The sequence below is a fragment of the Megalobrama amblycephala genome, linkage group LG19 (assembly GCF_018812025.1).
Source record: "Megalobrama amblycephala isolate DHTTF-2021 linkage group LG19, ASM1881202v1, whole genome shotgun sequence".
NCBI classification, from domain to species: domain Eukaryota; kingdom Metazoa; phylum Chordata; class Actinopteri; order Cypriniformes; family Xenocyprididae; genus Megalobrama; species Megalobrama amblycephala.
The window spans coordinates 27,796,052-27,940,230 of record NC_063062.1 but is presented as its reverse complement, the minus strand read 5'-3'; the positions used below and the strand labels follow the sequence as shown (position 1 = coordinate 27,940,230).

General features: G+C 36.9%; 4 protein-coding genes and 1 pseudogene across 8 annotated transcripts; 1 reads left to right on the top strand and 4 right to left on the bottom strand.

The window, feature by feature from the left end:
• Positions 1–20,910, top strand: part of LOC125253927 — a 39,072-nt pseudogene extending 18,162 nt beyond the window's left edge.
• A 5,547-nt stretch (positions 20,911–26,457) lies between these two features.
• Positions 26,458–35,138, bottom strand: si:ch211-132b12.7 (uncharacterized protein LOC564531 homolog). Its single transcript, XM_048168317.1, is given in 6 exon segments — positions 26,458–28,538; positions 28,541–29,489; positions 30,235–30,416; positions 32,590–32,790; positions 33,914–33,955; positions 34,895–35,138. Coding segments are annotated over 5 exon segments (1,599 nt in total). The 5' UTR covers positions 33,948–33,955; positions 34,895–35,138; the 3' UTR covers positions 26,458–28,305.
• A 3,398-nt stretch (positions 35,139–38,536) lies between these two features.
• On the bottom strand, positions 38,537–45,767 carry LOC125254610 (cyclin P). Its single transcript, XM_048169295.1, has 9 exons — positions 45,622–45,767; positions 44,493–44,621; positions 44,085–44,160; positions 43,234–43,403; positions 43,061–43,159; positions 41,804–41,959; positions 41,573–41,731; positions 40,725–40,903; positions 38,537–39,146 (listed from the first exon to the last, which is right to left on the bottom strand). The coding sequence occupies exons 1-9, from the start codon at positions 45,670–45,672 to the stop codon at positions 38,969–38,971; spliced, it is 1,197 nt and encodes a 398-aa protein (XP_048025252.1). The 5' UTR covers positions 45,673–45,767; the 3' UTR covers positions 38,537–38,968.
• A 4,302-nt stretch (positions 45,768–50,069) lies between these two features.
• akt2 (v-akt murine thymoma viral oncogene homolog 2) lies at positions 50,070–78,989 on the bottom strand. The gene is made up of 14 exons (XM_048167831.1): positions 78,570–78,989; positions 65,778–65,933; positions 65,509–65,637; positions 64,428–64,539; positions 62,973–63,120; positions 60,986–61,117; positions 60,817–60,882; positions 60,653–60,721; positions 60,428–60,550; positions 60,120–60,248; positions 55,619–55,833; positions 55,450–55,537; positions 53,545–53,647; positions 50,070–51,640 (listed from the first exon to the last, which is right to left on the bottom strand). Exons 2-14 carry the CDS (start codon positions 65,821–65,823, stop codon positions 51,561–51,563), a joined length of 1,440 nt encoding a protein of 479 aa, XP_048023788.1. The 5' UTR covers positions 65,824–65,933; positions 78,570–78,989; the 3' UTR covers positions 50,070–51,560.
• A 2,965-nt stretch (positions 78,990–81,954) lies between these two features.
• Positions 81,955–141,835, bottom strand: vaspb (vasodilator stimulated phosphoprotein b). Of its 5 annotated transcripts, none has more exons than XM_048167797.1 (14): positions 141,312–141,835; positions 105,232–105,403; positions 101,396–101,576; positions 101,236–101,278; positions 96,431–96,555; positions 94,433–94,683; positions 93,359–93,516; positions 89,887–89,959; positions 89,273–89,300; positions 89,139–89,178; positions 88,881–88,937; positions 86,802–86,874; positions 83,222–83,279; positions 81,955–83,133 (listed from the first exon to the last, which is right to left on the bottom strand). In XM_048167797.1, the coding sequence occupies exons 1-14, from the start codon at positions 141,314–141,316 to the stop codon at positions 83,096–83,098; spliced, it is 1,302 nt and encodes a 433-aa protein (XP_048023754.1). In that variant the 5' UTR covers positions 141,317–141,835; the 3' UTR covers positions 81,955–83,095. The 5 variants fall into 5 exon arrangements, with proteins under 5 accessions (XP_048023754.1, XP_048023753.1, XP_048023755.1 ...); XM_048167796.1 differs by having other exon boundaries at positions 101,236–101,296; positions 141,312–141,834; XM_048167798.1 differs by lacking the exon at positions 141,312–141,835 and adding an exon at positions 117,515–117,612 and having other exon boundaries at positions 101,236–101,296.
• Positions 141,836–144,179: the final 2,344 nt, after the last annotated feature.

Below are 144,179 nucleotides of genomic sequence, written 5' to 3'. Positions count from 1 at the left end.
TTGAGGGAGCACTTGCCCTGCCAAAGAAGGATGAGACAAACGCCTGCTAGATCTATATTTTGCTCAGTCATTCAGCAGATAAGATGGCAGTCAGAGACATGGATCTAAATGCAAGGGTTATTTATTAAACACAAAAGTAAAACAAGAACCAGGACACAAGGATCGCAGGGAACAGGGACACAGGATCATTTACATAAATCCAGTGATTGAGTAAAGACCAAGAGAAACACAAGGGCTATATATACACAAGGGGTAACAAGCTAACAAGACACACCTGGGAACAATCAGGGGTAATCAACAGGAACTACAATGAACTAAAAAGATGACACAGGAAACCGTCCAGACATGACAAAGGGAACAAACCTTACCTGTATCCCACCTCAATAGCAGCAAAAGTGTTTTACAATACAACATCATCACAATAAGTACATTGTACCTAACCTAACAATTTTTTACTTAGTAGTTAAAGACACCTAATGTAACACTTTACCAAAAAAATCATATATCAAAATAAACATAAAAGTATCTAAAAAAAGGTTGTTTTTTTTTAAAGTATTATTATATTGAAATTGAGGTGCTCTTTGTGTGTAGGTTTGGTTGGAGGCTGGAGCTCAGATCTTATTTTCCTACAGTGTGTCTATTGGCATTCTCACTGTTTTTGCCAGCTACAATAAATACAACAACAACTGCTACAGGTTAGTATTGATGCTTTCAATAAAATGACAGTACCAAAGAATGAGCATATGTATGAGTCAACAATTGAAGAATTAACTATTTGTTATGTTGTACACTATGAGCGAGATGTTCTTGAAATGTATACTGCTTCTTGTAAAACTCAGCCAGCAAATGTTAGTTAGATGATATGTGTTTTTATATGTCTATCAGGGACTGTTTCTGGCTTTGCCTTCTGAACAGCGGCACCAGTTTTGTGGCTGGCTTTGCTGTATTCTCTGTTTTGGGCTTCATGGCCCAAGAGCAGGGCGTCCCCATTGAAGATGTGGCAGAATCAGGTAATACAATATTTCATAAAAACACAGGAAGTATTATAATACAATTGAAAGCATAATGAAATATTGCAAACCGAGACTGTACTAAAGTAATGACTATGAACACGGAAAGTAATAAAGTAGTGATAAAATAATATCTCTCTTTCTCTGTCAGGTCCAGGACTAGCATTCATAGCTTATCCACAGGCAGTAGCTATGATGCCTTTCCCTCAGTTGTGGGCTGTTTGTTTCTTCATCATGATTATTTTGCTGGGGCTAGATACACAGGTATCAGATACACATAAGTTATAATACCTTGAACTAAAAACTGCAACTGACTACAAATGTTTGTTTGAAGTATTGAAAGAATGACAATATAAATTAAATATAAAAGTCTTAAGCACTAATTTGCATATTCTCTGAATGTTAGTTTCATATTTAGATTTAGCATTTATATTTGTAATTAAGAATATAATTACATGTAATAATTATATTTATAGTTTTGTTATAAAAATATTTATTTTCACAATGTCAAGTTATAAAGTCCAGTTCTGAGGGAAAAAACGAGAGACAAGTCAAAATTATTGGCTGGGGTAATTGACAGCATGCATGATTTTTCTTGCAATTCTAAGAAATAAACTCGCAATTGTGAGGGAAAAAAGTCAGAATTTTGAGATAAAAAGTTTACAATTACCTTTTTTATTTTTTTATTTAGTGGCAGAAACAAGATTCCATACAAATATGTGCAGAGTAGCCCAAAAAATATTTACATGGAAAAACACAGGGTAAATATTGGAGTTCATGAACTGCAAACATTTTATTTAGAGTAATTTTCAGATTTTGTGGACTGTAAAGACAAATCTGCAAATCCTTTGGGATCTTTTGGTGTTAGTTGTAAAAACAGCTTCCAGTGTGTTAGAGGGACAGTGCACCTAACAATGAAAATACTGTCATCATTTACTCACCCTCATGTCATACCAAACCTATATGATTTTCCCTTTGAAGTTTGCTGCAATGGAAGCTGTCATAACTTCAGTGATGTACCTGTTCCCTGCGGTGCTGCGCAAAGCAGGACAACGAGAAATTTTACTCCTAGTCTTCTGTCTCACTTGCTTCTTTGGACAACTCTTTTCCCCATAGAAACAGTTAAACTCAACTGCAACTCAAAGACATCGTATTAGGATAGGTACCACATGACTGGTGAAGGAATCTTCCCAATTAGCTTAGGTCCTCCTCTGAGTGGGCTGTACACAGTCTGACATGTTTATCTCTGCACTAGCGCAGCTAGTGGTAACACAAGTATGTATAAGATAAATGTTCTGTTGTTGGCTGTATAAATATACAAAAAAGCTAATTTACTCCCAGCCTCTAAGCCACTGCAGACGGCATGGGTTACTTTTATTTTTGAATGGCATGTGGCTATCAGCTTGAATCAGTCGGCCCATTCTCCTCTGACCTCTAGCATCAACAAGGCATTTTCGCCCACAGGACTGCCGCATACTGGATGTTTTTCCCTTTTCACACCATTCTTTGTAAACCCTAGAAATGGTTGTGCGTGAAAATCCCAGTAACTGAGCAGATTGAGCGGCCCGTCTGGCACCAACAATCATGCCACGCTCAAAATTGCTTAAATCACTTTTCTTTCCCATTCTGACATTCAGTTTGGAGTTCATCTAAAATGCCTTGAATCATCATACTTCCAAAACTAAGGCTATACGGCTTTTAATTCGAGCAGTGCCGTTTTAAATGATGTTTGCCGCTCCAGCGTGTATCACTTCAGATGATGACAAGTTAACTGCAAAGCATGTCAAAATGACTAGCTATTCCCAAACCCATTTATCCAAATATTACAATTGGCCATATGTCATTTTCACTTCTTCTTTTTTTTTTTTTTTTTTTTAAATCTGTTCATAGGTTTGAAACAACATGAGGGTTAGTAGCCTACAAGAATACAGAATTTACATTTTTGGGTGAATTATACCTTATAAATACAGTAAGCTGAGTCTTGGATAAAACTGATATCTTGATTACACCCCTTGTAAATACTTGTGCTAACCTGTCTTGTAACATTTAATAAACTGCATTAGGCGAGTGTCTGTCAGGCGTGGGTGCTCTAATTGCACGGCTCAGAAAATAACTACAAGAAAAGTCTTTAATCTAATAATCCACACAATACACAAGAGAACAGTAACTGTACTTTTCAAGTAGCCTTTCTGTACTTTACTCGAGTATTTTAATTTTGAGAAACTTTTACTTTTACTTCACTACATTTCAAAGCATAAAAGTGTACTTTTTACTCCACTACATTTCATAAAACATATCGTTACTAATTATTTTAAAATGAAGAAAGCGTCACATGCTCAGAGATGCAAAAGTGGTGTCCGACTCTTGCACAAACTGATTCTTTTCAATCATCCTATTCGCAAATCACATCAAACGATTCATTGGCGAATTGGACTGATCGGATTGTAGCTGTTCTCGAGTCAACAACTCACTGATTCAATGATCCGTTTAGAGTGAAGAACTGGGGGATCCTCTGAGTGAGTGCGCGACTGACGGCGAAAACTAAGTTATGTTGAATTTTCAGGATTAATTATTTAGTATTTATTAATTAGTTATTATCCACAGAATGGATGACATTTGCTTGTAACTCTTCAAAATTAAACTTTATTTTATATTTTTTTCAACACTGGATCTAAAACTACACATATTTAACTATTCAAAATGTGTATTGGTCAATCTAAGGCAACTTTATTTAATTTTTTTTACAAGGTTTCAAAGCAGATGATGGATGCATGTTTTCTCAGTCCTTTTACAAAACTTCACGTGCCATTTAAAATGCATATATAAAAGCATGTCAATTAATTCCTTTGTATTCACCTGAAGAAGTTTATTTTAAAGAAATGGTTGATTACTTAATGGTTCAATTAATTGATATTTGTGACTAAAAAAATCACTTTATATTAAGGCAAGTTGTAATTTAATAAAAACGTAAAGCCAATTTTTCATTTAAAAGAAGACAGAAGCCTCAAGTTTATCATTTCTTTAAAAATTTAATTTATTTAACCATTGTATAAATGTTGGACAAAACAAAACTGATAAAAATGGTTAAACTTTAGTAACAGGAATGAGTGTCCGTGTGTGAGTGTGAGAGAGTGAGAGTGAGAGTGAGAGACTGTGTACATGGCCGTGTGTACATGAGATTTCTGTGTTGAAGGGATGTGCTAGTAGTACTTCACAGCATAGGAAGTAGAAAGAGAAAGGAGAGAGAGGGGAGGAGAGGGGAGAAAAGAGAGGGTTGTGGTGTGACTCACTCCTTCCCTTGCAGGTTGCCATGGGTGGGTGTTTCTGGCACCTGCACAGTATGGGTTCTCTCCATCTTCTACAAAAGATAAGAAAGACAAAGACAAAAAAGATTAAGTCACTTTGTGACTTCATGCTATTCACATTGTAAAACTAAATGTCTACAATTTAAGTAATTTCAACTGTAAAACTCATAAAACAGGTGAATAGTTTTATATCAACTAATATTACTAAATCATCAAAACAGAAGACTCTACTCCTGTTACTTTTACTCACTTCTGTAAAAAAAAATTTTGAGGGGGCAATGTGTGAGGGTAACAGGACTGCAGTGGTGTATAAAGTACTCGAAAACCATACTTGAGTAAAAGTATAGATATCTTTGAAAATGACTTTGGTAGAAGTTAAAGTTGCTGTTTAGAATGTTACTTGAGTAAAAGTTTTAAAGTATGCAATATTTTTTGTACTTAAGTACAAAATGTACAAGTAAATGTAAAATACAAAAGGAGCAAAAAAATATTAAAAATTGTTCTATACACAGTTTGAGCAGCAAGATTGTGTTCAGTTTTAACTTTCTTACATTTTGTTTCTTTAAATTAAAAAAAATGGCTAAATGTTCATTGTAATTTTTATACATAAAAAATACTAATATATGAATTATACATTGATCGTTCATGTTAATTCATAGTGCATTATATCTAATGTTAGAGACAACTTTAAAATGTTAAAATGTAAATGTTGAAATTAAAAATGAACAATACTTTTATTAACCTTATTTAATGTTACAAATGTACTCTTATTGTAAAATGTTACCATTTCATATAAATCCAAACAGTCATGCTTAAAAATTACCATCTTTACACACAAAGGCATAGCATGGGTCTATTATATGTATAATTTCACACATTATTTGGCTCGATTTTAGAAAAACTGATGATTATCTAATCAAAATATGTGTTACAGTGCCGATAAAAACTGAAATTGAATAGGCTACATTTCTGATTTATGCTTCTGTCGCTGTATGATGAGAATACAGTTTAAATATGCAACTTTGCCGGATAATGAATGCATAACAGCGAACAAATAGATATAAACTAATGCAAATGAATGGTAACAATCGTGGCATACAGTTGTTGTTTTTTTTTGTTGTCACATTGTTTTAACCGCTTGAGGTACTACTGTTAGCGTCCTCTCAGCCTCGACGGCAAACATACTGTTCTCCACTAATGCAGCATCTAGTCAATAAACTAATTACTTTAGTGATATGAAAACATGTACTGTAGTGTACACTGTATAACATACCGTTTTGTTGTCCTGTTTTTGAAATGACCCGCTCTGTGCAGCGTGCAGCCTCACATCACGTGTCAAAACAAACGATATCACATCAGTGATAGTTTTTATTTCACCTCTAGAGGCCGCTCTCGTAATGTCTCGTAATGACAGTGCACTCTTCTCAGCCACTCCAGCAACGGACGCAACCCAGAAAATGAAATCAACCGTGGTTGTGCGAGCACTTGTTTGCACATGCTTTCTTGCAGTCTGTGTTCTTCCGACTTTATTTTGTAGTAAGTAACGAAAATGCTTTGGGAAAAATGTATCGGAGTAAAAGTATAAAATTTAAGGAAATGTAGTGGAGTAAAAGTAAAAGTTGACAGAAATATAAAAACTCAAGTACAGATTCTCCCAAAAAATACTTAAGTACTGTAACGAAGTATTATTACTTTGTTACATTACACCACTGCAGGACTGAGTGAAAACCTGGGGACATGACTAAAATGTGTCTTTTATATAACATTATGGATTTCTAATGAAATTTCTTTTTGGTTTAGCATAGATGGTATATGGAGTCACAATGCAAAAAAAAAAAAAAAAAAAAAAAAAAAAAAAAATCTGAAAGATTAATGATTTTATTTCATGATAAAGTTAAGGTTTAGATAGCAGGGACATGTAACGTGCTATTTTTTAGTGTTCTAATTAGTTTTTAATAATGTTTTTGTAATGTAAGGAGCGGGACAGCAGAGTTGGAGATCCACGTGCAGGCTTTATTCATAAGAAGAGCGTAGTCAAACAGGTAGAATGTTGATCACCAGCAAACAGTAACAGGAAGGCAAGGCAAAAAGAGTAATCCAAAAACACAGGCAATGGTCAAGGCAGGCAGCAAACAATCAGAAACAAGTAAACAGTCCAGGGTCAAAACACAGGCTAGGCAAGACAAGACAGGACAAGAAACAGACAGAATGCAAACCAATGGCTAAACGATACTCAGCCATGTGCATGTCTGAGTGCAGCTTATAAAGTGTCACTGATTGGAAACAGGTGCGAGTGTGTTATTGGTTCCTAGATGGGGAATTGTGGGAAATGAAGTCCGTATGACGACAATAGAACACGGACCTCAAAGGAGTGGCTTCCAGACACTCCTAAACAGTCCAGGAGGGAGGTGGAGTGGAGGCCTGGAGACTGAGGCAGGGATGGCCAGGACAAAGAAGGCTGGACAGACGGCCAGGTAGACAGGCTTGAAGACCCCCACGGCGGAGCAGATGACCACCATGGCAGTGCAGACAGGCTTGAAGACACCCACGGTGGAGCAGACGACCACCAAAGCAGTTCAGATGGGCTTGAAGACCCCCACAGCGGTGCAGATTACCACCACTGCAGCCCAGACGGGCTTGAAGACCTCCACGGCGGAGCAGATGACCACCACTGCAGCTCAGATGGGCTTGAAGACCCCCACAGTGGAGCAGATGACCACAACAGCAGGTCAGGTAACACTGAGAACCAACATGGCTGAACAGGAGAAACTGAAACATGAAGCACAGAGAGGTTAGCATTGGCCACTAGGGCCATGACAGTACAGGCAGGGAGCTCAGAAAAGTCCTCCAGGGCTCTGACTGGAAGGTCCTCTCTGGTCAAGTAACGGTGAGCAGACAGTTCAGGAACAACCTCTGCGGTTGCGTCGGGACAAACGGACAGTTCTTGTACGACCTCTGTGGTCATGTCGAGGCAGACCGGAAACTCAGAGACCACCTCCATACTCGTCAAGGCAAACAGGGAACTCAGGGACGACCTCCGTGGTCATGTCAAGGCAGACAGGGAACTCAGGGACGACCTCCGTGGTTGTGTCAAGGCAGACAGGGAACTCAGGGATGACCTCCACGGTCATGTCAAGATGGACAGGAAACTCAGGGATGACCACAAGGCTGGATTCTAGGACTGGGACAGACACTGGACTGGACTCATGGATAGAGGTGGACTCAGGAATGGACTCCGATTGAAGCAAGCTCAGGAGCAGACTCATGGACTGGAGCGGGCTCTGGAACTGGAGCTGATGAGTTTGCAGCCCACTCTCACCATATGGCTGTGGCCATAATGGCCAACGCTGCAATCTCTGAGGGCTCAGGCCTGGAAGCCATTTCGGCTGAGGGCTCTGGAAGATCTGCTGAGACGTGACGAGGCTCTGGAAGATTTGCCGAGACGTGACGAGGCTCTGGAATGGCTGCAAATACAGGAACAGACTCAGATGCAGCCATCACGTGAACAGGCTCTGGTGAGGGAATTACTGGGTTTGGTAGTGCAGAGAGTACCAGGGTCGCGATAATCGGGGGGTGGCAGGCATAGAACCTTGTAACGGTACAAGCTCTGCTGCCACCAGAGCTTGTTGAAGTTGCCCCCCCCAAAAGAATTATTTGGACTCTTAAAGTTCTCTTCTTCCCTCACAGTAAACGATGAACCACACAAAATTAAGGCATAATCCATAAAGTCCCTTAGACTGCAACTGAACTTCCCTTCAGGAAACCAGGATTTTATGGGCTCATTTAGGCCAAAACGGAAAATGTCTTTCAAAGCCACACCGTCAAATAGAACATGAACCGATAACTCACAGACTTGGTGAACATATTCCTCAATGGATAAGTCTCTCTGCCGAAGGCATAGTAGCTGAGTGACTGGATCCATGGTTGGACTGGAAACGCTCATAAAAGCCGCTGGATCTTGGTATGGCTGAGTATTCTGTAATGTAAGGAGTGGGACAAAAGAGTTGGAGATCCACGTGCAGGCTTTATTCATAAGAAGAGCGTAGTCAAACAGGCAGAAGGTCGATCACCAGCAAACAGTAACAGGAAGGCAAGGCAAAAGAGTAATCCAAAAACACAAGCTAGGCAAGACAAGGCAGGACAAGAAACAAACGGAATACAAATCAATGGCTAAACAATACTCAGCCATGTGTGTGTCTGAGTGCAGCTCATAAAGTGTCACTTATGGGAAACAGGTGTGAGTGTGTGATTGGTTCCTAGATGGGGAATTGTGGGAAATGGAGTCCATATGATGACAATAGAACATGGACCCAGGGCACATGTAACAGTTTTAAATATTTTTTAAATTGATGTATTTTAGAGCTAATTTTCATGCATATTTATACATACAATGTACTGGAGACAGAAATGTCAACCATTCGGTGGAATGGCTCGCAACTGAAAATCATATTTAGGTCACAACTGTCAGCTGTTTGTGAACTAAATCTGCTGCAATCTGTTTAAGCCCACTGAAATGTTTTAATGTGGACACGTCCACATCAATGTGTCTGTAGGTTTTAGATTTTTAAAAAAATGAACACAAATTAGAGCTGCACTATTAATCGTAAAAAGATCTCGATTCAAACAGCCACGTGATCTTATTTCTAAATGACATCGATTTTCATGTGTTTGTGTCTAAGCCAGAGAAAGCACAGATGTATTATCACAGAAGTACTGAGCTAAAAGTTTATAATTTGGGTATAAATGGGGTTTAAATTGGGCCGGGGCCGTCCAGGGCTGAACCCCGGCACTTACCAGGGCTTGACATTAAAGGGTTAGTTCACACAAAAATGAAATTTCTGTTGTTAATTAATCACCCTCATGTCGTTCCACACCCATAAGACCTTCATTCATCTTCAGAACACAAATTAAGATATTTTTTGATAAAATCTGATGGCTCAGTGAGGCCTGCATTGACAGCAAAATAATTAACACATTCAAACCCCCAGAAAGTTACTAAAGACATATTTAAAATAGTTCATGTGACTACAGTGATTCAACCTTAATGTTATGAAACAACGAGAATACCGATCGGTCTGTGCAGCGCTGCGCGAAGTCGAACAAGCCTTTTGAAACGTTTATGGCATAACGTTTACTGAAATCACGTGACTTTGGCAGTCCGAACCATGATTCGAAACAAAAAATTCATAAAGCTTCGAAGCTTCATGAAGCAGTATTTTAAAGATTTAACGCTTGTCAGGACAAGTGAAGGAAAATTTTATTTTCTTGACCAGACAAATTGCCTGATTAAAAGGTCAGAAACAAAGAATAACTAGGCAACCAAAACGCGATAATGATTCTGATTTTATTACATTCAATGTAAGTGGCGAGCGACTGATACAAGGTAACAAGGCTGTGCTGTTGAGGCTTGCGCAGCCTCTGGAGGAGAAATTAAAATACTTTTGGAATTGAATTGGAATTGAAATACTGCGGTAAAACAAATGTTTCTATATTTCTAAAATATGATACAGTTAAGCAACATAACAGAAGAGTGCAGTTTAGAGTGCCGCGTTATTGAAATCACAATTGAAAATACGACACTGAATGATATCATACAACAGATCAATAAACAAGTTGTTGAAATTAAGTTACTTACGTTTTAGGAGTAATATTGACTGTTTTTCTTTTATATCAGCAGCAAAAATATAGTTCCAAACAAAGATCACATCAGAACCATATCGTCTCACAGTGTTGCATTACTGAATGATTCAGCATTTTGAAAGAATCGGTTGAGTCAAAGATCCAGTGGCCCATTCGTAAACAACTGCCTAATTCTTGAATAAATCAATTGTTTGAACGACTCGTTTTAGAGAATGAATCAATGACTCTAGATGATCATTTGCCGCCACCTACTGGTGGTTTAATTTCATCCATTAAAAAATGTAAAGAATAACATTATTTAATGAATTATTTGTAGTTTTTCAGTGTATGCTATTTCATTTTATTTGAATTTATTGATTCTAACTTATTGTAAAATATAGGAATTTGAAATAAAAGATGAAGCATTCATTTAAGAAGATTCAGGATGATGGGAAAAATGCCCTCGTGGTAAATATCATTATTAAAGGTGCCCTAGAATTAAAAATTAAATTTATCTTGGCATAGTTAAATAAGAGTTCAGTACATGGAAATAATATACAGTGAGTCTCAAACACCATTGTTTCCTCCTTCTTATATAAATCTCATTTGTTTAAAAGACCTCCGAAGAACAGGTGAATCTCAACATAACACCGACTGTTACGTAACAGTCGGGATCATTGATATGTACGCCCCCAATATTTGCATATGCCAGCCCATGTTCATGCATTAGACAAGGGTAGGACGTCTGGATCTGTGCACAGCTGAATCATCAGACTAGGTAAGCAAGCAAGGACAACAGCGAAAAATGGCAGATGGAGCAATAATAACTGACATGATCCATGATATCATAATATTTTTAGTGATATTTGTAAATTGTCTTTCTAAATGTTTCGTTAGCATGTTGCTAATGTACTGTTAAATGTGGTTAAAGTTACCATCGTTTCTTACTGTATTCACTGAGACAAGAGCCGTCGCTATTTTCATTTTTTAAACACTTGCAGTCTGTATAATTCATAAACACAACTTCATTCTTTATAAATCTCTCCAACAGTGTGTAATGTTAGCTTTAGCCACGGAGAATACTATCAAACTCATTCAGAATCAAATGTAAACATCCAAATAAATACTATACTTACGCGATTGGACATGCTGCATGACGAACACTTTGTAAAGATCCATTTTGAGGGTTATATTAAAGTTCTGTGTGAACTTTGTTTATAGCTGTTTAAGGCAAGCGCGAGCTCTGTGGGCGGAGAGCACGAGAATTTAAAGGGGCCGCAGCCTAAATCGGCTCATATTTAATGATGCCACAAAATAGGCAGTTAAAAAAATTAATTAAAAAGAATCTATGGGGTATTTTTTGCTGAAACTTCACAGACACATTCAGGGGACACCTTAGACTTATATTACATCTTTAAAAAAGACGTTCTTTGGCACCTTTAAAGGGTTAGTTCGCCCAAAAATGAAATTTATACACCCATAAATGAAAAGTACTCACCCTCATGTCGTTCCAAACTTGTAAGACCTTCATTTGTCTTCGGAACACAAGTTAAGATATTTTTGATGAAATCTGAGGGTATTTGATCCACACATAGGCAGCAACGACATTGCACCTTCTGAGGTCTAGAAAGGTACTATTATCGTTAAAACCGGTGACGTGACTACAGTGGTTCAACCTTAATATTATGAAGCGACAAGAATACTTTTTGTGCGCAAAAACAAAAAAAAGTAACAACTTTATTCAGCAAATTCATATGTCCCCTATCATACTGCTATGCTATTTTTGTTGCAGAGATTCAGGGTTTATGTCTGAACCACAGACTTGGCAACACTGCACCCTATCACAGTTCCCGATACTTTACTTGAAAACAGTCACCTCTGATAACAGATCACTCTAAATTGTAATGTAGACACATGCACTTTCTGTAAAGCTGCTTTGAAAGGATATGTATTGTGAAAAGCACTATAAAAATAAATGTAAATTGAATGAGCACCTGTACAATTAATAAACGAGTATGACGCAACATAACCCCCCCGCCCCAAAAAAATTGTATCCTACATGTATAATGTCCTTTCATAGCGCATAGCGAACGTCATTAAAGTATTTAATGTGTTGCACATCCATCATTGCAAAACAACTGAAAAAACAAAACAAAATAAAAAATTACAAATATTAAAAATTCACAGCTCTCTTCCACATGATGTTTTATTAACAAAGTTCAGGAGGAGCAACGTTCAAATGATCTACCCAATTAGCTTAAGAGGAAGCCTATAAATATGTAGCTGACTCACCTATGTTCCTCGACAGTTTTTTCTGCATCCTTCCACCACCCCGTCTCCTCAAACTCACCTGGTTACTATCCTAACCAAAGATATGGGGGGAGAACTCTGGGTTTGGGCCAAATACTGAGCTCGGAGCCCTCTCCTCGGACAGCACGCCAAATACACATTCTTTTACTCTTTCTGATTATTTGCAAGTGTGAACTTGTGAAAAAGGGTTCACACTTACAAACCCCCCAAAAAGGGTATTTAAGGTACAATAAATTATCTGTGTGGTATTTTGAGCTACAACTTCACAGACACATTCTGGGGACACCTGAGACCTATATTACATCTTGTAAAAAAGGGATGTGTCACCTTTAAGAATATAGTGTTTGGTCCTCGTCATTATATAAGAAAATCAAAAGAGAGCTAGTATTTTATTGTAAATGTTTTTCTGTTACTTGACAAATTTTTAGAGAAGTTCAAGTTTAAAAGAAACCTATTTAAACTTCTAAAAATTCCCAAAGCTTTAAGATTGAGGGCCTGTTTATCACCACAATACTTTAAACTGGCCCTGGCTGTAATGGTTTATTGTGATTTGCAAGGGGGGATGTACGTATTCCAGTTGTTTGATTACTATGCCTGTAATGGAGCCTGTGTTCTGTTCCTGTCTGTATTTGAGTCTCTGGCCATGGGTTGGATTTTTGGTGAGTCAAACACAGGCTACAGACCATAACATAATAAAGCCAACAGAATACGCCGGCAATCCTGGAAAGCCATTAAAGCTAAATCCTCTACACACCACAGGGGCTGAGAGAATGTTTGACATTATTGAAGACATGACAAAGTCACGCCCCAACTACATATTCATGCTGTGCTGGAAATACCTGACTCCTCTCGTGTCCCTGGTGAGTGTCTCTGCATTTCAAGCATCATTTGGGGTTTGTCTTGTCATAATGGATATTATTTGGTTGTGAATTCCTGAAGCATTCTTAACCATAACCACTTCAGTTGAACTTAGCTCTTACTATCCTTTTTCTTTCCCATCCTTTTTCACCATTTCTCTTTTTCCTCTGTCCATTCACAGTTGTCGTTCATCTGTTCTATGGTGAAGTACAAGCCTCTCACTTTTAACCGCTGGTATGTGTACCCGGACTGGGCGTACGCACTAGGCTGGTTACTGGCCCTGTCCTCCATTCTGCTGGTGCCTGGATGGGCACTGATTCGAATGTTTACTGAGAAAGGAAGCTTAAAACAGGTGAGATTAAACGTGATCAAGAGATGAACAAACTGCTGAGATATCATCAGGGCAGGGATATATGTTTAACTTTCAACCAAAGCTCATAACAAACCAAGAGTATATCAACTAACAGATTAATGTTGTTTCACTGTCTGTCTCGACAGCGTTGGCATCACCTGTGCAGTCCTGACATAAACCTCCCTTTTATCTGTAAGCAACAAGCTGAAATAGAGGAAAATACCTTCATCGCAGAGATGGAAGACTTAGTCAGGAGAAGCACAAACTAAAAGATGCTCAGCCTTGCTGTTTATTTCACTTTGTTTTTAGTAATCTTTGTATTTTAATCAGATATTCATGTCCTTAAAAAAAAGCACACAAGGGTGCCTGAACTGCAAAATGTATGCACCGTCATTGTGTTTTCACATGTCTGAATATATATCTTTTTTTTTTCAAAATAATATCAATCACTTCCAAGTTCTGCTTCTTTGATAGCTTAACGTTTTACAATAAAACGTGGAAAAATTAGAACTAAAATATTGTTGCGACCATGTATGAAAATGCATATTTTTTCATATTAAAAAGAACTTAAATTCTGTGAGCTCAAAACATTGTCATTATCTTTCAAGGTTTCTGGGGGAAAAAAATGACAATCATTTAATCTGAGATTAAGAACAGACTAAGAGTTAGTTAGCCCAGTAGTAGGCCTAGTCCCCATTTTCCTCATAGCTTATCCTCAGGCAGTAGCTATGATGCCTTTCCCTCAGTTGTGGGCTGTTTGTTTCTTTGTCATGATTATTTTGCTGGGACTAGATTCAAAGGTGAGCTAAAACTAACACATATACAAGGATTTATAAAACCTCTATATATTCATTTAGAGAGTTTGGATGTATATTACATGGTAAGTTTTGCTACTAAAACTTTATGTATATAAATGAGACTTTTGTGGATACATAAAGAATGTGTTTTTGTTTTTTGTATTTGCTCCAAGAATTACAATAACAGTCAAATAAAATTACTGTTTCATATACACTCATGTTCTATATGTAAACCAAAAATAGATCTTAATTATACATTATTAGCCACACTTAAATTGTAGATTGTCATCACATTACAGTACTACACCATAAACCTTAAAACAACTGTAAAATGATGATTTTACACTTTACGGCTCAAATAATACATTTTTACAGAATAATTTATTTGACCTTTTTTTTTTTTTTAAATTACAAGCTTCAAGTTTCAGTTTTTAAATCCTCCAAAAATTGTCCACTTTGTAAGTGCCACACCATAACCTTAAACCTTGAAAATGAGAGATTCTAAATGACTTTTTGTTGTTGTTGTTGTTGTTGCTCTTGCACAAATTACGTTGATTGAGTTTAACAAGTATTTTCCTTGAAATTAGATATCTGAAATTTGTAGGTATCTGAAATTTGTAGCAGCTTCTTAAATGCTTATTTAGGTAATTTTTTTTTTTTTTTTTTTTGCTAAATCTTTTAAAAAGGGCAGTTTACATTCAGTGCCCTACAGTGACTTATCTAGGATTGAATGGGCTCCACTTCAGAAACACTCAATGATTTTAGACTTCAACTGTGATATTAAAAACCTAAAAACATTTCTTGATGTAAAATAGTTAGTAAATATACTGTAGATATCCCCATCCCAAATTCCAGTTATAAAAAAAAAAGTGTTTGTCTTGCATCCAGATATTATCATGATCTTAACAGATTATAACACTTTTTTTGTCCAGTTAAAAAATTGTCCCCACTTTGGTCATGGGTCTTTATTTATTTATAGTTATAATGGCTTGGTGACTGTGCATTTATCCCTTGCATATTTCATTAACCGGAAAAAAAAATAATTAAGTAATGAGCTAGCACAGTCTGTGTTGTATATGTTGTGTTTCTTGCAGGCTTTTATTGTGAGTTATGAGCACAATGAATACTAATGATTTTCACTGATATTGGTGGATATATTCTAGAATATTAAAGGTGCTAAAGAGGATGTTTTGTTTTATACATTTTTGCAATATTACTTGAAACTGTCTTTACTAACTGATAAAAGACTATTTATTAGGTGCACTGAAAGGAATAATATTAATATACATCATCTGTGCACGAGGTAGGGCCTTAAAAAAATCAGCCAATCGTTTACGCGATCATCACGTAAACGATTGGCCCTCTGGCTTGTCAATCACTGCCATTACGTTCCTTGTGAAAGACGTGCACGGATTGGCTCTCTGGCTTGTCAATCACTGCCATGACGTTCCTTGTGAGAGACGTGCGCGGCTGCGCGCTCCAGTAACTTTCCACACTCTACAGGCGCCGCATGCAATGTTTTTGTCAGGAGACAGGAGTAACAACTGCAGATTATGAGTTACCTGCGGTGAGTCCGACATAATGAATCCACTAACACGACACAGCGAATGCCGGTGGTAAACACTCGTGTTCCAATACTCGTGCACGAGTTTTGGGAGGCGTTCCCTCGAAATGAGCTGTGAAGGAGGGGGATTGTTCTTACGCATGCACTCATTTAAAAAACTCACTAACAGTCTTTGGTTTCTCAATCGACGAAAAGATCCTCTTTAGCGCCTTTAAACTTATCAGAAGTGTTTCATAGTTCTAATGCATTTGTGCTGCATCCTTCTAAGTTCGTTGGAATTGAGTCTGTAATTACATCAGTGATGGACTTGTTCCCCATGGTGCTGCACAGAGCCGGTCGCCGAGAAATTTTCCTTCTGATCTTCTGTCTCACTTGCTTCTTCGGAGAACTCATCATAGTTACAGAGGTCAGAGAAGTGTGTGTGTGTGTGTGATTTGTCATTTTTAAAAAACCTTTATTATAATTTATTTCCATGAAAAAAAAATTAAAAACACACCCATTTTTTAAAAAAATTACATGCATTTAATAAAATAAATGGCCTATGCACATGGTCTAAAGTGCAAGGCGCATGGTCTAAATCGTATGGCGCAGGTGCACTTAGGGCATGTCCGAATCCACTTTAGCTACTTAAAGGTGCCCTAGAATTAAAAATTTAATTTATATTGGCATAGTTAAATAACAAGAGTTCAGTACATGGAAAAGACATACAGTGAGTTTCAAACTCCATTGTTTCCTCCTTATATAAATCTCATTTGTTTAAAAGACCTCCGGAAAACAGGCGAATCTCAACATAACACCGACTGTTATGTAACAGTCGGGGTGTACGCCCCAATATTTGCATATGCCAGCCCATGATTGAGGCATTACACAAGGGCAGTTAGTATTACACAAGGGCAGAACGTCTGGATGTGCACTGTTGAATAATCAGACTAGGTAAGCAAGCAAGGAAAACAGCGAAAAATGGCAGATGGAGCAATAATAACTGACATGATCCATGATAACATGATATTTTTAGTGATATTTGTGAATTGTCTTTCTAAATGTTTCGTTAGCATGTTGCTAATGTACTGTTAAATGTGGTTAAAGTTACCATTGTTTATTACTGTATTGACGGAGACAAGACTGTCGTTATTTTCATTTTTAAACACTTGCAGTCTGTATAATTCATAAACACAACTTCATTCTTTATAAATCTCTCCAACAGTGTAGTGTTAGCCGTTAGCCACAGAGCATAGCCTCAAACTCATTCAATATCAAATGTAAACACCCAAATAAATACAATACTCACATAATCCGACGCATGCATTCAGTATGCATGACGAACACTTTGTAAAGATCCATTTTGAGGTTTATATTAGCTGTGTAAACTTTGTTTATGCTGTGATAGAGTCAAGAGCTCGGGAGGGGGCGGAGAGCGCGCGATTTAAAGGGGCCGCAACCTGAAATCGGCTCGTTTCTAATTATGCCCCAAAATAGGCAGTTAAAAAAATGTATTTAAAAAAATCTATGGGGTATTTTGAGCTGAAACTTCACAGACACATTCAGGGGACACCTTAGACTTATATTACATCTTTTTTTAAAAAAGTTCTAGGGCACCTTTAACGACGGGAAAAATGGTCGGCGCACCCGGCGCATGGTCTAAAAGGGTTGTCCCTATTCTCTTAAAGTGTAATGGGTATGTTTTGGGCATAACTTGCAATAAACCAATCAGAGTCTCATCTCCCGTTCCCTTTAATAGCCAGTTGCGTTAGCTCCATGGCGGATTCGCTATTTACATGGCGTAATTTGCAAGCAGAAAAACTGAACGCTTCTCTAGCATGGAAATGGATCTGCTCGTGCGTGAAGTTAAATGCTTGTGCTTATTAATGTACTAACTATTAATAAGCAGTAAATTAGGAGTTTATTGAGGGTCGTAGTTAATACTTTATATGTGATCCCTATACTAAAGTGTTACCCATACTCTCAATGTTACTATACAATACTCTAATGCAACCTATAAAAACTGAACTTTTCTTGATCAGTGGTAATCAAGCCAAAATGTACACCTGTCCTGTATGTGTCTGTCCTGTAGTTCTGTTTGAATTGTCATTGGGTTCTCCCTGTTCTGGTTTGGTGAATTGGAACACAGCTTATATCTAGAGTTGTAATGTTGTATTGTGACCTGCAGGGGGGGGATGTACGTATTCCAGTTGTTTAACTACTATGCCTGTAATGGAGCCTGTGTTCTGTTCCTGTCTGTGTTTGAGTCTCTGGCCATGGGTTGGATATTTGGTGAGTTGCAAACTAGCTACAGAAACCAACTTTAACAAAGACTCTATCATAAAAAGTTAAATACGAAATGTCAAAGACTGCAATGACAGTATTTGCTCCATTCTCTCCTACATACCACAGGGGCTGAGAAAATGTTTGACATCGTTGAAGACATGACAGAGTCACGACCCAATTACATATTCATGCTTTGCTGGAAATACCTGTCTCATTTCCCCAGTAAGTATATTTGGGATTCACAGGTGCTTATAATTGGTCAAAAAAATTCAACAAACATCTTTTTCTTAACTGATTTTAACCATTCTCCAAGGTCTCAGTGCCATCAAAGCAGATCCTTAAGTTAGATAAAAGCTCAAACTCTTTAGTTTCGCTCATTAATGAAGTAATGAACTAATAAGAATAGTACCATATAACCTGTTTCACAAATAGGCCTACTGTAAATGCCCGTCAGTTGTGCCAATACAGCTTTGTTTCTATGACTCTGTTTCTGTTGCTTAAGGGAATTTTATAATAAGTTCACCTACTATTTAACATATTTGGCTATAATATTTTATTTCATTTTGGCTAGTAATTAATAGACTGTATTAGCAAGTATAATTATAAACATGTAATTAGCGTTTTTTTTTTCGTATAGGAATGAATGTGCGTTACGTTTCGATCAAATCCATTGTTTTATTTGTAAATGAAAACATATCATTTGCATATGTAACTGTCACAGTTTCACCCTGTTTTGGACTTTGTTTTCCTGCCTGCACCATTTCCCGCCACTAGGTCATTGTCATGGTTTTTGATTTAGTCATCACTGTCAGCTGTATGTCATCATTACCTCATTTGCACTTGTACTTAAGTCCCTTGATTCTGTTCACCCTTGTCGGGTATCGTCCGTGTATACATGTGTGTTAAGCTCTTGATTGGATTTACCTTTGGATTTATTAAAGATTACCTTCTCTCTTCATCTTCGTGTTCGTATTTGATCTTCAGCACAGCGTGAGTGACAGTAACCCTGGTTCCCTGAGAACGGAATGAGACGCTGCATCAGTAGCTCGTGTTATGTCATATAAATGTTGTTAGGTGTGACGATTGTCTGAAGCCTGGATAGAATAATACCAATTCTTCTGATGGCCCTTGCACTGCCCCTCAAGGCTTTCGTCACACCTCTCAGATTTCCAACAAAAGAAGCAAGACGAGGAGAATGGTAAGTTACACAGTGTTTCATTCCCTATGCTGTGTCAGTAGCTGAACAGATGATGATTTATTAACAAAATTCGGGAGGAGCAACGTTCAAATTATCTGACTAATCATCATGTCATTTCAGCCAGCCGTCAGCAATAAGTAATAAACATATCTACCCAATCGGCATGAGTCAGCCTATATATAAACACAGTGGACTCGCCCATATTCCCACGACTGAGGCGCCCCATTGATAGGCGACGTACTTTCTCTGGATTTAAACACAATTTTTGTTTGTAAAATGCAGCTGTTGGTTTTGCTTCTACTGATTTTTAAGTATAAAAAGGTATGGATTGGAGTTTACTTAAGATGATTATTTAATTAATTAATGAAAATTTTCAGTTATGGAGAAGTATTAATTGATTTGAAAACAATGATCTTAGTTTGGAAGAATGTGTAAATCAGTTGAGGAAAAACAGCTGATTATTGCTTTACCCAATAGGGCCACTGATGTACTTCAGCTGTTCTTACTCTCACAATATCTTTCTCTTCTGTCCATTCTCAGGTGTCTTTCATCTATTCTATAGTGGAGTACCAGCCCCTGACTTTTAACAGCTGGTATGTGTACCCGGACTGGGCGTATGCAGTGGGCTGGTTACTGGCCCTGTCTTCCATTCTGCTTGTGCCTGGATGGGCGCTGAGCCGAATGTTTGTTGGGAAAGGAAGTCTGAAACAGGTGAGGATGAAAATGTTCATCAATTTTCCAGACACTTTTATCCAAAGATATTTACATTGCTTTTGAGGTATACATCTAATCAGTTCACTCATTCCCATTGGATTTAAACAGGAAAGCTCTGCCAAAGATGGATGCAAACTAACGATTTAACAAAAGCAATCTTAAAATAAATAAATTAAGTAAATTTACCTAAAATGCTAATGTTGTTTTTCTTTGTCTCTGTTTCTTGACAGAGTTGGCACCACTTGTGTAGTCCTGACACAAACCTCCCTCTCACCTATAAGCAACAAGCTGAAATACAGGAAAACACTTTCACCGCAGAGATGGAAGACTTAGTCAGGAGCAACACAAACTAAAACTTTACATAATGAAAAGCAAATGCATGATTGGAATTTTTTTTTTTTTATGTATTTTTGGTTTTTAATTAGATAAAAGGCTTTTAATTAGATAAATAAAATGAGTTGCTTGCAAAACTAGCAAAATAAAATCAAATGTCAAGATCCAACACCAAAAAAAGCATCTCTCCTGCAGAATACAAACTAACGGACCTGATCCCCAACTAATGCAATGAAATATTATGTGTTTGAATGGGCTTCTGAAAGACATTGTTAAGCATCTCCATACAAAGAAAAACATACAGTAGATCAACCTCTCGGTTAAAATCTACCTTACTGTAAAACCTAACAGTTGTTCTAGCTAACACGTTTTAACTGACTTTATCTAATGTCCAACAATTTTTTTTTTTTAACTTCGTCGTAGAAATCTATTAATCTGTACTCTTTGCTTAATTAATCCTTTGTTACCTTAGAAAACCCAAGATAAATTGATTTGTATGAGTACCATTTTGTCTATCAAAAAATGATTTTTTGGGACTGATGATGTCAATAAAATTTTTGCTTGTTTCCCTCTCTTCTGCAGTTATCTTTCTCTATACTTGAATTCATTGTCCAAATTCATCTTGAATGTTGTTAACTTTTCAATACAACAGAACATTTTGAGAGAACATTTACATAAGTTGACTTCATAAATTGATGTTGATTTGATTTAAAGTCACCATTATGCTTTAAAGTCGCTATTATGGAGATCAGTATTCCCTTTGGTTGGGCTTGGAATTTGTTTACATCACTATGATTCTCTGCTTAGTGTAATGGTGCTGCAAGAAATCACAGTGAACTATGAAAGAAGTAATATTTGTTTTTTAATTGTTAGGTTCATTAGTTAACATTAGTTAATGAACTAACAAGAACTAACCATGAGCAATACATTTGTTACTGTATTTACTAATCTCCGTTAACGTTAGTGAATGAAAATACAGTTGTTCATTGTTTGTTCATGTTAGTTCACAGTGCATTAACTAATGTTAACAAGATTTTAAAAATGTATTAGTAAATGTTGAAATTAACAGTACAACAGATTAATAAATGCTGTATAAGTGCAGTTCATTATTAGTTCATATTAACTAATGAACCTTATTGTAAAGTGTTACTTTAAAAACTTATCTACATTTGATGTGACAATGTGGAGTTTTGAAACTGTATTCACCTACTTCAGACTATTGTGAAAGATAATAATTAATATAATCCCTTCTCTTTTGTGACAATATCTTGCACTTGACTTTGTTTGTCACACACAGAAATCAGCATTAAAAAAAACATTGGTATGAAATTAAATTAGTTTTGATAATTCTGAACATTATACAAAACAATTTTATTTGATATCTTTTTTTGTGCAGATACTGACAACAAAGACAGCAAATAAAGATAGAAAATACTAAAATAATGCAATTGCCTAAAGGCACACTATGTAACTTTTGGCCTTCTAGCAGTTAAAAAACAAATATGCATGCATTTTGTGAAAGAACATTGTTTTGGTTGTGCTTCGGTTCTGCATGACTGCGGATTAATTTGGTTACCCTACTGCTCATAAAGCATTCACTACCAGTTTTTTAAGAGGTAACCAGTTTAGATGGAAAGGATTTCAAGCTAACTAGAAGATGTTACTGTAGTTATACCCATTAATAGACACTGTACTTCCTTGAAAATAAATTCCAGCACAGCGCTACAACAACCATAATAAAATGACCCTTCACAATAGATAATGCTTTACAATTAACTCTGTTAGAGAGCCACATTTGGCAATTTATCAAACATTTCAAATCCCTCAGTTCTCACCATCTCTGAAAAGCCAAGCCAATGTTGATTCTCATTTAATTACAAGCTCTGTCGTGTTCTCTTTTCATCAAGTTTTTAAAAATGGGTGATTCCCCGGAGGTTTGAGATTTAGGGGCCTGTTTTCACGCGCACTTGTGTCACTTCATAAAATTGAGCTTAAACCACTGTAGTGACATGGATTAATTTGACAATGTCTTACCTCTCTGGGGCTCGAAAGAAGTAGTTGTGTAGACTGCCAATGGAGGGACAAAAAGTTCTTAGATTTCATTAAAAAGATCTTGATTTGTGTTCCGAATGTTTTACAGGTTTGGAACGACATGAATTCTCATTTTTGGGTGAACTAACCCGTTAATTACATTGAACATGATTCAGTGACTGGTTTCAAGTAGTTATTTCCTTTTACAGCCACCTGAGGGAGCCAGATTTCTTTTTTTTAACCTGATTACACACACAAAAAAAAAAATTCTGAGAATTGTAGTTCTGTACATGAACTTTACAGGACAAGACAGAACAAAAATCAGAAAGGTAAGTGAACTTTCTTTCAGAGTCCTGTAGGTTTACACAACTTTCTCCTGCAAGATTTATAATATTGGGGAGAACGTGGCAGTGTATGGTTGATGCTTGATTATTTTGTACATGTATTTATTTTGTTAAAAATTTATTTAAAATCTCTGTTAAAATTTGCTAAAATCTCTGTTAAAGGTGCCCTAGATTATGTTTTTAAAAGATGTAATATAAGTCTAAGGTGTCCCCTGAATGTGTCTGTGAAGTTTCAGATCAAAATACCCCATAGATTTTTTTTTTATTAATTTTTTTAACTGCCTATTTCGGGGCATCATTATAAACGCGCCGATTTTATGCTGCGGACCCTTTAAATCCCGTGGTCCACGCCCACAGAGCTCGCGCTTGCCTTGAACAGTGCCTTAACAACGTTTACACAGCTAATATAACCCTCAAAATGGATCTTTACAAAGTGTTCGTCATGCATGCGGCATGCGTGCGTCGGATTATGTGAGTATTGTATACTGTTATATTGTTTACTTCTGATTTTGAATGAGTTTGATAGTGCTCCGTGGCTAACGGCTAATGCTACTCTGTTGGAGAGATTTATAAATAATGAAGTTGTGTTTATGCATTATACAGACTGCAAGTGTTTAAAAATGAAAATAGCGACGGCTCTCTTGTCTCCGTGAATACAGTAATAACCGATGGTAACTTTAACCACATTTAACAGTACATTAGCAACATGCTAACGAAACATTTAGAAAGACAGTTTACAAATATCACTAAAAAATATCATGTTATCATGGATCATGTCAGTTATTATTGCTCCATCTGCCATTTTTCGCTATTGTTCTTGCTTGCTTACCTAGTCTGATGATTTGGTTGTGCAGATCCAGACGTTAATACTGGCTGCCCTTGTCTAATGCCTTTTATAATGTTGGAAACGTGGGCTGGCATATGCAAATATTGGGGGCGTACACCCCGACTGTTACGTAACAGTCGGTGTTATGTTGAGATTCGCCTGTTCTTCGAAGGTCTTTTAAACAAATGGGATTTATATAAAAAGGAGGAAACAATGGAGTTTGAGACTCACTGTATGTCATTTCCATGTACTGAACTCTTGTTATTTAACTATGCCAAGATAAATTCAATTTTTCATTCGAGGGCACCTTTAATAATTATTTGTATACCAATTCACATCAACTAGGCCTACTTTCCCTAACCTTTACACGAATCAGATTTGTTGATATTTCTACATTTATTTTTATTTTTATTTATTTTTTTAATTCCTTTTATTCACACACTTACAACTTCAACTTTAAACTCGGGAGCATGTTGGTCATATTTTCACTCCTGTAACTAAGTAGTTAAATTCACCCCATGTTACAACCATCCCAAACTAAAATTACACTACTATCATGTCTCATAACAACAAGTGCGACTGGTCTACATTCTAATTAAGTCTAATTAAGCTAAACAATAAAAGCTAGTAGATGGCAATATAAGAGTATGTACCGCATTCCCTTCTGGTAAAACTACTGTCTTCTAAGGGTACGATGTACTAAAAACAGCATTTTTCATGAACAGATGACAACGTTGTCAAAACGATCCTTGTTCACTTAAACGGATCTGCGAAAACAACTAAATAAGCTGCATTATGCATGCCAGGCCAGTAGTTGGCGATGTCGTTTTGTAAAGAAACACTTTGCGCCTTTAGACTGAACATGTAATACGCATGTGCATGACATCATTATTTTCACAAATTCACATTTTTGTAGTTTACATGGAGATGATAATGGTATAGTTCTCAAAAACTTGCAGTTTAAAACCTATTTTCAAAAGTTTGCATTTTCAGAGCCTAAAAACGTTGTTGTGTAAAAGAATGCATAAAAAAGTTGTGTAAATGGCCCCCGAAAATCCTTTTTTGTTTAGTTCAATTGCTCACTGACCTACAAATATATTGTCATCTTCTGTTTTCCATGCAAGAAAAGTGAGTTGATTTACTGTCAAGTTTCCAAAAGAACATTTGGAAACACCATAAATAATATATAGTCTATACCCTTAAAAGTATTTGGACACTTGTCATTGCTTTAGGACAAAATTTTCTCAAGTGGCATCTGATCTAAAATGCCACTAGAGCTTTTCTCTGAACTAACTTCATTTTTATATTTTTTAAAGACATAATCAGCTGGTATATGAGTGATTTGGATGTATAAAGTCAGTTCTCCTCAAGTTCACCCAGGTTTTCTGACAGATAGTACAGTTCATCACATTAACTATGAATATGATCCGGTAACTGCTGAAAACCACAGAGTACTTTACTCTGTCTATGGTAAACATATACTTTTATCATTTTAAACCTAACAAAGTGTTTCTTGCAAAGTGTGTTTGTGCTCTTTCTTTAAATAGACTAGTTGACATTTCGTTATCTAATATAGTGACATTCAGACATTTTTCATTTTTGAGTGTGCCTTCTTTTAGTGTCAAAATATTTTTGGTGCCACTGTATAGTAGGCTATATAATGAATACCTGAAAGTGCATGAGTTTAAGTATACAAATAAAGGAAAAAATAGAGCTTTGTAACTGAATCTGTCTGATGTTTTATTCTTTACTATGGTGATCCTTGACGGTTGCCTTGGAAACCGTTCACGAGATTGCCGTTCCAAACACTTCAAACTGTGTAGTGAAGAGAAGCTGCATAAGTCAAGCTGTTATTCTTTTTCCAGATAATAGATATAGAGTTCCAAAAGATTCATCAAAAGTAACTTACAATTTTGAGTAGCATTAAAGGATTAGTCCACTTTCAAATAAAAATTTCCTGATCATTTACTTACCCCCATGTCATCCAAGATGTCCACTTTCTTCAGTCAAAAAGAAATTAAGGTTTTTCATGAAAACATTCCAGGATTATTCTCCTTAAAGTTGACTTCAAACGGTTGAAGGTCAAAATTACAGTTTCAGTGCAGCTTCAAAGGGCTTTAAACGATACCAGTTGAGGAATAAGGGTCTTATCTAGCAAAACAATCTGTCATTTTCTAAAAATAAAAATTAAAATTATATGTTTTAACCATAGACGCTTGTCTTGAACTAGCTCTCTTCTTCTTCTTCTCTATTAGAATTCCGGCAGTGTAGACGCTGCTAAGTGTATTACTGCCCTCCACAGGTCAAAGTTTGAAATAAATTGTCATATACAATATGCTAGTGCAAGAATATAAAAATTAGCTGAAACTTTTATGAGTGTCTATGGTTAAAACGTATATAATTTTTTATTTTCTTTAGAAATAGACCGATTGTTTCATTAGATAAGACCCTTATTCCTCATCTGGTATCGTTTAAAGCTATTTGAAGATGCACTGAAACTGTAATTTTGACCTTCAACCATTTTGGACCAATTGAAGTCCACTATAAGGAGAATAATCCTGGAATGTTTTCATCAAAAACCTTAATTTCTTTTCGACTGAAGAAAGAAGGACATGGACATCTTGGATGACATGGGGGTTAGTAAATTATCAGAAAATTTGAAAGTGGACTAATCCTTTATTACAGCTTTTTATCAGTTCAAGCCCTTGCAGGGTTTTAGACAATTAATATAAGCTGCATACTAATGTCTCTTTCATCTAAGACCATAAAACAACTGTTGAGCTCTTCAGGCAGAATAAAAGTGATGTCTTGTGATCCAAAAACCTCAAGGCAACTCTATCACAAACTGCTCATAGAACCTGTTTGGGGAAAAAGGTAGGACCAAATATATTGCCAAGAGAAATAAAAGTGTCATTAAACAACAAACCAAAAGCATTTTAATGAAGCAATTTATTTCAATCTGCATGTAGTGTAATAGTGTATCTGTTGCAGTGATCCTGACTTCAGTAAACATACTGCATGGAAACAATGAAAGAATCATTCTTTAGATGCATTAGAATTGCATCACATACTGCTTGTGCTGCTACATGAGGAAGCACAAATATCGATCATGTCATAACACGCCATTCATTTCAAACACAAACTCATTATCTGCTTCACCTGGCCATCACAAACACACACACACACACACACACACAGCTCAGAACATCCCTACTGTACTGCCATTTATTTGGACTTAAGATCATTACTGTGTACAAACACACCATCAATATCTATAAAAAGAAAATTAAAAGCTATGGTAGAAGAAAAATATCTGTCATAAAGAAGGACTCTATGTGAAACTGCAGTTCTTTCATCATTTCCTTTACTGGTTTTAGGGGAAAAACTTCTGTGGCATTGAAGCATAAAATATGTTAAACTAAGCTGAAAGTACTAAACTCTGAAAGTATAATCAAATTAGACAAAATATTTCATAAATGAATATGATTATGTATACAATTTTGTGAATGACAGCAGAATTCTGCAAAATCTCTATGTGGGCCTGACGGCTTCCTTAGACACAAATCAGTAAGTAAATAAATGGAAATAATATACCAAAATAACAACAAATAATATATTAGTGTTATGTCAAGAATATCAAAATGTGTAAAAAAAAAAAGAAGCTTGGTGCAGTAGTAGACAATTGAGGAAGAAACATAAAGATGTTGCAGAACACATTAAGGCTGGCACAAAACACCATTAACACAAGCAAACTCACAAATACATAAACGTCAAGATCTGTGATCAAACAAATGGGAAATAAGCTCACATAAACACTCAAAATTGACCCTTCATCTCAGAGGGAAGCCAATCCAAAAGGCTTGAGCAGATCCTTCGTTCTTAAGGTGGTGTCAAGTAGCCCAGACTGGCTCAGAATCTCCACTGTGTCGAGGAAGAGACAATGCCATGCTGTCCCTTTGAGGGTGTTTGACCATTTGCCAATTGGTCCATGGTCAAAGATGAAGACGTAAAGCAAGCAGATTAATGAAGTGCGTACTGCATAGAAGAACACAAGCTTCATGGACCTTACCAAGATCATTGTGAGAATAGTTCTCACACAATTCTAAGTGTCTTTGCATGTGTGTACAGTTCTAAGCTTTGACTTTTGGAATCTTCATGCACCATCCTCATGCTCTTTTAAGTGATAAGGCCTCACAGAGGGGATCTCATCAATAATAATACCACAAAATACCATTCCCGGTCAAAAGTGAACATGTTCTTTAAAAACACTACTTGCTACAAACTGTGACAGCAATTGCTAATTCAACTTTCCTATGATATAAATCAAAAATAAATTAGGAAACTGACTGCAATGTGTGATTACTCTGTGATCGACTGCATGAAGTGTTGCAATCAAAAACACATTTGCAAGTGGCCTTTAAAAACCTGATTCAGTTATGGGGCAAAATAGCTGATGCAGAAATATGTGTCAGTGACAAAACTAACGAGTGGCAGTCTGTAGCATGCATGTTAAATTCTGCATATCTCTCATCAGACACTTTGGGTGATTGCCGATGCAAATGAGTAGAAACGTGACAGACAGGAAGATGGTTCACAGCACAGTTGAGCTGCTGTCCTTGAGCATAGCCCTGAGTTGCCATGGAGACTACTGAATCTTGGAGCAATGACATAACATCTCTGAAGTTTGAGATGTTGAGATGTTCAAGAAAGTATCCTCAAGTTTCCCTTGCTGTTTCTCTGCTGGGAAGACCCGGTGCTCAGCAGGTTTCTGGGTGCCGTCTAAAGCAGGTTTCCATGTGTAGAGCTGTCTGGAGGCATTATAGGATCATCCAGCGGACTGGCAGTTCCTCTGTGGGCTCTGATTTGCTCAAAAGTGATGGTGCTATCATTGCCAGAATCATATTGACCTGTTGACTGGCATTCTGCATCTGGCATGGGAGCTAGGAGAGGAGATGGGGGCGCCACCACTTCAGTCCCATTAACTCCATATCTGTATACCACATGAGTGTCAGTTTCGTGCTAGTGGCTGTCTCAACTTCCAACTTCGATTGAGACAGGTCCCCTCCATCATTGCTGTCTGTTGGTAGGCACTTGAGGCTGGGATAATGTCCAGACTCAGCCATGACCTGTTGGAGCTTCTCCCAGGCAGCCGGCGCATCAACACCTGCTTGAGCGGCCTGGAAAAGCAGATGGGCATGTTGGCGGAGCTGGGCTATGTCTCGTTCGGTGGCGGCATTTTGCCGCAGCAGATCCTGCGTTCGTAAGGTGATGTCAAGTAGCCCCGACTGGCTCAGAATCTCCACTGTGTTGAGGAAGCGACGATGCCGTGCTGGCCCTTTGAGGGTGTTTGACCCTTTGCCAGTGTCATTTTTCGGTCCTTGGCAATGCTTTTGGGGCTCTTTTCTGGACTGAATAAGGTCGTTGGAACAGGGTGGGGAAGGAGTCTGGGTGCTTGAGACTGACGGAGAGCTCACACTGAGGGAAGTGGAGGGACTAGATGGGCGGCATGGGCTCCGGTGCTTGTGAGAAGCAGAAAGTGTCTCATGGCTCACAGATAGCGACCGTGCGAGGGAATGAGAGTGCAACAGCAAGTTGTTCTCTGGCTGTTTTTGCAGATGCTGCTTAGTCGCTTGTGTGGTTGTGGACACCTCCTCTCTTTTCTCTTCCGTGCATACTCTCTTACTCAGGCTGTGCTCCTCTGTATTACTTCCCCTATTGGTTGCAGGTTTCTCTGGGGTTTTCTTACTAGGGTGAGGTGCGATTCGAGGGTAGGAGTTTAGAATAGGGAGGTAAGTGTTTTTACTTTTCTTTACACCCTGGGGTTTGAGGGTGTGCATCGGGGCGCTTTGATTGATGTCAGGCGGTTGTAGCAAGAGAACATGGGTGGCACCCTGATTGCTTGTAGCACTTCCACCCCATGACAGAGATGAAGGGAGGATGTGGTCCTGACCAGACTGCCCAGGCTTGGGAAAGAGAAAAAGAGGAGAGACAGAAATCCTTCTTGTACAGAGCAATTTCACAAAAGGAAATATCAAGTAAGCTGTTTCTTTTGTAGCATATCTTATTTTATAAGATTTGTTGTTTTCTATGACTCACTTCCACTGTTATGTTCACAAACACCTAGGACCTTCAGACTCTCTTACCATCAGTTTCAATTTCATGCATCACTCTGTTTTTGTACCTCTTTCTCATCTGTCTTTTCCAACCTTCCACCTAATTAATTTTTGTCTCTGGCTTTGGTTCAAAATATAGTGAGCTGCCCTGCCCTGTACTTTCTACAAACGAGGCTGCCTTAGAAGGTAGCTGCCTAAAGCTGTTTGTATCCGACTTTTGCGTCCGTCTGCAGCTCAATTTTTGTGTCTGTGCGTGTCATGTGCGAATGATTTGAACGTTTGAAAAGAAAGGTCCATAATATGTGTATGTACGTCAAACGCCCTTTCTAACTGAGCTCAATTGAGTATACTTTGAAAGGCTTCCATGCTCAACTGTGTGTGAGACAGAGCGGAAAACGGAAAATTAAGTATACCTGGGTTTTAACTGTCATTGTGAGAAACCTCATAAGTGACTGACCTGGAACGATTCGCATTGGCAGCAATTCCATGTGCCGCAGAAATAGTGCTCATATAAGGCATATGTTGGCTACATATGTAGGCAGCTCATTATGTTTTGGAACAGAGCCTCTTAATCTTTCCACTTGGATTGTCTCACCTGCTTCAACACCACATTCTTAATGATGAATATGGGGGTGAGTTCAGGGGTCCCGGACACCAGTATGTGGCTTCCCTGTAGGGGGCCTTGCTCCACCCCACCCAAACCTTTGCAGACCTGAGGCTCATTCACACTGCTCTGCTGGTCATCTGCATCGGTTTGCAAGGAATCTGAGCCAGTGTCTGAGAGAGAAACAGAGCAGTAGGAGGAGCAAGGGCATTGGGTGGAAAAGAAAAAAAGAGATAGAAGGAAAGGCAACAGGAAGGGTGGGAAACATGAGAAATAGAAAAACAAAAGCGAGAGAGGTGGCAGTCTCAGTCTACTAATGACAAGTGAAATGAAGGATCGCTGATATTACTTAAGCTTCATAAAGCTACACTACATGGTCAAAAGTACATCAACTTCGAATGAACAGGTTCGGCTCTTTCGGCTATCTAGTGTGCATAAATTCAAGCATACAACCAAGTTTAGTATGCAAAAGTCAAGTGTATAAATTAAAGCATACAGCCATTAAATCTCCTTATACAAACATTTTCAGTTGAATCGAGCATATCACATGACACTGTCATTAACTGCAACCAGTAAAAGTGGTTGACTTTGAGCCAGGTTCTTTCACACAGAGTCAGGGCTTGACCTTACTCATGCTTTTGTTTCTAACTGGGAGCTAATACCTGTACCCATGATCCTACATCTAGTGGCAAGCCTTTCCAGAATAGTAGAAGTTCCTCCATTTGCTCCTATAAGGGCAACTCCCTATTATTGTCCACATATTTTTTTGACGTGTATGTTCAAGAAAAAGTTCACACAAATAGAAAAGTTCAGTCATCATTTACTGACCCTCGTGTCATTCTAAACCCATATGAGTTTCTGTCGTCTACTGAAATTCAGGCAGAATGTCCAAACATACAAAGCTCAAGTCATATGAACTATTTTTATGTTGTTGTTTCATTTTTGGTGTTTAAAGTGTGCTTAATGTTGTGCAAAGTTGGTTCTGGTCGATCTGCTTGATCATCTGCATTTTCAGACTAGGGCTCAAACTGATATGGTAAAATCAATGACATTATTAACTGTTTGTGTTAACAATTGCTTTAGAAGCCTAGGAAGCTGAAACTCCTGATTATGGTAAGGGCCATATCAGGCCAATCAGAGCAGTCTGGGATTTTCGGAACGAGGGCCTTTGTATAAAGCGGACCTCAATCAGAGTGTTTTAGACAGACTGAGAATAGAGGTGCAGCAATAATATACAGCAGTATGTGAAAATGTGTTTTTTAAAAATTAAAACATGTTAACCTATTCTAGTACACCCAATAAACAAAACAATAAACTTTTAGAATAGCAGCATATGACCGCTTTAATAGCCTTTGAACACTTCATTGTATGAAAAATCTGATTTTGTGTTCTACAGAAAGTCATACAAGTTTGGAACAACATGCGGGCTGATGAAAAATGCAGATAAAACTTGCAGTGTGTGTGTGTGTGTGTGTGTGTGTGTGTGTGTGTAGTGTGACATGGCCACATATAGACAGAGGGATATAACATGGGGTGAGGCTATATTTTTCGTATGCGTACGTGTTCCTTGTTTTTCTGCATTAATGTTGTCAATGTGAGTGACCCCTTATTTGTATTTAAAATATTTAGTAGGACTGGTGATGCTGCAATGTTGTGCTGAAATATTCAAGGAAGTGCTTTTGAAACAGGTTGAACGGCGGGTTAGGGAGTGTATGAGTAAAAGAATTTACAATGATTATGGACTTCTACTCTTTTATTAGATTACTTTCAACATTAATTGTAAAATATGCTTGTTTCTTTTTGTATTTGTTTTCATTACAGTGATTTAATCACAGGAGTTCCAATCACTAGAACTTTCAGTCACCATTCGACTACCAGGTGAGATTGAATTATTGACAAATTACTGTAAATATGGTTACACTTTATTTTAAAGTGCCGCAATTACTTTGTAATTACTCAAATAATGACTGAGTACTATTACTTAACTACATGTACTTACTATAGAGTTACAGTTAGGTTTAGGGTTAGTAACTTGTAATTATGCATAATTTACTGTTATTACTATAGTAAGTAAATGTAGTAACGCGTAACTACGGCACTGTAAAATAAAGTGTTACCGTAAGTAGATATATATATGTAGAGAGAGAGAGAGAGAGAAAATTGAATGGGAATAAAACCCTGTGAGATTGCTTTGTGGTTTTGTATATATTGTATGTTGGGACAATTGCTGTTCTTAATACACATGGCGTTTTAAGTCAATTGTATTATTTGTCATAATAGTAGTAATTGTGTGACCGGAGGCTCTTCGGGGTGAATGTTACAGTAGGACTGTCAATCAATACTCACCTGAGTAACCAGAGTCTTTCTCAGAGCAGCGGGAGTCACGTCCATTTGTTTCCTGTTCAGTGTGTGCTCTTGCTCTAGATGCCAAAAGGGCGGCACTGTTGCTTTTGTCCTTAGCATTTTTACTGGCTGGACGAGAGGTGCGTTCCCTCTCCCCTACACACCCTTGGGCATCTCCTCTTGGTTCCTTGGGCATCCCGGGCCCTGAGAGCAGAGAGACACAGCTGGGCAGACAGTGGCCTCAAGCAGAATGTATTTACCATTTCTAACATGGAGTTTGTTCTTAAGGTTCTTACATACAAACATTTTTGATCAGGAGCACTAACAACATGAGATCCAAAATGCTACACTTATGCCCACAAAGGGTGAACCATGGAAATGATCTTTCAACAGTTGTCTAGGAAATTGTTTATTGTCAATTCAAAAAACAGGGTACATGGTAAATGGGCATTGTTTTTCTGAATGTCCAGTCTTTTCTCTAGTGACAATTACAGTGTATTCAATGCTACTGCACAAAATATAGCCTACTAAAGTGACTACTGCACACATACATTATGTATAGATTCACTGAACTCACTGCAAATACACAATTGGTTTATTAAAATTATTGGAATGTCTTCTCATTGACCATCATTTCAGACATCTACAATACTTAATGATAGTTACCAGCTATATTAATTTACAAGGGACTGCATGGGACCTGTGCTTAAATTTTTTTGGCATTTTATAGAAGGTCAAAGATACTTCAGCTATAGAAAAGATACTTCCAAATCTAGTTCTGATTGGATTCATTGTGTATGCCGCTGTAATGCTGCGCTCATGCCATGTCATAATTACCGTAATACTGTAATAATCATGCATTTCTATGGCAACAGTATCAATGCCTCAATTAATCTGCAGCGGTCATGTGTAATAAGTAGGAGCGCTTAGAAAATAACCAGTTTACAGGTTGTAATTACGAGTTCTACGAGGATGTGAACGCTTTTTGCAAGTTGTAATCTTGTAATTACTACATGGCGTGAAAGCACCTTAAAATGCTTCTAAATGCTGCCATCTTTGTTCATTAACACTCATGAGTTCCGGGATAATTTGTCATGTGACCGCTTGTCAAAAACAGAATGGAGAAATCCATTTCACACTCAAAAAAATAAAAAATAAAAAAATAAATTGTCAGTGACATCTAGGCTACATCTACAACATATGCATCACAAATATTTCATCATATTATTGTATATGTTGACCGGAGAAAATATATATTGTCAGAACATAGTTACGTTTGAATGGAGAAAAATGATTTTTGCCGTCATGGTGTAGTTCTGGCACCTACCAGCAGGGGCTAACCAGCCAGTTCCATAACGCATTTTGTATACTGTTGAAGAAGAACAGTGATAAACCTTGCCAGAAAAAAAAAAAACTACAGCATGTGAATGATCAAATATATAGATAACGGAAAAAAAAAAAATTAGACTAATTAATTTAATCATTTTGCATACGTGCTAAAATCTGTAAAATATACAAGAAGAATTTTGAAATATGGCCAACGATGTTATGGCTGATTTCATTATGACCAAAATAACATGAAAGCACCTCATGTCCTAATTACAATTTTCAAACTCATAAGTAGGAACTTCGCCCAGAGGACTTGAACGAGGCATATTATTGCGCCAAAAGTTGCGACGTTGCTTGGCAATCATTTACAGCCTACAGTTGCTGGAAAGTAGCCTATACTTGGCTGGAAAATTGGTTATTCTGGTTATAATTATTAGACTACTATTTTAATGAACAATAGTGCTTAGTCATAATGCTGTTCCTTCAGTTTTATAACAGCAATAAGCCACTAAATCCCACTTTAAGAGATTTTAACCATTTGTTTTGCTTTAGTGATTTTTTAGGAAAAGTTGCACTAAAACAGTCGATTAAGATGAGCACAACAAAATAGTTTCATAGTTCTTGCTTTGGTCTGTGGCATGAATTATCCTGCCAGGAGAAAGGTTATTTATTTAGACATAAGCTAACACACACACACACGGAGCTCAGAGCCCTCCCTTCCCTGACTGTTATGTAATACTACAACAACAGCCGAGCTCAGTCTCCACTTCCTCCTGTTGACACCACATACACCGTTAAAACAACGTGCCTAGACAACCTTTAGCTATGTGCAAATAAAGCTGGAGCTTAGGAAAACCTGTCAGTCAGATACATTATCAGTGCCAGTGGGTAAAAATAAATATTTAGCCTAAAGAGCAAAAGACAGCACTTGTTTGCTGAAAAAATAAACTATAAATAGTAACACACCAGCATTGCCTACCTTAGTAATGTACAATACTGGTCCCGAATATTCGTCTCTTCTCCGTCCAGGGGTGCACACACTCCTAACTACCTGTCCAGGGGCAATCTGTGCCTCCCGTCATCTCGCTGACAAGGATGATGACCACCCAGCGTGACCGAGCCTCATTACCTTTGACTGTACTTTTTCTGATGGTGTCCAGCTCGGGTGTGTTAAACCTCCTCCAGCCCGTACTTCAAAATTGCCGAATGACAACTCCACCTGCAGTAAGCCCCGCCCTGCCTAAACGGAGCCCGCCCACTCGGATGGTTGACATTTCACCAGGCCAATAGCGGCAAAGGGATTCAGCCTAATCCCGCCCCAAGCACGAGTGACGCAGGGGAATAAGTGGCATGGCCAATCCTGTGAGCAGGCACGTGGAGAGGAGGAACGAGACGGTATGACAGGACGCAACTGAACGGACACGAAACATAACCAGACGGAGGAGTGGCGAAGAAACGAAGCATTAGTGTAACTAGATTTGGCTGTCCATGTGTGCCATATTTTGTAATCCTGACCTATCTGTCGAGTCAAATAGTGAATGTTACAGCTTCATACTTTACTTCATTTTAACCTTTTCAGCCACATTTAGGCTACTTCACGTTTCTCTGGTGTTTATATTTTTGTCATTTGTTAGCAGTCAAATAAGCAATTGGCCGATTAGATGCTGCTAAGTCAATGACATATGACAAAAAGCAGATAATACTTTGCCCATTTTAGTGACAAATAAGACAACTCATAAAATATTGTAAAGAGAGGTAGGCCTACACATCTTACACGTGTTTCTTTTTTTCTTCTTCTACATTTTAATGGATATGTGGTCTCTATATAAGCAGAAGTGGTACAACTGCAAAAGAGGTGTCTTCTAGATAGTGACCACCAAAATACTGTAATTTTGAACCCTACTTTAAATAATTGAAAATGTTTTGCTTTGTTTTGATTTTGGTTTTATGATGGAAAGGTTCACTGGATGTTAAAAGATTAGTCCACTTTTAAATAAACTTTTCCTGATAATTTACTCACCCCCATGTCATCCAAGATGTTCATGTCTTTCTTTCTTCAGTCGAAAAGAAATGAAGGTTTTTGATGAAAACATTCCAGGATTATTCTCCTTATAGTGGACTTCAATGGCCTCCAAACGGATGAAGGTCAAAATTACAGTTTCAGTGCAGCTTCAAAGGGCTTTAAAAGATACCAGACGAGGAACAAGGGACTTATCTAGCGAAACGATCGGTCATTCTCGAAAAAAAAACAACAACTGTATATGCTTTATATAAACACAAAATATCGCCTTGAATGTACTTCCAGTTTCCACATTCTTCAAAACACTTATGCTGTATGTCCTACACTTTTCCTATTCTACTTACGGAAAAAAATGAAACTGCCCCCACGTTCGTTTCGTAAGTAGAATAGGAAAGGTGTAGGACATACAGCATAAGTGTTTTGAAGAATGTGGAAACTGGAAGTACGTTCAAGGCGATATTTTGTGTTTATAAAGCATATACAGTTGAATTTTTTTCGAAAATGACCGATCGTTTCGCTAGATAAGACCCTTATTCCTCGTCTGGTATCGTTTAAAGCCCTTTGAAGCTGCACTGAAACTGTAATTTTGACCTTCAACCTTCTGGAGGCCATTGAAGTCCACTATAAGGAGAATAATCCTGGAATGTTTTCATCAAAAACCTTCTTTTCGACTGAAGAAAGAAAGACATGGACATCTTGGATGACATGGGGGTGAGTAAATTATCAGGAAAATTTTATTTGAAAGTGGACTAATCATTTAATAATTAAAGGTCCTTTATGGAACCATAGATGCCAATAAAGAACCTTTATTTTTAAGAGTGTAAATGCAGGTTTATGTGCTTGGCCATATTAATTATATTTTGTTTTCACGTTGTTTTCTTTTTTGCCACGCAGTGTTTCCTTATCTATTTCATGTGTTTACATTTATAATATTTTAGCTTTATGATATCTGATAAGAACAATGCAATTAAAAACAAATAATCCCACATTAAAAATACTATAGTAGCCTAATTTATTGTAAATACTATAGTGTTTTGAACCATACTATAGTTAAGTACTTGAATTAATTTGTTGTGGTAATTCTATAGTTGATGTGGTAATATAAAAGCTATAGTGATATAAAACAAATTACCCAATACTGTACTAAGTTTTCTACAACTAGGCCGATAGGGTTTATTATCTACAATATACACTACAGTTTACTGTAGTAAAAACTAAAGTATACTATTTATTACAGTTTATCAGTTCACTATAGTTAATGCTACAGGATGCTGTAGCATATTCATTAACAATGTTGTAAATACTATAATATATACAGTATGCTACAATTTACTATAGTATTTTTGTGGGATGTGGGATTCAACAATCATTTTCAATTACTCACAATTATTGTAGAAATAACTAATACATATCTAAATGTTATAGTTATCTTGTTGGTTGTGTTAAGAACCAGTACATTATCATATTTTCCCCCTATGAATTATGGTTGCATTTAGAGCAATATTTCTGTTACAAGAACATAATTCGAGAGTGAAAGGGAACATTCTGGCCATAAAAATGTACAAGTGGGACCTGGAACTGATAGGTCCGAAATCGATGAGACTGCAACGTGTGAAACATATTGGCAGTCAATAAAATATGCGCGTCAGACTACACTATAGAGCAAAACTCCCGGGAAATGGGGGGAAATGTTTCGCTCCGTGAAATCTCCTTGTGCCTCACACGCGCCTCTCAAATGTGCCAGATCTCGAGCGCTCAGCTGTTCTACTACAGCGCCACGTGGTTTTTGCAGGGCGGAATGACGCAGCGCGCTCGGGTCAGCCAATCAGCTGCGCGGGTGTGCGCGGACATGTGAGGGCGAGAGTAGAGGAGCTGCGCGCACATGTTCGGTACTGTGCACAGGCGCCCGTTGAAAAATTTGCGCTCGGTTCAGGTGACGTCATAAAGAGACGGGGGGAAAAAAAGCATGTTGCCAAATCCTTGTGTTTTTTTTTCCGGCGTGATTAAGCTACTTTTAAAAAATTCCCGCAGTTTGAGGGTTTGACATTTCACTTACAAAGCAGATTAATTACGTATTTATTAAATATATGCTATTCTATAGAAACGATTTACGATCCGCATATAGAAGAGGTCAAGCACATAGCCTACTTACCACTGCACCCCTAATGATTTCATCATACTGTGAATTTACAGGCCTGTCAGCAAAAGTGTAGCCAACAAATGAAAATAGCACAAGACCATATCCATGCCTATTATTAATATGCATTTAATCCCTTTTAATGCAATCTGACAATAGTTATGTTGGCTTTGCAAGGTTATGTTTCTGAGCTTCATATTTAACAGCTGAACCAGCAACAATAGATGTCATTATATAATAAACCTTCAAGAATCTAAAAGTTGATTTTTTGCATTATCAAGCTAGTTTTGGCCAGTCTATAACGAACACATGCAAATCTGGCAACTCTGCACATGATGCCCCTGCTGAGAGTGTCATGTGAGAAGGAGTGCACTGAACCTCCTACACACTTTTTTTTTTTTTTTAAATCACATTTAATTTCATATAGTGATGTACTGACACACAAATCATGCATGGATTCCCAATTAAGTTTTCCGAAACAGACATGTCATTTTTATTTTTCACAATCTTAAAACAGACACATTTTTCAAAAACACTTAAAAACAGTAAATGTTTCAAAGTGCTTTAATTTCATTAGACACCATAACACCTATATAGAGAGTTTTCACCATTTCATTGATAAACACTTAAAAGCTACAGACATAAATACACATTTCTTCTTTATCCTTTTACATTGTGACATAAGATTACTATAAAAAGTTACAGAAAACAATTCAGTCCAAAAAGAGTAACCAGCTCTCCTACAGAGGTATTCTGATGTTCACTGATGTCCAGTGCAATAATGCTCGTGACTGGCCACATTCCGCATTTATTTCCCTTCCCAGAGTAGCAGTGCTATGCAGCTGTCCTGAACATTTCCGGCCCCATTTGGCCTCCTCACTGGTGTTGATAGAGCGTCATGTCTGAGGGCACGACAGGCCCAGTAAGCCAGGGGCAGCCTTCAGGGCAGGGTGCATGCTGACATGGAGGGTTTGTATAGCGGAGAACTTGATGAAAGTTGCACGGGTCTCACGAGCATGTGCTCTCGCTGCTGCCATGGCCATGATCTGCATTATACTGAGGAGAGCTGCTTCACTGCCTCAGAAATAGTGGAAGACAGAGAAAAAAAAAAAAAAAAAAAAAAAAAAAAAGATTATAAATATATTACATAAAAAAAAAAAAATTATATTATTTTATTTTATATTATATATACACATACATAAAAATAAATAAATAAATAAATAAATAAATAAAATGACTTAAAGAGTTAGTTCACCCAAAAAATGAAAATTCTGTCATTAATTACTCACCCTCATGTCATTCCACATCCGTAAGACCTTCATCTTCAGAACATAAAGATATTTGATTAAATCTGAGAGGTTTATGACTCGTCCATAGACAGCAATATAAAATCAACACTTTCAAGGTCCAGAAAGGTATTAAAAGACATGGTTAAAATGGTCAACGTGAAAAAAGTAATAATGACTTTATTCAACAATCTCTTCTCTTCCCTGTCATTATACTTGCGCAGTTGATGCAGTAAGCACAGTGAAGGCTTCCATGTTTACGTCTGAATACCAGCTCAGCATTGGCCAAAGCTGCACACGTGAGCAGCACAACGCATGCGTTTGATGCCGACACCGGAGCAGACCAATAACGGAGTCCGCATTCTGACGTAGAACCTGGAAGCCCATGATGTAAATGTATGAGAATGACAAAAGGGAGTTATTTTATATTTATATTTATTTATAACAGGTTGACTGTTTTAACGATGCCTTTAATACCCTTCTATACCTTGAATGTGGTGATTATATTGCAGTCTATGAGGGATCAGAAACGTCTCGGATTTCATGAAAATATCTTAATTTGTGTTCCGAAGATGAACGAAGATCTTACAGATGTGGAACGACATGAGGGTGAGTAATAAATGACAATTTTCATTTTTGGGTGAATTAACCCATTTAAAAATAATTGTAAATCAAATGTGAACATTTTTCTACTTTTAAAAATTTGGGAATTTAATTATATGAAAGCATCAAATAGCCAAGTACGAGAGAACTGGGGGGGGGGGGGGGGGGAAGCATTCTTACACATGCACTACCACTCAAAAGTTAGGAATAAATTGTTTTTTGAAAGTCTTATGCTTTCCAAGGCTACATTCATTTGATCAAAAAGTACAGTAAAACCATAATATGTATTGTGAACTTAATACATTTTTTTAGCCTCTCTACCATTTGAATATTTTATAATGTAATTTATTCCTCTGATAGCAAAGCTGAATTTTCAGCATCATTACTCCAGTCTTCAGTAATTATAATAATGATTTCTGAAGGATCATGTGACACTCAAGACTGGAGTAAAGAATGCAGAAAATTCAGCTTTGACAGGAATAAATGACATTTTAAAATAGAAAACCATTGTTTTAAAATGTAATTTCACAATATTACTTTTTAAAGCATTTTATAAATGCAGCCTGGGTGGCCATAAAAGACAAACAGTAATAAAAGTTGTTTAACAATAATAATTCATTTTTTTTATCTTTTGATTGGTAGTATACATCATTGGACTCTCCTAAGGTCCTTTTCAAAACAATGTGTTTAAAGTTAAAGCTCAAACTCCCAGAAATCAATCCATAAAAACTGTGAGCAGTACTAAAGAGCTACTTCTCCTGACCTTCCTATATGGATACTAGAGGCAATGCACCAGGCCGTCTCTCCATCTGGAGTGGGAGCTTCCTGGAGGATACTTCGGGCCAGACGGAGGGCAGCACCTGCCAGCTGGACGGGCAGATACACCACGCACTGCCCCTCCAGGAGCGACAGCTCCAACAGGTACCGTGCCATCCAGACCACCTGAACAGAAGTGATTCAGGAACATTTTATTGCAAGACCACATTGAAAATTTAAACAACTGACCATATGACAGCAGTTACTTAACCACACCTACTGCTTTTCAAGAAAGGGTATTCCATGTTAGTCAAACAAAATGACAGGTTGGCTCGCTTATGATTTTAACATGATGAAACTCTTAAAGCAGTTTATCAGAGGAAAAATGAGAAGGCACAAGCTCTTATATCAGGTTATGTTGAAACACTAAACGGAACATGAGAAAACAAGGGGAAAATCTAACAAGTCAAAAGTCAAACACTGACACTGGAAAAATGTGAAATGGACAAGGTAAGATGTTTTTGCACATTTTCTTAAAGTTAACTTTGGCTGCATGTCACATTATTACTTGGAGCACAGAGATGTTGAATGATGCACAAGTATCTTGGAATTTAGTATTCAGATGTTTTCTCAGAGTGTAGATAGAGAAATACAGAGGTAAACCTAATATCAAAGATATACAAGATAAAGTAATCTTGTAAATTAGATCTGGTATTAATGAAAAATGTGCCATAAAAACACCTTTCCCCCTTGAGATGTTGATGTTCAAGAAAGAACTTTTGCTATTGTGTTTGGTCCTACTTCACCTTTAATATTAAAAAGGCAGTATTAGCTCCAGTTTAAAAGTTCACTGACCTTGTCGCTGCAGCGCGCAATGGAAGCAGAGATGAGAAGAAAGTGAAGAGGGGGACAGTAGTAAAGATCAAACTTGAGCCCGGTTAAAACTCTCCTCTCCATCCGTAGCAGTTGTTTCTTACTGTAGGCATTCTCCATCAGATAGCAGAGCTCTGAAACCTGACAAACATTGACACCTTATTAGCGCAGAGTTCACGTTTCCATTAAACTTATTTATTAACACTGAAGTACCTCTGGTAAAAGACATTCCTCTTTTTTGGCAGCCAGAAAGAGGCAAACCACACCAAGCAACTGCAGGCCAGTGATGGACACTTTGATGAGCCTTAGCGCTCGATTCAACAGGTGTACCGCAAGATACAATGTTTCCTCTGAGAACTGAAACACTTCCTGAGGTGAAAACAAGCATCCATCATGTATAATACATTTTGACCTATATAAAAAAGGTGCAAATAGCCACTGCCTTTTTTTTTTTTTTTTTTTTTTTTTTTAGTAGTGATAGTTGCTATAAGTGCCCACTAAGTGAAAATAGCATATTTTCTTAGCGATAGCTGCTAGTGTAAATAGCATCTATCACTAAGAAAATGCTGCTATTATCAGTGTAAATGGAATATATTGCTTTTTTTTCCACTTTTTCCTCACAATAGATGCTAGTTACACTAAATGAAAATAGCAATATATTCCATTTACACTGAAAATAGCAGCATTTTCTTAGCAATATGCTAATTACACTAGATAAATAGTGATAGATTCTATTTACACTATGTAAAAGTATCAGTTCTTTGCAATAAGAGTAAATAGTATAGATACCATCTATACTTTATATTGGCAGATACTATTTGCACCTCAGTATTTTTGTACATTAACAGGATGCAATAATATAGTGTGAGTGATTATATTTATTAAAATTATTAAATGGATGCTGCCTTATTGGGAGAATAAAAACCCTCCCTACACCTTCCCCTAACCCTACCTAATAAACACTACACTCGTTCAGTTTATTTCCACTTTTAGAACATTATTTTCATTTACAATAGAAAACAGTACTTTGTAATTGAATATTATTGTTTTTATTGTATTTGATTAAAATGCAGCCTTGGTGAGCATTAGAGACTACAAAAAAAAAAAAAAAAAAAATATATATATATATATATATATATATATATATATATATATATATATATATATATATATATATATATATATATATATATATATATATATATATATATATATATATATATATATATATATATATATATATATATATATATATATATATATATATATATATATATATATATATATATATATATATATATATATATATATATATATATAAAAAACTTTTGACCAGTAGTGTATATTATAACACACACCTAACTCATAATACACACTGTTAGGATAACACAGATAATTTTTCCTCTGTCACTCATAAACAGAAATGGAACAAACAGGTCATACTTACAAATTTGCATCTGTTGCACTTACATGGACTTGAGTTAGCCAGTCAACCAAAATGGCTCTGGTTGTGTCAGTGAAAGGCTTGGGCAGGTCAGCATTTGGAAGAGTGCATAGTAGCTGACTTCTCTGTAAACCAAGAGAAACAAAAATGCATGACCACAGTGAGGGGAAATCAACAGTACTTTGTGTCGCATCCTCACCATCATGTCTGAAAAGATGTCCCATGCATAGGTCTGGTCATAAAGGAGCCCCAGCTTGCTGATGGCTACTTCCACCTCTCTGCGCAGAAGCCCGGGCATCAGTTCCCGCAGACTAGGTGGACCTGGCAACCTGTTCAGATACTTCAGCAAAGCCTCCTCTTCATAGACATCTAGCATTGTTGCACATGATTGATAAATTGTGCACTTAGTGTAAATTTTACATATTGATTTTTCACAGGTATTTTACCTTACCAACATTTTGAATTATGTGGTGCATTGTGTTGTTTTATGGTTAAAGAAAACATCTGTGAACTTAATGGATAATGTCCTGGCAGGCACTTTCCAATACCTTTTTCCACAGATAGAATTAAACTTTAGGACAACCTCACACCATTTGTGAATCGAGTGGCTTTGCAGACAATAAAATGGAGGAAAAACATCTCAGAACTAAAGTGGATGTCATATTTAGGGTCAGAATATTATAGCAACCACCCAGAACCTAGCAACGGCATAGCAACAGCCTCGCAATGTAGTAGCAAGTTTTACACAGGCAAAAAACAATTTTAGTAGGAAACGCAAAAATCTAGTTGGTATTTTGAACGCACATTGAGTCAATGTATTTACAGGAATAGCTACATTTAAATCAGGTCTTTGGCCTGATGACCTGAGGGGTCAAAACATTGTAGTTTTTGGATAAAATTAAGCATTAACATCAGTGCATGGACATTATATTTTTGCTGCATTATGTCCTGCAGCTGTAACTTGGCCTCAAATATACTAAATTGAGAAAAATGTACCAAATCACGGTCTTCAGCTATTAAAGCAGCATCAAACAAGCTATTTAATATCACCTGAAGTTATTGATTCGTCTTGCGGAGCATAGTCCATTATGATCCCATCCTCTGCGGATATGGGAAGCCTTTGAACCTTGAGAGAAAAAGAAAAGAAATACTGTGACAGCAGAATGGTGATGAGAACACATCATTTGAAGAACCACCAGGGTGATTTTCTATCCATTACATTCAGAGAAGGTTATAAATTGCATTAAACTGGCACATAATGATATAAGGCAGAGGTCTTCAACTATGCTCCTGGGGACCCACGGTTCTGCAGAGTTTTTCCAACCTGCCTGTGTATTTTCAAGCAATCCTGAAGAGCTTGATTGGCTACTTCAGGTGTGTTTGATTAGGGATGGACCTAACTCTGCAGCACAGTGGGTCTCCAGGGCTGAAGACCTCTGACATAAAAGGTGCAGTTACCCATCGACTCTCCTGTGAAGGTTTGTAGTGCTGCCCTGACCCAACCTCCTCTCTTTCAGCAAACACCCTGCGCCCCCTCAGAACACAGGAGTTTGCCCACGTCCGCAGAGGCGCTTGTCTGTCCTCAGTCTTTTAAAGTACAAAATGATTTCATTTATTCACAATAGGTTAGTAAAGTATTAACACCTTACAGAGTGGTAGTCTTTCAATCCAAATGTACAAGGTCTGTAGAAATCCAAAAGACATTTAGTTTTTAGTCCTAAACCCTGGAAGAGATTTAGCATGGACTCCATCTTGAAGTTGTCAATTATGAGCAAAGTAATATCTGTGGATAAAATTATCCCACACAATTACTTTTTTATTCTACATTTTATTCTACAACAAATGGCTATACACACTCAAATGTGAATTTCGAAACTATTGAAACCCTTGGTCAACTGAACTACTTTTTCAAAGGACACAAGAGTTTTAATATTCACATTTGAGGTATATGGTTTCTTTAAGAAATGTTAAAGGGATAGTTCACCCAAAAATAAATTCTATCATAATTTACTCCCCTTCAAGTTGTTCCAGACCTGTATAAATTTAATGTTCTTCTGTATACAAAAGGAAGATATTTGGAAGAATGTTTGTAACCAAGCAGATCTCGTCCCCCATTGACTACCATAGATGGAAAAAAAAAAAAAAAATACTATGCAAGTCAATGGGGGGAAAGATCTGCTTGGTTACAATTTACAAATATTCTTCTAAATATCTTTGTTTGTCTACAGCAGAACAAAAATGTATACAGCTTGAGGGGGAATAAATGATGACAGAACTTTCAATTTTGGGTGAACAATCCCTTTAACCATACACACATTAAAAACTGCTGTTCTAAAACACAGAACTTCTAGAAGGAAACCATGGGAATTTGTCTTTGAGGTTGGCCTTCAAATAGATGTCATGACTAAGTCCACATGGAGTCTGATTTTTTTTGTTAACTTTAGGATGCCTTCATAGATCAGTAAGAATGAAGATAATGGTGAACTTATACAAAGTTTCCTGCCGATAGGTTAAAATGCTTTTACTGGACATATTTTGGCCATTATTCAATTTACACTGGAGTTCTAGGAATTATATGCATTCTCACCATATGGAGGTCCAACAGTTGCCTGGAATCACAAAACCCAGTTCGAGCCATGATTCACCTGGACACTGCAGCTACCTTCACGCACTGAATCTGCAGCTGTACACTGACACGCATCAGCTAATTAACACCAGTGGCACTAATAAAGCTTACTAATTGACCCTTCACTAAACCCCGCCCTGTGCCACTAGCTTGCTCTAGTCATGCAAGTCTATGGATGTCCTGTGTGTTTGGGTAGTTTTGGACAGATTTGGAGAGAAATTGTCCAAATATATTTAAATAAATATAAATATCAAACATTTTATTTTAATATTGTATTAATAAATGTTGAAATTAATATTAACCAAGATTAATAAATGCTGAAGAAGTATTGCTAATTCTTAGTTCATGTTAACTACAGTAGTTAACTAATGTTAACTAAACATATTCACAGAATGTGCCTGGTACATTTAGATGCAAACTCCTCACCATTCAGTGACAACTCACATTTTTAGAGATCAAAATAAGTCACTTATGGAATTTTCATAGATCGAATGAGAAAGTGTTTTTATGGGGGCGGGGGGGTCTTACAAGGGTACTTGGTTGTTTCAATAAATACTGTGCATTGTTTCATTGAGGGCATAGATAACGTCAAAACAATCCCCGTTCACACATATCCACGAAAACGACTAAAACACTGTATTATGCTGCCAGGCCAGTAGTTGGCAATGTCACTTTGTAAAGAAAAACTACAAGCCTATAGACTGAACATGTAATACGGATGTGCTTTACGTCACCGTTTTCACAGATTTGCTTTTTTGTAGTTTACATGGAGACAATAACGGTATCATTTTCAAAAACGTGCACTTTGAAATCCGTTTTCAAAAGTTTGTGTTTTAAGACACAAAAAGTTTTCAGTTTTTAGTAGATAATGGTGTCGTGTAAACAGCCCCTGAGTAATCGTTCCGAGCAAGCAAACTCTTGAATTTAGTAACCTGGAGATCCTCCTTTAGGAGCACAACCTCCACCAAATGTTTCGTCACAGACTTTTGACCAATTTTGAATCCCACCCCACAAATCTGTTTCAGTTTACCAGTATTTCTAGGTTGTCTTGATAGCACAGTCCTCTTTAGACTATGCCACAGCATCTCAACTTGTGCAAACAGGAGACATGCCTTATATTATTTGGCAGCAGCGGCTTCTTTAATGTTGTCCTTTCATGAACACCATTCTTGTTCTGATATGGACACATGAACAAAGACTTCAGAAGTTTGTAGTTTTCTGGAGGTCTTTGGGTTGTTTCTCATTTCCATCAGGATTGCCTGTTGTGTTCGGTGAGTGATCTTTGCAGGATGTCCTCTCATAGGGAGACATCCTAATTTTCCACATTTTAAGACAGGGTATCGTACCATGCATGGATTCTTAAAAACGCTTTGGAAAGGATTGGGACTTTCTCTTGAGAAGAACAGATTTGTCAGTAACCAGTCTTTCTTTCAAGTCACACATGAAAGCACTTTTGTTGGTTCAGTTATATGTTTTGGATGTAGCCTTTTATTACAAGGACTACTGGAAGCATTGTTGATGACTGCATATAATTACACCATTTAAATACCCAGTTTTAGATGTTATTTAATAACTCATGAAGTAATTCACATATTTTGATTCTCGCTCCATGTTTTCTAGTGACATAACATACGCAAGTACAAAATCTGATTTAATGGACCCCTTTGTGAAGATCAGTGAAATCAGATCATGGCAAATAGTAGGTAATGCCATTAAGATGTGCTCGTCTTCATCCCAAACCTGTATGATATACAGAACTTAAAAGATTTTTTGAGGAATGTTGGTGGCGACACGGTTTTGGCGACTATTGACAATATTGGGGGAAAATCCCTGAGAGATCACTGAAACATAGTTTATGTTCCACTAAAGAAAGAAAGTCATATCGGTTTGGAACGACATGACTAAGTAAATGATGAGAGAATATTCATTTTTGAGTGAAGTGTTAATTTAAGGTTAGAGTTTGGGTAGGGTTAGAGGTTAGTATTTGTTGTGTGGGCATTCATCAGCACCGTGATGGACATGACCAAAGAAATCATTAAAATTGACTGATTCCAAGGCTCTTTATTGTCCAGCACATTATTCAAAGACCCATGTAGGTTACTTAAGATGTACTAACAGTGAATAGATTAAAATAAACAATTGAAATTGTGATTCCAGAAGTTTCAAGAACTAAATGTTCTTCAGGGTTCCTATGACCAATTAAAGGGTTAGTTCACCCAAAAATTCAAATTCTGTCATTAATTACTCACCCTCATGTCGTTCCACACCCATAAGACCTTTGTTCATCTTCGAATTAAGCTATTTTTGATAAAATCTGATGGCTCAGTGAGGCCTGCATTGCCAGCAAGACAATTAACACTTTCAATGCCCAGAAAGCGACTAAAAACATTTAAAATAGTTCATGTGACTACATTTAACATGCCCCCCAGTGGTGAACTTGAAATTTCAAGACATTTATGATGTAACGAAGCCTCGTTTACTGAAATCACGTGACATTGGCAGTTGGATACACGCTCTGAACCACTGATTCGAAACAAAAGATTTGTAAAGCTTTGAAGTTTCATGAAGCAGTGTTTTGAAATCACTGATAACTAGATGTTGAATAAAGTCATTATTTTGTTTTTTTGGCAGTGGTTAAGGTTGAACCACTGTAGTCACATGAACTGTTTTCAATATGTCTTTAGTAGCTTTTTGGGCATTAAAAGTGTTAATTGTCTTGCTGGCAATGCAGGCCACACTGAGCCATCGGATTTTATCAAAAATATCTTAATTTGTGTTCAAAAGATGAACAAAGGTTTTACAGGTGTAGAACAACATAAGGGTGAGTAATTAATGACAGAATTCTCATTTTTGGGTGAAATTGTGTTCTTCACGATTAAAAAATAACTTTAGACTAATTATTTAGGTATTTATTATAATAGGTCTAGAAACCATACATTTAAACTTACAGGTTTGCAATGAGCATTGAAATCCTACTTTTTAAATAAAAGTGACAGTTGTTGATGGCAGTTTACATTTTGATATTTTTGCTTTATTTAGCTCATCTTATTTTAAATACCCTTTAAGCCATCTTACAGCCCCCTAGTTTGCGCCTGTTCCCTGGTTGTGGTCCACTGCACTACAGGAACACCCAGCAAAATATCACTGGTTTATAAAGGGATAGTTCCGGCCCTGGATGCTGATTGGTCAAAAGCAAAAACTGTGTGTCCCTGCATTTAATTTTTGTCCAAGAAAGCTTTTTGCAGTGTCATTGGGTGTAAATTAACATCCGGACCACTGCTGAAGTAGATTAAATTATCATGCGGCATTTGTTACTTATGTCCGTTTTGGAACTAATCACCGGCATTCGTGATCTCTCGGTCATCATAAAATAATTTTGTACATATTAAAGGCATATTTCATCTCCATGTACAAATGATTCAAATTAAATCTTGTGAAAAAAAAAGTTTTAGAGTATTCAATAAGATGTGTCCTCCATTGAGCTCTCCTTGTACACCCCTGGCAGAAGAACATGGTCTTAAAAACCCTTACTGTCCACTGGGTTAATTTCACACACTGTTGAGTTAGTAAAAAAGGCAGACATACAGTTTTTGGTAAAAGAATTTACTTGCATGAATGTCCTAATAGCAAAGCATAACCCAGAGCACTCTGTAGCAAAAAAAAAAAAAAAAAAAAAAAAAAGAAAAAAAGGGAAAAAATTAAAAAAAGTTTGCTGAAATATTTCAAGTTTCCCCAACGTTTGCATCCCCAGCACTAAAAAAAAAAGCAAACTGAGCATCAATGATGACATTCGTGATTGTTCATCAACATTCAGAAAAGAACAGTCGATGGTTAAAGTTGCAAAATAATTCACTTCAAAGCTGATTTGTCCTACAAGTAGGTATATACACACAAGAAAGATGGGTGAAACAACTACAGCAGACCATTTCAGATCTTTGCCCCTCATGTCTCCACCCAAAAGTTTCTTTTAAAAACTATATTTGAGCATCATTAATGGTGTGAACGAGAGTGCACAAATGTTATTCATGTCCGGAGCAATGTATTATTTAATGACACAGGCAAATGGCACCATCTAGCGGTCGCTCTCAGTCAAGGCAACAAGGGCTGTTTCAAAACCTAGACGGCACGTTTTGGGCATGACGCGTTTAAGACCCATAGAAGCACTTCAGTTTGAAACCAGTGAGGACCTTCCTGTCTGAGTAAGTCTATGTAGGAGGGATGATAATATATATCTTGTTTAAACGAGAAGGTTTGAGAAGTTTTTCATTTCCTGTTGCAAATATATACTGTGACTACCTTATTACACACCCACACATGTAGAAATGAAGCACACACACTCACACAAATGGCAAAATGAAACAAACAAACAAACAAACAAAACAAAACAAAAAACCTTTACTATTGTAATATATATTTTATATATATTTTATCAAGACAATTTCATTTCAGGGAGTGGGTGAATGGAACAAAATGACGAAAAAATGATCCAAATAAAATAATGAATAAAACAAAAACAAAAATAGTTTGATGTTCCTAACATGAAGAATATTTAAAAAGGCAAAAGAAGAAAATAACACCTCACACATCTAAGCGGTGTGTTCTGACAGTTTCTGTCTGGAGAAGCACACCTACGTTACACATCTGGAGATGAAGTTGAACATTTCCTCTCAGACATCCTAACCATTTGTTTCTTACTACACTAATAATAAAAAAAGGAGAAATGAAAAAAAGTGTCAAGGCTGCGACAACAATGGCGCTGTTTGCTGTTTGCTACTTTAAGCAGTCAGTCACGCTGACGCAGTAGCTATTAAAGTTAAATAACAGGACATTTAAATCCTCATTTTTTTTGGTTGTTGTTGCCAGTATGTTTGTCTCTAAACTTCAACATCAATGCCTGCAAAACTTTTGAGAGAATGAAAACAACATGATGGAGAGTTTCTATGATACACTGACCTTGGAACATCAAGCCTCTGGGGGCAGCAGATGAAAACTGGAGAAAAAAAAAAAAAAAAAAAAAAAAAAAATGGCCTCACCAGAAAGCTGGTTTCAAGGTTCCCGGTTGGGGAGGAAACCACAACCTCCCTGTTAACACGCTAGAGATGTCTTCCTCTCTCTTCCCTTTAAAGCACAAACATTTTCACATCTATAGTGTGTGAACCTCCCAAACCCCTAACAATCCCACCCCGGTCCTACTACTCAACGTTATGCCCATGTACAAAAATCGAAACAAAAAGACACACAGTTTAAGAAGTAGATTTGAGAACACGCATCCGTCCGTCCGCACACGCACGCACAGCATTCGGTACGCTACCCAGGCAGAGAAACAGCACTATTCCTTTCGGTGTTACCCCATCATCGGTCCTCCCGCTGTAAAAACACTATTGGTAACAGCTAGTTCCAGAAAGAGCACTTGAACAATTGCAGAAATATGGCTTTAAAACTGTAACAATCAGTGGGGAAAAAAGTCCAAGTGGTTTGACTTCTTTTGTCCCCACAAGATGATTTAGAGCGTGTTCGATATTTGTGTTTGCCTAGAGGCTTTAGTCCTGTAGTCCAGTGTTTTGAGTGTGAGCATGTGTCCTGAAACCTGCTGGTGCTGAGCTGTGTTTCTCCATGGTACCTGATTGGTTGAGATATATTCAGTGATTGGTGGATTGTGTTGCAGTGTGTAGTGTCAGGCAACGACTGGCTGGATGGAAAGCCAATTGTAAACCAGGACTGACCAGAGGGTACCACCTGTTAGGGATCATTCACAGATGCCGTAGTCCCGCCTAGAACCCGCTTCCTCGGAAGGCTTGGGTTGCTGGTGCACGTGTCCTTGTACGAGTTTGCGTTTGTGTATGTGAGGGGCGTCCGGTTTGCTGGTAAGGGTGAGCGAGTGGGGGGAGGGGGGGATGTGGTCACTCCCGCACACTGGCTGAGTAGGAGAACTGCGAGAAGTGTGTGCGTGTGTCTGGATCCTCAGCATCAAGACTGTCATCTGCAAACAACGAAGACAGAGACCAAACGGAAAACCGAATCAGTTTATTTTATTCATTGTTATCTATCACTACTATCATCTCTGTCAAAATACATGTTATAGATCTTATTGTGAACAATTCATCCGTGAATGTTTCATTTTTTACAAATGTTTTGACCTTGTGATGTTTAACCCAATAAAGCCTAAATGTATAAGGTCTCTATCAACAAGATTGAAACTTGCTGAAAAACTTGCTGTACATAATCTACTAAATGCTTAGTTTTGTCTGATTAAGTTTATACTTTTTTAGCAAGTAAAAGGCCTTTTAGGCCTCTTTCACTTCTTTTAGTGCTTGAATGGACAAATACAGACAAAATGATGTCAAAATGCCCTCCTTGGCAAATATCCTAGTAAACACAGTTATGTAAACAGTTGAGAAAGAAAACACTTGTGTAACAGTATATTGGATTGTGCATTCGGTCTTAAAGTGACAGCAGCCTAATGATCTTGCTGATTATTAAAGTTAATCCAACAACAAAAGACAAAGAAAAAAAATCTCTCGCTGCTCTTGACTGAATAACTTTTTTTTTAAACTTCAATAAGGATTCATCAAGATTTCATTTATACAGTGAAAACTATGCAGTGTTATTTTACATTTGATTACTTTCTTCAATTGCTGTACCTGAAAACTTCTGTTAGACCTACCTGAAAAAACCTGAAAAGCATTTATTCGATTTGTGTCAATACACTAAATACAAGCATAGATAAATACAATTTAACAAAGTTACAAATATAGTATTCAGGTACAGACATGTAATAATTAGGCCTAAATGTAAAAACACTATAGTCCTCACTGTATAAAATAAATATATATATTAATCTTTGTTTTGTTGTTTAATCTTTGTTTGATTAACATTAATGACAGACAGCAGCAGATATTTATAGGTTGCTGTCACTTTAAGACCTAATGCACTGATCTCTTTCTCAACTGTTTACGTTCACTTAAGACATAAGTGACTGCGTTTATGAGAATACTTGCTGAAACGTGTGAGTACAGAATTAAGTTCTCTTTCACCTCTTCTTGCCCTGGAATGGATTAAAATCGTTTGAATGTGTAAATTGGCAAGGCAAAATGTGCAAATGATAAACTTTCACTCTATGATGGTTAAGCATTGCAATTAATCCGCTAATCACATGCTGTACCATGGGGCCTGGTCCGTATGGATCACGGGTCAACTACAAACCGTTACAGCCCTAGAGATAATATTGCTATAAGGAGTATTATAATGAGTAACAACTGATATTTATATGCATTTTAGGCAAGTAGTCTGCTATACTGTTATAAAGATCTGAATGATTTACATTACAAGCTATCAAAATTTAATCTTAATTTTGACCATATAAATAACAACCGCAGCAAATTGCGTATTCCTGCTCAGTTTGGGTCTCTGAATAAAAATTCTGATTCAACAAAAAACTTTTTTTTTTTGATTTTTAAAAGTTTAAGAACAAGAAGATTTTTTTTTTTTTACTTATTTCATGTCAGGGTTAATCAAAATGTCATAACTGGAGATCTTCCGGCGAAAATGACAGACCCTCTGGTGATGTATGCAGGACTTCCAATTAAATATACCAAGCACCTTCAACCCTCCACTTTTGGGTGCAATGCCCATGTCTCAAAATCTCAAAAAATCTCTCAAAAAATAACCACCCTACATTTTTTTCTTTTTTGATAATCCATTACACATATAATATATGAAAAAAAAAAATATATATATATATATATTTCCCACCACTATTATGGAGTTATTTTCCAAAGATAGACTCTTCAGATGTTATTCGTTTTCTCAGACACACAAAGAGTCGTGACTCCTCGGGCAATGAGGAAGGACTTGCAGGCAATGAGGAAGGACTGAGGTACTCACATTGGTCAGGTGGCGTGACAGTAATGGTCTGTGCAGTGAACTCGTCGTCAAAGTAGCGTGTGTCTGTCTCTGAGGTCACTTGGGGCTTGAAGGGTGGGATGAGCTGCAGTAAACATGAGGGTGAGAGGTGAGTCTGAGAAAAAAAAACTCTAGAGAACATTCTGTTTTTCATACGTTTCTCATTATTCACATGCAAATATCAGCATAAATGACTGTTCAATGTTAAATGTCTAATGAACTACAAATAAACTCATTTGGCTTGACGGTACAATTCTTCTGAACACACTGCAATCAGTCACTCTGATTTGAACATGAACGCAAATGAGATTTGAGAGCATTTGTCCAAAACATTAAAGGCCCCAATATACTTCAAACAAAAGTTTTTTTTTTTTTTCAGACCTCCAAATAACAACAAAACGAACTTCATTTTGGCCTGATTTTGTTCGAAATTATGTCACATTAGCTCGTTCTTCGATTACGTTGGGGGCAGTCGTGGCCTAATGGATAGAGAATTCGAGTCTCTGGTCCGGCAGGGATTGTCGGTGAGGGGAGTGAATATCCAGCGCTCTCTCCATCCTCAATACCATGACTGAGGTGTGACCCTTGAGCAAGGCACCATACCCCCAACTGCTCCCCGGGTGCCGCAGCAATGACTGCCCACTACTCCGGGTGTGTGTTCACGGTGTGTGCGTGCACTTGGATGGGTTAAATGCAGAGCACAAATTCCGAGTATGGGTCACCATACTTGGCCACATGTCACTTCACTTCACGTTTGAAGTATATCAGGGCCTTAAGGGGCCATTATAACATGCTATTTTTCCATTGTTTATTTATGTAAACGTGCTAGACAAACGTGAATGACCTTTACGGCGGTTTCACACTGCAAGTGTGAGCGGCGTGTGAACGCAACTACAGCGTGAACTGCAGCTGCAGAGACGCGCGAGTATTCACACTGGAAGCGTTTGTACGTCACAACAGCGGCTCCAAGCTACATAAGAGAGCATTTCCTTACAAAGACAGCTATGAATTTGTTTTTATAAGTTGGTCATTTATAAACTTGATAGTCTTGTAAGTTTGTTAACATGGGAAAGTGTACAACATTCTCATGTAAACGTAAATAAACAAACGAACAATCAATGAATGAATGAATGAGGTAAGCGTTGTTTACATCATCTGCCACGTGTACATGTTTACAAGACAGCAAACTCGGCGAAAATAGACCACAAACTCATGTTTGATTTGGGTACTGCTGCCTGTATAGCCTACCTGTCTCTGTAAAAAATAAAAAAAATGTTTATATATCATATTTTCTGGCTAGTTTACTTTAGTTTTTTATAATACAACATACTTTCACCCAAACTGAATAATTAAAAACCAGTTAAATAGGTAAATCTTCTATAAATATTTTTGATCCTTAATTTTCTTACTCAAATTCTTGTTAAAACACACTAGACTTGTACTGTACTTTCACTTTAATTGAGCGTTAGCAGCGCAGCACAAATAGACCCAGCGCCGAAACGATCACGGCACTGCTGCTTCTGCTCCTGCAACATGCTGCCATGCAGCCCGTGCGTGCGGTGTGAATGGTCTAATCTGTTAACATGGTCGGCGAAAAAAAAAAACCCCGCTTACGCTCTGCTGACGTGTGCGGTGTGAAACCTGCCTTATGCTCGTATCTTGCATCTTTTGCAGCGTCTTGCGCATGACACAGCGTTCTAAAAATGAGGCGCTCAAGTTAAAATCAGTTCAACTTTTAAAAAAAATGTCTCGAGACCTTGCGTTTTCCCCCATTCCATTGCCTACATCTCACGTTTTGTGTTCTGTATTATGCGTGAAGGAGCCCTAATGGTGTATTCTGATTTAATCTGATGAATTGGTTCTCTCACTGTCTTAAAACTCTTTTACCTTCTTTTGAAGGACATCTTGCCAATTCATGTTACTGAAGAACTTGTGTGTCATCACTTCTTTGGCATCATCAGGACCTCCTCCAAGTCTTCAAAACACCAAATTCACATTATTAAAACATACGCAAGACTCTCTTCACAACAAAAGTAGAAACAGATGCTCCTCTTACCTCTGTTTGGGGTCTTTCTTGAGCAGGCCGGCCAGCAGGGCCTTGGCCTCCGGCGAGAGGTTTCTGGGAAAACGAATCTCCTCCATTAAAATGAGCTCAAATAGACGCTCGTGGTCCTGGTTATAGAATGGCAGCCGACCACACATCATTTCATACATGACCACTCCCAGACCCCACCAGTCCACTGCACGACCATAATCGTTGTCTTCTAATACCTACAGCAAAGAATATGAAGAAGAATAAAAAGGAAGCACACATGTTATATATATATATATATGTGTGTGTGAAGCTAAGTCAAAAAATTCTTTAACATTAGAATAGTATATTAAGGCAGCTAGTGCTTTAATACAGCATGAAATGGCTTTCACAAACCAATTTACCCTCATAATGAGGCGTATTTCTGAGTGACAAGAACACTAAATGTGTGTGTGGGGGGGTGGGAATACACGGAGAATAACAAACTGATACTTTGTTTACAAAGCATCTTTCTCTGTTATCCAAAAGAGCAACTGAAATATTTCAAATCAACATCAAGCTTTTTTTTTATAACAACTATATTAATACAGAGCAATAGCTTCACCTTTTGTTTTTTAGTTTCTCGTTACATTGCTTCAAATGAATAATGTTTAATGATTCCTTTCCATCTCTTAATATTTAAAAAGATTAAATGTATAACATGCTAAATTTTACATGAAATGATACTTGCATAACTGAGCCTCAACACATTTTGAGTTTAACCATTTAACTAGTTACTAGAAGAAATGACTCAGAGCAAAATATTTTCTTAAAACTTGATCTAGTACTTCTTGACATGTATTGTGTAATATTGTGAAATATTGTGAAGATGCCTTTTAGCTTCTGCTCTCCTTTCAATGTGGTGAAGTTCAAAACATCCACACAACAAAATAATTTCCTACTTTAAAGGCACAGTATGTAAGTTTTACAGCTAGTGGTCGCTAATTCAAACAATAACAAAAGGCGTAGCTTGATGATGCCTTGAATGAGCGTGGAATCATGGAAGTTGTTGTCTTCACCTCCACAGGTGATGGAAAGCAAGCCGGCAGGACTCAAGCAGAAATCATGTTTATGGATGAGCTAATGTATTAGAGTTTCATAAACAGTACTGTGGTATGAAGCCGGGCGGAGCTGAAAGCCAGAGACATTTTACGTTGCTGAGTTTATTATGCTTATATGATGCAGTCGGCCGCTGCCGCTCCTTTCATTTTGTTTTTTATGTTTATTATGATTAAAGTTACGTTTAACATCCGCCTCCCTTCAATGCTATGTTTTATCACTTAAATTCACATTATTTTATTTCATTCTAAAGAAATAGCCACAAGTGCTTAATTACTACTCACACAGGTCTCTTTATTTGACAAATTAAAATTGTAATGCAACACTGTTTTACTTGGTCAAAACAATCATACTAAAAATACATTTGAATGTGTTGAAAGTTATGTTATAACACTGTGTTATAACATAACGTTACATTAACTTGCGCTAGCTTAGCTGAGACACTTGTTGCACACTGCAGTAAACTAGACTGATATTAGTATATCATGACTTGTGTTGCTAAATAGCATGCAATCCATTTTAAAATATATTGTATGACGGAGAGAATGCTGTATTACTGTTACTACAAATACAGCTCTTTCTGATTATGCCGTGTTAGCCACTTGACAAAAAAAATGTGGTCTCTGGGGCATGGTACAAACATGTTATTCACGGTAAATCAAGAAATCAAAAGATTCAAACAATAAGACTAACCATGTTAACAATGATTAGTTTTCTGTCGATAAAGATATCCAAACAGATTCTCACCGGTCTAATAAAACACATAATATATTAAAGCATCTTTGGTGTTTCCATGGTTTCTACGGAAGTAAAGGAAAGTACGGAAATCAAGGGTAACGTGGATATGACGTCACTGAAAGGTGATGTAATGACACGGGCTGTTACACGGGTTAAAATAGCTGATTTCTCTGGATTTAAACATTGTTGTAAACATTTGGGATAATGTAAATACACAAGTCAACAAAATATATAACATTGTTCTAGTGGGTTTTGAATATTTTAATTATATTTAAGTTTTACATATTGTGCCTTTAAAACACAAAGATTTTATTATCATGGGTCAAAAATAAGCAATTGGCCATATGCACAGTTACGTAAGCCAGCTTGGGCATTTCCGGTGAACTGTTAGTTGTTCATTCTGTACTCGCTGTACAGCGACATAAAACCATCAATGGTTGATTTTTTTTAATGTTGTAATTATATTTTAATGCAGTTATCACACTTACCTAATTTGCCAATAAAAAAACGTTTTATTGATTGAAACAAAGACGGAGGTATTGGGAACGTTTGAATAAGAAATGCTGTGTCTGTAATTAGACACGCAGCATTTTTCCAGCACTTCAAATGTTATTTTTAATGTGATGACTACAAACATTATTTGTTCATTCTTCTGAGATTGTCTCCATATGTAAAATCCGAACGTTTAAAGATGTAGGAAATCCAACATTTGATAGAAAACAATTATTTAAAAATAAAAGACTAATGGACTAGGTGCACAAGATGGTGCCGGTGAGCTGCGGCGATGCGACTGTGCCCATGGTAACTTCTGCTCATGCCCTTCTGGTCTTAGTGACGCTTGCATTTGGTGCAAGAAGAAACTTTAATATGAAACTTGGCTAGATATAATAGATTTTTTTTTTTTTTTTTTTATTAAAGAGAAGATGGCGGTCTAGATGAAGAGATGAAAGAAAGCATACTTGTATTATTGTATTATATTATAGTGTAACGTTACCTCAACGAGATACACAGAGATACGCGATTGTTGACTTTCAATCTTTCTCCTGATGATTATGCGGTTCAGGCTCAGCGGTGATCCACATTGATCTCTTTATCCATTCAAAACACTCAAGTATGTAATATATCTCCTGATTTTTTTCTGACAGCTGGGGGACTAAATGGCTCAAAAACTGCCTTCTCTTTCTGCGTGGAACAACACTCGACCTTCATGAAGATCTAATGTTTGCTATTTTAGCATCAATCCTCATCAGAGATATAAATAAACATGGGAATATGATATGTACTCAGTGTATGCTTTATTTGGTAACATTATTATCGCTAACTGTATTATTTAGTAGCCAATGTAATTTAAATGCATAATTTTCCATGTTTGTATTTCCCCTGTGCGTTTCTATTAATTACTGCATTTATTTATTTCGAGACGAGTTAAGACCATCTGTTACATAAATCATTATCTGTCTCGACTAAGCAGCAAAAAACATTTTACGAGTAAAAAAAAAAAAAAGTACCTATATTAAACTGTTTGTGCTACAGCTAAAAATGTAAATTAATCTCAATCTTTTCACAGCCCTTGTTTTTATAAAATATGTAATGATTGATAGAGCAATTGATGTAGGTAAGCGAAAATATATGCGCAAAATTGAGAAAATTGAATTTATGGAAATAAATTTATCACAGGGCAAACGTGTGAATGTTCACAAAGCATTTTATGCAGACAACTCTAATCGCAGTTGTATATTTACAGGCATTATTGTCATTGTATATGCGTATGCACCATGAGTTCGTTAATCTAACATGCATGCATTTAAATGCCATTGGCTCATGTGATTGTACTGTATATCTTAGTTGTATTTTAAGTGATACAACAGATTCTATAAACAACTATAAGAGACAATTTTCGGCTTTCTCCGACACTCTGCACCAGCATAAAGTGAAATCGGAAGTGTATATGCTTACACTCACCGATCGAAAATCCAACATGGCAGCCACATGCAACTAGTCCATTACCACTATAACCAGCAGGTGGCAGCAGAGGAGCATTTATTTGCACATACATAGCCATTTCCTGTAATAGTTTTTCACTCAAGTTTCGCTTTTGAATAATTGCAACATTATAAATCACTAGGTTTAAAAGTGCATTTTGTCCAGGTGAAGTATGAAGTACTCACAAAATCTCATGAAAAACCACAACTTGTGAATGAATTACACAGAAAGTGAGCACTGTGCCTTCCCTTTGTAAGAAGCTGTCAGTCAGTGCAGCGCAAGCTCAATGATTTCAGCACACTTGTGAAAACTTCAATGAATCTAACTAAAGTCCACAATAAATCTTTAATTGTTGACACTTTTTTTTTTTCACACAAAAGTGTAAAAAATGGTCTAATTGAGTTAAGCTGAAGAGGAACACTGAGTTACGTCTTTATTTATAAGTCGTCTTACATTTGAATAACTAAATTAATGCTAGGTCTGACTATTATATATTACACTATTGATGCTCAACACACCAGCAAGTGACATTTCACCGGAATTTTTCCAGCTGGCTTATATTATTGCAGAAGTTCTAAAGAACGCTCCATGCATATAGTCAATTCTGAGATGAGCCTGATTTAGAGTTTTTCCACTTTAATCTGGTACTAAACTATGATCTATAAATCAGTCGAGTAAACATGTTAATGGAGTGAGTTGGCAGTACCTCAGGAGCAAGGTACTCTGGGGTCCCACAGAATGTCTTCATGGTGGCCTCATTAGTAATGCCCTCTTTACACAGGCCAAAGTCTGTGATTTTAATGTGACCATCTTTATCCAGCATTAGATTCTCCAGCTGTAGAGAGAAAGGCAATTCAAACAGAATTAGGAAATCTGTCATTTGTGGTAAAAAAAAAAAAAGGAACACGGACTTCATGTCTTTGTGGTCTATGACACAATTACATGACATACTTTTCAAACACAATTCATTAACTATTTTCACAATAATTACACAGCACATTAAAAGGAGAAAACCTTTAGGTCCCTGTAGACGACATCTTTAGAGTGCAGATACTCCAATGCTGAAACAATTTCAGCCCCATAGAAACGAGCTCTATCCTCCGTAAACACACGCTCTCGAGACAAGTGGAAGAACAGCTGGAAACACGTAAAAAGGAGACAAAACAGAATTTTAAAAGAGACAGAACAGTGAAGGCTTTTCTAGTTTGTTTTTGTAAGGAGCGAGAGGATGTGACAAACCTCGCCTCCATTTGCGTACTCCATGACGAAACACAGACGATCTCGTGTCTGGAAGGCGTATTTTAGTGTCTGTACTCAGAAAGATTGAAAAATGTGAATTAACAAATCTAAAACCAAGATAATGGTGCAATAAACCAAAACAACACCAACAGAGATGGACATACTGTAAGGAAGGGGTGCCGTGTGTTCTGCAACACTCTGCTTTCTGTGATTGTGTGTGCGACCTCGTCCTGAAAAAGACAAAAATAAATAAAACAAAAAGATATGCCACCATGTAATGATTATGAAACAAACCATACAGGAGCATTTGAAACTGATTTGTGTGGTGCCCACCTTAGCAATGATGACCTCTTTGCGTAGGATCTTCATGGCATAGTACATCCCAGTAGCCTTTTCCCTTACTAGAATCACCTTTCCAAAAGTGCCTTTACCCAGCAGCTTTAAGTAGTCAAAGTCACTCATTGTCTGAGGAAGAAAAAAATCCAGTTGAAAAGTTTGTATATGAATCAATTCTACTCAGTCATAAAACCTCAATAGAACAATTACGGTGACGCAGATCTGAATGATGTCATACAAAAACAGTGCAATTAAATGAAAAACAAACTGAAAAAGTGCCCCATTATGCTTTTTCGGATATCACCTTTAACGCAATGTGTAATATAGCTGTTTATGAAAATAAAAAGTTAAGCAAAATTTCAAGGATTAAAGTGCATGATTTATTTGGTAAAAAGTATTTCCATCGTAGTTTATGTGCATGTTTTCGTGTTGCATAAAAAAAAAGTATCCTACTCATTCGAGCACATAAGTTTATGCGTATTTTTAGAATTTATGCTCATCTTGCCGTTTCCATTCAACTTTTTTTTTTTAATGCAACATCCCAAAATGCGCATAAAAATGGATGGAAGGTGGATGGAAACATAGCTACTGGCTGTGAACAGCATCTACTTTGACCCGCCCTCAAACACTGTAGTTGTAGCTGAGGCATGGAGGAGTTTGGTTTGTTTTGTCGACATGTCGAGACGACGCTGTTTTCTGCACTGCAAATCCACTTTGCACGCACTTCCAAAGGATGACGAGTCACACTCGAATTGATACGGGGTAAAAACCAACACCATCGTTACGGTTCGCATCACTGTGTATGCAATTGCGAAGGAAGCCTCTGGAGCTGAAATTCAGATATGGTAATGGGTGTTTCATTTCCGACAAGCGCTGTATCCTATAGACCAATCACAACAGACTGGTCCATCTGACAATCAGAGAAGTATAGGCTGCCGGAAAGCATATGGATCCTAGATTGAATCATTTTATACACTGTGAGAAAAGAGGTGATCCTGCAATGTATATTATGATATACATTATGGTATATTGGATGCATGTAAACATTGCAGGAGACCTCCAAAACAAAAATAGGAACCTTTAAAATAGCATAAAAGAGGCACTTTAAATAAAACTTTTTTCTTTTAATTTACAATAAAAAAAACTATTATTATTATTATTAATATAAAGTTACAAAATAAATACATTTAAATAGCAAACTTGCAATCACACAATTGAAATGTTTTGTATAATATCACTTACAATTATGACAGAATTCACCCAGTCATCACCACAAAATAAACCATTACAGCGTGACTGGGAACCAACACAGAAGTCTCATAATACTGGAGGTTTGTTTTTTTTATGTTGTATATTACATGGCTACTACATGATGATAACTGGATATGAAATATTAATACAAGATGAAATTCTATTATTTGAGAAGAGAGAGTGCAAGGTGACACAAGAGACATGAAATTAGCACAGCTATGCAAGAAACTGGTTTCTTGGGACAAATGAGGCGGTTTCTAAAAGTGAATCATGTTACCCAAACAACCAGAATGTGGCTACACATTAGCCGCTTTTCCACTGTCGGGCCAGTGCGAGCCAGGGCTAACAGCGTGCTGGGCAGGGCCTATGGCCACAGACCTTAGGCACCGAGGTCAAAATCAAATTGCGTTTCCACTGTCGGTCCGCTAGCTCCGCAGCGCTGATCTAAAAACCGCCCTTAAACAAACCTCCCTTGATAAAACGTCACACAACCCAACCCATTTCAGCGTGTAGACCATCACCTGACTACGATTAGCTCCGCCTTTCACCTCGACCGCGCCTCAAGCCCCAGCTGGCCCTCTTTGGACCAAGGTTTTTGGCGGGCCGAAAAGCACCGAAGAGGCACGATCAAGCCCCGGAAGTGACAGTGGAAACGCGACCGGCCCTGGCACGCACTAGCATGCCCGCCTTTGGCCCGGCAGTGGAAACGCGGCTATTGAGGCAAGGCACTCACCACTTTGGTGCGGGATTTTGCGATCGCAGCCTCCATTCCCTCCAGACTGTTGTCTCCAGGGGAGCCAAAGTTGATGTCCATTGGCTCCTCCTCTTCCCGGGACTTGAGCCCATTGGCCACAGCCTGGATGGCACGTATCCACTCCTCTCTGCAAAGACATCAAGATGAAATCATATAAGTCATTAGTCATTTATTTAATCTAAGTAGCAAAGGAGGTTAGGGTTCCTCTTGTTATTTTGTGTGATCCTACGCTGATCTCATGTATGTGATTACCATCCCTTGGAAGAATTTTGAGTCACAAAAATGACCTAAACACAATTCCTGTTTCCACTGAAATGTTTTTCACCCATTTTACGGCTCATTATAAGCAACAGACAGTGAGTAATAACCCGTCTTGATTGGCAAAAATGTGGTTAATACAACTAAATCTCCTTTCCCAGTAAATGCCAATTAGTAGGGCTGCCCACGACTAAAGATTTTTCTGGTAGCCTAGCAGTCGTTCATTTTAAGAAATTAGTCAACTAATCACACGTTTATTAATAAACCATATAAATCATAATAATGAGCCTTTAATGCCTACATAGCCTAATCAGCGTTCAAGCGCACACAGCTTGCCACAGCGCACCGGCAGAAGTAATGATTATGAATGCATCTGGAAAAAGAGCAAGGAGACTGTTTTAACATTTTAATAATTGATAAACGATGTATTTTCGGCTGCAGTGATGATGTTGAAGTTGATGATGATGACTCCACAGTAGTTGACGCGCCTATATGTGTGTTTTATATGGATTACATAACCTGAGAATATTTGTTTTCCATTTGAATTGGTTAATTTAAAAGTAGACATTTTGCTTTCTATAGATATATTTTTCATGTCTGTGTGGCAAGCTTACATGGAGTTTCGGCTCTTTTTTATTTGCCGCTCAAGTTCACAGAGAGAGAAAGCGCACCCTGTTTGCTTTCGTTGTTTTACAAAAGCACAATGTTTTGTTGTTATTGTGAATGCACAAATAAAAGTAGACTCTTTACAGATTCAAATGATGTATTACTCTTATCTGTTTGACCAAAAATGACAGTATTTTAAGAGCAAGTGATTGCACCGGTGCCTCCATGTTAGTCGTCATGCAGTAAGCGCGCTACTATTCAGCTTGCACACTCCACACAAACACTTGAATAGCCCACATTTTTCTAGGTTAACGTTAAAGTAAGCGGCCATGTAAAGTTGCTACTACTTACATGTTTCATATGATAAGCCATATTTGAGGTCGATGAATGATAGGTGAGCGTTTGGATGTCCCACTTCCAGTGGATTTTGGTCGACTAAGCCTCTTCTCGTCGACTATTAGGGGGCAGCCCTACCATTTAGCATCTCAATCTTAAGCTTTCTCTCTCTTCCACTCATTCATTCATCCACAACAAAGACAGATTCCAGCAGGACTCTCCATCTCATCTCACCTTTCAGCATTGCTATCCACGTGGAAGGTGCGCTCAATAACAGTGGTCCACTGCAAGCAGCGGATGACAAACGTGTTTGGCCGAGGTCGTTCAGTCTTCATCAGCTGACACTCTGCAAAGGATATCACTTTTAAAAAGTTTGATTTTGGATTTAAATGTCTTGAATGGGTCAAAGTTGAACATATATTAATTTTATATTAAAGGTGAACTGTGATTTGATCTGTGCCCCTTGTTGTCTTGATTGGGTGGTTCTTTTTGACTGAATACTCTGATTTCCAGGTTTAAACACATCAGACCATTGATTGAAAATAATAATAATAACAACAATTATAAAGTCATTTTTTTCATGAATTCTTTCATTATTGGTCAAATTGTAGTTAACAGTTTCAGTGTTTCAGTTTTCATACTTTCTAAGTCTATTTTCAAAAAGGTATTATTGAACGCTGACTCCATTTGCTATTGGTCAGACAAACGAATAAAGTTTTTGCCATAATTTACCACTATACTTTGAAGTCACCATGAAATCAAAATTGACCATTTTTATTTTTTTTAATGTAATACTTCAGTATTTATTAAATAATTTATTTGTGCACATAATTTTTTTTTTTTTTTTTTTTTTTTTTAAATTTACATGCCCTCATATTCTTTAATCAAAATAACTCCCCCCCTCTCTTCTTTGATGATGTGTACTGGCGTGAGAACGGGACAACCTGCCACTCACACGAGATCACAGCAATAGCAAAAAACAACGAGCCAATCAATTCCTGATGAACAAAATCAAGTCCCAACTATGGTTTCAAGCCAACTTTCAGTGTTAGAAGTGATACAAAACTTAAAATAAGCAGAAACAAATGCATGCAATATTGGCAGATATAAATCAATTTATGAAACAAAACAAATAAAAAAAACTGCTGATATCATCAAATTATCTATATTGGTGCATATATATGCATACATCCCTTGCCTTAGCAACAGTTTCTGTAAACGATAATCCTTAAGTGATAAACAAACTGAGGGAGACATATTTTAGAGTACTACACGATCTGGTGTGCATGGAGAGAGACAGCAGACTGTGGCAGACCTGCGACTGAAAAGTTGTTAAGAGGCGGTTGATTGTGGTCTGACGTCTCAGGCTTCTCCTTATAGCCGATGAAAGAGCCATCACTCTTTAGGATGAAATACCGGGGCCTCCAAGTCTTAATATATTCACCTGCAAACAGGAGGAAGAAGAGATACAAGGAAGTAGATGGCAGGAGGATAAAAGCGAAAATACAGAGACAAACAAAGTGTTTACCGTCTAAAAATATGATATGGACTGCTCTAATGAATGAGTGAGTATGCAGTGCTCACCTCTCTTGTGGAGCCAGCCCTCTCTGACGATGCTGACCTCGTTCATGCTGGGTTAGGGGTACGTGGGGCGTAGGGCAGGGTGGCAGGGAGGTTGGGGGAGGGGGAGCGTTGAGTCTCGGGTCAGGCAGACGTTCAGTACCACAGAGCCAGACTCACCTGGAAACAAGACAAATAAACTAATGTCAACCACAAAGTACAACATAGGAAGCACCACAGACTAAGAAGTTCTGCATTTCTATTGCTTATAACCAACCCTCTATAACGCGAGTAAATCACTCGCATTTGCGACTAAAACCCATTTTTTTTAATTAGCCAATGGCTAGTAAATTTCGTAGTCTGTGATTGAGTTAGAGGCAAAAAAAAAAAAAAGTTTAGCACAGATATAATTTCATTGCCTGCTGAGCTTTACGCATCATCGCTTGGCTAAGAGCGCCCTCTGTCGCTTTCTCTCACACACACACACACGCTCAACGTGAGAGAAAGACCGAAGTTTACACATGCCACGTAAAGAGAATTGACTAGATCTAAATGCAGGGCTCGACAGGACTGCCCGATGGACAAGAGATGACAGATCTGTCATTTTCCCAATCAGGCCAGTGCTGCACCATCATTAAAGTTTATCATTTGCTAGTGTTTTTTAGCAAGACGACACAAAATATAAATCACGCTCGTCTGACAGAAAGCCCAGGATGCGAATACTGAATTGAGCTCTTTCACGTCTTGCACTTAAACGGACAATTTCATACAAAATTATGTCAAGATGTCCATCTTGGCTTGTATCTTAGTAAACATAGTCGGTTATCTTAAGTGAACAGCAACCTAATATTCCTGGTGCTGTGTTTTTACTCACTGATCTTGACTGAACTTTTGTAACTTTAATATGGATTAATCTATATTTAAAGGGGTGCTTAAATGCGATTTCGCAGCGCGGCGCGTCAAAAGATAATAGAACCCATTATAATCTGTGATATTTTCTACACTGGATGCCGCGCTGAAGACAGATTCCAGAATCTACACGAGTTCAATGCTGGATGGCTATTACCGAATGAACAAATGCTATTACTGAAAGATGAAGCAGTCCCCACTTTAAAAGCAGAAGCTGCTGTTTATTGGCTTCAAACTTTAAGAACTTTATTGTTTGTACATGTCTTTTAAATGTATAGTCCTGTTGCTATTTTTGTTGCATCAAGGACATATACAAAGATCAACTCGTTTTTGCTACACTAGCCAGTTAGCTAAATTCTACAAACACCAACAAACTTATGTGTTCATAGACAAACAGTTGTTTATTCTATAAATTAAAAGCTACCTTTACAAAAATGCGACTACTCAGTCATGTATTCGGCTACAGTAAAGCTTTAATCAGGACAAAACTGTATAATGAAAGCTAACAAACAGCAGTGACAGCATATCTAAACACTTTGACACAAATACTAAATGAAATACCATTCATAAACGTCCTTTAAATGCAACGATTGCAGCTTGACCTCTTCATCTCGGTCTAATTCGGGCTCAATTTGATACAGCAATATAGACGCTATTATTTACATTTTCACTGAAGCAACGAATGGTAAGGGGCGTGTCGTTTCCGGACGCTTCAGCGAATCACGATACACTGGGCCAGCTCACCAATCTGAGCACACTGCGTATTTCGGAGGGAGTGGCTTCATAGAAGCAGGAAGTCAAACGAGCCGTTCATATGACAGTGGAAACAGAGGTGTAGAATAAAGATAAAATATATGAAAAATACAGCGTTTTCAAAAAAACAAAGCATTAAGACATGTTAAACTGTGCCCCAAAAACACAATCAAGCCTAGAAAAAAAAAAACACTTAACCACCCCTTTAAATTTATACAGTGAAGACTATGCAGTGTTATTTTACATTTACACATTACACATTTTACACATTATTCAATTTCTGTACATAATCTACCTAATCTGTATCCAACTACTATAGTTCTACCTTTAAAAAAAACTGAAAAGCAGTTTATTTAAATTGCATCTATTGTGTTTATTTGTGTCATTTCTTATAGTTTGATTATTTGTTCTTGTATTATTACAGACTGTTTACTTGTCTTTAATAATTTTTGAAAATTATAATTTTATATTTATGTAGAATTTTTCATTTGCATTGTTCTTGCATTCCATGTAAAAACTAAAGTCTGGCGAGTAAAATAAATCATTTATTAGCCAATTTCAAATCTAGCTTCAGTGTGTCTGTAGAGGGTTGCTAATAGCAAATATTATTTGCTACAATATAGCAAGTATTTATGAAAAAAAACAGAGAATAATAACGGTAACAACATTAGACCCCATTGCATTTCATTGTATGGGTGTAGGGCTGGGCGATATATCGCATGCGATTGTCACGCGCATTTCGTCAGTAAAGCCGGTTCCCTGATTACCACTAAATCGCCATCACCTGCTTTCCAATGGAGAGGCATTTAATAGACAGAGCCGTAGTTCACTGACAAGCTACGCAATATCGCGTTCATTATCGAAGGCAATTCATCTGCGATAGTGAACGCGATATTGCGTAGCTTGTCAGTGATATACGGTTCTGTCTATTAAATGGCGCTCCAATTGAAAGCAGGTGATGGCGATTTAGCGGTAATCAGGGAACCGGCTTTACTGACAAAATGCGCGTGACAATCGCATGCGACATATCGCCCAGCCCTATATGGGTGTAATTGCACAGAATTAAGAAAATTATACTGGTTTGCAACAGGTTTCATTTTTGGGTGAACGATACCTTTAATAAGAGCATTGTCTAATTGACAACATAACAGCGACGTTGCATGCTTGTAATTTCATTTGCTCTTTTCATTCACTCAGATATGTCTGACAGGACAGTAAATTTTGTTTTTCTAAAGGTGAGACTTTTGGTTTTGCAGCAAGTTACAAAGTACATTCTCACACATCTTTCAAAATAATAGTTTCGCATCAGAAAAACGTATAGAATTAAGTTTTATTTGTTGTTTCTTTGACTACAAACTTCGCAACCCACCAGTTGAGAAACACTGCTCTAGCACAAAACTGAAAGATTTTACACAAATTGTCACCTGACTAAAGCTACAGGGAATGCCACCTGTTCAGAAATGTTTGTAATGTAAACTTGATAAATGCAGCATTCAGCACTCTAACAGATAAGCCTCAATCTCTAAGGATTTCAACATTTAACAGAAGAGGAACAGCTGAATTGCATTTGTTATCATCTTACTGAATAAAACAGAGCATCCTGTACAGCAATATTGAACTCTAGGGGGCTGGGGGCAGAAGAGCAATGATCATGACAGAGAGGCGAGTGCAAGACTTTCTATGGAAAATTTCAGTGGTATTATACACTGCATGAATGAATCTAAAGTGCTGAGTCATTATTCACATAAAAGTGTCTTTACATGCGGGATAAACTGCTGATCGAGGATCCGGGTCTGATCCTGGTGGATGCTGATGGATAATCAGTTTTTTGACTTTAAGAAGATGATTATATGAAGGTTAGGAGTTGAACACTGTTCACCTTTTATTCTAAAGGTGCTAATGTGAATAATGCAATCTGTCACATCTGTCCTGAGCTCTGTTACTAAAAAGAAGAGCAATCTAGTTTGAATGAAAAGATAAGATAGATACTTTAAAGGTCCCGTTCTTCGTGATCCCATGTTTCAAACTTTAGTTAGTGTGTAATGTTGTTGTTAGAGTATAAATAAAATCTGTAAAATTTTAAAGCTCAAAGTTCAATGCCAAGCGAGATATTTTATTTAACAGAAGTCGCCTACATCGAACGGCCAGTTTGGACTACATCCCTCTACTTCCTTCTTTAATGACGTCACTAAAACAGTTTTTTGACTAACCTCCGCCCACAGGAATACACAAGAGTTGCGTTTGTAGAGTGTGTTTGTCGCCATGTCGTCGAAACGCTGTTATTTTCATCCCGCAGTTCAATCACTGGGTCTGATTCCGGCTCAAATTGATAGGGTAAAATTAAAGACATGTTTACGATAACACTGAGCGCGTGCATCTCCACGTTATGGTAAGAGGCGTGACTTTTCCGGACACGGTGCGCTCAGAGCTGTCGAATCACAACACAGGAACCGCTGGCACAATCAGAACTCGTTACGTATTTCTGAAGGAGGGACTTCATAGAACGAGTCATCAGCCCATGACAGTGGAAACAGGATACAGATAAGTAAATTATGTGAAAAATACTGTGTTTTTTTACACGCGAAACATGAACACGTTATATTGCACACTATAAACACAATCAAAGCTTCAAAAAACCACGAAAAACGGGACCTTTAAATGTCCATTTTTTTGGATGGATAATTCATTGTAGCTATAATGAAAGCAAAATATAGGCTAAGAATTTATGATTATATAAAATTACGTTTAATATAAATAAATGTATTACGCTTATGCTGGTGATAGTGTTTCAGAACAAGTGCAATATACATTTAATCACTATCTAATTTCACTCATGTGTGATAAATTTGACATCAGTTACAAAACAAAAAGGGAAAAAACTAATGGAACTTCCTGTGGAACAACTTAATTTGAATTTAATTTACAAATGTTTTTAATTGATGCTTTGAATGAGTGTGCAAAATAACCATGAAACCTGCATTCCCTATTCTTATTTGCAAGGCTTTTACTATGTGTACTATGTGCTTTTATTATGTGTAATGCAAATGCTGTGGTTTTTAAAATCACAATACCGGTGAAGAGAATAACAAAGACTTAATGAACATGGGACAAGGATGAGCCTCATTTACCACAAAGTGTTTTTAAACCATTTCTGACGGGAAATGCAACAGCTCTATTCTATCACCATGGAGATGCCAAATAGACTGCAGTGAAGCCAGCCTGATCCACAGGTGAACACGCCACTCTGTACACTGAACAAGACAAGACACCGGCTGTTTTCAGAATCAACATTAAAAAGCACACAGTTTTTGATGCATAAAGCAATGCTTAAATGACAATTTGGGAGCAGAATTGTTCATCCGCATGAAGAAAATGAAATTGCCGCTTGTATATGCGAAAGTTGACAGTATTGTGGGTGGTTGCCAAGGCATTGCTGGTAATTCTTTTTAAGCTGATTAGTTTAAACACTGATTTGGCAATGATTAAAAACTACTGATAAGATCTTTAGTGTGTTTAATGTATTCATTATTAATATAATAGTAATATAGTTAGAATTTTGCATACATTTAATTTTAGTTTTAAAGAATCATTCACCAGAAAAATTCTGTCATCATTTCTGTCATTACTCCATGCTGTGTTGGAGCGCTGCCCACCAGGGTTTTATTTTGTTTTGGTTTTTTTGTCAATATAATTGAAGTCAAGTCGCTCTTGGCGAAGCTCATTTCATTCTTCGGCTTAATTTTGTTCAAAATGGCGTCACCACAGTTCATTCCCCAATTTAGCTTGAAGTGTATCAGTGCCTTCAGTGGGATCCAGTGTTGTTTTGGACCATTGTATGGCCCAAAAAAAGTTGAAACATTTTAAACCACAGCCTATCTGTTTTGTTTTCTGCAGAAGAAAGAAATTATTAGTCGGTTAGTCGCAGAAAAAACAAAAACAAACCTGTGGCGAAGTCACGTGAGGGACAGATCATTAACGGCGGGTCCTTGTAATTACAGTATGTCGGGCAAGAAATCCAAACGTTCAACTATCATCCATCGACCTCAAATATGACTTACAATTTGAAACATGCAAGTAGCAATTTTACATGACTGCCCGCTCTAACATTAACCTAGATAAATGAGCGCTATTATTAGGGGCATATCCAAGTGTGCTTGCGGAGTGTGGAAGCTGAAGTATTCGCACGTTTACTGCAAGACATGGAGGCGTCGGCGCGTTCACTTGCAATTTTTCCTGACAACAGCGAAAACATTTTGGTCATACAGATAAGTTATACATCAGTTATACATCATTCGATTTTTATTTGTGTACACTCTCAATAAACAAGAAAAGGTTGTGACTTTGTAAAATAAAGAAAACAAACAGGATGCGATTTCTGCCGTCTCGGTCTCCGTCAGTGTTAATTTCGTTGAGGAATAATTTGTCATAATTTTCGTCAACAACATTTTTTCACGGGCGAAAACGAGATGATGACTAAATAAAAATGCATTTTGAATGACTAAAACTATGACTAAAATCTAATTTTCGTCAATGAATAAAAACAAGACAAAAATGAAAGAGAGGGACGATTTGGGAAGATATCCAGTCAGGACTGCTGTCCTGTGTGGAAGATGCGCACATTTGTAACAAGTGTAACGTGCTGATCTAACTGCGGGAAAGGCGGTGCTGTTGTGCGCTCTAAGGCTAATGAGCTAATGTTGATGAATTATGACAATGTTTACTACATGATGTTTATATGGCAGTATGTTTTAGACGGTTGTAAGAATGCATATTTTATCTCTCTCATGAGTAGCCTGCTACAGTGCATACTGTAGACTAGGGCTGCACGATTAATCGCATGCTATTCTCACGCGCATTTCGTCAGTAAAGCCGGTTCCCTGATTACCGCTAAATCGCCATCACCTGTTTTTAAACGGAGCGCCTTTTAATAGACGGAGCCGTAGTTCACGGACAAGCCACGCAATATCGCGTTCATTATCGCAGGCGATTCATCTGCGATATGAACGCAATATTGCGTGGCTTTTCAGTGACCTACGGCTCCGTCTATTAAATGCCGCTTCATTTGAAAGCAGGTGATGGCGATTTAGCGGTAATCAGGGAACCGGCTTTACTGACGAAATGCGCGTGAGAATAGCATGCGATTAATCGTGCAGCCCTACTGTAGACATTTCAGAATAAGAGTGACAGTGTATTTCGGGATGGTTTATAATTATTATTTTTTCCTGGTCATTATTGTTATTTTGTTTACACAAACTGTATTTAATTTAATTTCTATTTAATTCATAGTAAATTACTATCTTCTGTCACAGGAAGGAAAGACTGAACATTTTTTGACACATTATTCAATATATTTTACAAGTATAAGGGTTATTATAGTTAACTAAACCTAAAACCAAAGAAATCTTCATTACTTGAAATAAACATTAACTGAAATAAAAAAATATATATATATATATATATATATATATATATATATATATATATATATATATATATATATATATATATATATATAAAATGTAAACTTATTTTATTTCATCTAGTTTCTAAGCTTTAGCTTAACCTGAGGTATTAAAATAAACAGAAATAAAAACTTGCAGACATTTAAAAGCAAAAACTAAAAGACAAACAAAAAATACTAAAACTTAATTAAAATTACAATGAAAGCAGAAAAACTAAAAAACAAATCTAATAAAAATTAAACGAAAACTATAATAGTACCTCTCAATGATAAATGTGTCAATCCCTCAAAAGTACTGAATTTTGCTCTTTCCTGTCTTTTTGCACTTGAACGGTCAAAAACCGTCCGCTTTGGCAAGCAAAGTACAGTTGGGTGAACAAACAGTTTGGGGAATATCAGATGTACCTATATCAGTGTACAGGATCTGTGTATTGTTAGAGAAATGCTTAATGCATTTCAATTTAACTGTATTAGATTTTACTGTAGATTTAGTCGACTTAAATCTTATGATATTTAGTCGACTAAAACTAGACTAAAACAAAAACAATTTCCGATGACTAAAATATGACTAAAACTAAATGACATTAGTCAAAAGACTATGACTAAAACTAAATCAAAATTTGCTGTCAAAATAAACACTGGTCTCCGTGAACTGGAGCGTTTCACAAAAATGAACCGAAACGATATAGCATATAGGCTACTTGCCTCACAGATATGAGAAATATATCTATAGAAATCGTGAAATATCTACTTTTAAACTAACTAAATCAAAAAGAAAAGAAAAGCTCCCTGCTAGGGCTGGACGATTATGGCCTAAAATCAAAACCTCGATTATGATTAATGAACGATTATTTTGTTTCTTTCTTTTTTTTTTTTTTTTTGCCCTCATAGTTCACTAACAAGGTTTATACTGTAAATATGATTGACTATTAAAAGGTAGGATATTTTTTCCTATTAAAAGAGTGATCTGACATAGCTCACTATCAGCAGTTATTTTATCTATGGTTCGTAACGTTTCTTACAGATTTCTGCTTGTTGTAAATCATATAAAGATAAATTAGTACAGTACCAGTATGAGTGATTGTGTGTGTGAATTAGTCATACTGTCTCTTTATTAATTGTGAAGCTGTGGGTTGTAAATAGTTCCTTCAAAAGTAGAAAAATATTTGCTATAAGTTGTTGAGTTTCTAAGCTACTTACAGGACAGCGCTGACAACTAGTTTCTGCGCTCCTCTCTGTGCGCGCGATCTTCACGCGTTGCGCAGCTACTGTTTGTATGAATGTTTGTGCCACATTGCAGCTGCGCAAGCACAGTAGCTCGAAATAATATAAATTCAATCGTCTAAAATCGCTTGAATGCCCAAACTGGCAAACCTTAAAACAAATACAACTGACAAAGTTTAGTGAAGACGCAAGGCTCATCACTATGTGTTGAACCGGCGTTCACCTCCGTGTTGTTTTTATGCCACTGACGGGGCGGAGTTACGTGGCTACACACGCGGTAGTGTGTTTTTAAGGGGGAAGTATTAACAGGATTAAAAAACTGAAATAACCGTTATGGGAAAATTACGTCGGTTGGAGGTTCTGAATTTTGGTTTCGATTACTTTTCGATTAATCGTCCAGCCCTACTCTATGCTTATGTAATCCATATGACAGTTTCTCTCTATAGGCACGTTCACTATACTGCAGAGATGGCAAGGCAGCATCGTCAACTTCATCTTTGCAGCCGACATGGACTCAGAAAACACTAGTTTATTAATAAACAAGGTAACACTTTACAATAAGGTTCATTAGTTAAACATCAGTTAATGTATTAACTAACATGAACTAACCATGAGCAATACATTTGTTACTGTATTTACTAATCTTCGTTAATGTTAGTTAATGAAAATACAGTTGTTCATTGTCTGTTCATATTAGTTCACAATGCATTAACGTTAACAAGATTAATTAATGTAGTTCAAGTCCCCCGTAGTCAATTTTATCCCCTAAAACTCATCTTTGATCACCAAAATTACATATTTAATATTTTTTTTCCTGTGAAAAAAAATTAATGCCTTAAAATAGCTTGAATGTAACTCTACACCCTTGCCTCATTTGATATACACGGATCTATGAATATGATAATTAGCCTTGCCTCCACTCTCTTACATGAGCTCAGACGAGATCCACTCCGTCAACTTACTGAGGTAAACGCTGCACAATGGTATCGCTTTTTACAAGTTTGGACACATAACATTAATCAATATGATTAGCGATTTGCTTCTCTACGTTATCAAACAGCTAATAATGTGTTGATAATATTACACAAACCATGTTCACATTCACAAGTCAGTCAGCTGTCTTCTAACAATCAGTATCCTTAGAAACGCTTTGAACATCTCAGAACATCAGTGGAGAAAGATATATAGTTCATAGCATCGTAACATACATCATGCACCCACCATATTACTAAATATACCCGATTTTACATAACAATAAAAAAAATATACCGGGATAATCTTCTTTTGAGACTCCCTTGCGCGGTCAGTTAATGATATGCTAAAGCCCGCCGGCATGTTGACATGATTGGTTACAAGGTAGTTTGTGACATCAGAAACATTAGCGATTTCAAACCACGGGTTTAAGACCATCTTTGGTTAAATGCACATGGTTTGTCTTAAAGCATGTTAAAAACACCAAACAGACATATGAACAACATATGATTTTCACCACAGGGGGACTTTAAGTAATGTTAACTAATGAACCTTATTGTAAAGTGTTACCATAAACAATTAAAATGTCTCCATGCAATTTTTTATTATTTGTAGCGCCTCCTATCCAATAACTGCAAATAGCTCTGTGCTTTGTTATTTCTGATAAGAAATAAAGTCTCAATTTTCAAATTCTGTCTATTTTATAATGAAATTCAAACAATAAATGCCGTTTTGATGCTCTTAAATGTGACGTGACAGATCGTGCCTCAGTCTTTTCTCGAAAAAACATGCATTAACATCAAAGGGTATGTTGAAAGACACAGTACAACTTACCAGAATGTATCATATCTCATGTAATCACTTAATCTGTGTTTCAACCACGGAAAGACGTCAATAAAGTAGCTTTTAAACAATATGTCACATAACGTCACATTTACCTAAGGAATGTTTTCCAATGTTCACAGTTACTTAGTCAGCTATAATAATAATAATAATAAATAGGCTAATAAAAACAAAAGAGAGGAGCTTATTTATTCTTAATTATATGTTTGAATAAATTTGCCATGAAGACAAGTGCTTATGAAAACTACCTTATGTGATACTTTTTTTTTTTTTTTTTTAAGTTTTATACAAACATTTAAGTTTTTATTTGAGTGTATATTATATCTGAAAATAAACAGCAGCTGAATATAATACCTCTGTTGTTAATTGTAACCTATAATATTATAGTGTACCAAATGAGACGGTTCCCTGTATAGTTTGCAACATTATTTGGGAGAGATTTTTTTTCCGTAAGAAAAATCAAACTATCGGTATCGGCATCGGTCGATATTCTGAATAATCGGCCATCGGTCTCAGCAGAGAAATTTAGTATCGGTGCATCATAATCATTACTTTTGCCAGTGCTTTGCGTACGCTTGAACGCAGAATAGATATTACGCTATATTAAAGGCTCATTATGTTTTAGTATTCTCAGTATATATTTAATTAATTTAACAATTAAATAAAATAATTAAGTAATTTAATTAATATAAACATGCGATTAGTTAACTAATGGCTTAAATGAAGGACTACTAGTCGACTAGAAAAATCTTCAGTCAGGGTTAGCCCTAGTTCCATGGAAGAAGCAAGTTTCATTATAGGGTGAACCATAATATTATTTTTTAATATTGTCCTTTAATCTGTTTTTTGTTTGTGGCTTATTTTATCTGTCAGAATGTTAATATTGGTGCATCCCCTGTAAAAAATAAAATAAATCTAAACATGCACCAAGGTATTAGATCAATCAACTTGAAGCAAAATTGCATGAAATATTAATCTAAGAAGCAAAACCGTGTAACATAAGAGTTATTGTCAGGGAATAAATCTCAAAAGATCTGCCAGCTGGGTAAAACAAATAAACTAACTCCAAATATATTATCTGGAAAAAAAAAAAAAAACAAGAACATTATTAGTCAAATATTTTAATTAAATTTGATAAGCAAAATTCTTTTTGCTTTAAAATGTTTACCAGTTTTAACCAGAAAATCCTTTTCTTTTTTGTGGTCCAAAGTCCAAAAAGACCATCTCTGAGTCTCTTTAACTTGTGGTGTCTTGATATAATGCAAGTCTGTGGAACGTTCTGCTAATTTTATCTATAGCTGATCACTTAGAAAACACACCTCTCCTCAGCTCATAAAGACATATTTTGAAGTATCATTATTGTCTGTAGCACACAATGGTGCATGGCAAAATGTATGCCACAGTTTATTTGGTGTTTGTTCAAACCACTAACACTATATAAACAATAACAGAGATTACTGCCTTAGCAAACAGCAGTAAAATGAAAAAAAGCTGTTTTTCTTCTTTTTTTTTTATTATTATTGTTGAGATGTGAGTGTAAGATCAGCCTGTGCCAGAGGAGTTTCCTGGCATAGCAGTGCCTCTGGCACAGATCTGGCATGCTGTCCTATCACCATGGGCACAACACTGGATTATCCCTGCAAAATAAAATCCCCACCTTGTGACGCCCCTGCTAGTCCATTACACAACTGCTTAACACATGCACTGGCATTAAAAACAGACGGACTGTCTCTATCGCTGGTACATACGTGCCGTGTATTTAGCGTGTGTATCAGTTGATCAGTTGGTCAGTGGTCTGTCTGTTCCTCTTTTTCAACAACAACTCTCTCGCGTGCACATACGCACTTTGAAGTCCACAAGAGAAAGACAAACAAGAGCTGTGTCCATTTCAACAAACTAATGATTACACATTTTCTGTGCTGAGTGGAATAATTCCATACTGAGAAGTCCTAAACCTGACCCCTCTCAAACTCAATAACCTTCAGGCCTCGTTTACACTCACGCGCTAACCGGATGGATGCATTATTTCATATGTGTCAAACATCTGACCACTTTAACCTTAAATAAAGTTTAAATATTTTAAACACGCAAACAGAATTAAACTGAACTCCACGTGGAACAGCATGGCAGCTCTATTAATAAAACCAAAGGCAAAGTGGCATCAGTTTGATCGATCATACAGCATGTACAGTGAATTCGTCCTATAGATTCACATCCATCATGCAATTCTGTACAACGTGTAAAGGGCCTGATCGATAATATGCTCTCATTACCACCAATTCAGCTTCTTTTTTTCTTTTTTTTTTCTTAATAGACCAAGATTTCCGTTAAGACACAATGATGCACTTACAACAATCAAAGATCCCGCGGGAGAGACAAGCATACGCGCCAAATGGGTATACATTAATATACGTTCTTTTATTTATTAAAAATGATTTATAAAGGGAAACGAGAAACAAACGTGTGTTGTGACGGGAGATGCTGTTTATCTATCCAGTAAGCCTAAGAAACATATTCGTAAAGAGATTCTGTCTGGTAATGTATCACAGTGGGCAACAACACATAACATTTAAGTGCAATTTAAATATAGAGACTCGGGCTAGGCTAAACATCACGCTAGCCATCAATCATCGATGCACGTTTTAGTCCCTTACCTCCACTTTTATTCTCCTGCGTTGTGTTGGTCAACTGAAATGTAAAAATCCTCAAAAGCCCATGTAAGTGGGGTGAAACGAGGGTTTTTAGAGACGTGAAGTGTGTATTTATTCCTCTCGCGAGCTGCTGTGTATTGAGCTCTGCCAATGACCACTCAGCTGCCCCAAAAATAACAACACCCAACCGTCCGATTATCCTCACAAACCGCCCCTCAGTGGCCCAAAACACGAGCCCGGTCACTCAAACTCATCCCACAACGTCTATCTGACGCGTTTAAGGCTTTTAAAACCTCGTCGTGCCCGTCCTGTAGGTCTGTGAGCGATGTTGCGGCGGTGGTAGTGGTGGTGGTGTCGGGAATAGGCCTCCGTCTAGCAACTCAACGGGAGCACAAACAGGAAATGACCTCAACGCACGCTCGGTGCGACGTCACAGGCAACGTCCGAAATTTGAAAAGGTTCGTTTTTTGTGTTGCCGTCTTGTCAGTAATGTAGTGATAGCGAGGTTGTGATTTTAGAGTGAAATTATAAATGTCCGGATTGTTTTATCGATCCCTATTTCAATATTGTAACACATATTTACTTGGCATGCGCCCTCTGCTGGTTATGTGTGTCACAGTTCCTCTGCAATATTAATTTTTCAAAGTTAAAGCCTTGAGGTTAAGAGAGAATAATATTGTACTCCAATATAAGCATGGTAGCACATTGCCTAAATATATGGATCTGTAGGTAATTTTATAAAGAGTCATAAAAAATATCAAAAAGTACAATGGTACTACCATATTTTGTGCTATTTTTGAAGTGCATTGGAGGTCCAAATAATTACCATGGTATATGAATATGGTAATAATTCGGTAATTATCAGATACCATTATTGCTTCATGGTACCACCACAGTATTTTTGGGGTACGTAGCCTAAATAAATTCTGATGAAATCTGTGGGGAAAAAAATAGTCACTAGTATTTGCTACATCACAGAATAGAATAGAATAGAATAGAATAGAATAGAATAGAATCATTCCAGTCCTCATTTTTTTTCCTGCAAGTTACAGGTGGCAACAATGAGGCCCTAACTGTGAGTCATTTCATTCACTCAACCGTTTGTTCGTTCAGTGACTGCATTCAAATCCTACTTCACTATACTATATAGTAGCCAAAAGTAGCTACATGAATATATAGTATGTACGAATTCATAGTATTCATAAATTAGTAGGTGAAAAGTACCAAATTACTTCTTCCGCCAATATTCTTAAGTATGCATCTGATGGACAAAATTACTATCCCATGAGGCAAAGGAGAGGATTTGTGAATGGCAGTGAAGTAACACACCTGACGCTGGTAGGTCACATGATAATGACAACATGAAGAATGTGGTCTGGATTTCATTCATACTACAGACATACATTCTTTTAAGTCACCATGAAATCAAAATGGACAATTCTTATATTTTATGGAATATTACATTATTTATTATAAATGATTTATGTGCACATCATTATTGTTTTATATAATTCACGTGTCCTTAATTTTTCTTGTTCGAGAAGCTGTTTCATACAGTGCCTCGCACATGACATGCAACAAAAAAATAAATAAATCATGTGCACAACTTACTATTTAATTCCCTCAGTTTGCTAAATCATGCATGATTTCTAATTCATCCCCGTGCACACAATTTAACAAATTCATGGGAATTAATTAGTAAATCGCGCGCGTGATTTAGCCTACCATTTTTTGCTGCATGTCGAGTGCGGTGCTCCATAGTTTCACACAGATATGCGGCACAATAGGGAAGAAACAACGATTGCAACTTCCGTTTCATACTGACTTTATGTAGCCTACTCTATGCGATTTCGGACACAGCCTTGAGTGATTCATTGAATCGTTCAACCTACCCTGCTGAAAAATCCAGCTAAAACCAGCCTAAGCTGGTTGGCTGGTTTAAGCTGGAAGTAGCTGGTTTTAGCTGGTCTCCCAGCCTGGGTTAGCTGGTGTTCAGCTGGTCTCCGAGTCTCCTAGCTAACCAAAACCCCTCCAAAACCAGCTAGGACCAGGCTAGGAGACCAGCTAAAACCAGCCTGACCACCTTAGGCTGGTTTTAGCTGGATTTTTCAGCAGGGTATTCATTCAAAAAAAAACATGATTCTTCCAGGAACAAAACACCACTACTGTGTGTTGTTATAACTATAATGAGATAGATAACTATATTAGCTCTTCTAGGGCGGGACTTGATTTCATCCTCGGGAATTGATTGGATCATAGGAAGTTGGGCTTTGCTAACTAAACTGAGGCAGATCTGAATGCCAGTTTGCAGTCAGTTGCGGAGGATATTTAGTCACACACTCTGCCGAGAGATACATCATGAAGAGAACAGATACTGAAGTGAAGGGGAGGGTAACATTTTTGATTACAGATTATAAGAGCATATGAATTAAATGATGATGTGCAGGAATAAATCATTTATAATAAACACTGCAAATTTTGATTTCATGGTGACTTTAATTCGATCTGCTGTGGCTTTGTTTGGAACTACTTTCGTCGGCAGAGCAATAATAGACCAAGTAGGCTAACTCGTAAAATTGTGTTTAAATCTTGCTGCATAAAAGCAACATCACACTCACAAATAAGTATGTATGTTTGTACTGAATGATAATATTCACGTAACACAATAGGCTATGCTCATTGTTCTTTTAATGACCTCCTTTATTTCCATATGACGGGGCCAGTGGAAATTGGAAAACATGCGTGACAAAGAAAACAGAAAAATATTTCTAAAAAAACAGATATTATCTACAGAATTGTAACATTTGTGTATTGTTATTGCACTCGGTTTGGCCTGTTGTTGAGGTTATTCTAATCCTCTATTCTAAAATCAAATGTGTTTATCAGGGCTGGCTTCTAAAAGCAGAGTGAGATAGCAGTTGTTGACAACTCTGCTTGGGTCCATTCATAACAGGAAACAACAGCTCATTATCCTTCTGCTGTTGCTCTCTCAGCCACGGCTAAATAAACATTTATATAGTCAAAGAAATTGTTTCCTGGATTTCATAACAAGATTGTTTTTATTATGTCCAGTAAGTGTGATGACAATACATGTGCTGCAAATATGGTTCCTTAAAGCAAGTTTTACTTGTGTCATATGTAGGCTACAATATATTATTGCATTGAAACCTATTGAAGTGAAACCTGAAATCAGCTCTTAAATGTTGTATTATATCCATTTTAGTATCTGAAACACAACAAACAATTTAAAATCAACAGGAGAAAAACAATAGAGAAACCAGAAAATCTCCTAATGAATAAGCCAAATGTGTTTTTTGGCAAGGCTAAATTAATATTTTTCTTGTGATATGTGGGCATATGGTGGTAATAAAAACGAGGCAGACACAAGTGCAGTAGAAGAAGCATCTGTATTTGACTATAAAGGCATCTAATCCAGTGTCTCTACGCAATTTTCTTTATATATTTCAGTGTAAAAAGCCTATATTCTATAGAAAAAGAAACAAAAAAGATAACAGAAAATCGAAAATAACAATCTCTGAAAAGAAAACATTATAAATCACAATAAGTCCCCATTCACCAATTATTTCAATTAAAATAGAAACATTATCTCAAGTTTTCTATCATTTTCCCTCAAAACAAATATATATACCTCATATATATTTATATTTATATGTATTTTCCAAGGCAGTTTGGCATGGCCAACAGACAAAAATGATCATGGCCATAGTATTTCATATCTCAACACAAAACTTTAAAAAACATTTCAGATGAGGAACATTTCAAATGAGGGCTGAAGCTATGAGAACAGTTGTTTCGCACCAACGGATAGTGGCGGTCAGGTGACCGCATTCAAGATGGCACCCATAAACAGAGGCAAGTGCAGCCATACATCCATACACGCAAACATGCAACCACACACACAAATCATGAAGCTCGGAGCCTCAAATTAATGTGTTAAATATGTTCTTGTTTTCCCTATACCAAAAAAGAGGCTAAATCAGGTCTGACATGAAAATCTCCCAGCTGAAAGTGGAACCTGACATGGTGGTCCGGCCACGTGTGGTGTATAGTGTGAGTACTGCAGGTCTTTTTCTCCAAGATCTGTCTTGATTTTGCCTCCTTAGTGCTGCATCATAACTTGCGGGCTCTGCGGGTCTGCATATGGCCATTACAGTCACTGGGATAAGTGATATGCTATATTCCCTGAATACAATAACTTTAGGCAAGTTTTGCGGTGAGCATTTATGCACTGTGTATTACAGGAATCAAGTGCGAGGGTGACGATGTGTATGTAAAACATTAAGTGGAAAACTAAATACGTAAAACTAAATGTGGAGAGAAAAGAAATGGATGAATGTGAAAGAAAACGATGGCAGGTAAAGGTACAACAAAGCTCATCTTGGGTTGAATGGTAATGATTTAGGGTTAAGTCCCTGTGTGATGTGTGTGTGTGTGTGTGTGTGTGTGTGTGTGTGTGTATCCCTGGGTTCTCAGGACAGAGCAATCCCTTCCCATCCTTTTATGTGGGACTATGTAGATCCTCGTTTCTGTAACTCCTGAATAAAGGCTGTGAAAGAACACATGGGAATAAATGAAAACAAAAAATAATCTTCATTTTAAACACAGCAGGGACCGGAAGGGAAAGATGTACTCACCTCCGATGATTTCATTCTTAACCTTCTGAAGCTCTTTTCTCACCTCCTCTAGGAGTTCCTAACGAATCAGATGGACACATATAAACAAATTCATGTTCACATGATAATATCTTTAATGTTGATTAAAATCATGGTAATATCAAGGTTATAGCGTTGTCGCAATACAAAACTTTCAGTTGTCAAAACAAATTTCAATAACACAGCAAAAACTGAGATGCTGAAGAACAAACTCCTTTATTTAAACTCGGCATGAAATAACATATCAGAGTGAAACAGCTTCTCGAACAAGAAAAATTGTAGAGCGGGACTTGATTTTGCCTATCAGGAATTAACTGAAACGTTGAATCACTGTGGTTTCCTATTGCTGTGATCTCATGTGAGTGACAGGTTGCCCACCCTCAAAGTAAACATGTCATCTGAGGCACTGTTTACACCTGGCATTAAAATGCGTTTTGGTCAATTGGATCACAAATGGACGACGCTAAAAAGATTGTCCACTTTTAACCACTTTGAGAGGTAGTCGAAAATACATTTGACCAGATTGCTTTCGTAGTGGAAACGCTCATATCGTTGAATGCATTCAAACTGCCTACTGACCCAACGCGTAAACATTATGGAAAGTGTGCTAGCCAGACGGGATTTAAACTTTGTCTTCTGAAGAGCCAAGTTTGGTTTGAGGATGAAAAATGTACCAAGCACAATGTTCTCTCACCATTCCTGATAACACGCACTCACTGCATTCGGCCAAACTTGTGGCTATCAGAGCAGAAATTAAAGCTGCTGCTCTCCGTATGTTTTTCCGTTGTCATGGGTGCGTACATATGTAAATTGCATGAGCTTATTTTGTCCATTAGATCGAAAGATCTAAAAAAAACAAAAAAAAAAAAAAAACTTACATTTACCCGCCCATAGACTCTCCCCTCGAAGAAAGTGGTTAAAAGTGGACAAAAGAGACAAATTGAAACACCAGGTGTAAACGGGTATGTGTCTCCCTCGTCCACTTGTGATCCGAATGAGCAAAACACATCTTAATACCAGGTGGAAACAGGGCCTAAGATGCATTTTGGTCGATCGGATCACAAGCCCTCGAAGAAATCAGGACAGAAGTGGTTGAAATCGGACAAAAGAGATGGATTAAGACACCAGGTGTAAACGGGAATGCGTCTCCCTTGTCCACTTGTGATCCTATCAACCAAAACGTATCTTAATACCTACTGTAAACGGTGAACATGAATTTTACACATGAAGTTAGAAAAAAATTATGACGAGCAAAGATAAATCATTTATAAAAATGCTGCAGTACTGCTTAAAAAAATAGTCAATTTTGATTCCAGTTGATTAACAGTAATACCAGCCAGTATTAAATAAATTATTGTTTTTGTTTTATACAATTAAAATGTATAAAAAAGTATTTCAAGTATTTCTCAATTAAATAAAAAGTTAACTGATAAAGTTTTCCAGTTATGTAATCAAGTAAAGAGCCAGAGAGCATTTGGCTACCAAATGAAGTTTAAAAAAAGCATTCTGACTCCTTTTTTACCCTGCATTGTTACCCAGCACAATCAGTGGAAGAAGTCACCGCCACCGGACTGCTCCCTCAACCACATGGAACATAAGTATCACTTAACCAAACCTCTTTCCGGGGACCCTGGCATTGGTGCATTTTGTCAGTATAGGATTTTCTAAGCATTAGATGTTGTATAGCTAATGTCAGTTAATAACAAATAATCTTTCATTTGTCTGATGCGTAATAAGGTTCTTCACCTTATTAGTTTAAAGTCACCATGAAATCAAATTGACAAATCTTTTTTTATGGAATGTTGCAGTATATATTATAAATGATTTATCTGTGCACATCATTATTATTATTTTTTTAAATTAATATGCCCTCATAATTTTTAATCAAAATAACTTCCCCTCTACAAAACTAACATTTATGGTTGTATTAATTTCTTTGTTTTCAAAAGTTAAACCATTGAGCTTTTATTTTGGTGGAAAAACGCAGGGAGACCTTAACGCTTCTCTTTGTTGACAACAACAGATTTATAAATATTTCTCATGACGCATGTTGCGTTCCCAAATGCAAATTATGGACTCAAACACACAGCACTTGCAGAGTAGCATTTACTGTGAATCGAAACTGAAACAGTGCTGTTACAGTACTCAAACATGCAGCGCTTCAGACTATATATTTATATAATTACATAAAAACCTTTGCTATTTGATGATTGTCAAAATTCATTTATAAGTCACCAGGCAACTGGCAAGAAACACTGTTTCAACTCGATTTTAACTCTCATTTGGCGCTTTTAACCCTTGTTAACATGCCATTAGTCCCGCAGATACCGCCGCGAGCTCGTGCAGCGCTGTTAGAAGCAATCTGTGCATGAGATAAATCTATTAGAAAACTTAAAAAATTGCAGTTTATTTAGGAATTGTTTAAGGCCATGATTACATTTGATTAAATTGATTTCATTTGGACATTCTCATGCAGAGAAACTGCTGATAACACACACACACACACACACACACACACACACACACATATGTATATATATATATATATATATATATATATATATATATATATATATATATATATATATATATATATATATATATATATATATATATATATATATATATATATATATATATATATATATATATATATATATATATATAAAGAAAGATATGCAAAATCTTTCTATATCTTTCTTTTCATTCAGAAGTCAACAAAGCATATCTTTCTTATTTGACATGTAATAACTCTGTAGGAAATAAGGTAGGAGGACAATAGGAGAAAAATTTAACCAATTTTTTGGTTAAATTCTCCTACATGTGAGCTGCATCTGGTGATAGAATAAGGTAATCAAAAGTTTCAGCATTTGGAACCAAGGAAGCCTTTTTGTTTAGCCCTTGACGCCCCCTAATGGGCATTTTTTTAATTTTCATTTTCTACAATCTATGCATGTTTCATTAAGTTATAAGGGAGAATGCTATGTGAAAGCTACATCTGATTTTAGTTATAGCATCTGTGTGCCTGTGGGGTTTTATTGCTCACTCCATGATCAATATCTCGTGATCTACGCATTGGATTATGTTGATTTTGGACTCATTTTAATCGTGAGAATCTGCTGTAAATGTTGTGTGATTTTTCACAATTTGAGCATGTTTCATGAAGTTATGAGCGAAAACATGACATAAATGTATCATCCATATATTATTTACATATGGGTCTTGCGGGCCTCAAAACATTTATACTCGTTGTATTCAACTATGCGAGACCTTTCAAATGACATATGACACATGACTATCTGAGCTGTATGATGTTTTTGACACACTGCAGTACATAGAAATTTTTTTTTTAATAAATTATGAAAACTTTTTTTTTCCTATTCAGCAGCGAATAACTCAGCACTACCTAGGAGTTAATTAAATTGGTACATTACATTGTAAAGTTCAGACTGACTCGCTAAGAGCTGCTAAAAATGGTTCGATAAAACAAGTTTCCATAAAACACTGGTATTTTTGACATTCCTGTATGGTTATCTATTCGTTTATTGACTTTGATTCTGACCTGTTTAATTCGTTCCATCTCTGACTCTCCTTCTCCACTCTCAGGCTCTGCTGATTGGTTAACAGGTTTCATCCTGAAAAGACAGGAAGAGTCAAGTAATTAATAAATTGAAATAGGTAAAAAGAGGAGGGAAAAGGAAAAAAAGGAAAGGAGAAAGCAACGGACTGTATACCGCCCCAAATGGCAATAGACCAGCTTAAAACAAGTCCAAAATGACTTTTAGAAGTCAGAGGAAAAACCCAACATCAAAGTCTCATTCTCTTCCATGGCTTCAATTGGAACAACGTCACTGCCAAAAAGCTGCTGTTCACAAAAAAGAATGCAGTATTTACTTTGGAAAAAGTCAAAGTGAATAATCAACTTCTCTTCCAGTGTTGGTTTTGGGCAGTATTAGCTGGAAATAAAGCAAGGACACACAAAAGTGATAGTCTGTGCACATTTGACTTGATATTTTAAACATACAATTTCGGGGTGTTAATTCTAATCCTACATACTATTTAAGAAGGTTAACATCTGAATTTGAACGCAGCAAAAGTAATGTCGTGGTTTTAGAATTTAAGTCATGGATGTGGAGAGAGCTTTAATATGGGCTCTTACACAGATCTGCTGGAAACAGAAGTAATAAAGTCAGTAACACGGAGCCCCCTATGGACAATAAGAGAATAGCAGCAGAGCCAAAGCAATAAACCCAAGCCTGAAAACAAATGTAAGTCCCCTAAATAAACCATGTAATGCTGTTGGGGGGAAAAAAAAACATGTAATACTGTGTGACAGTGTTTCACAGATCTACAGACGCTACAGAAAGCCAAAGAGTTTTCCAAAGCAGACAGGTTTAAATATGGCAAAAACAGCAAAGATGATCAGAAGATCAGAAACGCAGATCCATTCCAGTCTTACGATGGGTCAAGTCCAGTCTCCCTGAACCAACACTGTGTCTGTCTGTGTGTGTGTGTGTGTGTGTGTGTGTGTGTGTGTGTGTGTGTGTGTGTGTGTGTGTGTGTGTGTGTGTGTGGGTAGAATCTATCCATACTCTGGAGACAAAATTTCTGACAATCTGCTTAGAAATTACAAGTTAGCAAAATCTGGACATTATGATAACTAATTTTGGGCATGTAGAAAGCTTCAGATTAAGCTTCAGAAAGCTTCAGAAAGTAAATGTTCCCTTTCACAGGTGAACTTGTATCTGAGACACACGTAACACTCTCCATGTGTGACAATTTTCTGAAGCTCATACAGAATCACTCAGGGAACCATTTTTATTTAAAAATGTTTTTTTAGGGGTGTGTTTGTAGAAATAACTAGTTGTAAAATGAATAGAGGTCTGCAATATTTGTATATTCCCATACAACAGATATATAGAGTACCACTTAAAGGTGCTAAAGAGGATGTTTTGTTTTATACATTTTTGCAATATTACTTGAAACTGTCTTTACTAACTGATAAAAGACTATTTATTAGGTGCACTGAAAGGAATAATATTAATATACATCATCTGTGCACGAGGTAGGGCCTTAAAAACATCAGCCAATCGTTTACGTGATCATCGCGTAAACGATTGGCCCTCTGGTTTGTCAATCACTGCCGTGACGTTCCTTGTGAGAGACGCTCCAGTAACTTTCCACACTCTTCAGGCGCCGCATGCAATGTTTTTGTCAGGAGACAGGAATAACTGCAGATTATGAGTTACCTGCGGTGAGTCCGACATAATGAATCCACTAACACGACACAGCGAATACCGGTGGTAAACACTCGTGTTACAATGCTCGTGCACGAGTTTTGGGAGGCGTTCCCTCGAATTGAGCTGTGAAGGAGGGGGGTTGTTCTTACGCATGCGCTCATTTCAAAAACTCACTAACAGTCTTTGGTTTCTCAGTCGACGAAAAGATCCTCTGTAGCACCTTTAATGAGAAGTTCATACTTTTATCAAGCAAGGATGCATTAAAATGATTAAAAGACTTGCGTGGCTTACTACTTTATTGCATTGCATGTTTAGGTAAATGTGTGTGTGAAAGCAGGGGAACCAGAGGCGCTGACAGTGTTAAACCATAACCACATGAGAGCATACTGTATTAAAAATACCTGGTAAGTGGGCTAGAGGAAGAGGGTGATTCCAGACTTCTGGGTGCCGAGTTAGTCCTGTTTGAGACATGTACTGTATATATACTTCATTTTAAACTACAGGGCCCTATGGACAGTCACACTGTCCATACTCACTCAACAGCTGGAGTTCTTCAAACACCAGACTAAAGGAGATTCAGTGCTGTTACATAATTTAGACAAAAGTTCTCAATTCAATATTTAATACAGTTCAATATGTGTCTGTAAATGAGTGTTTACCTGGGCATGGTGGCTGATTTTTCCCATGGTCTTCTAAAGTCTGTTAATGAAAAAAAAAAAAATCACAGATTAGAAAAGACTAAATGAGTATCTAAATGTCACAAATATCAATCACAAATGCATTGTATTCTTACCGCCTGGGCCTTGAGTGTCAGAATCATCCTGAAGATCAACAGGTAAAGGAATAGAAACAGACAGAGTGGAATGAATCGTGCTTCTTCGGGATTCAGTAATAATGCTGGTGTTTCAAGTCTAACTCAATTTTACTACTTACATTTACAGTAATAGCAGCTATATTCCATCTCTATATTCAGTCCATTCCAAGTCTATGGACAAGCTCTATAAATCTTTTAAGACTTTTGCATGCACTTTAAAAATGTTGATTTACAGGAAATGATTTGCAGGATTTCAATCCCAAAACCAGTTAAGCACGAACCCCACATCACAATCTCATTGGTCAACTCAACACACAATCTCCTGTTACAAACATGTCAGACTTTCAGAAAAACTTAAATGGATCTGATCATGACAAACAGTAATGCTGTCTATCAGGATATGCTACCAGTGCTATACTAAGGTCATGGTTATGGTTTAGGATAGCTTTGTGTAGGCAATCAGGACTGTGACTGACATAAATAATGAAATCTTTAGAATCGGTGTGTTTGTGCTTAACTGGGGGAAAATCAAGCTTATGCTTTGTGAACTGAGACATTTACCCAAAATGAGCCTTAAAAGATAGTGTTCTTACATTACTGGGCTCTTCTGCTTTGGGAAGTTCTGCTTTGGGAAGTGGCTTCTCCCCTTTATCGGTTGCTTTTCTCCTGTGTCAGCAACCAGTTAAAAACAAAGAATATATATATATTTAAATCATTCATTTACAATACAGTTCAAGAGTTCAATGGGTTATTTACAACTTAATATCTGACAGCATCAGTAGCAATTTGTAAAATAAAATGAAAGACGCATTAACAGTAATAAATTTGGCGCAAGGATGAATTACTTGAATGGATAGTTGACCCAAAAATGAAAATTCATTTAATTACTCACACTCGTGTCATTCCAAACCAAGGATTCATTCATTATTGAAAATTAAAGATTTTTTTTAATGAAACCTGAGAGATTTCTGTGGATCAATGTACAAAAGCTTAAATTAAATCTGTCACAAAAAGCGATCAAGTCTCTTCAAAAGATTTAGATTAAACCACCGGATTCATATGGATTATATTTAGGAACATTTGTAACAGTGAGTAAATGATGACACAGTTTTCATTTTTGGGTGAACTAACCCTTCAAGGGGGCATTTGTCAATTTACCCTAATAAAAAAAAAATATTGCTCTGAAAATATTTGTATAAAAATGATTATGTTGCAAGAAACTTATAGTTTCAATAGATATAATAAACAACTTTAAATTAATAGTTTTATATTTCTCCATTGTTTTTTGTCACCATAAATTATCATTCGTAATGCCTCATGGGATTGTAGATCTTTCCCTCACTACAGCCATTATATACACACTATTGTACCTTTTTTTTTTTAAATCTGATTTTCAAATACTTTTTTTTTCTTCAAATCAAAGTTTGTAAAGTTATGATTCACCTCGTAGCTGGTTGGCTTGGTTCATTGCTTATAATGCTTTAACATAGACTTTTTTTTTTTTTTAAATCCCTATGGGAAAAATAAATGGAAAAAAACACTTCTGGAACGAGCACCCATGTCTTTCTTTCTTCAGTCAAAAAGAAATTAAGGTTTTTGATGAAAACATTCCAGGATTATTCTCCTTATAGTGGACTTCAATGGACTCCAAATGGTTGAAGGTCAAAATGACAGTTTCAGTGCAGCTTCAAAGGGCTCTAAACAATACCAGACGAGGAATAAGGGTCTTATCTAGTGAAACGATCGGTCATTTTCTAAAAAAATTAAAAAGGTATATGCTTTATAAACACAACTGATGGCCTTTCAAGTGCTTCCACTTTCCGTATTCTTCAAAAATTTTACGCTGTATGTCCTACGTCTTCCCTATTCAAATTACGGAACGAACACGGCACCAGTTCTGTTTTTTCCGTAAGTAGAATAGGGAAGGCATAGGACATACAGCGCAAGCTTTTTGAAGAATACGGAAAGCGGAATGGTGGAAGCACTTGCAAGACGATCATTTGTTTATATAAAGCATATACATTTGTATTTTTTTTTTTTAAGAAAATGACAGATCATTTCGCTAGATAAGACCCTTATTCCTCGTCTGGTATCGTTTAAAGCCCTTTGAAGCTGCACTGAAACTAATTTTGACCTTCAACCGTTTGGAGTCCATTGAAGTCCACTATAAGGAGAATAATCCTGGAATGTTTTCATCAAAAACCTTAATATCTTTTTGACTAAAGAAAGAAAGACATGAACATCTTGGATGACATGGGGGTGAATAAATTATCAGGAAATTTTCATTCAGAAGTGAACAAATCCTTAAAAACTGGTTCCACCTTTAAATAAATAAAAAAATACCAGAACAAAATGACTTTTGGTTTTTAAACATGCATTCTGCCACCAATGCAGAACTACTACACAGCGGTGCCGCAATACCTCTACTGATTCTATGGTGTGAAATCAGTGCAGCCCAATTCAAAAGACTCTTATGAGCTGGTGGAATGAAAGAAATACTGTGTTCTGTGTTCAATATTTTTATTATGTATTTATTGTATTTGAGTATCCATATGTAGTTAGAACAAATTACTGAATTGGATTTATGACACCTCTAAAAGGTCTGTTAAAAGTGACTCACTATCAGTATAGTTTCATTTAATGCCATGTCAGCATCTGTGGCTATCTTCATGGCAAAAACTGAATTACAAAAATACAAGACTTACATATATAAATAAAAATAAAAAACAGTAGAGGTTGGTACGGAAGAGGATTAGGGCCAAACAATAATAAAAAAATAAAAGATTAAAGATTAAAAAATAAAAAAATAAAAGATTAAAATAAAAAAATTAATCTCGAGATTAAAGTTGTTAAATTTCGAGAAAAAAGTCGTTGAATTTCGAGAAAAAAGTCGAAATAAAATGTTAAGAATAAACTCATTAAATTACGAGAAAAAACTCGTTAAATTTCGAGAAAACAGTCGAGATAAAATGTTGAGAATAAAGTCATTAAATTATGAGAATAAAGTCATTAAATTACGAGAAAAAGGTTGTTAAATTATGAGAACAAATTCGTAATTTAAAAAATTTGTTCTCGTAATTTAACAACTTTTTTCTCATAATTTAATGACTTTATTCTCAACATTTTATCTCGACTTTTTCCTCGAAATGTAACAAAATTTTTCTCATAATTTAACAAATTTGTTCTTGTAATTTAACGACTTTTTTCTCGTAATTTAATGACTTTATTCTCAACATTTTATCTCAACTTTTTTCTAGAAATTTAACGACTTTTTTCTCGTAATTTAACAAGTTTATTCTCAACATTTTATCTAGACTTTTTTCTCGAAATTTAACAAGTTTTTTCTTGTAATTTAGCAAGTTTATTCTCAAAATTTTATCTCAACTTTTTTCTTGAAATTTAACAACTTTAATCTCGAGATGGTTTTATTTTTTTTATTATTGCTTGGCCCTAATCCTCTTCCGTAGGTTGGTATATTTCAATTTGAAAGAATGTTTTAGTGTGACAGCTCCATTCCTACCCTTTTTTACAATCTGAGATAGGGCTGCTTGATTATAGCGAAAATCATAATCAAGATTATTTTGGCCAATTTTGTAATCACGATTATTTAATATGATTAGAAGTGGGCGATATGACCAAAGTCTTATATGAGCTTGCATATCCTATATAATTTTTTCATGATATCAATATGCATCAAGTATATTTTGTTGGAAATAAGGTTCACGACAGTCACATTGCATGATTTTAATGATTTGGATGTTAAGGAGGGATAAAAGTGCACTGCCTTAAAGGAAATGAACAGAATGTGGCACAATAATTGTTATAATCGTTGGAAGCCCAAATTAAAATCGAAACTTAAATTCGATTAATCACACAACCCTAATCTGAGGGACAAACTTAAATTGTTGTGGTAACTGACATTATCATTAGGCTCTAAATAATTTAAAAATCTTTTTCAAACTCCTTCAAACTAAAACACATTCTAATGTTAATGGGGGATGCGTTTGTGATCTACACATTTGTCGTATGGTTTTGAATTTTTTTTCTAATAATTTTTCTACTGACCGTCGTGCCAGAATTGCACTCATCTCTCCCATAAGGCCTCCTCCTCCGCTGGGCATAGACACACTACTGCGGCTGCTGTCTGCTTTAGGAGGTGCCGCCACACTGACCGCAGCACTGCTGCCACCTCCTACACCACCAGCACCACTACCAGAATCATCCTGCAAGGGGGAGGCACTGAGTCAATAACCGCAGTCAGGCATGAACGTGTGCACAAAATGTTATGGGACATCAGTCTTGACATTTAAACTACTGAACAAACTGAATAACATGTACATTTATTTGTAATTTCATCTTTGTGAATGGATGTTTTGTATTCTTTTGCTTTACATACAAGTTTATTCTTTTTTCTTTCTAAACTGGATACTTTTAAGAAGTTCCACATGGAAACTTATTTCATTGTCTTTTTAAATTTCCAGCAGGAGGAACATTAAGGCCCGTTCACACAAGAACGATAACTATAACGATAATTATATTAGTGTCCACACCGACACACCCATACATTTCTACTTATTATAAAAGTGCCCTGCAGTTATGTCTTTTGCTTCTTTAAATACTCCAGCTCCAGTGGATTCTGATTGGCTGACAATGTATTTATCATTCATCAGCTGAAAAAAAAAAAAAAACATTCTGAAAGTGAATCCAACAATATTGTTCCTCTTTGTCGTTATCGTTATACTTGTGGTGGATTGCCTATTCTTATAAAATTACAACAATTATTAAAACTTTATAATTATCACAATAGTCATCATGCTTGGTTATTATGAACAGGCTTTTACGTGCTTATTTTACATATGGCTTTGTATGCGATTGTCACCTTCTACCCCCTTTAAACTTTTAGTATACAAGTTTTAGATTTGCCAGTTTCTCCAACACAATATTGATTTTACGATATTTTCTTCTACTTAATACACACTCCTGGTCTTTCAACTGTGCATGATTCACAAGGGTACGTTATTATAACTTGCTCGGCCTCTGAAAAGAATTTAATTTTCGGGTGATGTCACCATAACGTAAATAACGTCACATTATTTTAAAATTCTCTTTTTGTGATTCTCCTGTCACTCAGTGTCTCACCTTAGGCACTTTACGGAGTTTGGCAGCTGCCAGAGCGGCAGCAAGACCACCGCCACCTGGTCCTCCTTCCCCACCGCCACCTCCTCCAGAAGAGGGCAGAGGAGGAGCAGGTGGAGGTGGAGCTCCTCCTCCTCCCAAGGGGGGAGGCCCAGGTGGTGGGGGAGGTCCAGACGGAGGGGGCCCAGGGGGAGGTGGAGGTCCAGGGGGAGCTGGAGGGCCTCCAGGGGCCAAAGGTGGTGGTGGAGGAATGACTACAGTAGAACAACAGCACATGATTCACACACACGCATGCATACACACAAAAAACATTTTAAATAATTAAATATTAGCTCAGAAATAGGGGTAGACAAATAATCGGTTTGACAAATATTTTTTGTATTATTGGTTCTTTAATATAAGTTCTGAAGAATGCAATACTTTTTCAAAAATTATATATATTTTTATTTTAATAATTAAAATAAATAATTTGTAATAATAATTAATATTTATATTTTACTAATCAAAAAATATAATTGTAATAGTTAATATTTAATGATATATATATATATATATATATATATATATATATATATATATATATATATATATATATATATATATATATATATATATATATATATATATATATATATATATATATATATATATAGTACAGTCCAAAAGTTTGGAACCACTAAGATTTTTAATGTTTTTAAAAGAAGTTTCGTCTGCTCACCAAGGCTACATTTATTTAATTAAAAATACAGTAAAAAACAGTAATATTGTGAAATATTATTACAATTTAAAATAACTGTTTTCTATTTGAATATATTTCACAAAGTAATTTATTCCTGTGATGCAAAGCTGAATTTTCAGCATCATTACTCCAGTCTTCAGTGTCACATGATCCTTCAGAAATCATTCTAATATGCTGATCTGCTGCTCAAGAAACATTTAATGTGTACAATTGTACAAAATATTTGTGTACAATTTTTTTTTTCAGGATTATTTGATGAATAGAAAGTTCAAAAGAACAGTGTTTATCTGAAATCTAATCTTTTGTAACATTATAAATGTCTTTACTGCCACTTTTGATTGATTTAATGCATCCTTGCTGAATAAAAGTATTCATTTCTTTAATTTCTTTTCAAAAAAATAAAAATAAAAATTCTTACTGACCCCAAATTTTTGAACGGTAGTGTATAATGCTACAGAAGCTTTGTATTTCAGATAAATGCTGTTCTTTTGAACTTTCTATTCATCAAGGAATCCTGAAAAAAAAAGTACACAACTGTTTTCAACATTGAAAATAATCATAAATGTTTATTGAGCAGCAAATCAGCATATTAGAATGATTTCTGAAGGATCATGTGACACTGAAGACTGGAGTAACGATGCTGAAAATTCAGCTTTGCATCACAGGAATAAATTACTTTGTCAAATATATTTAAATAGTACACAGTTATTTTAAATTGTAATAATATTTCACAATATTACTGTTTTTTTACTGTATTTTTAATTAAATAAATGTAGCCTTGGTGAGCAGACGAAACTTCTTTTAAAAACATTAAAAATCTTAGTGGTTCCAAACTTTTGGACTGGACTGTACTATATATATATATATATATATATATATATATATATATATATATATATATATATATATATATATATATATATATATATAAAAATTTTAACATTATAAATTTATATTTTTAATAAAAAAATTCTACTGTTTTTACTGTTACTGATTTCTACGGTTTTCTACTCTAACCTGATTGTTATAGTAATGACAACAATGACACCACTGTGCATTCAACAGGATACAACAGTATTCTCACAGATAAATAATAATTGTTAATTATATTAATAATAATTAAAAACCTGTTCTGTGTATTGTTTATCAGATGATTAAACATTTTTTATTCAGTCATAAATGATACAGTTTAACTAGAGAAGACAGCAGTGATCTAGCAAATACAGAGTCTCATCCGTTGAGGTGAAACACTTTCCACTGACCTGGTGCTGCTTGCCGTTCTCTTTCTTGTCTTTCTCTCTCTAGTCTTTCTCTTTCAAGTCGTTCTCTTTCAAGTCGTTCTCTTTCAAGTCGTTCTCTTTCCTGGTCCAACCTCTGCTGTTCCAATCTGCAGGGGGAAAACATGAAGAAGGCTCTGCAATTATTTTGACAAATACTGCAACTTTAAATTATATCTATGAGTTAAAAAGTGAATAATTAAATAAAAAAAAAATGTAAAATTAAAATAAATTCAGAAGAAAATAAATAAAACATTACAAAATATTAAATATTTAGTTCACCTGCATGTCATGTGAACATTAACTGACATAGAACCGTAAACATGCAGATTGCGTGTTGTTACATTATTGAAACATGAACTTAAAATTTCAGGTGGTACTTCAAGTAAATATTTGGGGTTAAGCTGAAAAAAAATAATAACTTTGGTGCTGTTTAGGTATTCATATCCCATATTCAGTAGAATGTACAAAAATTGGCAAAATGCCTTTTGATTCCAAATGAAAGTCGCATTGATATGGAAATAGTGATAAATCGTCTATATTACGTACATCTAAGTGTAACGGATTATCGAAAAAGAAAAAATATAGGGCCAGGACTTGGTTCTATGCATCGGTTATTGATCACACTGAAAAGCGGAGGCAGATGAACAAGAGCTTGCAGGGCCGGTTTAAGTGGACTTAATGATTGGCGAAATCCTAAAAACGTCTCCTGAGAGAATTCTGTCATTTTTCACTGGAAGATCCAGTTATGACATTTTGATTTAAATGTACCATTTAAAAAAAAAGGAAAAAAAAACTAAACATGTACATTAAAGGGTTAGTTCACCCAAAAATGAAAATAATGTCATTAATTACTCACCCTCATATTGTTTTACACCCATAAGACCTTCATTCATCTTCGGAACACAGATATTTTTGATTAAATCCGATGAGGCCTAATGCCATTGTAAATCTCAAGATCCATAAAGGTACTAAAAAGATATTTCAAACAGTTCATGTGAGTTCGGTGGTTCTACCTAATATTATAAAGCAACGAGAATACTTTTTGTACGCCAAAAAAAACTAAATAACGACTTTTCTACAATATCTCGTGATGGCCGATTTCAAAACATGAGCATGAGTAAAGCACTTCGGAGCTTTACGAATCGAATCAACGGTTCGGAGCACCAAAGTCACGTGATTTCAGCAGTTTAGGAGATCCGAATCACTGATTCGATTCATAAAGCTCCGAAGCAGTGTTCTGAAATCGCCCATCACTGTATTGTTGAAAAGTCGTTATTTAGTTTTTTTTGGCGCACAAAAAGTATTCTCGTCGCTTTATAATATTAAGGTAGAACTACTGAACTCACATTAACTGATTTAAATATGTTTTTAGAGGGAGAGTAATTAATGACAGAAATTTCATTTTTGGGTGAACTAACCCTTTAATAACCCATAACCTGCATTTAGTGAATTCACAAACAGGACAAGCTCTTGACTGAAGTCACTGGGGTGAGTCGGTGAGCAATTATTTGGTGGGTTTACATATTTTGAATCTTTCTGAGACCTCTTAAATGAGCCAGTATACATAAAACACCATTTTAAACATGCAAAATGCATCCAAACATACACACATAAACAATGTACATACTCTTTGTGGCACTTACAAGACTGCAATGTCAAGTTTCGTGTTAAGTCAAGCCTCTCTGAGAGCCATTCAAAACATTTCAGTCAAGTCAAGACATGAGTCAACAGGCTTCATGTAAAGTCTTTATCAAGGTAACCATAACAACAGACAGACAAAGAAAGAGAGAGAGAGATGAGTGCAGCATGTTCTGGAATTACAGTCTCATTCCAGAAATTTGGAAAATTCAGCTTTCCGCTGCTGCCAGGGACATTGTCTCTTGAATGTTCTAGTCCATTTAAAAACTATTACCACCACTATAAAATAGCTTTAAAACAACATACACTGTACAGTTCACCTATAAATAGGGTGATGTCACTGTGGACTGCCACAAATATTTGTTACATGTCCAATTTATGACTTTTTTTACTGGCAAAATTAACACATTGTTCAATGCTGCTGTATGCCACATTTTTTCTATTAAAAAAAATGTAATTAAAGGCACATTATGCAATTTTTTTGCAGCTAGAGGTCGCTTATTCAAAACAAAGGCGCAGCTTGATGATGCCTTGATTTCGTGAAATCATGGGAGGTATTGTCTTAAAGGTCCCGTTTTTCGTGGTTTTTTGAAGCTTTGATTGTGTTTATAGTGTGCAATATAACATGTGTTCATGTTTCGCGTGTAAAAAAACACAGTATTTTTCACATAATTTACTTATCTGTATACCGCTGTTTCCACTGTCATAAAAACGGGCTGATGACTTCCTTGTTCTATGAAGTCCCTCCTTCAGAAATACGTAACGAGTTCTGATTGTGCCAGCGGTTCCTGTGTTGTGATTCGACAGCTCTGAGCGCACCGTGTCCGGAAAAGTCACGCCTCTTACCATAACGTGGAGATGCACGCGCTCAGTGTTATTGTAAACATGTCTTTAATTTTACCCTATCAATTTGAGCCGGAATCAGAGTCCCCCAGTGATTGGACTGCGGGATGAAAATAACAGCGTTTCGACGACATGGCGACAAACACACTCTACAAACGCAACTCTTGTGTATTCCTGTGGGCGGAGGTTAGTCAAAAAACTGTTTTAGTGACGTCATTAAAGAAGGAAGTAGAGGGATGTAGTCCAAACTGGCCGTTCGATGTAGGCGACTTCTGTTAAATAAAATATCTCGCTTGGCATTGAACTTTGAGCTTTAAAATTTTACAGATTTTATTTATACTCTAACAACAACATTACACACTAACTAAAGTTTGAAACATGGGATCACGAAGAACGGGACCTTTAACGTCTACAGCTGGTGGAAAAGAATCCGATGAGACTCGAGCAGAAATCTTATTCATGAATGAGCTAATGTATTAAAGATTTATTAACATTACTGTAGTATGAAGCAGGGTGTGGCTGAAAGCCGTTAGAGCGGAACGAGGGAGCTGAAGTGATTGTTAATGAGAAACAAGCACGACACACAACACGGCTCAAGAGCAGTGGAGCTTTTATTATGCCGCAGACAAGTGATTCCGCTTCTTCCGGTCATGCGCGGGGTAAAGCAGCTCTGTTTTATCATATTAGTTATCATTTGTATGTTGAAAGTTATTATAATGCTACTCTGCACATTCGCTCGGCGGCTATTATGAGACACTTGTTGCACACTGCAGTAAGCTAGGTCGATATTAGGCATGGTAAAACATGGTACTCTCGATAAATCAAGAAAACGAGATTTAAACAATAAGACTTATTGTGTTGAGCTAAATAACAATGATTAGTTTTCTGTTGATGAAGCTATCCAAACAGTTGCTCACCTGTTTGATAATAAAACACATAATATATTAAAGCGTCTTTGGTGTTTCCATTGTTTCTACCAAATAAAATCGGAAATCGAGGGTAACATGGGTATGATGTCATTGTCTATGAGTCCTGGCTAAAATTGCTTATTTCTCTGGATTTAAACATTCTTGGAAACATTAGGGATAATGCAAGTACACAAGTCAACAAAATATATAACACTGTTCTAGTGGTTTTTGGATATTTTAAATCTAACTTATTGTGCTTTAAATGCATTCATATTCAGCAGACTGAAATTGTATTAATAATTTTAATTTCTTGCCAGTAGTGGTGCAGCACTTGTAGTTAATTGTCTATAAAATTTTGCATCCATTGTCTATTATCAATAGTGTAGTGCTCTAGCACACAGAAGTCACTTTCAAACCAAGCAGGTTTCTGTTGGTCAACACAGCAAATTTGCATGACCAACTTGACCCCATTTGCAAAATCTGCATGGGGAAATCTTTTGCCCTCACGCAAAATTCTCATTCGCATGGATTTCTATTGAATTGCCTGGATTTTGCCAGCAGCAATTCACAGAACAACAGTAAATTTAAACACAGATTTTTTTCAAAACAGGTTTACAGTGGTAAACAAAAATAATGATTCAAAGATGCAAACAGAATTCAATTCTGCTGTTAAGCAGCTTAAAAAGACAATAGTAAACAGTCATTACTTGAAATCAATACTTGAAATTAATTGAAATAAGTTACGTGTTGATTCAGTTGTGTTCAATAACTGTAAAGTTCATCAATTATGGAATGAGATCAGTTCAGCTATAAAGCTGCTTTAAAGCAGGAGAAAACAGTGATGTCATCATCCAGCTCAGTTCAGTTCTGATCCAATAGTATCAGTGCATTCAGTAAATAATATTGCTGAATATTAAGTGTCCCCAACTAAGCAAGCCAAAAGGCGACATTGGCAAAGAAACCCAAACTCCATCGGTGACAGAAATGGAGAAAAAAAACCTTGGGAGAAACCAGAATAAGTTGGGAGGTCAGTTCTTCTCTATTCTCTTCTCCTCCTCATCTTCTTTATTACCAATAAAATCTGCCAAAATGCCAAATATTCAATAATAATAATATAAATGTTTCATTTTTTACCCTGTAGTCCTGCAAGGAGAAAGGAGAGTAAAAAGAGGATTTAAGTGTCAGAAGGCCTGACCCAGAGTTTTGCCCCATCACTTCAGGGGCTCATGGAAAGCTAAATACTCGTTAATACCAGTAAATCCCTTCAGTGTGTATGTGTGTGTGTCTGTAAATGAGGTCAAAGACTGACCAAGCAAACAGTGAACAAAAATAAAATTACTAGTAAAATAAAACCTTTCGAATTCCTTGTTAGGCACACAACAACAAATAAGTTTGTACCTTCTCTGTTGTTCCAGCTCTTCTGGGGATGGTCCATTGGACACTGGTCGTGTGGAGTAACCTAATGACAATGCAGTTATCAAAGGTTCCATTGATTTTATTCATTATAGATTAACAGATCCGCTCTGTCAATATGGGCTGTAATGAGAGTATACGTTACCTCCATCAGGGATGGAGTTGAGGATTTCAAGCGCATGCATCATGCCATTGGCGAACAGCGCTGCATCTTCCTTGCTGCCGAAATTCAGTCCCCACACCTGCCGAGCGTCCCGCCACTGGTGAAAGTTTGGCGTGGCCTGATTATATTTTAATCCCTTTACAATTGGACAGTTTATCACAACCTGTACAGAAAAAACACAAATGTCTAAATGTAAATGAAGCATACATACATACAATATAAACAGTTTCTCTTTTTTGCTATAGTTTATTCAAGAAGTTTCACTTTAATTTTCATTTATTTATTAATTGTTTAAATGCAATTCATAGACTATTTTTTTTTTAAATCTTTTGTGGGGTCCTTTTTTTTAGTTAGCAAGGGAATGTAACCATCCCGAGAGCTATCAATCTGTAAAATAATATATATATATATATATATATATATACACACACACATAAAAAATAATAATATAACATAAATAATTTGTCATTATTTGTCATAAATCTACATTTGGATGCTTTTATCTCAGCAAATACTGTGATTTTTTAAACATTTCTTTAATGTGTCCTAGAATGAATACAGCATGAATACAAAGATTACATGTCCAAGAACTTGGCACATGCTTTTAAAGAAGATTTATATTAACATATATTTAAATGCACCAAAAGATTTGCTCATGTGTGCACACAAAGTACTTCAACTCCAAAGTGATAGATTTGTAAACTTATTTGTATATTCCAGTAAGAATATATGCCTGTTTACCAGACTGTCCAGGAGGGGGCTCTACCGCTGCAGAGCACATGAGTGTGTGAGTGTGTGTGTGGTTCAGGGATTCCTTATGTTATGGGGACCAAATGTCGCCACAAGAATAGGAATACCAGAAATATTTGACCTTGTGGGGACACTTTTGGTCCCCATGAAGAAAACAGCTTATAAATCATACTAAATTATGTTTTTTTTTTTGTTTTTTTTGAAAATGTAAAAATGCAGAAAGTTTTCTGTGAGGGTTGTGTTAAGGTTTAGACTTAGGAGATTGGATATACAATTTGTACAGTACAAAAATCATTACTTCTATTGAAAGTCCCCATAAAACATGGAAACCCAACATATAAGTGTGTATGTGTGTGTGTCTGTGTCTGTGTGTGTTCGCCTTCAGTGAATGTGCTGACACCTCGTTTCTCTGTTTGTATTACAATCATGAATTCCACAAAGCAGAGTGGTGGAGAGAAAGGGAAGAGAGAGAAGAAAAGAAAAAAATGTCCAAAAAAGCTCAACATGCCAGCCACACAGAAGCACTGTCATCAAAATACATATAAACCAATAGAAAAGCAGACACTACTGAGAAACAGTGACAAAAAGAGACAAAAGTCACTGAGTCATTCAGAGAAAGAGAAATGAGTTTGTGGAATCAGGCAGATGGAGTGTGGAAAGTAGAGTCATGGGAATGGGGGAGGAGGGCCTAACTGGCACAGGAAATGGTTTGGCTATCTTACAGGAAACAACATCTACTTTAGTAGTCATCTCTGGGGAGCATTCGTGTCTGTGCATATAGAGGGCGACAGTGCTGGGAGGGGAAGAGAGACCTCAAGATAGAGGGATACAGGTGATGGATTATTTCCATTCTGTCAGTTAGAGGAATATTTCACCCAAAAACTCAATTTTGGTCATTAGGTGACAGACGTTTATTAGAATGTCCAGGCTGCTCTTTTTCTATTTGATGAAAGTGGAAAGATGCTGAGGATGTTGAGCTTCAATAATGACAAAAAAGTCCATATTATTTGTGCATTATATTCTAATTCTTCTGAAGTCAAAAAACAAATGTTTTAAGTATTCACTAAAAATTATATGACAACATTATAAAAACATTACAAGGTAAATGCTTGCTAAAGCTGAATTTATTTGATGAAAAATACAGTAAAAACGGTAATTTTCTGAAATATAACGATGCAAAAAATTTTTTTTTTAATTATTTAAAATGTATTATGTTCATGTGATGGCAAAGCTGAATTTTCAAAAGTATTATTTATTAGAAGTGTTTTTTTTTTACACTAACAGTATTATTTTCTTTCAAAAAAGAAAATGCTTTTGAACAGTATATATCAATACTTTTTTTATTACTAAAAATCTGTTATTACTTTTTTCCCCACTTTTTTCTGCACAGTAACTTGGATAGAACGTAAAGAAAAACAGGAAAGTAAACATTAAAGAAAACAGTGAGTTGTAATTAGCACTTCTGGTGGAATTAAAGTGCCCCTATTATGATATTTTTACTATATTTACTATATTATATCTATGCAACATATAGAAATGACAAATAAAGCATCAATCAATCAATCAATCAATCAATATTTTAAAGGTTCCTAATTTTGTTTTGGAGGTCTCCTACAACAGGTTTACATGCATCAAAGGTCAAAAAACACTTTAATTTTCTCATAAAATACATGACACATCACTTTATTTCTCAAAGAGTCTGAAAACAGTTTGTTCAAAGATTTAGTCCCTCTAAACCCCTCCTTTCCGAGAGCCTACTCTGCTCTGATTGGTTGTTATAATTGGTCTACTCTGCTTGGTCAGACGGCCATTCCGTTGTGATTGGTCTACCACATACAGTGCGTGTCGGAAATGAAATATCCATTACCATATCTGAATTTCAGCTCTTCCTCAGCACTAAACACATACTTGATACGAACGCACGTCCTGATATTGCTGAGTTAGATGCGTTCCTGGGTCAACATATTTTGTTGATCCTGGAACAACATTCTAGTTTGAAAATTTAGTCTTAACCCTATTCCTACCCCTAAACCTAACCCTACCCTTAAGTTATCCCAAAAATCAGAGGGAAATGATAGATGATTAACACTGATGTAGAAGCACCAATTCATGATTTTAAGCCTAAACTTGCCATAATCTGTAAACTTGTCCCTCAAATCTGATTGGTTGATTTGAATGTTGTTCCAGGATCAACAAAAATGTTGACCCAGAAACATGTTGAACTCAGGTTATGCGATACGAATGGCGCCGGTTTTACCAAATAAAGTCGTCATACTTTTGAAGTGCATGCAAAATGGATTTGCCTTTGCAGAGGAGAAAACAGCATCTTCTCGATATGTCGACAACACAAACCAACAACAAGGAAATAGATGTTGTTTACAGGCAGCCAATGAAGACCATCAGCCGGCATTATGCAAATCTGCTACATTGTTATGTAGGTATGTAACAGGAAATTAATCTGGAATTGCTGACAACTCGTTTCGACAGTTCAGAACCGATTCTCTCTTTTAGGAGACAATAACTTTATTTATTGTGCACTTTGATCTTTAAAACTTTGCAGACCTTTTACATTCACAAATAGCTATATTACACACTACATGACAGGTAATATTCAAAAAAAGAATAATGTGATACTTTAAACCAGCTAAATGTTGCACCTTTGTTGTATTTTTATATTCTTCTTTTTTTTGCTCATCTTTGATGCTCAACATCCCAGTATACACACAGAATAGACCTCATGGTAAATTTCTCTTTTTGTCTTCTGGAAAGAAAAAAATGGGTCAGGAACAACATGAGGGTCAGAAAATTAATCATTTTTGGGTGAACTATTCCTTTAACAACACAGTATTAGACTGGAGTACGTGCTGCTGGTCTTTAACTGTGAAAGAAAAATTCTTGAAATCAGTTCTTGCAAACTATTTTAAAGTGTGCGCTCGAGGCCAAGTTTCGGGATGATTTTATTTCCAGCTACCCTGAATGCGTCAACTCCCTGCAGTATTACCTTAAATGAAAAATGGTTTGTTTGTTTGCAGCCACAACCTAAATCTGTCTGACTGTAGTTTGTTTACCTGCTGGTCGGTCTGCATCTTGCGTCCCACCACTCTGAAGGCGTTATTGCTTGGGTTGTGGTAGATTTGGACCCTACTGAAAGCCTGGGGGCCCGTGCCTGCCGGGACCCACTTCTTATTGGCATCATCGTAGATCATCACAGTGGCCCGTGCCTGACAGATACTTGACTCACTGTGCATATGAAAGAAAGAAAGAGAGAGATGACATTAAAAACCATTCACCCTTTCATATCAATAAAACTGCTTTTCAAAACTGCGAGAAAGTGAAACAGAAAACAGGAGATGGAGAAAAGGATGACAAACAGAGGGGGAAGAGAGACCGAGGCATAATGAACAAAGACACAAGTGTGGTTAGAAATGTGTGAGGTAGGAGGAGAAGTCTGTCTGATCGAAACAAGCCCAGCAAGTACCAACAATGGGGGCAGACAAAGAAAGGAAGTGCTCAACATTCCGCTGCTCAGGAGAGAAAGCAGGTTCTAGAAACTTCAAACTGACCGAGTATCACATTTCCATACATGACATACATGCATAAACAGAGACTGTTCTTGAAGGAACAATTCAAATGGAAATTCCAGGGCTCGACAATAAGGAATGCCTGATGGCCTGGAGCCACTGTAAAAGATGCTTGGGACAGTTGACGGACTTGTCACTGTCCAAACCGGGCCAGTACTGTGTTTTGTCCCAAAAGTTATCATTTGCACATTTTTAAGTTTTACAGTTTAAGCATTCAAACGATTTTAAAGTGGCCCTATTATACTATTTTAAAGGTTCCTAATTTTATTTTGGAAGTCAGCTACAATAAGTTTACATGCATCCAAGGTCAAAAAAATACTTTAATTTTTTCATAACATACATTGCACATCAACACATTTCTCAAAGAGTCTGAAACGGCTCGTTAGAAGCATAGACTGTAAAAAAGAAGATTCAGTCTCTCTAAACCCTTCCTTCCCAAGAGCCTACTCTGCTCTGATTGGTCAGACAGCCCAGTCTATTTGTGACTGGTCTAAAATTTACAGCGTTTGTCAGAAACTATATGCCCATTACCATATCTGAATTTCAGCTCCAGAGGCTTCCTCAGCACTTGATACACAGTGATATGAACAGTAACGATGGCGTCGGATTTACCGTATCAATTCCAGAGCAACTGCTTGAATATCCTTTGGATTTGCACGCAAGGTGGATTAGCAGCGCTGAAAACAGCATCTTCTCAACATGTTGTCAACATGAACCAAACTCTTCCAGGCCTCAGCTACAAGTACAGTGTTTGAGGGTGGGTCAAAATATTCTTCACAGGCAGCCAATGGAGACCATTATGCAAATTTGTTACATTGGGGACTTTCACATCGGAGGAACATTTTCATAGTTCCTATAACTATTGGCGGAAATACCTGCTTTTTGGCACACTGCAGGAACTGGGAATGATTATGGTTACAGGAAAGCCTTTTAAGGGGACTAAATTAGCTCCTACTTTAAAGTAGGGTCTAACCCAGCACAATAGGAACTACCAGTGATGAAAGTGTACGTTGATTGGCTGAACACATGCCATATGAAACACTGGCACCCACCATTTATAAAAATGAACTAATTCCATGAACATGGAAAACAGCGATAGATGGACTGACAGCAAAGTCCAGGCACTTCTCAACCTTTACGCTATGGAGTTGTTGACATTGTTGAATGCTGCGCTAAAATGACGTTGATGTCGGCTGGCTTACGTCACTTCTGAGATCTTACTGGCAGCGCAAATGCAACCAGGAAAATAATACTGTTACGTAACGTGGTGTGTAGAAACTCTCACGACGAGGAATAATACTAGAAGGCAGACGTTAACCCTTAAATGCATGACTGTTTCGCCAATCATTCTTACATATTCGGGTCTTTATCGACCCGGATCTATATCTAACACGGATGGATCTCTACCTGTAGCAATAATATAAAACTCCTCTGATATTAGAGTAGCAATTACAGAAGAATAAAATAAATCATATTTTGTTACCTTTTGGAGCTTGAAAGGGCTCAGTTTGAGCAGATGTTTTATGCCATCACCACTGTCCTCGTCAGAGCTCATTTCCCAGTAAATTTAGCAAATAATAGGCTAGTTTTATGTTTGAGGTAGCAAATATGAGCCCATTCGCGATCTCAAACGTATTGTCAGAACTATATAATTTTCAACATCTTCAGAATCAATATTTTGATTGCTAACAGCTTCACCAGATCCATCCAGTGACAGTGACAGTCATATTTGATTGCGTTTAGTACTTGCTCTGCAGTAAATCGCTGAGCCATTTCATGTTTTTCTTATTATTTCGTTTTCTGTCATCACTTCAGCATTGTGTATCAGACATTGCCACTTTGTGGAATAAAGGTGAATTGCACTTATTCCGTCATCTAAGAATCACTTATTGTTGTGCAGAAAAAATATACGCACACTGATACACAACTCGGGTCGTTAGCGACCCTATACAATTTTTTTACAAAAAAGTAATTCAAAAATAGGCATTCTTTTATAATTTTATTTATTTTTTTCTTGTTATATTCTTTATAATGAATTGATTGAGGAATACCAAGAAGGTTGAAGTCTAACTTCATTCTAAAAAAATGAATGAGGAGGAGGGTAGTGAATGACGTCCCGGGTCACTAAAGACCCGAGGTATGCATTTAAGGGTTAATAACAAAATACTCGGGAACCAGGAGAAACACATGAGAAATCCACATTACAATCAAACGAACAAGAACCAACAGAGACTGAGGGAGAACACATGGTATATATACACATGGCAAACAAAGAGAACTAATAATATAATGAACAAGACACAGGTGAACATAATTATTAATTAGACACACTAGGAAAACTAGGTCACAGGACTGAACCAAAAACACAAAGCAGGAGGAAAACACAGATCAGACATGTGACAGGTATTAGGGGTACATTTAATTCCTTGGTGGCTAGTTAACTGAGTTCCTATAACTACCTGGTGTGAAAGCCCCTATTGTTACACAGGTATGTAACAGGAAGTGAGACTGGAATTGCCGACGACTTGTTTTGGCAGTTTAGAATTGGTTATTCTTTTTAGGAGACAATAACTTTATTTGTCATGCACTTTGATCTTTAAAAATGTACAGACATTTTACATTCACAAACAGCTATATTACACACTGCATGAAAGGTAATGTTCCAAAAAAAAAAAAAAAAAAAAAAAAAAAAAAAAAACATAATAGGGGCACTTTAAAACAATTCAAGCTCAAAAATATGCAAAAGAAAACTCAATTTGGATCTCATGTGCTGTCTGATAGACGGTTTTCTGTGCACTCTCGACTGAATAGCTTCTGTAGCTTTAATAAGAATTAATCAATATTTAGTTTATAAAGTGAAGACTATGCAGTGTTATTTTGCAAAATACATAAAGCAAAACGTAAAGCACTATTTAATTTGTATGTTTGTTCTATATTGTATTTATTTGTGCCAATGCTTGTAATTTGTTCACTGGTTAGTAGTTTTTGTTGTATAAAAAATGGAATTGAGAATTGTGAAATTTCACTGGTATCTTAAATTTTAGTGTCATAACCTTATTTATTATAAATAAAAACAGGTTACATGGGATAAAAACAAAAAAGAAGTGAGTGGCCAGGCTATAGGGACAGCCGTAAATTCTTATTATTCTTATTATATATATATATATTATAAAAAAAAAAAAAAAATTTTGATTTATATTTGTGTGTACTTTTAAATTTGGAATATCATGAGGGTCAGTACAAAAATGACAGTTTTCATTTTTGGCTCAATGAATCCTTTCGGAATTCCGCTGACAGTGGATGGAAAAACACAGCTGGATTTGTCTGTCACAAATATATACAAACAAGGACAAGGACATCATCAGGGAAGGGTTGTGATGTCATACTGACATCATACTCATGGTGTGCGCATATGGCAGTGCATTTGTTCCTGGCCTGTTTATAGTGTCTCTAGAGAAATGAATTGGACACAAACAGGCAGTTCATCTTCAAACTAAAATGCTGCCGCTGCACTGGCTCCATGTTCACATTCCTCCATGCTTATTAAATTAAATCTTTTCACCTACATGCACAATTACTCAACTAACAGCAGACTTCTGGAGTTTTCTGTACAGAGGAAGAAAATAATGAATAGACGTTTATAGTGGTTTCTTAAAACTACAGACACTTTTGGCCCTGTGAACAGAAAATAAACTTTTATAAAACATTTTTCATGCTCTCATTAGCTTATTTGTCTCCCAACAACAGTGGACATGCCTGCATCAACAGAAATCTGTTGTTTTTGTCATTTTATTCTACTATGATGTCATTTTCATCACATCTCAAAATTATCTGTCAAGTTTAATAGCATTATGTGGTGGAAGGGGTCATGAATTGAGAAATCAAATTTTCCTTGACCTTTTGACATATAAGAGATCATTGTACTATAAAGTATCCTGTAAGTTGCAGAACTCAAAACTTCCTCATTAGTGCAATAATAGCTTTTACTGAAACCAAGTCCCCAGAAAGACTCAGATTTTGTCTCAGTATGGCGTCATATTGCGATGAAAGACCATCTCTGTAGAAGAAGATCAATGCCTACTTCTACACCATTGACACTTTAGCCCCACCCACCAATTTGCACATGTAGTAGGAGGTTAGTATATATGAGAGACTAAAACACATGATTAGAGATGAAAAAAAGAAAGGCAAACAGGATTACTTGAGAAACAAAATGATAGAGATGCCCGAGGACTCTATTTGCCACAACCAAGACTTATAAAGCATGTGTAATAGGTATAAATGTTTCACAGTTGGGAAATGTTTCAAATATGTAATGAGACAAACACCTTTCTGTTGCCTACCGCCTTTGTTTAAACACTAATATAATGTAATAATTACCTCACAAATACAAAAGTATTAAATGAAGAGCTTGGTTCCAAAATGCGATAAACGCCTTTTTTTTTCTTTTTTTTTTTTTGTTTCCAACAAAATCAATATATTGTACAATATCAAAATATTGTATCTGGTCGGTATTAAAAAGTAATTTATTCATTTTCGCAAAATGCGATGTCCATCATGTTATTCTGTCATATTTTCTCCCTTTCTTTCCAAAATGCGACAAACGCCAGTAGCCTCTCACTGCAGAACACTCAAGATCCAGGGGCCAGAGTCGGGTAGGTTAAGGGATATGTAAAGTGGAAGGAGTTGGATCCAGATCCAGGGGGTGGAGATGGGTAGGTTAAGATCCAGGGGGCGAAGACGGGTAGGTTTAGGGATATGTAAAGTGGGAGGAGTTGAATCTAGATCCAAACCCACCCCCTGGATCTTGTGTTCTGCAGTGAGGACCATCTCACAAACCCCAGTCTCCCTTCTCTGCAGAATGCGATATATCCGCTCAGCCAATCACAACGCACCATTTCACGCACTGTAAACAGTAATGGCGGCGCTCTGAATACACCCGGCATCCTAGTTTTCCTTACCTGCTTTGTACTTTGTGATCAACAAAAACAGAAAAATGAATAATTTTGACGCATTGATGAACCTGTGGTGGTTTCTGCGGTGGGGAAGAAACGCAAGTCATGGAAATGTAATCATTTACGTGAGGAGATTAAGAAGATGAGGTACTCGAGTCGGGAGGGAGGCTTGTTCCACGACAGCATCAAACTTCTGCCACGGTCCCCAAAACTGAATCATGAACAGTTTTTAAAAGCCGTTTTTAATACCAATGTACTCTGCAAATGTGTTTATTTGACCTGTGCAGTGGTGCCCGATACTCTTTAATTGGTCATGACAAACAGAAACATAATTAATTTATAACATTAACAAGATGACTCATTGAATTCATTTTGGGAGCGACGGCTCAATGTATTTTTAGTCAAATACCTGTATTTAAGATTAGTATTGACAAAGTTCAGAGGCTGTCATATATGTGAATCAACTTACTTTGTTGTGTATTGCAATATGAAAAATAACTTTTATATTGATGGTTTAATTGCATTTTGAAAAAAAAAAAAAAAGAATTGTGTCATGGATTTATTGCATTTTGGGGAAAAAAATAATCAGTTTTCATAATAAACCTTTGAAAATCAAAATCCAGATTTTAATTTTTAATGATTTATAACCAAAAGATGCTATGTGAAAGTTTGAAACAGAAAATAGTGGTTTTCATCTTGCCGATTTCTTGGTAAAGAAAACACATTTTTACTCAAATTCATCAAAATGGATTTATAGCGTTTTGGAACCAAACTCTTCAAATATAAATAAAGATGACTCATTACCACACTGGTGCAGACTGGAGTATCCTTAAAAGGGACCTATTATGACCCTTTTCACAAGATGTAATAAAAGTCTCTGGTGTCCCAAGAATGTGTCTGTGCAGTTTCAGCTAAAAAAACCCCCACAGATCATTTATTATAGCTTGTCAAATTTGCCCCTATTTGGGTGTAAGAAAAAACATGCAGTTTTTGTGTGTTCCTTTAAATGTAAATGAGCTGCTGCTCCTGCCCGCTTGCCAAAGAGAACAGAGCTTTAACAGCTCACGCTTCGGTTGCTCAAAAACAACATAGAATCTCACGCAGCCAATATGACGATTGCCAGTAATGGTGTTCAGCCTTACATTGTTCAAACCGGAGTCGGACACTGATGGAGAGACTAAAGGAAGAAGTTACAACTTTTAGAATGCAACTGGACATTCCTGAATGGTTAGTGGATATTATTTATTACAGCGAGATGGTCTTTCTGCTGGGCCTTAGGCCTGTCGCACCTCCTACGGTGCCTGTGCTGGACTATGCATGGCAGGGGCGTCCTCTTCCCTAGCCTAAACCTGATCACATACCACATGGATTTGCAGGGTCTTCAGCTGGGGACCACCGCTCATTAACGTTTCGCCCCTAAACCCAGAACGTCTCCTGGTGGTGGGGCAGTGCACAGGGACATCTCCCTGACACCCCCTGCAGCAAACCCTACTTAGATGTTACTCCCCAAGCCTTGTCTCATCGTTTCAGCCAGAGCCAGTGACTTGCTTTCTCCGCTTCCTCAGAAAGCTCTTTGGTGGATCTGCTCAGTATGGCTCACCGTAGTCCCAGGTCCTTGAGGAGGCATGAAGTTGATCTGCCCACAAAGCCTCTGGCTCCCACCTCCACCGGGTACAGCCTCACACTCCATCCACTTTCTCTGCACTCCGCGACCAAATCTGCGTACTTTGCTTTCTTTCTCTTATATGCAGCTTCCAGTCCCTCCTCCCATGGCACTGTAAGCTCGATCAGTATCACTGACTTCGCAACTACAGACCACAGCACCACATCTGGTCTTAATGTGGTGCTGCATATCTCCTGTGGGAACTGGAGCTGCCTTCCCAGATCTACTTCCATCTTCCACCCCGCCCCTGATGTTAATAACTTGGCGGGTGGTCTCTTGCTGGTATGCATCGCGGGTTCCCCCTGCTTAAGGAAGTGGATCCTGAATCGTCTCTCTAGTGGACTCTGATTGTTTGCCTCCTGCCGACTTTTCTCCAGCACCTCTGCCAGCTTCCTGAGCACTTGGTCATGCCGCCATCTGAACCAACCCTGCGTCAGTGCTGCTTTACAGCCCGACAGAACATGCTGGAGTGAGGCATTGATAGTCCCGCAGGTGTCACAGGATTGCTCTGTTCCAAGCCATTGGTGGAGGTATTTTGGGCTCAGGAGGGTGTCGTATGTTGCCCTAATGAGAAAACTGAGCCGAGCCTGAGGCAGTTTCCAGAACTCTGCCCAGCTGATTGCTCGGCTCGCGATACCCTCCCAAGATGTCCATCGCCCCTGCTGCCCCTGTGCCACGGACCTTACTCTGAGCTCCTCCTGCTCAATCCTGGTGACCTCTGCCACAACTAGATCCTTCCTTTCCTTCCTACTTGCCTTAGACCAGTGGTTCCCAAACCTGTCCTGGAGGACCCCCAGCCCTGCACATTTTGTATGTCTCCCTATTTCTGACATACCCATTTCAGGTCTTGCAGTTTCTACTAATGAGCTCATGAGTTGAATCAGGTGTGATAGATGAGGGAGACATACAAAATGTGCAGGGCTGGGGGTCCTCCAGGACAGGTTTGGGAACCACTGCCTTAGACCATAGAATGGGTGGCTCGGACCATCCAAGGCCTGTCCACCCTGCCTGGTCCATGCCCACAATTTGTTGATGTTGCAATCTTCCCATCACCTTCTGCACTTCCTCCTTAGCCCTCCATTTCCTTCCAGTCTCAACTCTGGCATTTGCATCAGCCACTGCCCTGTCGGAGGAGTTCCTTAATTCCATCACCAGCCTTGCCTTCTCCTGCCTATAGCCCAATGTAATGGATTTTAGGGGTAGCTGGAGTGCATTCCATCCATACAGACCAGCAGCTGAAAAGCACCGTGGTAGGCCGAGCCATTTGCGGATGAAAGAATACATTTATGTAGTTGCTGTGGAGTTGATTCAACTCATTGATTAACATGTGCCGACAGGTTAATCTTTTGTGCAAAACCCATATGGACGGCCACTAAACATAGCGTACGTTTATGATTGCTATCAAATGCTGTGAATGGTCTTATATTTTTTTCTAAAATATCGCTCGGACAGAAACGCTCCTTTAGCAATCAAGCTTGCCAGGGTCAACTTGCAGGCTTTCCAAGCTAATGAGACTCTAAATAGTGTTCTGTGTTCATCTGTGCAGCCAACGACAGAACAGTTAGCATTAGGGGTGTGACTAAAATGTGACAAGATTTCTCGTCGAGGCGAAAAGTAGTCTTGTGATATTGCCATGACAGAGTGTTAGGATGATTAGGAAAGAATATGCCACCGCTACATTTACATTATGCATCCACTGTTGTTTTGCTTTGTATTTAAATAAAAAACATTTAATTCAGTTGGATAACGGTCGCTGCCACTCCATATTTACAGAGTTACGCGCGATCGCTGAAAGTGAAAGTAAACGCGAGCATGCATTCAAACGCGATTTCAATACCCCGCATTTTGAAAGCGGCTCCCTGATGAATACAAATACCTCTCAGTATGAAAGCTATCTTAGGCTGGGCAGTGTAGTTGTAACCATCTCTTAGCTCTGTATCAAAGAAAAATTTGGTCTTATTTGCACTTACAATATTGAGAGAGTGCGATTATGCACTTATTGTAAAGTGTTACCATAAAAATGAATAACAGTTTTCTCTTAATCTTATTAAGCACAAACAGTAAGGTTTCATTTGTTAACATTAGTTAATGCACTGTGAACTATCATGAACTAACAATGAATGACTATTTTTATTAACATAAACAAAGATTAATAAATACTGTAGCACATATATTGCTCATTGTTATAGTTGATGTTGGTTAATTAATGTTAATAAATGAGACCTTATTGTAAAGTGTTACCATTTTATTTATACTGTTTTTATTTCTATGATCAGTTTGTGGAAAGGAGTTCAGTTAGGAGGTAAAAAGTTGTAGAAGCTCATAAATCATGTACAGCAAGGTCTGAAGAGACTGAAATCATACAGAAGAGAAGCCAGTCAGTTGAGTTTGTGGCAAAACCTTTTACAGTACTTGAGTATTGTTGTCTTTTACTGCATATGATAATTCACACTCAGAAAGTAGAACTGAAATGACATTCATCACAAGATGACTAGTTAAAACATTTCAAATACACCTGCAGAATATTTTTCTAGTCATGTATTTCACCATTGAGGATTTCTTAAAAATAGTGTGTAAAAATCTTCTCTCGTCTGGTGAACTCAATCTCGAGTCTCGTCTCATCTTGTAAGATACCTGTCTCGTCACACCCCTAGTTAGCATGCTTTGCTCAAACTTTTGCCATGGCCTTAGAACTGGTACACTGAGCAGCTCGTTTTTTTCACACACTTGCAAAGAAAGGCTTGCCAAAACAAAGTTACTGGATTGTCCTTTTTCACATTTTGTGGGTTGGTAGATGCACCAGGAACCTGATTATAGCACTTAAACATGGAAAAAGTCAGATTTTCATGATATGTCCCCTTTAATATTTGAGGTGTAGGTTTGTTTGTCTCAGACGTCACGCCTATGGACCGTTGGTTGAATGTCTGATGCATATGGCACACAAAATTGTTAACACTTCAGGAGTTTCAAAGTCGTTATCTGATTGGAAGAATTCTACAGGATTTCCGGGAGACGTGTCGCGTTCTTTAATGGTCTGCCTGGAAACAAAGATGCCGTGTTGCTAAACCCCCTTATGGAAGCAGCAAACCATTGCGTTTACAATTGTGACAATGAGCGCTTATCAGGATCAACCAAATGCTGGATTTTCAAAAGTATGTGAAGTATGTAAGTTTATGGCACAGACTCTTTAAAATATGTCCAAGAATTTTACACACCAGTCTGTTATTGTAGGAACTTCAACTTTTACATTTTCACGCCCCTAAACATGACGCAGAACAAAACAAACTCTGAGTGGTTGCTTTACATGTTAGTCAGACGGACTCTAAGCGGTCCATAGCCAATGAAAGCAGCTATGGAGTCCAGACCTTTTGCCTGCACCAAGACTATAGGTTCGTTGTATTCCGATTCGGGATCAGACTGAATTTAACCAGTTGCCATTTTTCAGCATTGGAATTTTTCAAAACACTTCCACATATAATGTCAGGGATGTTGAAATTTATTTTAACATACAAAACTGCCCAATCATAGCAGTGGGCGTTTACTTCCAAATTACTTCTTGAATGCGGCACACCTATCAAAACAAAGTGTTTCAAAGAGAGGGTACAAAACAGGATAGAAATAGCCTATTACTTCTAAATTATGATATTATGATATTATTGGCAAAACTGAGTGAAAATTATTGATATAATTATTGATTTAAAAATAAAAAAATAATAATTAATTATATTAATAATAATAGTTAGTAGTAGTAGTAATTTGTGAAAAGAAAAATCATATAAATTATTTTCACACAATTTAATTTATATATATATATATATATATATATATATATATATATATATATATATAGGACAAGGGTAAAATAATAGAATCTATTCATAAAAGGCATTTAAAAGTAGGGGGGTAAACAAAGCCATTGTATAAAATAAGTAAATAAAAAAAAAAAAAACATCTCTCCAAGACTCCAACATTCTCTCTCCTCATTTCCTCCTAACTGTGATATAATCTCCTCTTCCTGTGACATCACACTAAGACCACAGCCTACTTCCTGCTCCAAGAAATGCCGAATAAGGACTGACTATATAGCCTGCCTAGTGCATGTTTGCAGAAACACTCACATACACACACACACACACACACACACTTCAAGCCCAGATGTTGATTGCTATTGGAGGAGGGAGCTTAGGTTAACCAGATGGAGGGAAAGACAGGATAAAAGAAATCACAGAAAGAGATAAAGAGCAGAGGATGAGTGAAGGAGGAGGGAGATCAGGATGAACTTGGCTTAGACTCTATAGACAGCCATACTGTTATGGGAAATACATACATTTTTAATATGGGAAGGCCGAGCTAGAACTGGGGGTGAAACTGTGTGTACTGTGAATTATTAATGAAGAGAAAGACACACACACATGCTGTACGTAAACAATTGCCTTCATAAACAGATGACACTCAAAAGCAAACTGCTCATCAAGCGTTCATGACAGTGACTAAATGCATCAAAGCACAGAACAGATGTAATATATTGAGAATGTATATATGTAATATAATGTAATGTATTGTAACATTGTTTAATTGATCAGTATCAGCCAAAATTGGATGTTTAATTGTTTCTGCCTATTTTAATTGGCAGTTTTGGCTGATAACCATGGGTGCTGGTTTAGGGTGGCAATATATTTGTTCATCCCAAGTTTTATTGGGTAAATAACTTCAAGACAAGATGAACTTTGTTTCAGAAACAAGACGAAGCTAAGCAAGTCCCAAGGCAAACATAGAGACAAATCAATATCAGACCTGAATCATCCAGAAAGATTAACTGGCCATTTATATTTTCAGCAATCTCCTTTGGGGAAAGTTTGAGTCTGTTACTCTCTAGATATTGGTATCTGCAGTTAAAACACCATACTGGTCAGTCACAACTTTAAAAATACACTACTCCACCACAGCACCAAAAATTGCCACAGTTTCTTAGTAATGAAGGAGTTAACAGGAAACTGCAGTGCACGGCTGAAGAAATGTCTGTATAAGGCTATGCAGACAGCTGCCCTTGAACACTAACAAGTAGAGTCAAGCCCACTAATCTGTCTCAAACTCTCTCCCTCCCTCATCTCTCCTTTAACACCTCAAATATGTTCCGTTCCCCTCCACTCACCTGGTTCTCCAGCTCACCAGTGACACAAAGGCAGAAGTTAAGGGCTCAATAGTCTCAGTGTAATTACAAGTGACTCACTGAGGATAAAACACACAGACTGGCAGATGAGTGTTTGGACAAAAGAAGAAAAGAATGTGAACTCAAGGGACTCGTGGGACTTGAAGGGTCTTTCCCTCAGCAGAATGTGTCATGCTTTATAACTGTTTAAATCAGCTGTCAAGACTTGCTTACACTGTTTTAACTCTCTATGGGTTTTAAGTAAATTTCAATAAATGCTCACACTCAACAGATCCTCTGGTCAAACAATTATGGAATGGTATAAATAGAATTTATAGTTTTTGCCGATATTTCATATATAAGAAGTGGCGTGACCCAGGTGGAAAAAAAACGTACATTTCTATAATGTACTTAAAGTGCTCCATTTTCCCGCACTAATTTTGTACTTAATATACTAAAAATTCTTCTTTAGTACTTCTTAAGATAATCTTAAGAGCATCTAAGTGTACTCAACTGTGCTATTTTGAGACACCATGAAATATGAACTAAAATGTGCTTTTAATATACTATCTCTTTATTTAAAAACATTCTAAACATTTGAACCCATAGGGTGCTACAAGTGGTAACTAAATATATTTTTTTTTAAATACAGAGATAGTACAGTATATTAAAAGCACATTTTAGTTCATATTTCTCAAAATAGCACAGTTAAGTACACTTAGATGTACTTAAGAAGTACTAAAGAAGACTTTTTAGTATATTAAGTACAAAATTAGTGCGTGAAAATAGAGCATTTTAAGTATTTTATAGAAGTGTACTTATTTTTCACCTGGGGAAAATGACCTACTGGCAAAGTCTTCATGGAAATTAACGGACAACTAAAGTTTAAAATCATTCAATTTTAACAATACTGCTTAATTTTATTAGAAAAAACAAAATGTGCCATAAATAAATAGATTCCATACCAAATACTCAAAGGTGAGGAGGATGAACCATTTACATTAAAAATGGATTTCAAAATTGAAAATCAATTGGTGTGAAATATTTTGAAGTCCAAAGAAAAAATGTTTTCATGATCGATAACTGCTGTCCTTTCCAAGTACTCAAATTTTTGGATACTTCCTTGGGTCCAAGCACAATATTGGAAGAACTATGTTGAGCAAGACAACTAACACCACCATATTAAAGAGATGCCATGGCATAGAATGTTTATTACATGACAACCATAGCATTTACAAGGTACTTCCAAGAAATATTATATGACAATCATATGGTAAACATCCAAAGAAACATTAATGTTAAAAAAAAAAGGTGGTAACATGGAACTTTTTGATGTCAGAATATGACTAAACTTAAGTTGCATTGAAAACATCTCAAGTCTGGAGCTTGCTAAACAAAAATCTGTCCTCTCAGTCTCTCACAAGTCTCAGCTTGTTGGTTGAAATGCTCTGGGCTACAGCTTTTAAAGTTTTTCCTCTGTAAGAAGTATTTGATCAGGCAAGAAAGTTACCTATACTGTTCATTTTTCCTTTCCCACTACTTAAAAAAAAAAAAAAAAAAAAAAAAAAAAAAAATTCAAAGCAAAACAACCCCAAGTAGCTTTTCCATTCCTTAAATAAAAATGCCATTGTATAAATCACTCATTTATTGTTGTTTAATGTAAGAAAAGATGGTGTGGTTGGGTTTCAATTAATTGGAGTTTAGTAGCCCTGTTCTACTGAAAGAATCATCCTTGGTCTTTATTATCAAAGTCTGGTTCTCACCACACACAGGCCCTGTTTCCATCTGCTATTAATGAGTTTTAAATAAGTCTACTGTTCAGAAGCGTGAGTACAGCAAACAAATACTATTGACTGAATGAACCCATGTTAACTGGACCACGAGCGATCGGGAAAGGAAGCAAATGAAAAGGATAAATAAAGCAGCTGCGATTTCAACCATAATCTGTATATTTGGTACAACAGCAAAGTTTGAAACGCTTGTTTCTTGTCCCACAAAGATTACGCATTAGGTCAGTAGGCGGAGAGTAGGCAGTCTTTTGTAGCTGTTTAAACACATTTGACCACATGAGCATCTACACTATGAAAGCAATCCAGCTGAATGTGTTTTCCACGGTCAAAAGTAGACAAGCTCAAAATTTAAGACGCTGTTTTTAGACACCTGTATTTAGTGTTGTTCACTTGTGATCAGATCGACAAAATTGCATCTTAATACCAAGCATAAACAGGACCAGAGTTGCCATGTCTTAGTCAAAAAAAGTTGTGATGATGCTCTACCAGGTTACAAACACTTTCTAAAGAGTTTGAGGTCCATATTGTACAAATGCAAAACATTCAACACTATTGGTGCTCCATTTAGGAGTGGTCGTCCAACATAAACACTCCAAACACTCCATACCACTCAAACCTTCCAAAAAACAATCTTTCATAAAGTGTGGAAAGACACATATTTTACTTAGAAATGCGCTACGAAGGCATCATTCGTGTTTGGAATGCTGTGGGCTTAAATATTAAAAATATGAAACTCACTAACAAAATTTCAAATACTCATGCACACTTTGTGAAGAGCGCTCACGCATGCGGCTTGAATCTCAAAATGCTTTTGTGACGCAAAATTATTGTAAACACAGTCAGTTATGTCTGTGGACATGATAAAAACAGGATAAAAACATCTTAGATTTCAAAAGAGATCTGTGCATTAGTGTGAATGCAGCTTAGGCCCCACTTGCATTTCGGCGTTTTAAAATGAAAATGATCCTCTTCTACACTGGCGTTTCCACAGCGTTTCAGAAACGATCTCAGTGTAGACTACACATTGTCCATGCACACAGTCGCCTCTTGCGCATATAGGTAGCTGCAGTATTAAAAAAAACGAGTATTAGATCTTGCTCTGTCTATGATGTCATCAGTATTAATTAAACAACAGTAACGCTGAGAAAGAGAAAAATCCCTCAGCTCTTGAATGGAAAACACTCTTAAATACTGAAAGCACTCTTTGTTTATTGCTTGTAATGTTTTGTTGTTTCTCTTTATTATTTATAAGGCTACTTGCTTTTATTTTTTGAATATATATATATATATTCATTAATAAGAAAAAAAAGTAGATCAAGAATCGATTTGGAATCTGATTGTGACTCCCGGAATCAGATCGTGAGATGCCTAAAGATTCCAACCCCCACGCTGTAAACCCGAAGAGTACTACTAACTTATAAAGATTGAGTACGCTCATTGATGCAACTTAAAACAATTACATTTTCTAAATGAGTTTAGTTTTATTTTTGTGTAGCTCATCATTTTTGAGTAAACCCTTATACTTAAATTATTATTTTTAAGTTTACTGAGCGATATAAAGTGACGTCATCCATGTCACATCGTTGCCGACATTACCGACGTAACCAACATTATCAGAAGAATCCATTCAATATTAAACTGAGCAGATTTCAAGTTCCCAGCATGCTTTGCATCACACTCTGTAAGGGAGGATAAATGTTGAGATTGAGTGTTATTTTGCACAAGATTAATACAGAGGAAGATGTGTTATTGTTTAATGGTCTGTTATTTTCGCATTTAAATGAGTTTCTGTGATGTTGAGGTTTTGTGGGGTTACCATCGTGGTGATGAGAAGTGCCTGTGGTTAGGTCAAGGGCTGTGAAACTTCAAGACTTATATACTAAATGTTGATTAACAGTTCATGCAAATAAATAGTGATAATCTCAAATCCAAATGAAACCCTGCGGCTCGTGACAACACACTGATGTCCTAAGACACAAAACGATCGGTGCGAGAAACCGAACAGTATTTATATCATTTTTACCTCTAAAACACCACTATTACCCCTTTTCCACCAAGGCAGTTTGAGTGCGGAGCCAGAGCCTAGTTTCAAATCAGTTCTTTGTGTTTCGACACACAAAGCACCAGCTCCGAACCAGGAAAAGTGGTTTGTAAGTAGCACCAAAACATTGCTGGGCTAGAAGTAAGAACTGCTTGCGTCAAGGGGCTGGGGGCGGGGTTACCGTGACCAACAAGACACCTGTGACCACCATTTTTGAAGTAGCAGCTAATTGAGCTAATAGCAGCTCGACTGTAATATCCGTCTATATACAAATTACAGCGAGCCGTGTTTGGATGCCGATGTAGGTTCGCAAAGCCATGAGCATCAACAGTAGTGAAACATTCGCGATTGTTGATGGAAGGCTTGTTCGAGATGCACCGGAGCAGCACGGACTGATTCGGCGGGTGACATCGGAGTGCCGCGGGTCCACGGGAGCGTTTGTAGAGCATACGACTCCTTGTACTTTTGGATCGTTCTCGCGGTGCTTTGATGTCATGCACCGATCGCTCTGCGGGAAACCGATGCTTCTCGAACAAGCTTGGTGTGTTTGTGTTTGGCGCTGCCGCACTAGCTTTGCTGTGAAATATGAGACATGTACAGTGACGTAAGACCTGGCTCTGTGCTGCTCTCTAGCCCGTGGAAAGGCAAACCGGTTCTTGGAAGGCTTGTCAGTTGAATTAACTCCGAACTGGCACTAGCACTAGCTCTGAACTAGCACCCGGTTCGTGCTGGTGAAAGGGGGTATATGTCCAACTGCCCTCCACATCCGGTTGGCGAGGTCAGAAAACACGTCCCAATGACAGAAGTGATCTCTTGCACTTTGCTTCAATGAGTGCGAGACATCACTTTGATTGTCAGAGCACGTTCAGACCTCACTAACTGGATGTGGAGGGCAGTTGGACATAGTGGTGTTTTAGAGGTAAAAAATTATATAAATACTGTTCGGTTTCTCGCACAAACATCGTTTCGTGTCTTAGGACATCAATGTTTCGTCACGAGCCGCAGGGTTTAATTTGGATTTGTCTGTGCATGTTTTCTTTACTCTTATAGACAAAGTTCCCACTGACATGCATTATACGACTGACAGACTGCAACGGTTGGAGTTAAAAATCATCATTTGTGTTCTACTGAAGAAACAAAGTCACCTACATCTTGGATGCCCTGGGGGTAAGCAGATAAACATCAAATTTTCATTTTTGAGTGAATTATCCCTTTAACCATAAAGATTAGGTGTTAGTTTATTCAATATTTCAAATAAATTGTAATTACTGAATTTGTTTAGTATAAAATCATATTTTTTAGGTTCTACTAAAATAATCTTTGAGTTGTTTATATAAATGTTTTGAGTATTCTGAACTTATTGGGTTTTACAACCACTGCATCAAAATAATTGAAAAAAGAGAAACATTACATATGGTAAATAGTTTTAAGTACAGTGGACTTAAACATTAAATAAAATTTTAAAAAATTCTGTTTGACTTACTTATTAATAATTATTCTTTACTTAAAAGATTTGAGTTGCTTTACTTTGAATTTTTCAATCTTTAAATTGTTTGAGGTAATCTACAAAAATTGAGTATTCTGAACTTATCGAGTGCAAACACTGCATTCAGTAGGAAGTAATGGAAAAGTGGGTTTTGTAGGTGGTTAAAGCAGAAGAATGTCATGTTTTGGAAAAGCCTAGTCAAATTCCTGATCTGAACCCAATAGAAATTTTGTGGAAGGGCCTGAAGAAAGCAGATCATCCAAAAAAGCCAGTTTTCTACAGACGCCAGAAGCATCTGGTTGGTTTATATATTTTTTTTCAGAAATTCATTTGGTTAATTTTGATTAAGTGAAAATTAAAATGTACAATAAACTTTAAAATTACAATGTAATTTGGATCTCCATGATGAAGATTTGGATGAAGATCTCAATGTACTGTCAAATTTATGGCGAGAAAAAAAAAAAATCAAAAGCGGAAATGAAACTTCTGTCTTCATTTACTCATTCCAAATCTGTATGACTTGCTTTCTTCTATGGAACACACCCCAAAAAATCTATATTTAAAAAAGAAAATCTCCGTTTTTTTTTTTTTGTTTTTGTTTTTTGTATATCTATATAATGAAACAGTGGGGTCAATTGTTGCTTATACACACTGTTCATGAAAATATCTGCATGTTCTACAGAAGAAAGAAACGACATGAGGGTGAGAAAAACGATGAAAGAATTTTATTTTTTGGGTGGACTATCCCTTTAAAGTGTCATGAAACCCCCTGTTTTAGCCTGGTCATTTTCACCTCTGAGTTGAAACAGGCATGTAAAGCAGTGGAAAAGAGGAGAAAACAACCAATAAAAAACAGTACTACAACACACTCATTATACAGACACATGAATATTAAAATATGACCATGGAGAGCAAAAAGTTAATGTTCCTGCAAAAAGTTAATGTTTGCAAGTTAACATTTGCATGTAGCCGTCAAATTCAATCTTTAACCATTAGATGCATCATGTTAGATTTGATTGACATTCATTTGAACATCCAACATTACTCACTTTCATTGTATGAAAAACAGAGGCCAGGACATTCTTCAAAATATCTTTTATGTTCCACAGAAGTGATATGAGGCTGAGTAACTGATGACAATTGTAATTTAGTGACCTAGCCCTTTAAAACACTGCTTCCTCAACATGCAGCTCTTTGAAGCAGCGACAGAATAAACACATTCCTCCTCCTTCACGTCCCTGGCTGGCACTCTGCATGGCCATATTTGGCCAATCAAACACAGCAGTAGGTTTTTGCTCTTAAATCCTTTTACAGGTTCATGCACATCCCCCCCTGACAGATATTTTCCTGGGAGAGCCCTCTTTCATGCGGAAGGGGAAGTCATGATAAGACAGCCAATCATTCCACTCTCTGTTGTCCTAACATGCTCATCTGTAATACTCCAGGGGAGCTTGTAGTTAATATCAAATTGGACTCAGTTAAAGGACCAAAAAGGCAAATTTAATATTACATTCCAAGAGTTAATAACGCAGCAAATGCGATTCATTACTAGAGATCTGTTGGGGATGAATCGTCTAGTCTGGACACGCTGATCTACAACAGAATGGCGAGAGCCATGGCCAAAGCTGGGGTCAGGAACCAGACATCCCAGGACACCAAACCAATTTATCTCAGGCTGTCCATATGACTACCGCACTTAACCTCAGATCCCAACAGCAACCTCAAATGAGAACACTTGTATTGTAGACTGAACAATGATTCTCATTTGACTAAGACCCTGTTTACAGAAGCGTTTTCGTCAATCCAATCACAAGTGGATGAATCCAATCACTACAAAGCTTTGAGCTTGTCTACTTTCAACCACATCCAGAGGTAGTCAAAAACGCAATTGACCGGATTGCATTCGTAGTGTAAATTCTCATGTGTATGCACAGCCCAAAAAAAAATTGCCTACTGACCTAATGTGTAAACATTATGGGAAGAGCGCTAAAATCCGATGGCTCAGTGAGGCCTGCATCGCCAGCAAGATAATTAACACTTTCAGATGCCCAGAAAGCTACTAAAGACATATTTAAAACACTTCATGTGACTACAGTGGTTCACCCTTAATAAAGCGTTGAGAATACTTTTGTGTGCCAAAAAACCCCCAAAATGACTTTATTCAACAATATCTAGTGATGGGTGATCTCAAAACACTGCTTCAAAGCTTCACAAATCTTTTGTTTTGAATCAGAGGTTTGGAGTGTGAATCAAACTGCCAAAGCCACGTGAATCATTGACGTAACGAAGCCTTGTTTACACAATTTTAACATTTAAAATATGATAGGTTTCCACATCCAGGGGAGGCTTGTCCATGGAAGTGATGCCACACAGATTAAGGGTTTTTTTTTTTGTGTGCGCTAATATAGTGCTATTGAATTTCTTAGCATCTGTCTAGACACACTCAGAGACATGAGATCTGTGCTAATAAAGACTAAATCACAGACTCCTTTACCACCAGGTCCATTAAACTCCATTACAGCCCCTCTCTCCCTCTCCTTCTCCCTCCCTCCCTCTCCTTCTCCCTCCCTCCCTCCCTCTCTCTCTCTGAATATACAGAGTGTGTGTTTAAAACGGTTGTTCTCAGCAGAACAGCTGGTTGTTATGACATCACCGCCTGTGCAAGTGGGTATCAGTGTTGTGTTGTCTGGATTCATATGCTGAAAGAAATATTCTTCTTCAAAAAAATAAGTGCAATATGATAAGTAAAACAGAATATATCATAGTTTAAGGGCTGTTTTTTGTGTAAGAAAAAAAAATACGCTCAGGGCCTACAACAACTTCCTGCTGTTAAAGAACAAATCAACACAAGCCACACCAGAGCCCAGTGAATAAATTTGACTGTTTCAATCAGGAGCTTTGTTGGCACCATGAGGCATCAGCTTTCATGTTCAGCTGTTCAGTAGATTAAGAGTCGGTTGGTTTCCTGGATGTCTCTTATGTAAATCCAGCTCTAACGTTTTTTGCTATTCCCTGAACAACTAATTTCCTTAATATGAGGTGTTGGGTTTACATGCATTTGAATTTCACAAAAAAAAAAAAATCAAAATGGCATCATGCCATCAAGATTTGTTGACGTGTTAAAACGTAAAAGGTTTGGTATATCAACACAAAATCCATAACTTTTTTTTTGCCACTCGAATTTAGTGACTGTCATAATTGGTATCATTGTTCTCGGTATGACTCACGGAATCCATCAAGACCAGTTTCAATAAAATAGGCAAAATAAATCTAAATTTTTATTTTGAATTTGAAAACGGTTTGCATAGTTAGAAACATGCATTCTCCTGTGTTTTTACGTTACAAATCTGATGAAATGGTGCACATTGCATTCTCAGACGAACATTGTAAGCAACCCAAACTCACAGAAAATGCAGAAATGGAGTTTAACTGAGCTGCTAAGAGGCACTCCACGCATGTAAAACAATTCAACACTTCGTATGAAACACAAGCACAAAGCACGTCAGACGTTACACATTCCCAAATGCGAGTTATTGGAAACCCAAACAAACAGCACGTGCAGAGACAGAGTTCGTGCAAAGCTTCTATGAACGGAGCCACTCTGAGACGAAAGAAACTCGTAACCTGCACGCATGTAAATAATTAAAGTGTCATGCTTCACCCTCAGCACATATATTTATTTAATGGAATCACAGCCTTTGTGATTTCACAAAAGCACTATGCTATTTTATCATTTTTAATAAAAGAATGGAGAAAAAAAAACCTTGGGAGAAACCAATCTCAGGCAGGGGGCCAGTTCTTCTCTGGCCAACGAACGAACACGGTGTTCAAATATTTCATCCAGTTCCTTTTGCTTGAAAATCGGATTCATCACGCCAGTATGGAGAAGAAGCTGGTCATAGGTTTGTACAGAGGACCGGTCTGGTTTTTGTGGTCTTTGCAGAGGATTCAAATTTGCTATGGTAACAGTTCATACTTTCCTCTTGACACACAAAATTTCATAACTTTTCCGCAAGCAGTTCTATAGGTGGAAAACTGCAGGGAGTCCTTAAAGCTTCTCTTTTGTTGACAAAAGCGCATCTCATTACAAGTTTGTGAAGATGGTTGGTGGTTTCTGTGTAATAAAAAGTTTATTAAATATTTGGCTAATTTGATTGTATATTCAGCTACCAGTAGAGTGTAGCTCTATTTAACACATTTGAACATATTTAAATTATTTTAGTAGTAAATAACGTGGTTTCAGAAAGAATGAAATAGATGGATTTTACCAGCATATGAAGCAAGCGTATTCTGTAAGCAAATTGTGGCAATGCATGCACCATAATCCTGTTCAAGGGCTGTTTCACCAGCCATTCAAAAGCAATCAAGCCAGATAATGAACCAATCAGCAAGTTGCGAGGGCGTGACAGCGGCTCTGTAAGGAGGCCAGAGGCCCAGCTAAGCAGTGTGACTTTGGCCGAGCGCCAGGATCCTAAAAGAACAGAGGCCAACGGCACTGAGCAAATACACACACTGCAGGGTGCAGGGCGACCCCTACTACTGATCTAACATGTTAAATAGATTTCAAAGCACCTCTGAGACATCATATTACATTTGAATACAGAAAGAGAAGTGAGATTCACAGCTGCAGTATTATTTTTATATTAATATATAAGTTTTTCAAGGATTTCCACAATTGCACAAATCCAAAAATGGGTTCTCCAAAGTTACTAAAGAGCATAACAGTGACAGACCACTTTTTGAAAAGCCTTAGTGACAGAAGTATTTTCCATATGGATTTAAAAAAAACAAAAAACAAACAAAAAAAAATCCACAAACCCAACCAGCTGTGTGATTAATCTTAGCATTCAATTCAAAGCAAACAAGTACAATACTGTGAACATTATCAAATCAGATATTATGATAAAATTACATTTTTTTTTATCATTACCATTAGATTTTATTTATATTTTTATTATATTTTGATAGTATTATTTTGATGATTATATGTATACAAATACAAATATAAAACTACAACCAAATATATAGTTGTTTGAAAGTATGAGGAGAATTTATTCGCAAATCTTTTTACTCTTGGCTTTCTCTTTAGGATTATGGGTAGTGTAGTTCTTTACCAAAAATCAGATATTTGTTATAATAAATTCATTTTTGGATTCTACAGAAATACATTGAACAACCCTAAATGTAGGTTGGTCTTAATTGGCTTTGTTAACGTAATCTCGATTCCTCTATGGAGAAAAGGAATTACATTTTTACATTCAGAACATGACTGTTGAGCTCTACTGAGCCCTTACAAAGGACTCAATATAAATAGGTCAGTTGTGACAAGGATCTTTGATGTAAAGGAGCCATACAGTGAAACATTTCAGATTTTTTCTAAACATGCTGTGATTGGCTATTGAGATTTGCATGTCAAAGTACAGCACTGAATGCAAGATTGTAATGGCTTCAACTTATTCAAGGCAGATATTTTTATATTTTTTAGCCATTTGAATACATAGAGGCTCAGATCAATATGCATTTGAGCTTTCTATGCCTGTGGGTTATTCATGGTTAGCATAAGGCCTGTAATTCGAAAGATTTACAATGGGCCAGCACCATAAAAAATACCAAAGAGAATCAAGACATGTTGAGACAAGAAAGGCTCTAATTACGCAACCAAGTGTGCTTCATGATGAACAACACTTGAAATGAAACAGCCATTTTTGGTTTTGGTCATAACACAAGACTTGTGTATGATGATACACAAGTGGTATACGAAGGCAAATCCTCAACTTAAAGAATAATTAATGATGATCCATTGAATTATTGAAAATTACTGCATACTGTCCATTAGGCTCTCCACAGTGTTGGGCAGTAGTGTCCCTACAAATAGCAAAGGCATTAGTTAGTAACTACTCCAAAAATAGCAAAGTTACCTCACTTCTAAGAAATGTAAAGCAATTTTTTTTGCTTGACTAATGCCTTCTGGTTCTTCTATGGTAGGCTGCAAGCTCTTAATTTGGCAAAGTGATGTAATGTGGTCAAGATTTGTAATGCAGTTCAGAACTATTGTTCAACAGCTGCACGACTATAAAGTAATCAACACCTCAGAATATCTGTTAGCCCATCAGAATCAAGCCTTCAACATCACTGTGGTGTAAGTCCAAGCTCGTCAAGTATGATCCACGTCCCCTTTAATGGCTTTTCTTGGCAGCGACTATTTCCTGCAAATGTTCTTCAACAAGGATTTACATTCAATGATGTCCACTTAGGGTTGATGGAGACCGAGATACAGTATTTGACCTCAACCTGACCCCTTCCCCACAAGCCATAGCTGCAGATATGTGAAAAGAAAACAACTTTAAACATTAGCTAATTTCTGTCAGTGTATCATCCATTCATCAATACCAGCGGAAATTTACCAGTTTAACATGAACCTTGCTTTTTCTCCGTCAACCATAGACTGATATAAGATTTATAAGCTACGTTTTGCCTGACACTTTTACAGCCCAAAACAAAAATGATACATGCCTAGTTTCTATCTTGCTGTCCATATCCTTGACTTACCAAGATTAATTTTTCCACACAATCCATCAATATAAGGTAGCAACATAATGTTCTATTGCCATTATGGATGCACTCTTCATGAGTTTTCATGGCAGATTCCGATTTCTTACAAGCAAATGGGCCAGTTCTGATATCATTTGCCAATTTTTATCTTCTATAAGCAAATTGATTTGTTATTATATATATATATATATATATATATATATATATATATATATATATATATATATATATATATATATATATATATATATATATATATATATTATATATACACACACACACACACACACACACACACACAGGTGCTGGTCATATAATTAGAATATCATCAAAAAGTTGATTGATTTCACTAATTCCATTCAAAAAGTGAAACTTGTATATTATATTCATTCATTACACACAAACTGATATATTTCAAATGTTTATTTCTTTTAATTTTGATGATTATAACTGACAACTAAGGAAAATCCTAAATTCAGTATCTCAGAAAATTTGAATATTACTTAAGACCAATACAAAGAAAGGATTTTTAGAAATCTTGGCCAACTGAAAAATGCATGTACAGCACTCAAACTTAGTTGGGGCTCATTTTGCCTGAATTACTGCAGCAATGCGGCGTGGCATGGAGTCGATCAGTCTGTGGCACTGCTCAGGAGTTATGAGAGCCCAGGTTGCTCTGATAGTGGCCTTCAGCTCTTCTGCATTGTTGGGTCTGGCATATCGCATCTTCCTCTTCACAATACCCCATTTTCTATGGGGTTAAGGTCAGGTGAGTTTGCTGGCCAATTCAGAATAGGGATACCATGATCCTTAAACCAGGTACTGGTAGCTTTGGCACTGTGTGCAGGCTGCATTGACCTTGGACCTCAGAAAACACAGTGGACCAACACCAGCAGATGACATGGCACCCCAAACCATCACTGACTGTGGAAACTTTACACTGGACCTCAAGCAACGTGGATTGTGTGCCTCTCCTCTCTTCATCCAGACTCTGGGACCCTGATTTCCAAAGGAAATGCAAAATTTACTTTCATCAGAGAACATAACTTTGGACCACTCAGCAGCAGTCCAGTCCTTTTTGTCTTTAGCCCAGGCGAGACGCTTCTGACGCTGTCTGTTGTTCAAGAGTTGCTTGACCCAAGGAATGCAACAGCTGAAACCCATGTCTTGCATACGTCTGTGCGTAGTGGTTCTTGAAGCACTGACTCCAGCTGCAGTCCACTCTTTGTGAATCTCCCCCACATTTTTGAATGGGTTTTGTTTCACAATCCTATCCATGGTGCGGTTATCTCTATTGCTTGTACACTTTTTTTCTACCACATCTTTTCCTTCCCTTCGCCTCTCTATTAATGTGCTTGGACACATAGCTCTGTGAACAGCCAGCCTCTTTTGCAATGACCTTTTGTGTCTTGCCCTCCTTGTGCAGGGTGTCAGTGGTCGTCTTTTGGACAGCTGTCAAGTCAGCAGTCTTCCCCATGATTGTGTAGCCTACAGAACTAGACTGAGAGACCATTTAAAGGCCTTTGCAGGTGTTTTGAGTTAATTAGCTGATTAGAGTGTGGCACCAGGTGTCTTCAATAATGAACCTTTTCACAATATTCTAATTTTCTGAGATACTGAATTTGGGATTTTCCTTAGTTGTCGGTTATAATCATCAAAATAAACATTTGAAATATATCAGTCTGTGTGTAATGAATGAATATAATATACAAGTTTCACTTTTTGAATGGAATTAGTGAAATAAATCAACTTTATGATGATATTCTAATAATATGACCAGCACCTGTATATATGTATGTATATATATATATATATTAGTCATTTGAAAGCAGAGATGACCACTGCATTTTAATAACAATCCAAACAAAGATGCTACACATATGTAACAATTTAAATTTGATTGTATAATTTCAAAAAGCAAAAATATAATCGTCTGACTTCAGCTTTGTGAAACTGTGCTACATAAAACACTTGCATAACATAAAAACAGCAGATGGACTGAATGAAAATGCAAATTCACTCTCTGACAGTAGGTGGCGCTTATGGAACAGCAGCAATATAGTGTTTCCTTGGTTATTGCTGTAAACAAAGCAGCGCTGTGCTAATAAACACTAATAGGCATTATATGGAGGTAAGAGGACAAAAAAATATCAGCGAAACTTTTTATAATACAGTCAGTTTCCACATTCATATAAACCCCCACCCCAATTGAATAGGCCTTATTTATATATATTTTTCTAATATTTTGAGCATCGCAAACTTTGTGTCCATCTTCAGTGTCTCGTCTCTGGCTTGTGTTAACTTCCTGTTTATAGACTTTGTAATATTTCCACACAAATTACATTTTGGGAAATGAGCAGTGCAGTTTGTGTGCAAGTCCGGAACAAAATCAGCCAAAAAAAACCCAAACAAACAAAAAAACAGTTCCGATTGATGGCCATCTCAGCCCTCATTTTAATGTTCTGCTTTTATCCAGCACTTTGGATCCTTGCTGTGTTCCTAACTTCTTGTAAGCATTAAGGTTTTACATTAATTGAATTGTATCCTGAGAGCTGAGGTAATCATAACAAACAATAAACGCACCTTCTTCTAAGCCACCTACACTGTAAATCCAAACAGTACTACTAACTTATAAAGATTGAGTACACAAGTCTGTTAAATCATTGATGCAACTTGAACAATTACATTTTCTAAATGAGGAGTTTAGTTTTATTTTTGTGTAGCTCAACATTTTTGAGTAAACCCTCATACTTAAATTATTATTTTAATTTACTGAGCGATATATAGTGAAGCATGTCACATCGTTGCTGGCATTACCGACGTAACTCATGAGACATTACCGAGCTGCAGCAGATTTCAAGTTTACAGCATGCTAAGGGAGAATAAATGATGAAATTGAGTGTTATTGTGTGTGTTTTTGCACAAGATTAATACAGGGGAAGATGTGTTATTGTTTAATGTTCTGTTATGTTGATATTTACAGGTGCTTCCTTGATGTTGATGTTAACATCGTGGTGATGAGTAGTGCCTGTGGTTAGGTCTAGAATGGGCTGTGAAACTTCAAGGCTATATATACTGCATGTTGATTAACAGTTCATGCAAGTAAATAGTGATAGTGTCTTAGTAGTCATGCTGGTGTGCTGTTGCCAACTAACACTTAACCATAAATATTAAATTGAAATTAGCAAATTTGTGCAGAACAAAATAATTGTTTTAAGATCTATTAAAATAATCTTGAGTTGTTTACTTAAATGTTTTTAGTATTCTGAACTTATCGGGTTGTACAACCACTGCATCAAAATAATTGAAAAATGAGAAACATTACATATGTTAAACAATAGTTTTAAGTACAGTGGACTTAAATATTAAATAAAATTAAAAATTTGCAGTTTGAATTAATTGTTATTTATAATTATTGTTAACTTAAAGCTGCAATCCATAACTTTTTTTGGTTAAAAATTATCCAAAATCAATTTTTGAGCAAGTACATAACCAGCCAGTCTTCAAAACTATCTCCTTACCTTAACCCAATTCACAACGGTAAGCTTGTAATAATGTTTTGTAATTCGGGTGGTACTGGTGGGTTTCCGCGGGAAATTCAAGCATGCAGCCATTCGTCTTTGCGTCATTACGTCACGTCTGTTTACATAAAGAAGTAGTCCCAGCTAGTAGGCTATATGTGAGGATGCTACTGGTAGTAGATCATTTATAGTGTTTTCTCACAGCAGCTGCAATAATTAAACTTATTTTGTTGGTGGATTGTAATCCAGAAAGGTCCAAATGACAATCATCAGTGAAAACTGGAGGTTCACTCGTAGTCAAAAGCAAAACACTTCGGACTGAGGAATGGCTACAGAAATTGAAATCTACAGGTAACGCTAATACACACTAAATACAAAGCACGCATTGCTGATGTTGTTAACATTAACAATTTGAGAACAAAGTATAACAATAATAATTTGCACAGTTTGACATGATACAAGCTAAGCGATAGTTAGATTTAAACCATTGGTAGTGCAATTTATTGTAATGCTTTTTTTCTCTCAGTTGGTCAGAACAAAAGTGGCAGACATGTTCCTTGTTTGTTCAGATGACATTTTCTGGTGAAAATTCTTATTTTGGTCATACTTCCAAGACAGAATCTGTGATTCTGAAGTACAGTATCCACACCGATGTGGTGACTGACAGCAAACATTAGATTCATCCGCGCTGAGGAGCTGTGCCGATGCACAACCCACGTAAAGATAATAATTCCTCAAATAATTGCAGTTGCAATTGCAGAAGAATGGCTTTCCCACAGCTGACCAACTGACACGTCCATCCTCACAACTGACAATATGACTTGTATTACTTTGCTCTTTCTTAGTGCTAAACCAATATTTCGGCTAATATTCGGGTCAAAATACTACCTTAATCAAGGGTAGAAGGGGCTACAAATGGTAAATATTATGCTATACCATTTATACCACAATATATCTGTGGCACATTTTATAAAATCCAACCACTAACATATTTTAAGTACATATTAAATACATGCGTACACAACTTGATCATTATTTTCAAAAAAATTATTATTTTCTGACTGCCACAGCCCATTTTTTTTATAAAATCCACCCCCAGCATGCAATTCAAATTTAGTTCTCTTTCATGGCATATTGTGCTTAATCAGTCAGATACACACAGAATTATGTCAAAATGTCCATCTTGGCAAGTATTCACTTAAACAGTCAGTTATGTCTTAAGTAGTGATGCACCAAACTTTCGGCAAATGATCATTTTCATCCAAAACAGCAATTTCGGTTTTGGTTGAAATGGTTTTGTAGGGCTGAAATCATTGACCGAAACAATGATGTTTAATTGAGGCAAGTGTTCAATATCATTTCAGTAATTTTGTGAACATCTCATTTAGTGTAGATCTAAATTTTTGCCGTTCATTGGTTATATCAGCCATCAGTCAGCCTATTTTCAAGAAATCTGTATCAGCCAATGAAAAGCCCATTTTAGTTGACCCCTTTGTTCTCCTATATCATTTCAATATCTAATGGTCTATAATCACTCAGGATCATAAGAAATTAAATACTGGCAGCAGAAGGACCACACTGCAGCATCTGGCATAGCAAAGCCACCAGTGCCACCCTAAAGCCCTTTAGCCTGCAGAAGCACTAGAGTGGAAATCATTTAGATAAAGACATGCTAGGCGAGTCCCTCACAGTCATCAGTCTGATAACAGCAGTGAATCACAGCACTGCCATTAATCAGACATGCACTTCCAGGATGACAGGCTGTGTCTCACTGACAGAAATACACACAGGAACAAACTGGACTGATTACACAGCAAGTGTCGAAAGCCAGCTGCGGACCACCTGTGCGTTTGTGTTGTCACTTAAAGTTGAAGGGTGCCATTTCAGCTTCACTTGGGGCACCATACAGGACTGCAAATATAATGTTTTCAATTTCAAAAATGTGTGTGCCATAGCTTAGACAAAACACACTCACATCATAACAACTACACTCCACTTCCTTTACACTCCTTAACAGCAAGTTTTTCCTCCTCTTGAATTGTTTGGGATGTGTCCTGCTCTATATATTTTTGCATTACTCAGTGTTTCTACAATGCTCTAATGTGTATATATTATAAAGCAGTCCGCATCATCAATAGGCATGCAAATATATCTACTGCGGTTAAAATAGTAAAGCAGTCAGTCCAATCATAAAAATTTAATTTACTGTATAACAGAATTTCACTCTGTCCCTCTTACACATACTTTTAAAGTATTGTAGCTGAGCCCCCCGGCGACTTATTTTAGAATGTATCACCTTATTATTTTAAGCTCACATCGCACATCGCAGCCACAATAGCGCTGTAAGAATAGAGTAAACTTTTTTAGTTACCTTCACACTTCTGTGTACCTGATGTGAATAAAACACGTCCGATCTCATGAGAAAACAAACTATTTCACAAGGTTGTGGTTTCACATTGTACGAGTTTATATGATTCACATTCACATCTTAATTCACATCATAAGAAATTCATAAGAAATCGCCACCTAGTAAAAACCTAAAACTAAAAGGATTAATCCACTTTCAATAAACTTTTCCTGATAATTTACTCACCCCCATGCCATCCAAGATGTTTATGTCTTTCTTTCTTCAGTCGAAAAGAAATTAAGGTTTTTGATGAAAACATTCCAGGATTATTCTCCTTATAGTGGACTTCAATGGCCTCCAGACGGTTGAAGGTCAAAATTACAGTTTCAGTGCAGCTTCAAAGAGCTTTAAATGATACCAGATGAGGAATAAGGTGAATAAGCGATACAATCTGTCATTTTTGAAAAAAAAAAAAAAAATGTAAATGTATATGCTTTATATAAACAAATGTTTGCCTTCTAAGTGCCTCGGCCAAAACCGCATTTCCGTATTCTCCAAAAAGTTTACGCTGTATGTCCTACGCCTTCCCTATTCTACTTATGGAACAAACACAGCACCAGTTAATTTTTTTCCATAAGTAGAATAAGGAAGGCGTATGACATACAACGTAAACTTTTTGGAGAATACGGAAACGCAGTTTTGGCGGAGGCACTTAGAAGGCAAACATTTGTTTATATAAAGCATATACATTTACATTTTTTTTTTTAAATGACCAATTGTTTCGCTAGATAAGACCCGTATTCCTCATCTGGTATCCTTTAAAGCCCTTTGAAGCTGCACCGAAACTGTAATTTTGACCTTCAACCGTTTGGGGTCCATTGAAGTCCACTATAAGGAGAATAATCCTGGAATGTTTTCATCAAAAACCTTAATTTCTTTTCGAATGAAGAAAGAAAGACATGGACATCTTGGATGACATGGGGGTGAGTAAATTATCAGGAAATTTTTATTTAAAAGTGGACTAATCCTTTTAAAATCACTGTCTGGGGCATTAGCAGATCATTCAAAAATGTATGAATCATACAAATTAGCCACCAATTTGCCAAAATGCAAAAGAGTTACAAATTACCATGAGATTGTGTTGAGATGTCAGCATTTCATCTAATAAAACTATTGTCAGATACACACAAGACACAAGGACTCAAAGGTCTTGACTACACTCTAAAAAAAAAAAATGCTAGGTTGTTTCAACCCATGTTTGGGTCAAACATGGACAAACCCAATTTTTAAATTAAATTTTAATATTTTATATTTTATTTCATATTTTTCCTAAACATGGGTTGAAACAACCCAGCATTTTTTTTTGTACAGTTTTTTTTTTGTACAACCTGCTAATTTACCCGGGGTAAACAATTAAACCTGGGTATTCATAAACTGAAATTTCACATTGTATATTCCCAAACCATGGGTTAATGTTCTTATTTGCATTGTCAGGGTGACTGATTGGACGAACGCACTACATGATCTGTCTACATAAAGGCTCTAGCATTGTGCATCCTCATATTATACATTGCCAACTGTACTATCAAGTTTTTTTCTGAATGGACTTTTCGGGCTATAAAGATAAGTCAGACTGATAACCCGAAGGTTGCGGGTTCGAGTCTCAATACTGGCAGGAAATGACTGAGAATCCCTTGAGCAAGACACCTAACCCCAAATCACTCCCCAGGTGCCACAGCCAAAAATGGCTGCCTTCTGCTCCGAGTGTGTGTGTCCACGGTCTGCAGTAAAATGCAGAAGACAAATTCAGAGTATGGGTTACCAAGTCACAAGTCACTTTCACTTAAAGAATTGTCACGTTTTCTGTCACCATTTGACATTTGTCCCCTCAAATGCTGAAACAACTATTCATACAAGACACTGCGTTTCTGTGACTGTCCAAAGCATGTGAATATGAGGTACTGGCTGAGATTTCTGACCCTCCATTGACAGTCCACACAACTAACACTTTGACGCTTCATAAAGAGATGTGTGAGAATCAAAGCTTAAATTAAATATAAAGCAATCATGTCTCTTCATAAAATTTGGACTAACCTAAAGTTGTGTGGACTGTCAGTGGAGGGACAGAAATCTCTAAGATTGCATTAAAATATCTTCATGTGTGTTTCAAAGATGAACAAATGTCTTACGGGCTTGGAATGACATGAGGGTGAGTAAATAATAACAGAATTTTCATTTTCGAATGAACTTTAAAATGCAATCCAGAAAAATCAAAATGCAAAACACGAACATATTTGGGAACATAATAAAACAGATTTTAAGGGGTCCTAAACAGTTAAGTAAATCTTGAGCCACTCACACCTTCTGGAGCCTGTTCTGATCCACTGGTAAATGACATACTACAACTTTATAAAAAGAAAACCATGTATAGTGTTTGAATAACCCTGGGACTTTGATTGTTCTTCTTTGTAATCTTAACCCAGGGACTGCAGGTCAGTGACTTTGCCTGGGTTCCCATGATTTCAATACTGGGCTTTCCAAATAACAAGGTCAGTTTGAGAAACCATTGTTACATTGGGTGGCCTGGCAAAATTCAAAATGAGGCGCTAACCGCTCCAATGCATTCTTATGTTGACATTCCACAACATGACAGGACAATAAACTTGTAAATGTGACAACATTCCATTCTTCACCTATTATGCAAGCAGACCCAACACAGTAAACTCATAGTTGTGTGCCTGGTCGGCATTGACCCCGGCACAATTTTGCATGGACCCAGCAGGCCTCCCTGAGCCAAGTTTCCTGTGTGTCACAATGGCAAAATGACATGTAACTCGTGTTGCCTGATAACATCGCTGAACTGAAATTTGCATAGAAATGCATGGCTGAGGATTTAGAGCATATGCTCATTTAATGCATTTTTATTTTGGTGAGACAGATCTAAGAGTTGCATTGACGAAAACCTGTCAGGCAGGTTGCTGTTGTTTACATAGCAAAATGAGTTTTAAATTCTCAAGATGTTGGAAGAACATGTCAGTGCTGGAGCTTCCCTATTTTAAACAAAATTGTATGGTTGCACAACACAGTAGGAAGTGTCTGTCCACTTTATAGAATCTGGAAAAGCCCTTTCCTGTTGCCTTGTGTCAACTGGATACCTTGTGATTATTTGTATATGGGTCAATGACGTGACGGGTCATTTTTTTGTCCAAAGGCCTTAGTAATAATAAAAAAAAACAAAGATATGACATCCAAAGTATGTAAGGTAGTACAACTAGATCTCTTTTATTTAATCCAAAAGGTTTTAATTATATTTTGCTACATATAAAGGTATTTTAAAGATTTTGAAGTGTCATTCGGTTTAATGTCCAAAGGCCAATACAGCCATTTAATTTGTGATTAAAATATCTTAAAATGTCATAAATGTTTATATTTTTCATTCTGGCAATATTTTATAACATCATATATCAACATAGTGCAAAATGGTATTAAAATTATGTGTAGAAGTCGTTGCTTTGTTATGAGAAAGAATGTCCAGAAAAATTAATTTCATTGATGTCATTTGAAGTAACCAATATAAAGGAACCATTTTGGATCAAGTCATGCGGTCAATATCATGTGACAGGATGTGACATCATTCAGAAACCTGCAAAGGACCAAATGGTCATGAAACAAAGTAATTAACTCTCTCTTAACTATTTGAAAAATTCATGATTTCACTTGCTCATACGCATGTCCCGAAACATCAGGTCATTCGGTACAACTGCTATAAAACATGGAAAATATTTTAAAAACTTGTACTAAATATAAAATGTTTGATTGTCCTTTTGCTAGATAGCTAGCTAGATATCAGCCTGTTAGCATTGTTTGAAAATATCGTCATTCGGTATAACCAAAAGTGTCATTCAGTAAAATCGAAATTTTGGTTAAAATTAATGACTTTTTTGGTGACAAATTTTGTCCATCATGTAAAAAAATGACAAAAGCAGTGTTAATTGATTATAAAAACCACATAATTTCATCGTTAACACTTGGTAAAACTTCAAAATTAATTATATCTCCATTACGTTTTTTACACTTTTAAAAAAACGTATTCGTCAATGACCCATATGTGGTGTTATATATATATATATATATACATATATATAAAAACATTGTTAATTTGTTATTTGGTATAAATACATATAAAATAACAAATTAACAATATTTTAAGATTTTAAAAATTAAAAATATATTAAAAAGTATAATGAAGAAATATTTAAGATTCTGTACTATAGTATTATGCACTATTCAAATACAAACAAATTTGTGCATTATGTACACACCATTAACTTCTTTTTACAGATGGCCAAATTTCCTTTTATCCGTTCAAGCACAAAATGAAACATTTTGAATCATGCAGGAGTACATGACCATCAGGTTTTGTTCCTGTCAGCTTGAGTGAAAAAGTATTTTTTATTTTTATCTGAAAAAAATGTGTAGTGCATTGTTTTATATGCATATGGGGGGGGGGGAAGACATCCAAAATATACATTTAAGTGTTGCTTTTATTGCACTTTATCTATTTGCGTATGTAGATTTCAATTACAATACATGTCTTTAAAGGCTGTTTTCTCGAAATTCGTTTTTTTCTCCTGCACTGAGTCTTCAGCAGCTTTATTCCCATCCATATTCTGAACGTTTTTACAGAGAGGTTTATTGATATATAATTCACCTTATTTTATACAACATTTTATTCCCCCCAAAAAAGAGATAAAATGTATTGGTTTCTGGCTGGTTTTTTTTTTTTTTTCCCTATTCACCCATGTCTTAAACTAAACAAAACGTGCCCTTGAACTCTATAACTGTAAAACTGCTCAGGCCGCAGCAGGATGTGGAATTATCAGGCTTCAGTGCTCTATACATGGCGCAAATGTAGGTTAGTTCCGGGTACTGCCCTGACAGTCAAATGACAAATTCTACTATGGCAAAGGATTAAGTCTTGAATATTAATTAGAATATTTGACGTTCGCTACTGGGAGAACGTCCCGTGACCTAATTAATATTCATGAGCCAAACCTTCCCCACAGTATGATTTGTGAATTCGCGCCTCGGCCAACTCCCAGAACAGAAGGAACAGGGAGGGCTCACAAAAGAGGACTGGCTACGTGTTACAAAGAGCCAATTTACCGGTTGACAGCTGCATTTTCAACATGCACAATAAACAACTTTTATTGCACATGCACAGCCCGGGGATACAGTTATCGATACTAGTTCGTTTAATTGTGTGTTTTGTCACATTTAGAGGGTGCACCTTATTTTAAAAACTACTTTAAGTTTTGGGGAAATCAGATATTGTTAGAATATTTTTCCCAAACACGTACAGTTTCATACCACGTAAATTGTTATCTTCTTTGGTCTGTCCACGGAACTGTTTTCTGTATCAGAAAATTATTTTTTTTAAAAAGTGTTAAATAAATTAAACGTGTAAATAAACTGTATTTACAATATTGTGTTTATTCATCCTTGCACTATGAGTTTGTACAGTAAACAACTAATTATCGAAACTGTTACAACCCTGTTTTTAAAGGGATAGCTCTATCTCAACATATTTAGGCTATTTTAAAAATAGCTTTAGATGCGAAAATGCTATGTATTAACAATTAATGACATTATTCGTTTGACAGAATGTTTAAAATCACCTTCTCAAAACGGAAGAGACACCCATTTGGTGGCATGTGCGGTTCAATTCAAACTCAAAGTATCTCATGAAAAATCAGTGCAAAAATATGAACACATGTACAGCTCCATTCAGCAGCTATAGATCAACACGATAAAGGAGAGAAGAACTCTTTGGCTGTCAAAGCCACACAAAACGGACGAGCTGGAGTGTGTAAACACTCAGAAAGGACACACTTGCTCCTGTGATGGTCACCCACCTCCAGTAGGTGCGAGGAACAGGACAGAAAGTGAGAAACAGACCGAACTCACCACACATGCGGCCTCAGTCATTATCCATACTGTGTGTTACATTGTAGCGCGCAAAACTAAGTACACACAAAAGCGAGGGCAACAAATGTGCTTTACCTCATTGTTCGACGACAGTGCAGATCCTCTTCAGATGTAAAGCCGAACTTCCAGAGGCGAAAACCCAAGAGAAAGCGACGAGATCCTCATGGATAAACCCACTGAGGGGTTTGGTGTTTTTGTTTAATCTGTGGGAAGAAGGATAAGCAGCACAGCACGATGATTTCCTGGTTGAGGAGTGAAGGAGGGGGTTGGAGGTGAAGTGTAGATAGAGTTGCTACTGGAGCTGGGTTTGTGTCAACTCTAATCAGTATCTTGGACTCATTTCTCGCTCCGAGCAAAGTCTACACATATTACGCCTCATGCCCTCGTCTCCATTCGCGCGGCTGTTTGTAAAATATGGAAGCGGTTTTCGACAAACTCCTCTTGTTCGCCGGTCGGTCTGTTAACGTTCAATTCGCGACCGAAGCCCAACCTGCTCCTCAACTCTGAGGAAAAGCTTTCATTCCTGTCTCTCTCCCCCTCCCGAGCTGAAAAACAGGCAGAGAAATGTACTCATCCACTCCCTAGCGGCCGAGCTCCATAACTCCAGCCCTGAGTTACAAACCAAGCTCTGCTAATAGGAATGATACGATGAATGTATACTTCTGACTGAAAAAAATAATATAATCTTCCGACTTTAAGTGTGTGATGTATGTCCCTACATATTCATGCATGTACCTATTTATATACAGTGCCCACATTCTGTAATAGTGGAATGTGTATTGTAGGAGTGTGTTTATGCTGTGTTCATTTTTTAAAAAGTACTATATTTATTTTTGGACATACCGTGGTAATACCATGAAGTAATAATTTCTATCTATCTACAGTATCTCACAGAAGTGAGTACACCCCTCACATTTTTGTAAATATTTTATTATATCTTTTAATGTGACAACACTGAAGAAATTACACTTTTCTACAGTATAAAGTAGTGAGTATACAGCTTGTATAACAGCTTGTATTTGTTGTCCCCTCAAAATAACTCAACATACAGCCATTAATGTCTAAACCGCTGGCCACAAAAGTGAGCACACCCCTAAGTGAAAATGTCCAAATTGGGCCCAAAGTGTCAATATTTTGTGTGGCCACCATTATTTCCCAGCACTGCCTTAAAGGTGATAGAGAGGATTTTTTCGTCGACTGAGAATCCAAAGACTGTTACTGAGTTTTTGAAATGAGCGCATGCGTAAGAACAGCCCCCCTCCTTCACAGCTCATTTCAAGGGAACGCCTCCCAAAACTCGTGCACGAGTATTGGAACACGAGTGTTTACCACCGGCATTCGCTGTGTCGTGTTTGTGGATTCATTATGTCGGACTCACCGCAGGTAACTCATAATCTGCAGTTGTTACTCCTGTCTCCTGACAAAAACATTGCATGCGGCGCCTGTGGAGTGTGGAAAGTTACTGGAGCGTGCAGCCGCACACGTCTCTCACAAGGAACGTCATGGCAGAGATTGACAAGCCAGAGGGCCAATCCACGCACGTCTCTCACAAGGAACGTCACGGCAGTGATTGACAAGCCAGAGGGCCAATCGTTTACGCGATGATCGCATGTTCTGCTCGTTCATGGTTCTCTTAATGAACTGTAGCTCCCCAGTGCCGGCAGCACTCATGCAGCCCCAGACCATGACACTCCCACCACCATGCTTGACTGTAGGCAAGACACACTTGTCTTTGTACTCCTCACCTGGTTGCCACCACACACGCTTGACACCATCTGAACCAAATAAGTTTATCTTGGTCTCATCAGACCACAGGACATGGTTAATCCATGTCCTTAGTCTGCTTGTCTTCAGCAAACTGTTTGCTGGCTTTCTTGTGCATCATCTTTAGAAGAGGCTTCCTTCTGGGATGACAGCCATGCAGACCAATTTGATGCAGTGTGCGGCGTATGGTCTGAGCACTGACAGGCTGACCCCCCACCCCTTCAACCTCTGCAGCAATGCTGGCAGCACTCATACGTCTATTTCCCAAACACAACCTCTGGATATGACGCTGAGCATGTGCACTCAACTTCTTTGGTCGACCATGGCGAGGTCTGTTCTGAGTGGAACCTGTCCTGTTAAACCACTGTATGGTCTTGGCCACCATGCTGCAGCTCAGTTTCAGGGTCTTGGCAATCTTCTTATAGCCTACGCCATCTTTATGTAGAGCAACAATTCTTTTTTTCAGATCCTCAGAGAGTTCTTTGCCATGAGGTGCCATGTTGAACTTCCAGTGACCAGTATGAGAGAGTGAGAGCGATAACAACAAATTTAACACACCTACTCCCTATTCATATCTGAGACCTTGTTACAGTAACGAGTCATATGACACCGGGGAGAGAAAATGGCTAATTGGGCCCAATTTGGACATTTTCACTCAGGTGTGTACTCACTTTTGTGGCCAGCGGTTTAGACATTAATGGCTGTGTGTTGAGTTATTTTGAGGGGACAGCAAATTTACAATACAAGCTGTACACTCACTACTTTACATTGTAGCAAAGTTTAATTTCTTCAGTGTTGTCACATGAAAATATATAATAAAATATTTACAATAATCTGAGATTATCTATCTATCTATTTTACAGCTTTACATGTTACTCAAGGAGCTCAAAATCCTGGAAATTATAGGTAGCTTTTGAATGATTACATTTGGTTGCAAAGTAATATAAAAATATATGTGGCATCTATAAAGTGACAATATATGTCCACACAAGTCATCTAAAATAGAAAAGGAAAATTGAGCGAAATAGCTTGCATATGCAAAGATCAAATATCTTCTAATTTACTGCTATTTCTTTGGAAACATGGAATATATCCAACCATGTGTGTCACATCTGCCACCTTACTTAGTGTCTGTTTGGCTCACTCTCTCTCACTCACACACACAAATAGTTTACTCTT

Bases quoted from the DNA above. Each gene is read 5' to 3' on its own strand.
- LOC125254610 (XM_048169295.1), bottom strand. From the start codon at position 45,672: ATGGCTCGAACTGGGTTTTGTGATTCCAGGCAACTGTTGGACCTCCAT. The intron at 41,732-41,803 runs GTACTTCAGTGT...AATGTTTGTCAG, and splicing joins AGGAATGTCTTTTACCAGAG to GTTTCAGAGCTCTGCTATCT. The intron at 39,147-40,724 runs GTCAGGAGAAGT...TTTCTGAGGCAG, and splicing joins TCTAGTATCCATATAGGAAG to TGAAGCAGCTCTCCTCAGTA.
- akt2 (XM_048167831.1), bottom strand. From the start codon at position 65,823: ATGAACGAGGTCAGCATCGTCAGAGAGGGCTGGCTCCACAAGAGAG. The intron at 55,834-60,119 runs GTACTGCCAACT...TCTTTGCTGTAG, and splicing joins CAGAGTACCTTGCTCCTGAG to GTATTAGAAGACAACGATTA. The intron at 53,648-55,449 runs GTAAAAGAGTTT...TGTTTACTGCAG, and splicing joins AAGATGTCCTTCAAAAGAAG to CTCATCCCACCCTTCAAGCC.
- vaspb (XM_048167795.1), bottom strand. From the start codon at position 105,411: ATGCACAGTGAGTCAAGTATCTGTCAGGCACGGGCCACTGTGATGATC. The intron at 101,577-105,231 runs GTAAACAAACTA...TTTTCTGTACAG, and splicing joins AGATGCAGACCGACCAGCAG to GTTGTGATAAACTGTCCAAT. The intron at 93,517-94,432 runs GTGAGACACTGA...TCCCCCTTGCAG, and splicing joins AACTCCGTAAAGTGCCTAAG to GATGATTCTGGTAGTGGTGC.